Here is a 144179-nt window from a genome sequence, read left to right as displayed (position 1 = left end):
ACAGGACCAGCACAGGAGGCATCTGCCATTCTGTTCTGCAAATCTTACTTTGAAATCTAAGTCAATAATATCTAAGTGGTTAAAAGGAGAGAAAGAGAAAGAGGAGTTTTGGAGAGAAGAGGTAGTAAAGAGCTATGGCATTCATGTGAGAAGGAAGATATAAATACTCCTCATTTTAAGCCTGTGAGACAGTACTTCAAGACTCAGAGAACTTGAACTTGACTTTGTACCTTATGATACATAGAGGATAGTGCCAGATTGATATTTGAAAAGGTTCAAATATATGAGTTTACGGTTATCTAGCTGCCCCAAGAGGATAGAGGGCTGAGTTGGGAAGTAGCTGTACTTTCACTTGTCAAACGTTAGTGTTTCAGGGGAATTAATTATGTATATTTTGACAGAAGCCAGCAAGGGCTTGTTTTGGATCACACCAAATAGGGCTGTATAAGGAGACAATAGGACCCCAATGCAGGAGATCTTCCTCCAAATGCTCATTTATTTATTCATTCCTTCAACAATATTTACTGAACATCTACTACATGCCAGGCATTATTCTAGGCACAGGAGATACAGTAACGAATAAAACAGGTAATCTTTATCTTCTAAAACCTTATATTCTATTGAAGGAAGACAGATAATAAGCAAATAATTATGTCAAACTGTGAAAAGTGCTTTGGAGAAAGATAAAGCCATGAAGAGGGAGAAGAAAGGTCAAGTAGAGGAGGAGAACCAGGGGCTGGGGGAGGGATCTGAGGTGAAAAGCTGCATCGGCTACATCATAGGGAACACAGGTAGAGGTTCTTTGTGAGGGAATCTCTGAGAAGCCAAAAATGCCCAAGGCAAGAGTCAACTTTCAACATCTACCAAGTCCAGAAAAGACAAATGCCATTTCATAAGCAGACATCTTCTCACATCTCTCCTCTCTCTTGACCCATCCCAATACTGGAGGAGCCCAAAGTAAACTAATGAGTGAGGAGATGAAATGTTGGGGACAGGAAGAAGAGGAGGATTAGCAGAAGAAAGAGAAATGGAGAAGCTGACCGCACCTGTCTCTCCTATTGGTTTTCACTCTGTGGAATGTTCAAAGTGTGGAAGGAGAGGTGTTTTAACCTCAAAGGAAGGTTGGAATTCTAATTGTTCAAGTGCATTAACATTTTAATGAAATGAGAGTGAGTATTCTTTTGACTAGAAGTGCTTAGATGACTTTTTTTTTAATCTAATAGAGGCTGGAAAAGTCATGGGACTTCTGTGAGATTTCATGCTAGTAGAGACCAATAACTAATTCACCAAGGTCATTTGAATGGAAGTGGAAGGAAAACAAAGCTGCTTAATGATTGTGCCCTGTTGAGTTCTGCTCCTTCAACTTAACAGTAGCCATCAGCATTGCTATCCACAGAAGAGAAATTGCAGCTTAGAGAGTGAATTAACCTCTTCAAGTTCTTACAAAACTATGAAGTAGCGAGGCCAGCAAGCAAATATAGGAACATCAAAGCTATAATTGACTTGTCTGGAAGAGGCACTCTTTGCTCCCAATGCCTTGAAGAGAAAGACCATTCAAGAAGAAGTATTTCTTTGTGAAAGATTCTTTTTCCTTGAGGTCCTTTAAGAGCCAAACAACTTCAGGTTCAACTCAAGTTCCATATTGAGAAGAGGAACATTTCTTCATGAAATGTATGGTCCTGAATGTGGTAGCATCATTCCCCCATTTCCATAGACATGATTGGCACATCATATCTTTTGCCTACTCCTTTGTCCCATATGCCCAACTGGATGTTTACTTATTAGAATTGCAGGATGTATTTCTAAACTACATGTTAATATTGACACAGTCCTTAGATTTACAGTGTACTTTCATGGAAATAATTATTTGGTCTCACAATAACCCAAAGGAAAGAAGGATGACTGTTATGATGATACTTTATTATAATAATAGAAAATAAAACTGAAACTAAAAGAGTTTGAGTGAATTGCTCAGGCATAATGCAACAAACTGTTAGAGACAGACCTTGAACGCTACTCTTATAGCTCATAGTTTAATGTTCTTAAGAGAGACTTAAGAAGATTAAAGAAAGCACTTTTACCATAATTGATAACAAGAATTTAGATAGCCATTTGTGTCAGAAACAGATATGCCAAATAATTTCCAGTTTTCATCACTTTCAAATTTAATATTTGCTATGATTTAGTCTCCTTTCCTTTCGCTATACAAGTGTCTTCTGGGACTTTCTACTGAGAACAGTTGTTTGCTTGAAGGTCTTGGTTAAATTATCTTTAACCCAGCTCTCTCCTAAATTCTAAGACAGAAAAAACTAAACATTTCTGTAGTTAACAACTAAAGCCTATTCCCAATGTTGCATATGTGGTGGGAAAATTCAGTTGCTTACTTTGTTTCCTAAATGAAAACAACTAAAGTTTTTTTCTACAAAATTCTAACAACTAATAAATATTGAAAACAACTTAGTCAATGGATTTCAAATAACCAAGTCAAAATTTTTCTGTTTTTATTAAATTAACATACACATTTGAGATGTGTTAATAGATGTAATATGCATTGTTCAAATCTTCACCAAGTTATAATTAATGCAATGAACTTTAAGATTGTAATGTTGTTGATATATCACAAGAATCTCTATATATGTTAAATCATTTATTCACTTGAATAATTGTTTTTCATTCAACACATATTTAACGTCTCCAAGTACTGACCCATTATTTCTGTTACAGATTTGCTACTAGAGAATATTCAAAAAAACTAAAAATATGTTTCTTAATAAAATTGAGCATAGAAAAAGACAATTAAAAATGGCAAAGCCATAAAGATTAATTTATACATCTGTGTGTATACTTCCCCATGCATCAAAAATATTATAGTGCATATGTCCTTCAAAAGAAAATAAACCCCATCAATTGACTAGACCTTAGAGCGTTTGATGATGACAGTGTCTTCTGTTTGACAAAAATAAGTTGCATATTACTAAAGTTCAGATTAATATTTTACAAAATATTTCACAATCTGTTCATAGTATCATCAAAGCTAGAAACTTAAAAAAACTCTCTCCAAAGAATTACTCAGATGAAATGATATTACGTATTTTTTCTTTATTACTTTTCTTGACTTTGTATTTTATTTGTGGTTATTTGCAGATATCCTTGAAATTAGAATTACATAGTCAAAGAGTTTTTCTTCCAAATATAATTGCATTTTATGTGAATAAAAATATGACTAATATTTTATCTTAAGTAGAGAGAATAGTGTAATGAACCTTCATATATCCATCAAATAGTTTCAATAATTATGAAGATATGGCCAATCTTGCTTTACCTATTTCTCTCACTTTGTAATTATTTTGAAACAATTCCCAGACATTGTAGAATTTCTTCTGTAAATACATTATTGTGTATCTTTAAGAGATGACTTTTTTAAAAACATAATCACAATATCATAATTAATAATAATACCTATATACCATCAAATATTAATTCAGTATTCAAATTTCTACAATTTGGTTGCATTTCTTTTACTTAATATGTGTGCAACATTTCATTTGCAGATTCCTTCTGTCATTTTCATTCTTCAAACTATATATTGAAGAAACCGATCAGTTTTCTTAAAACATTTCCTATAGATTTTTCTGATTTAATCCCTGTTTCTTTGTCTCCTGTACTTCTTACAAACTGACAGTTAGACTAACAGAATAGGTTATTTTATTCTTTTTTGGCAAAAACACCTAGAGGTGATTTTGATTCCTTTTTCTTTTTTTGCACTATATTTGAAGCCAGCTAATATCTGTTGTTTCTCTCTCTCTTTTTTTTTTTTTTGGTGAGGAAGATCAGCCCTGAGCTAACATGCATGTCAATCCTCCTCTTTTTTTTGCTGAGGAAGACCGGCCCTGAGCTAACATCCATTGCCAATCCTCCTCCTTTTTTTTCCCCTTTTTCTCCCCAAAGCCCCAGTAGATAGTTGTATGTCGTAGTTGCACATCTTTCTAGTTGCTGTGTGTGGGATGTGGCCTCAGCATGGCCGGACAAGCGGTGCATCAGTGCGCGCCCAGGATCTGAACCCGGGCCGCCAGTAGCGGAGTGCGTGCACTTAACCACTAAGCCACAGGGCCGGCCCCTGTTGTTTCTCTTTTTATGATTGATCAATACATTCCTCTGTTGCCACTTTGACCAATTTATTATAAAGTTTCCCATCTGCTTGTCACTCACCGGTGTCAGCAGCCATTGCTGCTTATTACAAAGATCTATTAGAGAGTGCATAATGGTAATATTATCATCCAGTTGTTCCTTGTACCTTTTTTAGCTGGATGTTTTTTCTATAGAGAGGAAAACACTCACTCATCTACAATTAGGTTAGCTTGAGGTGCAGATTTTATGAGAGAGGAAGCATAAGTGATTGCTTTTTTTTAGAATACAATGTTTTTATTATTTATTTTTTTTTTTTATTTTTTATTGATGTTTTAATAGTTTTTAACATTGTGAAATTTTGGGTTGTACATTTTTGTTTGTCCATCACCCTATATATGACTCCCTTCACCCCTTGTGCCCATCCCCCACCCCCATTGTCCCTGGTAACCACAATACAGTTTTCTCTGTGATTGCTTTTTATTTAGTAAGAATCTAGGGCCCTCTTCCAGCAGCAGACTTCTTGTATCCTCACATGGACGAAAAGGCAAGCAAGCTCTCTGGGGCCTCTTTTATAAGGGCACTAATCCCATTTGCAATGGCTCTGCCTTCATGACCTAATCACCTCCCAAAGGCCTCATCTCCTAATATCATCACATTAAGCATTAGGATTTCAGCACATGAACTTTGATGGTACACATTCAGATCATAGCACTTCTACTTACATTTTCTTTTCTTATGGTTTTTTTCATAATTTCTTATATTTAGTCCTCAGAACCTTTATTTTTCTTCTTTTTTCAGAACCTATAAATTTGTATCTAAATATAGCTTTTGAACAACAAAAGACTCCGAATAGCTAAGGCAATCTTGAGGGAAAAGAACAAAGTTGGAGGCATAACGCTCCCTGATTTCAAAGCGTATGGCAAAGCTATAGTAATGAAAACAGCACGGTACTGGCAGAAAAACAGACAGATCAATGGAAGAGAAATGAAAGCCCAGAAATAAACCCACACATTTATGGATAGCTAATTTTTGACAAAGGAGCCAACAACATACAATGGAGAAAGGAAAGTCTCTTGAATAAATGGTTTAGGGAAAACTGGATAGCCACATGCAAAAAAATGAAGGTAGACCACTATCTTACACCATACACAAAATCTAACTCAAATGGATTAAGGACTTGAATGTAAGACCTGAAACCTTTAAACTCCTAGAAGAAAACAGGCAGTATGCTCTTCAACACTGGTGTTAACAGTATGTTTTTAAATATCATGTCTCCTCAAGAGAAGCAAAAGAAAAAATAAACAAGAAGATTGAAATAATACCAAGCATCTTTTCTGACCACAATGATATGAAACTAGAAATCAACTACAGGAAGAAAATCAGAAATACCACAAATATGTGGAGAAACAAAATGCTACTGAACAACAATTAGGTCAATGAAAAAATCAAAAAATACCTGGAAACAAATGAAAATGAAAATACGACATGCCAGAATTTATGGGATACAGCAAAAGCAGTTTTAAGCGGGACTGCATCAAACTAAAAAGCTTCTGCATTGTAAAAGAAACCATCAACAAAACAAAAAGACAACCTACCAGCTGGGAGAGGATATTTGCAAATCATATAGCTGATAAGGGGTTAACATCCAAAATATATAAAGAACTCATACAACTCAAAAACAAAACTAAAAAACAACCTTATTAAAAAATCGGCAGAAGATCGGAACAGACATTTTTCCAAAGAAGACATACAGATGGCGACAGGCACAGGAAAAGATGTTCAACATCACTAATTATTAGGAAAATGCAAATCAAAACCACAATGAGAGTACCTCATGTCTGTCAGAATGGCTATTATTAAAAAGATAAGAAATATGGGGCCAGCCCAGTGGCATAGTGATTAGGTTCACGCACTCTGCTTTGGCGGCCAGGGGTTCAGGGGTTCAGATCCCGGGCATGGACCTACACACAACTCATCAAGCCATGCCGTGGTGGCATCCTATATACAAAATAGAGGAAGATTGGCACAGATGTTAGTTTAGGGACAATCTTCCTCAAGCAAAAAGAGGAAGCTTGACAACAGATATTAGCTCAGGGCCAATCTTCCTCACCAAATAAATAAATAAATAAATAAAAAGATAAGAAATAACAAGTATTGGAGAGGATGTGGAGAAAAAGGGAACCCTCATACACTGCTGGTAGGAATGTACATTGGTGCAGTCACTATGTAAAACAGTATGGAGATTCCTCAAAAAATTAAAAATAGAAATACCCTATGATCCAGATATTCCACTTCTGGGTGTTTATCCAAAGAACACAAAAACACTAATTCAAAACGATATTTGCACCTTTATGTTCATTGTAGCATTATTCACAATAGCCAAGACTTGGAAACAACTTAGGTGCCCATTAGTGGATGAATGGATAAAGAAGATGTATATATACACAATGGAATACTACTCAGCCATAAAAAAAGATGAAATCTTGTCATTTATGGCAACACAGATAGACTTTGAAGGCATTATGCTAAGTGAAATGTCAGACAGAGAAAGCCAAACACCATATGATTTCACTCATATGTGGAAGATAAAAACAGCAATGATAACCAATAAACTCATAGATATAGAAAAGAGATTGGTGGTTCCCAGAGGGAAAGGGAGTGGGGAGAGGGTTAAAGGGGTAAAGGGGTACATTTGTACAGTGATAGATGGCAGCTAGACTGTTGGTGGTAAACAAGATGTAGTCTACACAGAAGTTGAAATCTGACAAACACTTGAAATTTACATAATGTTATAAACTAATGTTACCTCAATAATATATAAATAAATAAATAAATAATAAATACAGTTTTCATCCTGTTGTATAGGTATTATCGTATCCTCTTTACTTCCTATGTGGTTTTTAATTTTCCTTCCATTTACCTTTTGATATTAATATTAATTTCAAGAAGTTAAGATTTTGTCAGCATTTTATCATTTATTTATAAATTTGCAGAAAATGTAAAATCTCAAAGCTCTACTTTTTAAATTTGTTTTTCTCCATTTTTTTTTTGTTTTTTTGTGAGGAAGATCAGCCCTGCGCTAACATCTGCCAATCTTCCTCTTTTTGCTGAGGAAGACTGGCCCTGGGCTAACATCCACGCCCATCCTCCTCTACCTTACATGGGACGCTGCCACAGCATGGCCTGACAAGCAGTGCGTTGCTGCGCGCCCAGGATCCGAACCCCAGGCCTCCAGCAGTGGAGCGCGTGCACTTAACTGCGATGCCACAAGGCCAGCCCCTAAATTTGTTTTTCTTAATGCTCAAGTGCATGACCAATTTTTAAAAATCTTCAATAAATATTCAAGACAAACGTATTCTTTATTTGATGAATATTAATTTCTCCCTGTCTCTTTCTTAATATACGGCTCTAAAAATCTTGTAATAACCATAGACCACACTAATCAAATTTAATATGTATGAACGTATAATTCTATTCATACAAGTCTTTTTCTGTATTAGAATAGGTCTGACAGTAAGATGAAATCTATCATTGTACTTGTGATTTATTTTTAATCACTATCTCTTTGCTGTTCAGAGATTTTCTGCATGTATTTGGTTGCTGTTTTTTGATTTTGGGGTTTTTGTGTGTGTGTGTGCACTGCTCTTTGTTACATCTTTATCATAAATTGTGTCTTTTTTTCATTATACAATTCCCTTCTTTATTATGTTTAGTGCGTTAATTCCTCTTCAATGTGTAACAAGCCATATCTATTTTCCTACTGTTTGCATTTTTCTGGCATTTCTCTGTCCATGACTTATTTTCAACCTTTTTTTCACTTTTATTAAAATGTATTTCTTGCAGAAATGTAACTAGCTTTTTAAAAATTAAACATAATCTCAGTTCATTTGCATGTAACAATGACTGACATATATAACTTCTTTATGCCCATCTATTTACACTTACACATATTTTATATTATTCTTTTTTGATTTTCTTTTTCCAAATTTTTGTGACTTGGCAGAGTTATTACTAATTATTTATTAATATGGAAGTCCTGCCCCATTTTTTGATGCCATGAATAGTTGCCTTCCTTTTTATTGCTGTTATAGCCAAGCATGCAAGTCTTTAAAAATAATGTCCCAAATGCTTCCCCTACCAAGATTCACTGTTTTCTATATCAGGAACACATATTCCTCATCAGAAACTACTTTACTCCACTGCGATGGGATCTTTAAAATATTTTCACTTTCTCCCCCCACCCTTCTTTTTTTTTTTTTCTTTGTGAGGAAGATCAGCCCTGAGCTAACATCCATGCCAATCCTCCTCTTTTTGCTAAGACCGGCCCTGAGCTAACATCTATTGCCAATCCTCCTCCTTTTTTTTTTTCCCTTTTTCTCCCCAAAGCCCCAAAGCAGACAGTTGTATGTTATAGTTGCACATCCTTCTAGTTGCTGTATGTGGGACGCTGCCTCAGCATGGCCAGAGAGGCGGTGCGTCAGTGCGCACCTGGGATCCGAACTCGGGCCGCCAGTAGCGGAGCCCGCGCACTTAACCGCTAAGCCACGGGGCGGCCCACCCCCCACCCTTCTTTATTCTCTCTTTCCTTCACTAGTGAGACTCTTCGAATTGTTTTACTTTTTTACTTCTCCTTCTTCCCTTACCATTCTGAACTTCTGTAATTTTGCTGAAACAGTTAAACTTTTAGTTGTAGACTCTATATATTTTCCTTAAACTATGCCTCTTCTCCAAGGATCCTAGCTAAGCACTATATTTACATTGCCAAATAATCTATCTTTATTCTTCCTTGTTAGTTCACATTTAATTATGTGTAGAAAATTGTGTGTGTGAGGTGTGCATGTGTGTGTGTGGACACAGAGAGAAACATGTTAAATACTCCCTGAGTTCTTGCGTCTCCTATTTCATTCACTGTGATGGCTGAATGATGTCTAGCTTGGGCGTTGTAATCCCAGGTAGTAGTTCTTTCCTCTCAGTAATCTGTAGATGATTTTCCATTGTCTTCTGGCCTCAGATCTCAGATGAGAAGTCCAATACCACTGTGACCTCTTTCTGAGCCATCTGTAGGTAAATTGTTCTTTCTCCCTGGAACTTTACAAAACTATAAGATTTTCTCTATCTCAGGAATTTGACCAGAATGTTTCTAGATTCTTATTTTGCTTATCATTCCAAACTAGAATCCAGGACAAGCAATTAATCTGTAAACTTGCCCTCATCTTAAGACAATTTTTTCTCTTTGTTGTTGTACATCTGTCACTTTCTCTTTTGTGAAGGCCTATTATTTTGTACATTAGCACTCCCAGAGTTATCCTTAAAGACTCTTATCTTTTCCATTAGAATTTCTATTTTCTTGTCTTTCTACTTTGTGGTTTGATATGTATTATGCTTGACCTCCTGGTGCAAAATATTTTAGTCTCAATATCCTCTCCTTTATCTAATGAATTGTTTAGATGAAAGATCATGGGCTTTTCTTGTTTGTTTTGTTCTGTTTGTTTTGTAGGTGTCATTGTATCTCAAGTGATGTTAATTATTGCTGTTGTTTAGTTCCAGTGTTTCTCTTTCAGAAGTTCTGTATCTCTGGGTATGCCTTCTGTTTGTGGCAACTCATCCTCCTCTCTCTGTCTAATGGGTTCCAGTTATTTCTTCTTTGCCTGCTCTTTGAGGTTCAAGTCTTGTTGTTGGAGTATATTCAGAAGTGGCAGTCCCACAAATGGTGGAAGACAAGGTGGTGTCTTCCTTCAAGGACTGTGATAGAAGTAAAGGCTCTCAACTCCCTGCAGATGCATCTAAAAGAAGTTTCCCTGATTTCTGGTCTCTCTGTTCTCTCCCCACCTTAAAAACTTGAAGACTCAGTTCACACATAAATCTCTTTTGTGGCTTCATAGGAATCAAGGATACTGGGCAAAATCATGCAGCATTACTACCAGCCATCCCTCAAATGAGCTGCAAACACAAGCTCTTCCTGATCTACTGCTTTCTGCTCCTCACCCCAGATGCTCCCAAGATGCTCACTTAGCTTTTAAGGGAAGAATTCCAGAAGCAATTCACTTCTCTAGGACACAGAAGAATCCAAGAACTCCCTTGTATTCCTTTGACTCAGAAGATGCTCAGAATCTTTTCCCCAAAATATCTCTGTAAAATAAGATCAAACTTTTGCTGTCTCTCTATCATAGCTTCCATACATGTTGAATAACAATATTCTAGATTTGAATAGGACTTTGAGATTACTTTATTTCACACATGAGAAAACCCAGGAGCTGAAAATATAAGTGGTTATAAAGATAATTAGTTACAGAACAAGACCTTTAGGCAATTATGCCACGTGTCTCTCTAACATTGTGTGATGCCATTTAATATGCCATTGCTCAGGGCTGGTTATAATTGAGCAGCAGTTACAAATCAGCGGACCCTTGATTAGAAGATCAAAGATTCCTTTTGGTGAATGGACTTTAACATAACATTCCAAATCTCTCTTTGGAGTGAAGCAGGGTATATAAAAATTCTCTGGGCGCAGGCCTGGTGGCATAGTGGTTAGGTTCACACACTCTGCTTTGGCGGCCCTGGGTCCGCGGATTCGGATCCTGGAGCAGACCTACACGCTGCTCTTCAGGCCATGCTGTGGTGGTGTCCCACATATAAAAAGTAGAGGAAGATTGGCGCAGATGTTAGCTTATGGACAATCTTCCTCAAGCAAAAAGAGGAGGATTGGCAACAGATGTTAGCTCAGGGCCAATCTTCCTTGCCCCCAAAAAATAAATAAATAAAATAAAATAAATTTTAAAAATTCTCTGATTTCTAAAATATGGTAATTAATTATTAATTAAATTATAATTAATTTTTATAGTTCTGGGTTGGTTTAGGTATAGAAAAGTTATGTAGGTTTCTCCAAGCCCTATGCTAAGATTAACATTTTATAAGAAAACAGAGTCGAGTCAATGACTTGGCCATGGAGAAACCCAAAATATTACCCTTAGAAAGCTAGTATTTTGCAACCTTCTTTGAGCAAATACATGTGTATGTGTGTGAAGTGTGTAAGTGTGTGTGATTTAGACTTCCCTGATAGCCATTTAATTGGCTAATGTGGAATTTATTGTCAGAGAAGCAAACTATTGTTTTTAAAATGTTCTTGAACATACAAATTTCCGGTTAAATTTTGTGCACCTATAATTAAATTAGAGAAGGTAAGCCTGTTGTGCTAGGCCCTACATATGGAATCCAGTCAAAAGTAATGACTACACATGGATCTTTCAACATGAATACCATTTAATTCTCAAACATTATTGCTGCCATGTTAGATAAATTTACAACTAATGTACGATGCAAGAACACTATTCATTCATCATGTCTAAGAGCTATTTATTCCTGATTTAAATAAACCAATATAGGTTGATAAGTCATTATTAACACACACACAAAAGGTCATCATACTTTGCCTAAATCCATTTTATATTTGCCTGGAAATAACATTTTTATGATATAAGCTAAAACTATGTTACTCTCTTTGAATGGCTCAAAACAACAATAATTAAACAACAGCAAAGTTTTCATTTACATGGAAGGCATTTAAATCTCACAAAGATATGAAAAATAATTTAATGAATCATCCATTTTCATCACATATATGCATTCTGTTGTTGTTACATGCCATCAAGTCAGCTCTGACTCCTGGTGACCCTATTAATGAATAAAGTCTACAGTGTCCTGTCCTCAACAGCCCTACTCAGCTCCTGTAGACGCATGCCTATGGCTTCCTTTATGTAGTCAATCCATCTCATATTTGGTCTTCCTATTTTTCTCCTGCCTTCTACTTTTCTCAGCAGGAAAAGAGGAAGACCAAAATTTCTACTCTTCCAAAGAATCCTGCCTTCCCAAGATGTGCCCGAAGTAGGGCAGCCTCAGAGTTATCATTTTTGTCTCAGTGGTAGTTCAGGCTTAATTTGTTCTAGGACCCACTTGTTTGTCTTTCTGGCAGTCCAGGATATTCATAGAGCTGTCCTCCAACACCATATTTCAAATGAATCAATTTTTTTCCTGTCAGCTTTCTTCATAGCTTTTCCTCCAGTTTTCACACCTGTACGTAGTAATAGGGAATGCGAGAGTGCAGATAATACTGGCCTTAGTCTCTAATGACACTTCCTTACACTTGGTGATGTTTCCTCATCCTTTCATTGCTGTCCTTCTGAGTCTCAGTCTTCTCTTGATTTCTTGGCTGCAGTCTCCATTAGCATTAGCATTAATCAGGGAACTAAAATGGACTGGAATGGGACACTTCCAATCAGATGAGTACAAAGTGTTCTATTCTGGAAATGACAAACTCAGAAGAGACAGAGTGGCTCTAATACTGAGGCAAGATGTAGCACAGGTAGTTAGGAGCTATAATAGGTCTGGGAAAACCTATTAACACAACCATCATCCAAGTCTGTGCTCCAACTACAGATGCTGAAGAAGATGAAATTGAAGGTTTTTACACAAGTATTCCAGAAGAAATTGATCATACACCAAAATAAGAACAGCTGATAATTATAGGTGACTGGAACACAAAAGCAGGAAATAAAGCAGAATCAAACATCATTGGAAAATTTGGACTGGGGGTCAGAATCAAAGCAGGAAACCAACTCATTGATTTCTGAGAAGCCAACAATCTATCCACTGCAAATACATACTTCAAACAACCAAACAGACGACTTGATACATGGACATCACCAGATGGCCAATATAGATATCAAATAGACTATGTAATTGGACGCAGGAGACGGAGACGCTGTATTCTCTCTGCTAAAACCAGACCAGGAGCAGACTGTGGTACTGACCATGAATGTTCATATCAAATATCAGAGTAAAGCTGAAGAAGGGCACTGAGAGAATTCTAGTGCCAAAATATAATGTAAACAACATTCCCGACAAATTTAAAGTCCACATAAAAAACAGATTTGCTGGGGCCGGCCCGGTGGCGTAGTGGTTAAGTTCATACACTCTGCTTTGGTGGCCCAGGGTTCACAGGCCCGGATCTCGGGCGTGGACCGATGCACCACTTGTCAAGCCATGCTGTGGCGGCGTCCCATATAAAGTAGAGGAAGATGGGCATGGATGTTAGCTCAGGGCTAATCTTCCTCACAGCAACAAAAAAAAAAGACAGGTTTGTCTTGTTAAACTTAATTGACCCAGAACCAGAAGAACCCTGGACTGAAACCAGAAATATTATTAAGAAAGAATGCAAAAAGGCAATGCCTGAAGTGAAAAGAAAAATTGAGATGGATGACAGAAGAAACACTAAAAATTGTTAAGGACAGGTGAGAAGCAAAAGTCAAAGGTGACAAAAGTAGGGTTAGAATGCGTTCTGATCACCTCCTCTTCACTCCATTGGTGAAAGAGGGATCCCCTGCACTAAGCAGTAGGAGATAGCCAAACACATGGTGCCCAACACTGGTCAGATGAACTTGACAGCAGTTTATTAGTCATATACACTCACAGTCTAGGGGAGAAGGACACTGTGTGTCATGCAAGGCCACTTGGGGTATGCACTTGGGAACAGAGTGAACAGGGATGTGGAAGCAGACTCTGCAGTAACAAGAGGAGGAGGTGTCCCCTGGTTCCTGCAGGGGGACGTGATTGATTTGTTTGAATAATTCCATAGCCTGGAAAAGCTAGGTTGAGGTCCAGGTAGAGTGCAGCTGATCAGGCTGGTAGGAAAACTAGCCATTCCTACTTGGGAGGGGAACACATATTTCACAAGAGCAGGGCAGCTCATAGTTAGGCTCGTGGGGCTCGGTGAGGCTCGAAGATGTCAAGGCAGCATTTGGAATTTTGGACCTTACAATACAGTGTGCTTAATGTCAGTTTAAAGGTGTTGGCTTTTCAATCCTGGGTCACTGTAACCAGGTATTAAAAAGATAAAGAGACTCATAATAGCCATATTTTTATTGACTGTAGTGATCCTTAATGGGGAATTCTTTAGCTTGATACATTAGATAGTTCTAAAACAAAATTCAAGTGTTACCTACTTTGGCATCAAGATATCAAATATAGATTTACATTTGAATTTAGAAACCGGAATGCTAATATGGAGCACTACATTTGTTGATATGGCAGTAAGCCTTTTAATACTATTATATATTATTTTCTTCAATTTTTGTTTATTCTAATGGAACTGTCTTTCTAGCTGCATGCCTCCATGAATCAAGCCAGGAAATAAGATATTACAAAAAAAGTAGGTAATGAGTATAATAGATGTAATTATTTAGCCTTGTTAATTGTAAGCACACAAGGAAAACAAAGTCATTTGGAAAAAAAATTTTTCAAAATTACATAAGAGCAACTTAAATTAAAATTATGCAAAATCTCAGTATCCAAAGAGAATGATGTTAGTACATTTAGTGGAACATTAAAGTTGTTTCAGTTATTTGTTTTTATAAAAATATGGAAACTTTAATATCCTTGTTGATATATCATGTACAGGTCAAAAATATATACTCACATTTTAAATAAATATATGTGTCTACCTGGGTACAAATGTATAAACTAAGAGAGATTATAATTAAATATAATAAAATAATAATATATTCCAACTTATGTGATATGGTTCATATAAAAGTGGGCACAGATAATATAGAGCTAAGGCTAAACTCAAGTGATAGAATTAGTTCCACTAACTTGCTTTATTTTTCTGTTGAGATGATCTCTTAGAAAGATTCATGAAGTCTTGCTCAAGTTCAGACCAGGAGCAATGTGGAAGAGAGAGAGTTAAGTGAAACAGTGAAATGATGAAATCCGATTTATAGAGCTCGCACCTGCCATCCAAGTAGAAAATGCTAAGTGCTCTATATTGGAGAATATTTTAATTCCTAATTCACTGAAGGGATTAATTTTTCATTTTTATTACTCTTTGGATTAACATTCACATTTGAGTTACTCCATGTTTGCTTTGATATACTCAAAATATTGTCTAAATAAATAAATGTATCATATGTGGTGATATATCATCAGTAATATATTATATATATGTTATATTTGTTTTCTGATCATCTTTCACAAGCTTTAAATTTTACTCTATTCTCTATGTAGCAATAAAGCCATTTCCATTGCAAACTTGTAACAATAATGGATGGCAACCTTCAGGGGATACATTTCTGAGAAATTTATTTCCCTTCATGTTGCTCAGCCACCCAAGGAATGAATTTGTTTCTATGACAGATAAGGACTACACTGATCATTTTTAAAATAGTCTTGGGGCACCACAAATCAATAACAGAAAAAGAAAATGCAAGATAATAGTATTTCTTTTCATTAGGTTGATAGATGGCATTCCAGATTTATGCATCGGAATTGTCTCTTTAACAGTTATTAATTAACTTAAGCACACATCTTGGCTGTGTGGCTCCTGTTTTATATTGACTAATCAAGACAAAGATAATTTCTATTTGATTGCAATGTGGTTACTTGACGGAAATATAATAACAAAACAAATACATGACATTTAAAATACGGAATATACTTACCACAGAATATAGTATTCTACACTGAAATCTAAAACAGCCACACAATATAACTTTAATTTTTTAGTATAAGATAGTTCTGCAATAATAAGACATTCCATAGCAACATTTTTGTTATTGTTTTGTTTTTTAAACTCTCACTTGAGCAATATGTACTAATAATGATGTTCTACAAAACTGTCATGGGAGAAGACATACATTTTGTAGGCTATCTTAAATGCAGCAATGTTGAACTTTTGTTTTGCAAAAGTGTGCCTTTAAATGTAATTTGAGACAGACTGAAATTATAGCATTTTAAAGGGATACTTTTCCTGATTGATCTCATTTTTCTCTGAGAGTGTTACATGTGCCCGAATTACATATAATAAATGGAGAAATGTTTCTTTTAGAGAAATTTCCAAAACATTCCTTTAGAAATATGATTTTGATGTCTTCTATATATAAGAGATCTTTATATTCTTTCCTATCACTCAAATATCAAACTGAAATATCTTTTCAAGTGTTACTTTTGTAAAAATTACCAATGACATTGTTGAAAAGTGAAAAATTTAAGTGATTCAGTGAAGGAAAAAAACTCTGTTTGATATAAAACTACATTTGATTGCCTGAATTTTTCACCCTTCATTGGTTTAGGTAGATGCATGCAAACATATGACCACACTCTTTTGAACAGTTTGACATAGTACCCATGAAATATGTCAAATCAACATCATTTGTACAATCTGATGATGAAGAAAGATTGAAGATGTAAAATAGATGTATTTCCCATTTCAATCCTCAAAAAATATTGGCAGAATATCCCAGTTAAGATGGCAGGTTTCTAATAGTGTTTGATAGAACTCTCCCACCATCTTAAGTATGTATCATCCATATGCCAGAGTAATGGAAAATGTCTATTAATTTGAGTTCTAATGATAATTTGTATTTCTGCACATTATAAATTAACAATCCAAGAGGAAATTAAGAAAAAATTCCATTTACAAGACTATCAAAAAGAATAAAATACTTAAAAATAAATTTCACAAAGGAGGTTCAAGATTTGCGCATTGAAAACTATGAAACATGCTGAAAGAAACTAAAGATGACCTAAATAAATGGAAAGACTATCTGTGTTAATGAATTGGAAGAATTAATTTTGTTAAGATGGTAGTAATACCCAAAGTGCTCAAGAAATTCTATACATTCTCTATTGAAACTCCCACTTCCATTTTGCAGAAATAGAAAAGCTAATCCTAAAATCCATATGGAATTGCAAAAGACCCTCAGTACCCAAAACAATCTTGAAAAGAGAGAACAAAATTGAAGGACTCACATTTTTTTATTTCAAACTTACTATAAAGCTGCTACTATAATCAAAACAATAGCATGCTGGCACAAGAATAGACATATAGATTAATGGAATAAAATTGAGAATCCAAAAATAAATTCATAATCTATGGTCAATTAATTTTTGACAAGGTGCCAAGACCATTAAATGGGAGAAAGAATAGCCTCTTCAACAAATTCTGGGAATACTGGATGTTCACATGCTAAAGTATGAAGTTGGACACAACTCAAACCATACACAAAAATTAACTCAAAATGGATAAACTATGTAAATGTAGGAGTTAAAACTGTACAAATCTTAAAAGAAAACATCGGGATAAATCTTCATGACCTTGGATTTGGCTATGGATACTTAGATATGACACCGAAAACACAAGCAACAAAATAAAAAAATAGATAAATTGGAATTCATCAAAATTCAATTCTCTTGTGCCTCAAAGGACCCTACCAAAGGAGTGAAAAGAAAATCTGCAAAATGGGAGAAAATATTTGCAAATCTTATATCTGATAAGGATCTAATATCCAGAATATATAAAGAACTGACAACTCAACAACTAAAAGCCAAACAATCCAATTTTAAAATGGGCAAGGGGTGGCCGGCCTGGTGGCCTAGCAGTTAAGTGCGCGGGCTCCGCTGCCGTGGCCAGGGGTTTGGATCCTGGGTGCACACTGATGTACTGCTTGTCAAGCCATGCTGTGGTGGCTTCCCATATAAAGTAGAGGAAGATGGGCATGGATGTTAGCCCAGAGCCAGTCTTCCCCAGCAAAAAGAGGAGGATTGGCAACAGATGTTATGGCAACAGATGTTAGCTCAGGGCTAATCTTCCTTACAAAAAAAAAAAAAATGGGCAAGGGATTTGAATAGACATTTGTTCACAGAAGATACACAAATGACCACGAGCAATGAGATGCTCAATGTCATTAGTCATTAGGGAAAATGCAAATCAAAACCTAGGAACACATTATTTCACATCCACTAGTATGGCTATAATTATTTTTTTAAAAAACGGAAAACTTTCATTGATGAGGATGTGGAGAAATTGGAATCCTCATACACTGCTGGTAAGAATGTAAAATGGTACAGCTGCTCTGGAAAACAGTCTGGCATTTCTTCAAAAGGTTAAATATAGAATTACCATATGTCCCAGCATTTCACTCTTAAGTACTTACCCAAGGGAACTGAAAACATGTGTTCAAACAAAAAATTAAGCACAGGGGCTAGCCCCATGGTCTAGTGGTTATGCTCAGTGAACTCCGCTTAGGCGGTGTGGGTTCAGTTCCAGGTGCCAACCTACACCATTCAGCGGCAGCCATGCTGTGGCAGCGACCCACATAAAAAATAGAGGAAGATTGGTACAGGTGTTAGTTCAGGGCAGATCTTCCTCAGCAGAAAAAAACAAATTAAGCATAAATGTTCATAGCAGCATTATTCATAGTAGCCAAAAAGTGAAAACAATCCAAATGTCCATCAACTGGTAAGTGGATAAACAAAATGTAGTATATCCATACAATGAAATATTATTCAGTCATAAAAAGGAATGAAGTAGGGCCGGCCCCATGGTTTAGTGGTTAGGTGCACACGCTCCACTGCTGGCGGCGCAGGTTTGGATCCCGGGCGCGCACTGACGCACCGCTTCTCTGGCCATGCTGAGGCAGCGTCCCACATACAGCAACTAGAAGGATGTGCAGCTATGACATACAACTATCTACTGGGGCTTGGGGGAAAAAATAAATAAACAAAATTTTAAAAAATAGTAAAAAAAAAAATGAATGAAGTACTGATACAGCTACAACTTGGATGAATCTAGAAAACATCATGCTAGTGAAAAAAGTCAGACACAAAAGTTCACATATTGTGTGGTTTCTTTTATATGAACTATCCAGAATAAGCAAATCCATAGAGATGGATAGTAGATTAATGGTTTCCAGGGGCTAGGAGAAGAGGGGACGAGAATAGGGAGTAACTGTTAATGGGGAGGAAATTTCTTTTTGAGGAGATAAAAATATTCTGGAATGAGACAGTAGTGATGGTTGCACAATATTGTGAATGTAATAAGATCACTGAATTGTACATGTTTAAATGGTTAAAATGGTGAAATTTATATTATGTAAATTTTACCTCAATTAAAAATAATAGAGTGAAGTAGTGACACATACAACAAACAGCATGGATGAACCTAAAACACGTGATTCTGTATAAAGGAAGCATGACATAAGAGCACATATTGTATAATCCCATCTATGTGAAGTTCTAGAATAGGTAAAACAAACATATCATGATAGCAATCAGATCAACGGTTGGTTGGGAAGAACAACTGGGATGAAGCACACAAAGGGAACATTCTGAGGTTATAAAAATATTCTTTATCTTGAGAAAGGTATGGATTACACAGTTCTATGCATTTGTCAAAGCTGAAAAAACTGTGATTAAGAATTATGCATTTCACTGTACAATCAAATCTTCTATAACACTTGTTTTGATAATATGAATTTGTTCCAACATGACTGATACATTAGGAAATAACAGGAATGCAATTTTGTGTTTGCTTATGCATGATTTAGTCCATGAAAACCACTAGCTGAATACCAAAAACAGCACCCAGTTAAACTGAGGCAAATAATGCACAAAATGCATACACCTCAAACATCTACCAGCTTAGTTTACCACGTTACAAGCCATTTCCATCCACATCTAGTGTTACAACTTTCTAATTTCATATGATCCACTATAATGAGTTGAATAGTGTCCTTCAAAAATTCATATCTGCTTGGAGCCTGTAAATGTGACCTTGTTTGGAAATAGGATCTTTGCAGCTATAATCAAGTTAAGGTGAGGTCATACTAGATTAGAGTGAGCCTTAACTCCAGTATGACTGATGTCCTTAAAAGAGGGAGATTTGGACAGAAAGAAACAGATACATAGGGAAGAAGGCCATGTGAAGACGGTGGCAGAGATTGGAGTGATGTATCTACAAAACCAAGGAAGACCAAGGATGGCCAGTAACCGCCAGAAGCTAGAAGAGGCAAGGAAGAATTCTTCTGTAGAACCGTCAGAGGGAGCATGAAGCTGCTGACACCTTGGTTTCAGACTTCTAGCCTTCAGAACTGTGAGAGAATAAATTTCTGCTGTTTTAAGCCACCCAGTTTGTGGCAATTTGTTACAGCAGCCCTAGGAAACTAATATACTCGCCTTCCACCACTTCACAGTAACTTATAAGCTAAAACCCTTCTGAATCCCATTTCTACAAGCAAACATTAGATCTTTTTCAAATTAAAGCGTCATATTTATTGTATTATTTTTTTCATATCCATTTAACATGTGTAAAACTGCTACCATTTTCACAAAGTTCCTATTGTTCTTCATGTCCCTGATATATGACACTGTGTATTGTGCCCCTAAACCCATTTTTCCCATAAGCACTGCATTTCTTTGCTGAGCAATTTCCTATAGCACAATGCTTTGTAGGAACACATATGTCACATTATAGCAGAACTCACTGTATGTAAATTTTACTTTGATAGAAAAAATAAGGAAGCAATGCTTTGGATATAATTTAGAGCTCTAAATTCATATAATAAAAAATGAAAAGGATTAAAGTCAATAGTTTAAATATCTGTTTCAAAAAGTTAGAGGAAGATGATTTTTAACAGCTTTATTAACTTATAATTTCTATAGCACAAAATTCACCCATTGTAACTGTTCAATTAGATGAATTATATTAAAAGTATAGAGTTTTGCAACTATCTTCACAATGCAGTTTTAAAACATCATTATCACCCTGAAAGTTCCTAATGTAAACTACCGGCACTCCTCACTTCCACCAGTCATCCTAGGCAAGATAATATATACAATAGGATATATATAATTGTATTCTACATATGTTATATATTATAACTCATTTATTATATTTAAACTATTATTATATTATATTTATATTTTATTTGATATATTATAAATTATATATAACTATTTAAATTAGATATAAATATATAATTATATATTCGATTATATATAATTATATGTATATATCATTGTTATTGAAAAAAAGATCGAAAACATTCTGTGAGGTACTTTTTTTTTTTTACATTACAACCACCTACCACCTTTTCATTGGCACATAACTTAGATTATACTATAAAATAAAGCTGGGCAGATTACAGCTTCTTAGTATCATTCCAGTTATGAAGAAATGCACTAGTTGCCTTAACTGATCATACACACTTCCTGAGCTTTCATCTATATCAATCATTGCATAGGTTGGGTTCCTCTACAAATAGTTTATTTCATATTTTTGGCTTCACTGTCAGAAATTACCACTATTTCCAAACTCTAAAAACATATTAATTCAAAATTTCCTCTAGCTATTACTTAGCTCTGTCTATCCTTTTGCTGTCAAACTAATTAAAATCTAGGTTACCTAGACTCTCTGTCCCCTCCTCACTTCTCAAACTATAGCAATCTAAATTCCACCTCTTCTACTCAATTGAAACGCAAACTCAGCAAGATTGACAAATTGCTCCTGTTTTCTAAATTTAGTGAACACTAGTCAGTCTTCATCTTACTTGATGGCTTGGATGCTTTTCATACTATTGACTTCTTTCTTCTTTTCATGACTCTTTCAATACTACGAAAGCCAGTCTCATAACCTACTCTTTCATAGTCTTCCTCACTCTCTTTAGTTCCTCTTCGTGATTATTGCTTGTGCATATTTTTCTTTGCCTGCCATTTAAACGAGGATGTTCTTCAAGCTGCTGATTTTAATGCAAATCAGTACCATCCTGGCTAACAAGATAAATAGAGAAGCTAACTTGAGCAGAGTTCCAAGATAGGCTTTTACCGTGGTTCAGGAGAAGTCATGTGAAAAGCATTTGTGTAAGAAGAGTTATTTAGCACACTAATTCCAATTCATTCAGTGACATTGAACATACTACTTAATCTTTTTTTGGTTATGGTTTCTCTATCTCCCAAATTAGTATATATAGTTGCTTTTTACCTTACTGAAATGCTAGAACATTTCCAAGCCATGTGCAAATTGTTTTTTAAAGCCTCTGAGGATGTGTTATGTAAGCACCAATAACTGAAAATGTTATTGTAGCCACGGCTAGCAAATATTTCTTTAATCTCTAATGTCGTTATATGACATTATAATTTGGTAATGCTCACAGTTGTAAAGTGAATTTCTAGTTTTAAATTTAGAGGCATTTACCCTAAAGTATTTCTTTCATATACAGCTGTTTTGATTCACATCAGATACCAGCAAACATGCAAATACTCTCTTAGCAAAGGTTGTCCTGGCCTGTGATAATGAATCATCTTTATTTTAGGTTATTAAAAACCAACACATCCTAACTAAAGTAATTCACTAAAATAAGTTGTGACATCATCTCTCTTCTACTATTCAAACCCTAATCATTAGCTAGATATGTTTCCAGGCCTACATACATAAAGACACATTCCCAAAGATGTATCCTTTTGTTTTTGAGAGATATCTTCTTATTGAGTTCTTGAAGGAGAAGACAAGTATCATAATTTCATAATCTCAGAGATCGAAGGAGCCTAAGAACTCATCTGAGGTGGCAGAATAGCATCGTTGTTAGCAGTATTGGCTCTGCAGCCAGATGGCCTGGATTTAAATTCAGTCTCTGCTACTTAGTACTTGTGTGAACTTGGAAAAGCTACTTAATCTAACTATACTCAGTTTTCTCATCTGTAAAGTAGAGTTGGTAGTAATACTTACACTGTAAGAATTGTTTACATTAAATATGTCTATATATACACACATATCTTATAACACTAATACGTCTAATACAAATTAAATGTTAGCTACTACTACTATCATCTACTCCAACTCTTAGCTCCTACAGGAGACCGTGACATTCAGCTCACATGTGGCCATTTCATTAGGAAGATCCCACCAGCTCAAGCACAACTGTGGCTGGTCACTTATTTTTAGGAGATCCCGTTCTCTTTAGAGAATCTCTTTGATAGAATTTTTATCACTACACTCAGGATTAGGATGTTGTGGTTCCATATCTGTCTCAGTGTCACCAGTTATTTTATACCAGGTACTTGAACAGAGAATGAAGAGCGTTAGAGAGAGGAGAGCTTATGGGAAGAAGAGAAGAATATTCCTCAATATTCCTTCAGGAAGTATATCATAGCAGGCAAAATAGCTAAAAGGGAAGAGTGTATTGGCAGATGTTAGGCAAATTTTGGTTTTTACTGGAATTTGTATTTTCTTTGTTGAAATAATAGGGACAGTGAACACAGATTAAATGCTAAACATGTTTACTCGAAAATAAGCTTCTTTTTCTGCATGATTCATTTCACTTAGCAATTATTCAAGATTCACTCAGTAGGGACCATATTCAATTAAATGTTCAACACAATACATTCTTGCTTTTCAAGACAGGCTAAATTATTGCATGCCATCACTTAAAAAAAACAGAAATCAGGTTATTTCTAGAAAAAAATAAGGAGACACTAAACTCTATAACATTTACTATTAGAATATGTTTCCAAATACATAACAAAAAAGTATATATTTTCTATTCCTTAGAGTTAGACAATTTCTGTAAATCAATTTCTTTCCTTTTTACGTTTCTTTTAATAAGAATACTTGCTGCTCCTAAAAGAAGAGTTTTATTTCAGTTTGGTTTGGGCAAAACAAAAAAATGCGATATAATAATGAAGATAAACTATCTGTATTATATCCACCTGTTCTTGCTTTCCACTGTTGCTCTATGGGCTTAACTTTCTCCTACAGCAATGTGCACTTTTATAAACTCAGGAATCAGAATGAGTCGTTTTTCGTTAAGTAGTATATTCTTTCCAGTTGATTACCACATAGTAAAACCAGTGAACATTTACTTTTGGCTTAGAATAGAGGAAATTTGTGGAATGGTTTCTAAAATATTAATTAATGCTTCTATTTCAGGAATATTAACATAGCATTATTATATGTTCCTTTTCATCAGAATATAATTCTTTTATTTAAATTGCACCAATATACAGGGCCGGCCCCGTGGCTTAGCGGTTAAGTGCGCGCGCTCCGCTGCTGGCGGCCCGGGTTCGATCCCGGGCGCGCACCGACGCACCGCTTCTCCGGCCATGCTGAGGCCGCATCCCACATACAGCAACTAGAAGGATGTGCAGCTATGACATACAACTATCTACTGGGGCTTTGGGGGGAAAAAAATAAATAAATGGAATTATTAAAAAAAAAAAATAATAAATAAATAAATAAATTGCACCAATATACAGTTTTTCATTTTTTTAGAGAGAGATTAGAATAAGTACCTGATTATATGTGTTCCTTTCAAATAAAAAAAAAAAACAAAAATATAACCTATCAAAGGCTTATAGAATGAAAAGTATTTATCCAGGTATGGAAAAAGCTGACCTACTCATCATCCCATTCCCTATTATAGGTGACAACAAGAAGTCACCCTGAAAAAAAAAATGAAATTTATAACAGTCAAAAAATAACTAAACATATTCATCAGAGCACAATCTGAAACATGTGCTTTTTGTATTTTGTATCTATGCTTAAAGAATTGTGCCACAAGCTAAAACCTTTTTAAATTCTCTTTAATGGTGTAACTACATAGACTATCTCTTTTAAAAGAACTTAAAATCCAAATGATTAACCAGAGGATAACAAAGATAAACCATTACTGTCACTAACTATACCCTTGCTCAATGTTCCTCTCTCCTCTGGCCTTTTCTTGACATTCTTCCAGCTTGCAGCAACCTGCTGATGTTACATATACTTACTTGTCACAAATTAAGGAAGAGAGGGTTAATCAGATGCTTCTCTCATTCCCTATCTAGAAGTCCAGGTATAGGCTTAGTGCATTTTGTAATTCTAAAGAGCTTCTCAAAGGTACTTGGGACTCAAACCGTCCCTCTAGGAATGTGTATAGATGTTCCCGTATTGCTTTCGCTAAGATTTAAGCTGCAGGGGCCAACAGTTTTACTGATTCTGATGGCTCATTGGTCATGCATCTTTGTCATCCTTTTCTGGAAGAACAACATGGATCCTTCAGAATCCAGTTAAAGTACTACAACTTCTAGGAAAGTCTACCTGATTCTCATAATCATCCCCAGACTCTCTTGTATTTCTCTGAACCCTTCCAGCAATGTTTTGTGTCAACTAATTTACAAAGTCATATGTACCATTATCTTTTATAATTTTGCAATTATGTATGTAGTCTCCCCAAGGCTTTACATTCTACAGGGTTACTTAGTGTGTTTGCCCACAACAGATGCTTAAAAATATTATTTGGTGCACTGATTGAATCCCTGCTTTTGACTGGTATTTGTGTCTTTCATTGGTGAGTTTGTTGTTCTTTCAAGCTGTGTCTCATAAAACATATGATGCCTTGCTGCAAATATGGCAGGATGGCAAAATATTATATGCTGAAACCCAAAGGAATTCAATTTAAACCAATCTCCCAAAAATATCATTGTCCTAGGTTACCCTTCAGAAAAAACAATCTAGTGCTTCATCATGTGTGAAGCCGAACATTCAAAAGGCTTCTTGAAAAAGCCACATATGTTTACCACAGGAGAATTAGAGTACTAAACTAAGATGACAGTACCAGAGAGTGCAGTGGTATTCATCAACAAGCCTTTTCTTGGTAGTTAAAATGTAGTACTGTAATGGAGAGGATACAGAAAAATCCAGTATAGTAGTCTCTGTAAATCAAGGGGCCAAGAACATGCAATGCTGTATTCTTATATGTTTTCCTCTGTGTCTGTCTTGCCCTTCTCACCAAGCAGTTTTTTTTTTCTCATGCAAGGAATCTTCCAAGATATGTAAGAAATGCTATGATTATTGAATTACTTTAATGTCTTAATATAGCATCTCTCAAAAATTACTTTCATTTGGGAAGGAAGAATTCAGTCCAAGCAAAAATGACTAATGGATCTCGTTTTATCATTTGGAATCTACAGGGGAAGAGGAAGTGCTCACTGAACATAACTGTGAGCACTGAAACCATATTCTGTAGGTAACTACTTGCTTTACCTTCAAGTGGTGGAGGCCCATTGAAGGGTGCCACACCTGATTCAGCTTTTCTCCCCTCATGCTAACTTCTATTATCATCCTGCCCTTGAATCACTCAGTCACGTCCAACATATCTCCCTTTTTCTATTCTTGACCTTTTCCAATCCATCTTTAAAGAAAAATGTCAGAATACCTCACAACCCTATTAAACTAAGTGCCACCTCCACAGTAGCAACAAAGCATGGCTTCTTACTGCACTTAAAATAAAATTCAAATTCCTTATAGCCTGTGAGCAATTCCACGATCCGACCCCTGCCTTTTTGGCATCATTTCAGTCTTACTAACCCCTTTGTTCAATTCCATCAGCCTTCCTTTTGCCCTTGATCAAATCTAGCTTCTTCTACCTTTGGGTCTTTTCACTTGCTGTTTGGGGTGCCTGGAAAACTCAATACAAATTTCATTTTTCTGGAGAAATCTTTGTCTCTCAATCTAAAGCCTTCCTATCTCCCAGGCCAGTCACTCTTTCACAGCACCTTGCTCTACTGTCTCCACAGCAGAGAACAATATTTGAAATTCAGTTAGTGTTTATTTTTTATTAGAATAGAATCTCCCTGATCTATTCTCTCCCTAGAACCGAGAACAGCTCCTGGCCCAGAGCAGGTGCTCAGTATACACTGGCTAAATAAAGACGGACTAAGAGCAGAAGCAACACCGTTTCTCAGTGCTCAGTCACCTAAGGCCCCAAGAAAAGAACAAGGGGCTGAATTTAAAACAAGAATAAGGAGGGGCTGGCCCGGTGGTGCAAGCGGTTAAGTGCGCACGCTCCTCTGCGACGGCCCGGGGTTCGACGGTTAGGATCCCGGGCGAGCACTGACGCACTGCTTGTCGAGCCATGCTGTGGCGGCGTCCCATATAAAGTAGAGGAAGATGGGCATGGATGTTAGCCCAGGGCCAGTCATCCTCAGAAAAAAGAGGAGGATTGGTATCAGATGTTAGCTCAGGGCTGATCTTCTTCACAAAAAAGTAAATAAATAAATAAAATAAGGATAAGGAGGAAAAAGTTAATTTCTCCTGGGGAGCTAAAGAGGCTGCTGACATTCTTCCAGGATTTAGAAACTACTGTTATTATTTGTCCCCTACACATTGAAACAGAAAATGTCAGTGAAAAATTCAAGATAGTGGAGTAATTAAGTAAACAAGTAAAATAGAACATGGTGAATGTATAAATCCTAAGCGAGTTTCAGTTGTTATTTTTTAATGTAAAAAGAAGAATCCCTTGGAATAACAGGTGATTCCTCTTACTTTAACATTTTTTAAAATGTGACATAAATGAGTGTGTATATGTTATTTTAATTAACTGCAAACTACCTATAATATATGTTAATATAATCATAAAATTTAACCTCCAGCTAGGAATAACCCACCTTCAAATACACACACTTGATGGAGGCTTAACAAGTGTGTCAGTAACCTTTAGTATTAAATTGTCACTTGCCCTGTATTTTCCTGCCTTTAAAGAATTTATTTCTCTTGTTCCCCGATAAGACAACTGAGTCTCTGGCTACATTTCTCCTTCCCTGTCCTAGACAAGCTCCTATTGTTACGCCCTCACAGCCAGGCCATCCCCATCTATTTGCCTGTGACTTAACCCATGTAACCTTGCTGGCCCCCTAAAACCTGGTCATCTGATCTTGAGATTCTTCTCCTTTAAATGAATCCTCAGTTTAATCTTCAGGTTAGTGGAGTAATAATGGTTCAGGCAAAGCCTATTTCCTATTCACTTTTTCCCTACGTATGAGGATTTTTCAGGTTCTGTGTTCAAGTTGGCAAGGAAAGTCCTTTTATTTTGATGCCATGTTTTCATCTTTTGCGTAATTTAGAAATAATTTCACTCCTGCAAGCAAACTTTGCATATTTATGAACATGAGCAGGTTAAACGGTCACCTTTTCTCTCTCTGTAATTCTGTAATGGAGTTAAATTGTATTTACAAGAAAACAGAAATCTTCCACACAGTATACTTACACAACTCTAAACATCCTGAAAAATGTGTAGTGCAAGTGAAGCTATTTCTGTTGCATATGTTATCATTCCTGCAAAAGGAGTTTATGTTTTTAGTAGTTGGAGAGATTCTAAATTTAACTGATGCAAGAGCATCATTCGAGTTTGCCATAAAAATGACAAGTCCAATGACCTCTATATGTTCTGTCACAAGTGGGGGTGATAGATTGACAAGTGGTCAATCTGAATACTGCACTGAATATTGCAGTATTCAATGAATACAGGTCACTGAATACTGCAAAAAACAATACCAGGTCCTTTTGTGTGTATTTATAATATAGAGAATTGAGTTGTTTAAGAAACATTCAAACAATTCTAGAAAGTAAGAGCTTTGAACTTTTCATTTGAAACTAATTATTTTTGAAAAGAGAAAAATTGAGTCATTGAAATGATTTTAACACAGTAATATTCTAGAATCAATTCATATGGATTATATTCTCAACACAAGAAAATGTAAACAGTCACACATAACAAAGAGTGCTTTACCCAAATGCTAATCAAAATGCTAGGAACAATTACTGTATTTTACATAGAGCATTCCCTCAAAGGAGCACTTTATAAAGTTATGGACTATAGTATTCACATCATCCCTTCAAGAAGGTAAATAATGCCAACATTTATTATTACTGTTGTTATTGTTAACCATCATTATTATTTTTATTATTCTTAACAACTATAATAATGGCTGTTTCTTTTCACCCTTCAGAAAACACTATTAAAAATGAGCCACACGAGAGAAAGTAGTATACATCAAAATCTTTACAAGCTCTTCATTAGGATGCCATCTTCGGAGAGGGTGAGAGAGGGATTAGGAAAGAAAGAGGCAAAGACAGCAAAGTATGAAAAGAGAGAGAGGAAAAATATTACTAAATATTATTAAAAATTTAGATACAGGTAGAAAAAGAAAGAAATCACATGCCCGTCATGAAAAAGGAGAGAGACCATTTTCAGTTTATGGGTAAAAGGCACAAGAAAGATATAATCCTAGCACCTTTTCCTTCTACAACCATTGTGTCTTCTAGGACAAAGCCTGGAGCCTGGAGTTTTTCATGTCCAGCAACAAAAAGACCTTGGCTATCTCAAAGATGTACATGCTACTACGATTTCATGCAACTTTTAAGTTCTTACAAATGATCTCAACAATGGGTTCCAAAATACGTCAACTCTCAGCCTAATCAGGTACCATTCTTTCCATGTATCAGGCCTGAAATCCTACCATGATTTTTTATTAAGCAACCTTGATAAAAAGAGCATGAGGTTTCAAACAAGAATGGAAATGACTGCGTATAATGTGATAGACAAGAACCAGGATAAATAAGAGTAACCCCTGGGGAGAGGGACGCAGGAGGCCAGCCACATTTCAGCCTGATGAAAGGGTAGCCTGAGGAACTGGAAACCACTTGAGAGAGCATTTGCCGTGAGAAAGAACAGGACCACTAAGAACCCACTAAGAAGTCAATTTTTATCTATTTTGTGTTTTAACCAACAGAGTAGTTCTGTAGTATAAGAAGAAAGTGTGTGGGAGAATGAGGCAGAGTTCATAAAGTAATCCTCTTACTTTCTATAATAGTCACACATGAGCCTGTCCCTCCAGAAGTTTCTTATACAGTCTCATTTCCTCAAATTTGCAACTACCGATATAAAATGCCAAAACTTTGATCTTTACATACAATAATTTATTCAGCTAATATTTATTAAACTCTTGAAGATCTACTCTATGCCAGGCACTGAAGATAGAAAGATGACTACAGTGTGGTCTCCGTCCTTACAGAATTTAAAATCTAGTGGAGAGACTAAGAAGAAAGGCATTGGTAACAACACAGCCTGTTACATGACAGGGAGGGCAGGGCACCATGGGAGCAAAGAAGAGTGCCATCAACTCACACTAGGGAACCAGTGAAGATTTCCTTGAGAAGACTATGCATGAGCTGATTCTTAAAGTATCAGTAAAAGTTATCCTGGTAAAGAAAGAGGGGTAGGGGCTCTAGACAGCAGGAGCATGATGCTCTTGGAAACTATAAGTGATTGTGGTTTATATGGAGGGTTGCCAGTGGTTTAGATAAGAGCAATTAGCTGTAGGCCTGAATTAAGAAAGAATTTTTAGGATAACTGGCAAATCTGGTCTTTATCCTAAAGATATTGGAATCACTGTAGATCTTTTTAAATCAATTTTGAGGTATAATTTATGTACAATAAAGTACACTCATTTGAAGAATATAACTCAATGAGTTTTGATAGACATATAAAGCTGTATAAATACCACTATAATTAAGATCGGAACATTTCTATCATCCTCTCAAATTTCTTCAAGTCCCTTTGTAATTTATCCCTCTCTCCCAACCCAACCCCAGGCCACCACTACTCTACTCCTTGTCTCTGCAAATTAGTTGGATATGCAGGTGTGGAAGAAGTAAGTGGTGGTTTCCAGTTTGGTGCTAATGTGAATAAATTTGCTATAAAAATACGTAGGAGTGGAATATCTGGCTCATATGGTGGTGTATGTTTAACATTTTAAGAAGTTACAAGTTTTCCAAAGTGGTTATATGATTTTATATTTGCACCAGACATGTATGAGAGTTCCAGTTGCTCTACATCATCACCAGCGGTTAGTATTACCAATTTTCTCGTATGTGTGCAGTGGTGTCTCATTGTAGTTTTAATGAGCATTTCTCTGATGACTGATGATGTTGAACCTCTCTTCATGTACTTTTTGTCTGTTTATATATCTTTGTTGGTGTTCAAATATTTTAACCAATTTTTTGTTGTTGTTGGGAGGAGGAGGTGTTTGTTGTATTATTGGTTACGGGAGTTCTGTATATATTCTGGACTTCAGTCCTCTGTCAGATACATTATTGCAAATATTTTCTCCCATTCTACATTTTAGTTTCATTTTCTTAATCATGTCATTCAAAGAATGGTTTTAATTTTGATAACATCTAGTTCACCCTATTTTTTATTTATGATTTATGTTTTTGTGCTCTATACAAGAAATCTTAGATATGGAAGAGTTAACAAGCCCTGGGACAAAATTCTAGATGTATATTTGTTTATCTGTTCCATGTGCATGTGAACTGTTTATTTTCTTCTTTACTGATTAGAATAGAAAAGAATGCATACCATAAACCTACAGCCATGTTAATTTGCTCTAGTAATAGATACCGTCTCTAACACAGCAGGTGTTATCAGGACTGCCACTTGGTTAGGTTTGTAGTTAAGTCTATGTTCATTCTCCAAGATCCTTCTGGTTTCTGCAGGAGCCAGACTGATAAATTAAATGGAAATACCATAGGTAATACCACCCCTGCATCCTTGAGATTCTTACAGATGGCACCAATTTCTGCCATCCCCTCCTCCACATGCATACTAGCTGGATGAGATATTGTGTTTTCTCTCTCAGCACATGGAGGTCAGCCTTCCCCACTATGATTGGTATTTCCTCATAGGTCAAAGACTCAGAGTAGGAGTTATTCTAACTGCCAACTAAGTTAGTCTCATTTATATATTCAGAGACCAAGGAAATGACCATCGGTTGGGTATGAGGACCAGTAGACTGTAAACCAGATTTGGGCCAGGACTCCATTTATTACCTGATCTCCATAGGTTCCTACTCTAACATGGGTCAGTTATGTCTCTTTCAATCTTCAGATATCAATGTCAACTTAACCTCTGTGTCTAATGATCCTCAAAATGTCTGCGTATTCCTCTTTCCCCCGTGTACATTTACCCAAGTAAATAGCCATAGGTCGTTTTGGGGAAGGACTAGAGGCATCATTATAATATACCTTTGCCATAGTTTTATAGGGTCCCTTCTGTAGACACTGCCACCTTGTTCGTCAATGGTTTCTGGGTCTTAAAACTGTCTCAGGCACCTGGAAAAAGGATCATAACTTTTTATTGGAGAAACCATCCTCAGCTCATCTATTCTTGCTATGTTTTGAAATATTTATCAGTATTTAATAAGAGTATTTAACAGTACCCTTGTTAGCTACCTACCTACTTTGCCTCTAGCAATGCCATGTTCATTCAAGAACTTGGGGAAGTTTTGACCATTATTTCTTTAAATATTTTTTTCTGATCCATTCTCTTTCTCCATTCATTTTACACTCTTATTGGCTATACTTTAAATTTGTTGAAATTTTTCTGCATATCTCTGAAACTCTTCTATGTTTTAACATATTTTCTCTCTCATCTTTAGATTGCCTTTTTTTTTCCCCCAAATATACTGATTCTTTCTCTGTCATATTTATTGTGCTACTAAACCCTTGCAATAATTTTTTTATTTCAGATATTATATTTTTCAGGTCTAGAATTCTCTTTTTACTCTTTCCATTCAACTTCTGAAATTGTCTATCTTTCCTTTCATTACTAATTGAGCATACTTACAATAGCTATTTTAAAGTTCTTGTCTGAAAAATCAGTTATCCAGGGGTTCGCCTCAGCTGATTGTTTTTTCCCCTGAAAATGGTCACATTTTCCTGGTTCTTCATATTTCAAGTAAAAATGGATTTTATCCTGAGCATCACAAAATTTATGTTGTGGAATCTCTAGATTTTGTTATATTGTTCTGAAGAATATTGATGTTTTCATTTTAACAGAAAATGCAGGCAATCAACTTGGTTAGATACAAACTCTAACTGTTTCACCTACAGTGGATGGCAACTCAAATCTCAATTAAGTTCTTGATTTTTAGCATCATTGAGTCTATCCTGACATGTGTAGTCTAGGCCAGCCAGACATTTGGGCAGAGTTTATACATTACAATAGGCACCCATATTTTTCACAAAAAAATGCAATGCTCAGTCTTTCTCTCCTTCCTTTGGCCTTATCTTGACATTCTTCCACTTTGCAGTAACCTGTTGATGTTATATGCACTTACTTCGTCACGAATTAAGGAAGAGAGGGTTAATCAGATGCTTTTATCATTCTCTGACTAGAAGTCTAAGTATAGGCTTCATACATACTTTAGTTCTAAAGAGCTTCCCAAATGCACATGGGGCTCAAACTTTCCCTCCAGGAATGTGTATAGAAGTTTCCATATTGCTTTCACTAAGATTTAAGCTGGAGGGGCCAACAGTTTTACTGATTCGGATGGCTCGTGGGTCATGCATTTTTCTCATCCTTCCTTGTAAAAGCAACATGGATCCTTCAGAATCCAGTTAAACTGCTACAATTTCTAAGAAAGTAAACCTGACTCTCTTATAATCATTCTCAGATTCCCTTGAATTTCTCTGAACCCTTCCAGCAATGTTTTGTAGCAACCAATTTACAAAATCATATGTACCATTATCTTTTATAATTTTGTAAGTATGAGTTTACACGCATACCTGGGGCTTCCATTTTCTGGCTCTGTCCTTTCTGGGATGACCCCGTTACTTTCCTTCAGCTGTAGCTGCCATACGCTTTGTCCTCCAATTCCTCTGGGCATAAAGCCAGCTGGTTTTCTATGGAAATTTTAGCTGACCTACAAGACTTGAATTTCATCCCTGGGCTAAAACCGCAAAAACGGAACTTAATATTTGCCATTCTCTTTCTTCAAATTTTACTCCCCTCCAAAAAATCTATAGGCTGAGGTTAGGGTATCTGTGGAATATCCAGATGGAGATGTCAAGAGAAAAATGGATGAGCCAAAACTGGATTGGGTACCCCAAACTGTGGAGGAGATATTCACAACTACATTCTCCCTTGCCTTTCTCCATTATAGAGGAGGAAAGTTTAATAATCAATTTTACAGTCTACCTTAAAGTTATGGATAGGCAAGTGACACTTTATCAGAGATATATCTGAACATATGCTTGGTGGGATTTCTAGTGAATATTTTGCTTCCTCATAAAAAAATACAGACTCAGATGTTTATTCCTTCCTCCATGTTCCCTTTCTGGAACATGGATATGATGTCAGGAGATGCAGCAGCCATTCTATGACTAGGAAGCAACAAGCATTAGGACAAAAGCCAATACGCTAACAGTGCTAGAGAAGAAAGGCAAATGGAACTTGGATCACTAATGACTAGAAATCCATGGAAAAGCCATGGATTGACTATTTCTGGACTTATTATTCAGTATATGAGAAAAAGTATGCCCTATATTTTTTCAGCTGTTTGTCAGATTTTCTATTAGGTACAACTGACACTTTCCTAATTGATACAGTGACTACATAGAAAACAACTCAATAAAGAGGTCTAGACAGGAGACAGGTCAACAAGGTAGACACAGCAGTTGAAGCCCTAGGTTTGAATGAGATCACCAAGTGAGAATATTAGAGAGGAAAAGGAAAACAGGGCTAAGAATCAAGTGTTGGAGAACATTGGCACTTGAGAGGAATTGGTAGAGGAAAGGAGCAGTTGGAAAAAGACATACAACCATAAAGAGAAAGAATGAAAAAGAGAAATTGATGACCTAGAAACCAAAAGAGGAAAAAGTAGGTGTCAGTGTTCAAATGCTACAGAGTAGAGCTAACCAAGCACAGGAAAGCGTCCACTCAGTTTGGTGATATCAAGGCAGAGCATTTGAGTGGAACAGGAATCAGGTTCTAATAAATGTGGCTTGTAGATAATCTGTTTCTCAGCCACAGACTGGACTGCACCCATCACCCCAGTAAGCATACCTTTCATAGCAGGCTGTTGGTTCCAGAGTGGATCATGAAAGGGAATGTGGATGGATCATTGCTCCAATTGGAAATACAAAGCGCAGGCTCTGTTGATAGAAGGACAATAGGCTCTTTCCTAACGTGAAAGGCAGCATATTTTATATCCCTTAAAAATAAAAATAACAGCTTAAGCTTAGAATGACCTACCAAGTGGGCAACAGGGTAGATTTTCCCGACCCTTTCACTTTTAAAAGAACAGCGAGATTCTAAGTTTCAGTATCTGCCTGGCTCCCTGCAGCTATGACACAGGCCTCAGCATGCTTTGAAGATGACAGGCACTTGAGTCAGTGATACAGGTGCAGCAAGGGAGAAGAGGAGGCGATAAAATGGAATAAGTGAAATACAGTGAAGAAAGGAACTTAAGTGTTCCTTTCTTTTTCCTGTCATAATCCATAATATGAAAATATTAGCACAGGGAAGATTTAAAGACATAAATTTTATAGGAAAAGTTATAAAAAGGAATTACAGATGTAAAGGGTGATTAAAAGGGAGGCAGACCAACTTTCAGTGTCTAACTTAGCACTGAGGGGTCTTCATAGCTGCAGGAAACATTCCTTTTTTCTTTTTATTGCTGTAGAATTGGTAAGAATGACTTGAAAAGGCATGTCAGAATTTAAAAGTGTTGCTTTCTTTCTTTCTTTCTTTTTGAGAATTCTTTTAACCTAAAGAAGATGTATGGAAAACCCACAAAGCAATTAGTAAAAGTGAAAAGATGGTTCTGAAAAATTAAAATCCTTTCTGCTTCATTAGCTTTTCATTGTTAAATGTTGTCACTGATTAATGCCAGACTGGGACATTGAACATGTCTCTCAAAGAGCACATGTATCAAGAAATGAATCAAAGAAAAAGGCAACACAAGAGAACCCACAGAATAAGCTTGTTAACAACACGACATGGGTAAAAGGCTCAAATTAAAAGTGTATGTCTCTATTCTGAGCATTCCACTGGGCACTTTGTGCTCACAAAACTATATATGTGGGGTTACATGCATTCCTTACATTTCCAAAAACATTTCTTACCAATGTAAACATAGTACAGATGAACAGAGCTAGCTACATAATTTGCAGGGCCCAATGCAAAATGAAAATGTGGGGCCTCTTGTTTCAAAGGCAGGAAAAAATAATACCTTTAAAAGTACTAAAATATATTTGTTTTCTTTTCTTCTGCAGTCTCTCTCTTGACTTGTCATAGTGTTTATTATTTGCTATAATTCTAAATTTTTGAAAAAATTAAAACTCTAAATGGATGAATTTTATCATTCACATTCTATTATGCAATGTCATTATAAATGCAAATATGAGAGGATTTAACTCATATGCAGCATCACAAAATTACACAATTCGTATACCTTAGCTTGTATATGTATTTCATTCTCACCAGAACAGAAATATTCCATAAAACTAAATCAACTGGTTTTATTTTACTTCTTCTTTAAATTAATTTTTAATATCTTTAATTGTGGTACAACAAGCATAACATAAAATTTGCTATCTTAACCATTTCTAAGTGTATAGTTCAGTGGTATCAGATACATTCATGTTGTACAATTATCTTTATTTCACTTCTCCATACGCACACATTCTACCAACACTCTACCTTTGGCTGAATGATGTGTAAGGAAGAATCGAAAGGAAAAGGAATCGGAAGCTCTGTTTTTCCTATTCATTTCGTTATTTTCAGTGTCAGTGGTTAGCTCATGCAAGGAAGTAACACAATGTAAGAAAAGATATGATAGAGTTCCTTGGTTGGTTATTTTTTAGAATGCCATCATTACCTTCTTTCTGCGTCAGAAACAATTCTTCCTTCAACGGAGGAGTATGGCGTCTAGGGGTGGTCAGTATCCACTCCCCCATTCCTTACTCTTACATCTTACCTCCTAGTGGCTTTAAGTATTTACTAACTCCTAAGTGTTATGGAATTCTGCACTACACGCAAATAAGGCGGCAAAGGGGTGCGCACATGCATATTACTCATGTTTTGTATTTCTCCTCTTGCGCTCCATTTACCCATTGGCCTTCACCTACAAAACACAAGTTAAAAGACAATTTCGTTAAGAATTTCAAGATGGCAACAGTAGAGCATTAAACTAGTAAGCATGGAGGCTTGCTGACAGCAAGGCCCTGAGCGACTGCACAGGTCGCATGCCCAGGAGGCCCGCGCTGCAGACAAGGGAGGCTGAAAAGGATACAAAGTCCTCTCACTTACAGAGCACTTTACAGGTTACAAAGCACATTCTCACCCTTTACCTCACCTGACTGTCACATTAGTTATATTTGCGGGTGAGCAGGTGTTACTCGTTGTTAAATTAAATACACAAGGAAGCCATTAGACTGTGGCGGCTCTAACGCCAGGGGGTCTATCGTAACAAACCAAATCTAAGCGTGTAATTGCGTCGAGGTTACGAAATCACAACGCTAAGAAACAACCAGTCACAACCAGCGAACAATGCGTTAAGCTATAGCCACCCAAACAGTGTCCTTTCTTGGCTTCGGCACTTTCTCCGTGTCTTTCCACTGGCTCCCGTCCACCCAGCGCAGCTAACAACCACTTCCTGTTTGGTGCCGCCCGGATTCAATTCTATTTTTGCTCAAATACAACTCTTAAAATTTTTTAATGTTGCAATTTATCTTTTAACACCCCTTCGGGACTGGAGAGATGCCTGACTAGCCCAACTTCCGTGTCTAACTAGGGGCAAAATGTGCGCTAGAAGCCAGGCTTGCTGATCCCTAGTTAGGTACTCATCTCACATTCCGTTTCCACTCGGAGAAGAGCCGTCAGAATGCAAAGGGAGAGACTACGTTTGTCTGCCCTTTGGGTGCGTTTTCTGCATAATCCCAGAGACAGCAAAAAGCCAATGAATTATGGTACACGGAGAGCGCTAGCGGCAGAAGGGTTAAAGGAAAGCATGATCAGAGTCTGGAGGAGTGACTCAGTGAAGTCTCCCTGCAGGACGGAGGCTTTGAGGAAGGATTCCAACTGAATACTGAGTAGAGGCAAAGCCTGTGTGGAGAAGAAATGTCCTCTCCAAGAAAAGCAAGTGAGAAGGAGAAGAGAAATGAGAGTCTGGAGAAGTCTCACTTTGCACGCCTGCATGAAGAATGTCAGCTGAAGGTGCCAGGTTTAGCATCAATTTCCTTAATTTAATCTTACAACCAATCTGCTTAAAGCTCTTTCCTCCTGCATCCTTTAGCTAATAAAATCCGCGGTTCCTAGGCTCCTTTGTTCGAATAGCCAAACATCCCATAGATGCAATTAATACAGGCAAAGACATATATGGCATATGTCTAAACTCATGGTTCTGTTTGGTTGGTTTTCAATAAAACAGAAATATACACAAAAAAATCACTGAAAATACTAAAGCAGATGATATATAAATCAGAAAAAATTTAAATACTCTGAGGATATATATCTAATTTCCTTACTAACGCTACCCGTTAAAATCAGTTATCAGTTACTATTTGGCCTAACTTTGCTTCCTGGCACCCAGCTGAAATAGAACACCCCTTTTTAACTCAGTGAATATCTCCTTGATCAATGTTTTTTTTTTTTTTTTTTTTTTTTAAAGATTTTATTTATTTATTTTTTCCCCCCAAATCCCCAGTACATAGTTGTATGTCATAGCTGTACATTCTTCTAGTTGCTGTATGTGGGACACGGCCTCAGCGTGGCCGGAGAAGCAGTGTGTCAGTGCGCGCCTGGGATCCGAACCCGGGCCGCCAGCAGCAGAGCGCACGCACTTAACCACTAAGCCACGGGGCCGGCCCTCATTCAATGTTTTTTAAACCTGGCTTTTCTACAGAAGCTGTAACCAAGTTTGCATCTAAAGCCAATTCAGGGGCTTTTTATTTGAGGGCACTCTTGCAAGCAGCGAAGATTGTCCATTAACTAATGAAAGAAATCTTCTCCTTCAATGTTCTCAGAATTTCCTATCATCTGGATATAACTGCCAGCATCTCACTCACCTTGAAAGAAAGCAGAGAACATCAACATAAGCGGCATGAAACCTCTGTGATTATGTTTTCTCTAGCTGAAAAGAAAAGCATAGCCATTCATTACCTATTCCACGTCTCTCCTTTTTTCCCCAAAAAAGTGACTCATTTGCTACCTCTACTCTCTGATATTAGAAACAGAATAACACTTTTTTGCCAAAACATAATATTTTTAAGCCCCTGATAATAGAAAAGTAACCCGGTGAAGTGATTTCTTCACCCAGTGACCTGTCTCACAATGAGAAATTACCTGGGTGGACGGAGAGTGAGATAAAGCAGTGGAGAGCCCAATGATGAGGTGAGAGTGTTAGATATCAATTCCTTGGAAATATCATCTGTCCTATTCATTCCCTTTTTCTCAGAACCTAACACAGTGCCTGGAAAATAGTAGAAAGAACACATGCCAGCTTTGATACTTTAGTCAAAGCGTTTTTACATTCTTCAGTGTTGACTCTGAAAATGGAATGTTGAAAGTGATTAGGTAAATTAATCCAGAGTTTAAGATAGAGAAAGAGAAGCTCATTCTCTGTCATTGCTCTTATTGTGAATTTAAGCATGACACAGTGTTTTTGGCAGCTCTGTTTTTAAGAAGGCAAATAACCAAACTACAGAAGAGCTGAAATATGAAGATTCTTCACCTGAGCCACTCAAGCAGGTAGCCAGATGATCCATTTTCCAGCAGCACATGGACGAAGATAAGTGGATTGCCAGAAGCGAAACTGCCTCCTCTCCCCTGCTATGCCCCATTTTCTTGGATACTTAGTGACACAGGTTGTGTCACCCAATCTGTTTATAACCACAACTATAAATAACATGGTCTCCCTCAGGCATCCTGTGAACAATAAAAAGAAGTTTCCAAGAATAATAATACTAAAAGTCAATGAACTATATTAATGCAGTATACAAGCAAAGTCGTCGCCTAGCAATTTGGTGGTATAGGGTGGAGGTTTATTGAAAATTCTTAACTAGAGAGATTTTTATGTTATCACAGGAAATCTATAAGACACTTCAAATTTCTGTACTTTTGAATCAGGCCAAAGAATACAACATTTGATTTTCTGTTATACAATTCATATAAAAAGCTCGATTATAGGATTTTTGTGGGGTATTAACTAAACGATGTTCAGTTTTTATCCCTTCGTATATATTCCAAAATTATCCCTGAGTCAAACCAGACTACCAGGCAGTGGCCACACTTGTCCCTGATACAACTGAACTACTTTTACAAAACTACACTTTGCTTGTTGTAGAGTGTGTTGTCAGCAAGCTTTCTCTGAAATGTGCATTGTGAGGATATGGTTGATGACTTTATTCAGGACCTCACAATAAAGATCCTTCATGAAGACTCATGGTTTGCTTACCAAGGAAAACAATAGCTTTTCCTTAACCATGAGTGATCTTGTATCTCTCTTTGCTTTGGCTGCTTAGATTAGTAAGTATGAAGTATCTAATGTCACAAATTTTATGATAAACCTCAATTCTACATGCCATTATTTCCCTTCCTTAATTTTCTTTTGGGCCTGTTTTCTTCACCTACTTTAATTTTTATCTCGCTTGTCATGTTTTAAGTCTGAGGCTTCTTGAGTCACTTTTCGAAAAATGAAGGACATAAGTAAAACTTTATTATACTAATGACCCAGAGTTGCAAAGTCATAACTATTCAAAGTTCTACTGGATAGAATTCCTATTTACAAATTTTATCTTTTGAACTTCTATGTAAAATCTCTACTACACAAATTCAACGTTTGACATGACATATTTCATATCAAAGAAAAATAAATTAAGTCCACAAAAGAATTAAAAGAAGCATGCAACTCTCAGTAAGAAGTATTTAGAAGAAGTCACAGCCAGGGAAAAAATTACACTTCTAGGAATAGACTGAATAAAAACTTGCCACACTGTATCCTTTTTGTCAACATTAGCAGGCATGCATGGCTTGCCTGGGTCCCCAATTTCTACCTCGATTGTATGAATGAACAAGCTACAATAAAGCCTGAGAGTGATTTAGGGCCTTAACTTCAGCTTTTGCTTCATATTTCTTCTGATAAAACTGTTTTTAAAAGTATAATCTTTAGTGCCAGGAAATCAATTAACTTAAAAAATTGCCAAGTCTGCCCCTTTTGCATCGAGGGCATGAAGAAATTAAATGATCAAACACATTCTGTTAAATCCAGCCCTGAGAGAAAGTTGTTTGACCGTGAGGCTCTTTGAACTGAGAGATGGAAACAGCCATGAAGGAAAAGGCATCTAAGTAATTGTACAAAGTCTTCCAAGTGGCACTCAGCCAGGAAGACACTTTTGTTGTGTCCAAAGGCACAAAAGTCTGTAGAGACCCATTCGATCCTAGCATTTCAGGGCACAATGGAGCTCTCTCCACAAGAGAGCCCTTCTTCTGATGAGCCAAGGTTTATGCAGATCTATAATAACAGTTAGAAATAAAAATGATGATTGAGATATGAATACTGTTGTTGAATTCTAGAGCAGGTATATGCGTGTCATATAAAATCTAAACACAGAGGTGTGGCAAATATAGAGATTGAGAACTCTATGCCATTTCTATACTAATTCTGATACCAAACAGAACAAGACCAGATGGGGCACAGAGAGACGTAACTACATTTAAAATTTTTTTGAGTCTCTCTTTGTGATCTGGAGTACTGGTCACAAACTACAGCCTGTGAGTCATAGCTGGTCTGCCACCTGTTTCTGTAAAAAAAAAAATTTTATCAGAACACAACCACACCATCATTTATGTCTCATCCATTACCAATTTCACACTACAGCAGTTGAATTGAGTAGTAGCCGCAGAAATAATATGGCTCGCAAAGCCAAAAATACTTTCTATCAGGCCCTTAGGGGAGAAAGTTTGATGGCACCTGATCCCAGCTGTGATCAAGTTTTTATGAATGTCCACGTGTGCTTCCTTTTGAACTACATTGTTAATACGTCTTTCCGAAAGTATTTGTAGGAGGAAAGACAGCTCGTTTTTGTATCCCTGGCAATACCTTAATTTACCCCTCATTTTTAAATGATAGTTTTTAGTATCAGATTTATACAGCAATTTTCAATAGCACTTCCTTGTCTTCTAGTACTTAGCATTGCTGATGAGAAGTCTACTGTGATTCTAGTTGCTCTGTGAATAATTTGTCTTTCTTCCCTACTTGCACTTAAAATTTTATTTTTATCCTTGATATTTTCTAGTTTGAGGATAATATTTTGGCGTGGTTTTCTTATTATCTATCCTGATGCACAGTTTTCAACATTTAGTTTACAAGTCTTCTTTGTTCTGAAAAATTTGCAGCCATTATTTTTTGGAATATTGGTCTTTTATTCCCTTGTTTTCTCTTCCTTAATCTAATATGTGTTTGTTGCAGTCTGTTACTATTATTCTATCTTCCCTGTTCCATAACTTCTCCTTTACATTTTTTTAATCTCAATGTCTCTCTATGTTAAATTCAAGGTACCTCACAACCATATTTTGATTCTTTGAATTCTCTCTTCAGCTGTGTACAGATTAAAGTCTATATTTTTCATCTCTAGGAATTTGAGTAAGTTAATTGTCAGAAACATCTTTTCTTGTTTTTTGCTTGCAGTTGTTCCTTTTTATAAATATTATTTCTTCTATTATACCTCTGAATTTACTAATCAAATATTTTAAAACCATTTTTAGATAGTTGTTTTATTTTCATTTTATATGCATAAATTATTTTCCCATTGGTTCCTTTGGGAGCAATCTTCCTTGACTTGACTTATGTATTTTGGAGTATTGGTTTGTAGGCTCGTCTTGAGAAGGAATTTTGTCATTGTTATTGTTGCTGTTGTAGTTTTCATTGCCTCTCTGCATCCTCTTCTTTTCTAGGAGTTTTGGGGTTTCCCTTACCTGGCATTCCTGCCCCCCTTTCCCAGGCAGAAGTAGGTCTCATACTGGCAACATGGAGCTCCTAACCCACAGTGAGCACAGGATATCCAGCCCCTGCTACAAAAGTAAGAACAGCTGACCACAAGGCTTATCATGCTTTTCTCTTTCCACAGGTATTCAACGTCACATGAGCCACAGTCTAGGCAATTATCAATCCCAACTTTCTTTCAGACTTTTTTAAGAACCTGGTTGCATGCCATGAGCTAGCTCCAGCCTTTACCTTGCTTGAGAAGCACGCATACATTGTCATCCCGTAGGAAATAAACTCTTCCCAATTTCAGACCCAGAGTTTCACCTTGCTTGATGCTTCAGGGTTTTTTTTTGTTTCTATTTCTAGTCTATGGAAATATCTATCTTTCTTTCAAGCACTGATATATCTTTTTAATTTCAATTTTCAGTTTAATCTATTGCTGCTATGTTTTTGTTGCAAAAAAAAATAAAGGAGAGCTTCAAACAACAAACTTTACTACGCCATTTTGAAAAGATAAAAGTGTAAACATTGAAATTAGAGATAATCAGACTGATGAAAGTAGAGGGTCTAGAGTTATGATCTGGAAATTCCACTTCTAGGTTTAACTCAACAGAAATGCCTACATATATTTACCAAAAGACATGTACTAAAATATTCATAGAAATACATAGCTTCAAACTGGAAGCTGTCTAAATGCCCATCAACAGCAGAATAGACAAATAAATCATGGTGTAGTCATACAGTGAAACATCACATCTTAATGTGAATGAACAATCTGAAGCTAGTCATAATAACATGAGTAAACCTCACAAGTAAAATGGCAAGAGAAAGAAGACAGACCAAAAAGTACTTGCTATAGAATTCTACTTATATCAGTACCAGAATCAACCTGTGGTGTTAAAAGACAGGATAGCAGTTACCCTTCTTAGTTACTGGAAGGGATTTAAAGGAGGCTTTCCAGGATGCTCGCAATGGTTCTTGTTCAAGGCACTGATTACATAGATGTGTTTAATTTTAGAAAATGCATCAAGTTGTATACTTATGTCGTATGTTATAAAATATGTTATACAACAATGAAAATTTTTAAAAAATGTATGATGGAGCTTTACCAGTTTAGTGGTTTTTCAAACTTTACTCCTAAAGCCCTAACGATTCTGAACCTCAGGGCTAGTTCTTGCTTCTAATTAATTGTAGGTTTGGTTTGGTTTGGTTTGGTTTTATTCTCTGAGAGGACACTGTTTTCCACATTCATAGATATGGAGTAAGAAAAATTTTGTCTTCAGGAAGGCAATCAATTATATAATTGTAAAAATTATTTTAAACTTTCTTAATCAATAGAATACACTTGCAAAGAGACTATAAAAGTCACATCCACAGAGAACTTTAAAAATTGAATAGAACTTGTAATTCCTGATGGATTCTTGTCTTGATATCCTTCTAGCCCTGGATTCTGAGTTTGGTCATAGCTTCCTTCCATAGTTTTGAACCAGCCTTGTAGGCCCAGATAGAGAAATAGAGGAAACTCATGACATCACTTATCAGTCTAATGCCACTAATCCACTGATTAGAGTACATCGCTAATTGGGTCCTTACCTTACTCACAACTACCCTGCTTGGTTTTCTAGTCTTCCTTCTGTTTTAAAAACTTGCCACTCGTCTATAGAAAATTAATATCTGCATATTAGAACTTCTATCAATCACCTTTTCCAGCAGACAGCTAGGATCTCGGATTCTGACTGAAATTGCTAAAGAAGTGTTGCATCAGTCATTTCTTCTCACTGATGCATCTTTTAGTCTTACAAATCAATAATAGCCCCCAAATCAGAATTCCTACTGAATCATTGAATTTTGCCTATAAACTCTCAAATTGCATCCAATTTTGTCTGAAATTCTGAAGCATTCTACTACTGTGCCTGTTTTTCCTACAAGACTACCTTTTAAAAAGCAAGCAAACCATCAAAGAAATTATCTCCCCAAGAATTGCCAATCAATTCTCTTAAGGCTGAGATATACCATGTTATCTGGCCCCAAGTGAGCACACTCAGTGATTTACTGTAAGCCTATGGAGTCCTTACAGATTATATTCCAAAGTCTAAGAGGAAGATATAAAAATACCATCCATAAAAAGGAACCCAAAAAGAAACACTCATGCACAGCCAATCTCAGCCTTCTTCAGCCAGGAACATTCTGAAGTCTGTTGGATGAATCTACTTTCTCCTCAAATTTTTTATTCCAAGCCAAGAATCATCTGATTTAATGTGACTCCAGATTCTTCTTCAAGTCTAGGGTTAGGCTGTATTTTATATTCAGGTTCTAGTTAGTCCTTAGAATATACAGACACTGGCTGTCTATTATCTTCTAGCCTGATATTTGCTTGACATTAGAAGTCTGACAAATTTTCAGTCCCGGTCTAATTTGAGCCCTGGTTTATATAAGAGCCACCTGTTTTGAAAGGTCCTGTTCAAAGTGGGAAGTCATGCTCCCATGTCCCATTCTCATGATCACTGCAGACGTAAGTCCTTGATTCTGACACTTACAGGGCTTGGATGTGGCTTCACAATACATCTCCACAGAGCAATTCAAGTAGCCACTACTAATTGATTGGAGTTTTCATGAGAGATAAAATGTGTTAAAACTCAAACTTAAACCCTACAGAAGTTTCAGTTTAATTAGCTAGAGCCTACTTTAACTCAAAAACATAGTGAAAGTTTGGCTTATACAGAAATCAATATGTTAATTAGATAGATTAATAGATAGATAGATACATAGATAAGTTAGGAAGATAGACAGAGTCTGTTTTTTTTCTCTCTAACCTTCAACATTTCTAAGTCCACACATGGCCCTAGTTCTTTTCATATATACATCACATATACATCCATATAAGATCTTTTTTTACTAATGTATTTAGCTCCTCTTTAGTTTATGATTTGCTTTCTGTACTCTTTGGCATCCTGTCACATTTGGTGGGGCCATGCAGGGTATTAGTATTCTAGGAGATAGGAGATCAATTCTACCTGGTCAGTTCTCTTCTGCCTACACCAGCATCTGGCTGTATATCATTAGATCCATTCTACCTGGTACTTTCTTTTATCATTTTCCATCCTACATTTGTTTGTAACTTTCTGGCTCACTGCTATCCACTCTCTTTATCCACTGATTCCTGCTTTTACTCTATTTAAAAAAATAAAACAGCTATGCTTTATAGATAGAAATAAACTTAATAGAAGAAACAGAATATCCACGTAAGTTCACACCTCCCCATCTGTTTTTCAAATTAATGAACAATTACTCATGTCCCTTTGTGTTCACTCTTCTTTCACAAGACCACTTAATTAAATTTATTCTAATATTATTTTTCATTTTTTTATAGTCCATGTACTTAATTCTTAATACCCTTTACTAGCCATGCATATTTTACTTGCACTAATTTCCTTCTCAACAAAATTCCTGTGCCATCACTGGTTTAGGTATTCATCAGATAGTTCTTGAATTGCTTGACAGTAATTCTAAATCTCCTTCCAGAAAAAATAATAATTCTTTTTGATGAAGAAAACACTTGTGATGGATGTTAGAGAGGAACTCTGCCCTAAAAACCAAAACTTAAAACAAAACAGGACACCAGCAGGAAACTCATTCTGGGAATTTATTAGTCTCGACCTGTGGCAAGAAACCAAACTTCTTTGAGATTTTGCACTTTCCCCTCTAGAACCCAGTACAGGTCACAGTGAGGGAGCAGTACGTGACAGTATGAGAAGAGCTTCGTTCATTTTCCTCTCATTACCTAAGAGGCTGGGATGGGTCATAGCGAAATGAAGATCCATGACAGTTGAGTGTGAGCACAAGCACAATTCAAGTACTGCAGTGTCTAGGAACTATCTTCAACGAGGTAGAACGGGTTCTGGAATGATCGTTGGCTTCTCCTACCTACAAACTAATGATTTGAAGTGCAAATTAAAACCAAGAAGCCTTAACTTCCAATACAGAGCCTGTCAATCAAAGACACTTGCCTTTAGGTGGCTGAACTAATCTCATGCCAAGATAGAAGAATGAATTTCGACGTAATTTGCAAAGTAAAATGTGAAATATAACTTGAAGGGACCCAGAATGGGGTCTTTTATTAATTTGCCATATGGACTCAGAATGGGTAGTAAAATTCTGCAATACCATTTTCTATAATGAGCTTTGCCTTTGCAGGCCCAGAATAATTTTCAGTGCTAAGTCACTGATAAAGCTGAAGTATATATTTCTTACAGTTTGGGGCATCATAGATAGGCTTTCCAATTATTTTTTAGTTTCAATTAGATTGGTGAATTTCCCTGTAGCTCATCTGAGTCTAATCATATAATTATGTTCCATTTAATTGAAAATAAGTAGTTAAAAATATTTGGATTAAAAAAACAGTAAGTCTCGGATGCTGAAAATTTTCTCAAATATTCCAAACAAGACTTCCAAGGTCATTATTCTCTGGATCATAGACCTTGGACCAAAGATTACACAAAATGTTGAGGTGAAGTAAGAAGGATATAAGAAAAATTGAGCGTAACTTATATAACTTAGTGATTAGAAATCTAAAATTTAGTGTTCAATTTCCAGCCTCCATAACAAACTAAATAGCATTTCTATGGCTCAGTGTCTGCAAAATGTAAATAATAATGGTACTTACTCTGTTGGGCACTAGGTCTCTATTCCAACCTCCTTCTGGTGGGCCTTCCTCCTCGGGAGACACTGAAATATGAAAACAACGTTTCCCATACTCTCTTAGAGTTAGAGTTTTGCATTCAATGTACGTTCCACCAATTATATGTATTTAAGCAAGTTTGAAAGTAAAGATGAGGCAAAGACCACCTTCTTGCTGCTTTTGGCTATGGATAATAAGGGCTTGGAGATATAGATTTTGTTCTCCTCAGTCATACTCCAGTATGTAACCCCAGCTTATGAAGGTCAGGAGGAGACTGTGGGAGGGCTGTGCCCAGACTACTCATTCTAGTGCCCAATCGCTAGATTCCTGCATCTTGATGAGGAAATTGCTTCATTGGTGGCTTGGTGATGTGGTTTCCTGACATGCAGATTACAGCTATGGCCATGTCACCTCAGAGTCCTTTAACTTGTAAATACCGTAGCCTCTGATTTTGGCAGAAGGAGGAGCTCCCCTAGCAGGGCAGATAGGTTGTATTTGGGGGATCATTTCTGTAAGCCCACCCTGGAGCTTATTTCTCAAGCCTATCCAATGATTTTCTAAACTCCTAATTCCCTATGTTAAATCCCTCTCTTTTTTATTATTGAGGTAAAATTTATATACAGTGAAACACACATCTCCACATTCCATAGGCAACTCTTTTGATTTCTACCACCATAGGCTAGTTTTGCCTCTTTTGAACATCATATAAATGGAATCCTACAGCATGTGTTCTTTTGCTTGTGGCTTCTGTTGATCAAAATAATAGTTTTGAGATGTATCTATGTTCTGTGCATAGGAAGGGAATTTTCTTTTACTGCTTGTGTAGTATTCCATTGTATAAGCATACTAAAATTGGTTTATCCATCCCCATGTCAATGAATTTTTTAATTTCTTCCCAGTTTGGTGCTGTTATTAATAAAGCAGTTATAAACATTCTTGGTAAGACTTTTTGTGTACATAATGTTTTCCATCCTTAAGTAAATACCTAGGAGTGGAATTTCTATGTCAAAGGTAATGTTTATGTTAACTTTATATGAAACCATCAAACAGTTTTCTAAACTGGTTTTAACACTTTATACTCCCACCAGCAATGTATGAGAGTTCCAATTGCTCCACATTCTCATCAGTCTTTTTAAAATTTGCTATTCTTGTGGACATAAAATGGTATCTACTTCAAATTTTAACTTTTATTTACTTGATGACTAATAATATTGAGCATCTTTCCTGTGCTTTTTGGCCATTTATGTATCTTTTTTTTTACAAACTGCCAAGTCTTTTGCCCTTTAGTTTTACGGAATTGTTTGCCTTGTTTCTCTTTTATATTGATGCATAATTAACATGCACCTATCTTATGTTTCAACTTGATAACTTTTGAACCATGTATCTGCCTGTGTAACCACCAACCCACTTAAGATATAGAACACTCCTATCATCACGGAAAATTCCCATCTTCTCCTATTCACTAAATCCACACTCTCTCAAAAGTAAATACTTTCTAATTTCTAACATATTAGATTTCAAGTTTTGCTTGTTCTTGCACTTTATAAAAATGATATTATGTAAATAATACTGTTTTGTATCTGGCTTCTTTCACGTGATTAACCCATAGTGAAATTCACCCATGCTGCTGCCTGAATCATTAAATTGTTCTTTTTTTTCTTAATTTATTCCTGAGGATTATTCCTCTGTATAAGTATACCACAATAAGTTTATTCATTCTCCTATAAATGGACTTTGGGTTGTTTCAACTCTTGGGCTATTATGAACAAAGCCGCTATAAGCTTCCTTGCACAATTCTTTTGTAGACGTATGTTTTCATTTCTCTTGGGTCAATACCTAGAGGAAAAGCTTCAAAGTCATTGGATAGATTATACTGATATTATAAGAAATGGTTAATTTTCCAAAGCAGTTGAACCATTTTGTATTCTCACCACCAATGTGAGAACACTACTTCTTCAAAAAGACGTCAACATTTAATGTTGTCAGTTTTTTCAATTTTACACATTCTTGTGTTGTGAGATAGTTTATCAGTGTGGTTTTAATTCGCATTTTTATTTGCTTATTGGCTACTCATAGGCATTTTTGTGAATTGGCTGTTCAAGTATTTTTTCAATTTTTAAATTGGGTTGTTAGTCTTTTTATTGTTGATTTTAGCAGACATTTATATAGTCTGTCCAAAAGTCTTTCTCAGATATATGGGCTGAGAATATATTTTTTCTAGACTATAGCTTCTATTGATCTTACAATGTTATTTTAAGCAGAAATTATAATGTTTGCAGAAATCTATTTTATCAGCGTTTTACTTTTATAGTACGTCTGTATTCTGACCAAGTAAACATTTCCCAAAATCTTGAAAATATTATCTATTTTTTGAAATACTTTACTATTCTGGATTTTATTTTGTATCTATGATTTATCTCAAGTTAATTTTTTGTGTAAAGAATAAGATTGGAGTCAGAATCCAATATTTTCACACATTCAACCAGTTATTTAGCACCATTTATTTTAAAAAAGTATCTTCCAATGGATTGCCTTGATGACTTGTTGAAAATCAATTGTTCATTTGTGTGGAGGTCAATTTCTATACCCTGTTTTCTGTTTGTCTGATCTATTTGTCTCTCCATTATACCAACACCACACCATCTTCATTATTGTAGCTTCATAATAAGTATTGAAATAAGGTAGTGAAGGCCCTCCAAGTTTATTCTTTTTCAACATTGCTGTGGCTATTCTAGATTGTTTCAATTTTCATATAAATTTTGAATAAAATAGCTTTTCTATTCTTTCAAAGAGCCTGCTGGAATTTGGTGGGATTATATTGAACCTCTAGATTTATTTAGATTGGTCTTTATTCTTCCTTACAAATTCATCTTACATTTCCATCTGGCACTATTTACTTTCATCCTGAATAACTTATTTTAGCATTCTTTGTAGTGCAGGTATGTTCCAGACAAATTGTCATAAATTTTGACACTCTTAAATGTCTTTATTCACCTTCGTTTTGAAAGCTATTTCTCTGGGGACAGAATTCTAGGTTGGCAGATTTTTTTTCTTTTAGCAATTTAAAGATGTTGTTCCACTGCTTTTTGTTCTATTTTGTTTTTGTTGAGTAGTCAGCAGTATTGAATTTATGTTTCCTTGCATATAATATGTCTTTTTCATCTGTGTTTATATCTACAGATGTTTATATACTCTTCATATCTGCTCTTCATCATTGACTGTGATATGTGTAGTTTCTTTCTATGTGTTCTGCTTTTTTTTTTTATTCACTTAACTTCTTAGAAATATAGGTTAAAATCTTTCATCAATTTTGGAAAGTTCTCATCTTGTTGCTCTTCAAATATTTCCTTTGACTCATTCTTTCCTCATCTCCATCTGGGAATTTATTTTATAACTGTGGTTGTCAACCAGGAGCTATTTTGTCCCCTAGAAAACATTTGACAATGTCTAGACACATTTTTGGTTGCCTAAACTAGAAGGGAGTTCGCTACTGGTATCTAGTGAGTAGAGCCGATGATGCTGCTAAACATCCTACAATGCACAGAATATGCTCCCACAACAATTACCTGGTCCATAATTTCAATTGTGCCATTTGGAAATCCTGTTTTACACTACAGATATTCCTCAACTTACAATGGGATTAGATCTTCATGAACTCATTTTAAGTTGAAAATATTATAAGTTGAAAATGCATTTAAGACACCTAATGTATCGAACATCATAGCTTAGCTTACTTTAAAAGTGCTCAGAACACTTACATTAGCCTACAGTTGGACAAAATCATCTAACACAAAGCTTATTTTATAATAAAGTCTTGAATATCTCATGTAATTTATTGAATACTATACTTAAAGTAAAAGCCAGAATGGTTGTATGGGCACAGGATGGTGTATGTGTATTGATTGTTTACCTTTGTGATTGTGTAGCTGACTGAGAGCTGTGGCTTGCTGCCACTGCCCAACATCTCGAGACAGCATCATACTGCATATCGCTACCCAGGAAAAGATCAAAGTTCAAAATTTGAGGTACGGATTCTACTGAAGGTATATTGCTTTTACACCATCATGTAGTCGAAAAATCATTAAGTCGAACCATCGTAAGTCAAGGACAGTCTGTATATGACGTTGTTCCATAGGTCTCAGACGTTTTGTCTTGATTTTTTTTCATTCTTTTTCTCTTGCATTTCAGTTTCAATATTTTCTATTGATTTGTCTTCAATTTTACTAATCTTTTCCACTTCAATATTCAGTCTCTTGTTAAGTCCATCAAATACATTGTTTATTTTTGATATTATATTTTTTATTGCCAGTATTTTATTTGTTTTTTTATAGCACCCATATCTATGCTAAAATTCGTCATCTCTTTCCTCATGTTGGCTACATTTTCCACTAGAAACTTTGACATTTTTATCATAGTTATTTTAAGGTATCTTTCTCATATTTCCAACTTCTGGGCCATCTCTAGGTCTGTTCTAATGACTGTTTTATGTGTTGACCTTAGATCCCATTTTCTTGTTTCTTTGTACATCTTGAAGTTTTTGGATTATATGACAGATAATTTGGGTAACATAATAATAATGACATAATTAATACTTGTCCCCAGAAATTAGCATGCCATTTCTCTTAGGCTGAGAGAAGAAGAGCTCTACGCTGCTAGAGTGTAGGCTGAGTCAATCTGATCTAAAGTCAAGCTGAGTTTTGGCTTGTGATAAATTTAGTTTGATTTAGTTCACTAATGATTTTAAATACTTTGAGAGTAAAATGACTCTATTCTTTTTATTAAGACCTGTGATGGAAAGTCTATCAGGATTCTGGATTTGCTTATGCTTCTTAAATAAGTCATTCGCTTTTTTTTTTATTTTTTGTGAGGAGGATCAGCCCTGAGCTAACATCCATGCTAATCCTCCTCTTTTTTGTTTTTTTTTTTTTGCTGAGGAAGACCATCTCTGAGCTAACATCTATTGACGATTCTCCTCCTTTTTTTCTTTTTCCCCAAAGCTCCAGTAGATAGTTGTATGTCATAGTTGCACATCCTTCTAGTTGTGGTATGTGGGACGCAGCCTAAGCATGGCCAGAGAATCAGTGCGTTGGTGCACGCCCGGGATCTGAACCCGGGCCGCCAGCAGCAGAGTACGCGCATTTAACCGCTAAGCCATGGAGCAGGCCCAAGTCATTCGCTTTTACAACAGAACTTTCAGAACTCCCCCTGCTTTACAGCCTGGCTTCTAGGTATTTAGATTGCTGAGAGTACACTTTGCTATCCAGTACCCCACATCCTGCTTTCTGGATTTGGGAGTTTTCTTTTAGCCTTACTGCCTAGTACAGTATTAAATAGACATAGTGAGAGTGGTTGTACTTATCTTATTCCCAATCTTAGGGAGAAAGTGTTCATTATTTCATCAGTACATATGATGTTAACTGTAGGTTTGTTACAAATACTCTATTGTAGTAAGAAAGTTTGCTTCTACTCCTAATTTTCTGGGATATTTTATCATAAAGGGATATTGACTTTTGTCAGATGCATTGTCTGAATTTTATTAAGATGATGGTTTATCTGCTTTATTATATTAATATAAAAATTGGGTTAATTTTTTGGCTTTGTTTTAATTTACACAAGAGTTGAAGTCACATTTTTTTGGGATAAAGTTCTATAAGTTTTCACATATTCCTAGATTCTCATAACAACAACCAGGGATAGGATACAGAAACATTCATATACCCCAAAGAGTTATATCATGCATTCCCTTTGCATTCAGAACTTACCTCCAGTTCAACTCCTGGCAACCACAGATCTGTTCTGTCTTTCTATATTATTACCTTTTACAAAATGTCAAAAAAATGAAATTATATGGTATGTAACATTTTAATGTTGGGTTCCTTAATTTAGCATAGTGCGTTTGTGATTTATCCATGCTGTTGAGCATATCAATAGTTTGTTCTTTTTTATTGTTTAGTAGTACTCCATTAGATTGATTTATTTTTGAATGATAAATGAACTTTGAATTGAGATAAAACCTAGTTGGTCATAGTATAATTTTGTTATCTTTTGTTATCTATTGCTAGATTGATTTGATGTGTTTAGGTAAGCAATTGTGTCTTTGTTTATAAGGTATATTGTTCTCTAAATTTCATATAATGGCATTGTTAGGTTTTAATATCACTGTCCTTGGTACATAAAGCAATTGGAGAAGTCATTTTTCCTTCTTTATTTTTTAAAAGAACTTATGCAATACTGTTATTGTTTCTTCATTAAATGTTTGTTAGAGTATACCAGTGAAGCCACAATTATTTGCGTAAAGGCTTTAAATTACAAAATCAATTATTATAATTGATATATGTCTATTCAGGATTTTTTACCTCTTCTTGATTACTTTTAGCATGTGATTTTCAAAGATTTGTTAATTTCATACAAGGTTTCAAATTTCGAGTCATTTATAATTCTCCTTTATTATCTTTTTTAATATCTGTACAATCTATAACGATAACCCTCTTTCATTCCTAATATTGGTGATTTATTTTTCTTTATTTCTTGATCAGTCTTCTTAAAGATTATCAATTTTCTTAATTTTTTCAAAAAACCAATTTTGACTACTTTAATTTTTCCTATTGTTTGTTCATTTCTTATCATATTGATTCTCTCATTAATTTATCCTTTCTTTTTCTTACTTTTTCTGTTCTATTAAGGTCATAGCTTGCTTAGAACATTGATTTTAACTTTTTCCTTTTCTATTAAAAATATTTAAAGCTATAAATTTCCTATATAGTATCCAGTAGCTATATAATAATGTTGATATGTTGCATTTTTGTCATCATTCAGTTCTCAATATTTTCTATTTTCTCTTCCGATATTGACATTAACCCGTGTATTGTTTAGAATAGTGTCTTTTTCTCCTCGAATATCAGGGGATTTGTACATATCTTATTTACCAATTTCTAATTTAATTATATTGTGGCAAGCCAATATATCCTGTATGATTTCAATCTTTTTTAAATTAATGAGACATTTAATAGTCTATTAAATGGCCCATAAGTGCACTGGCCTGCGTTGGTGAGCATTCTTGCTCAGTTATTGGGTGCAGTTCTCTCTAAATATCAATTACGTCAAGTTGGCTGATACTGTTGTCCATATCATCTATGCTTACTGATTCTTTGTCTATTTGTTCTATCAATTACTGAAAGAGGTGTACTAAAATTTCTAAACATTATTGTAATCTGTCTATTTCTTGCTTTGGTTCTGCCTGTTTTTGCTTCATGTATTTTGAAGCCCTTTTATTAAGTATTTTCACATTTTGCCTTGATGATAAAATAATGATCCTTTTATCATCATGAAATATTTGTTTATCCTTAACGGTACTCTTTGCATTGAAGTCTACTCTGTCTGATGTTAATATAGATACATCAGCTTTCTTATGTTACTCCTTAGCATGTTATATAATTTGTCATTCTATTACTTTCAACCTACCTTGTCTTTATATTTAATGTTCGTCTACTTTAGACAGCGTATACCTTGATTATGCTTTTATTATCCATTCTGGTAATCTTGGCCTTCTAATTACAGTTTTTCTCTATTTAAATTGAAACTAAGCACAGATATGGTGGCTTGTGTTTAACAATTTGCTGTTTGTGTTCTATTTATGCCGTGCTTTTAGCTCTCTTTCCTTCCCTCTATAGGATTATTCAAATTATAGTCAGTATCTCATTTATTTCTTCTATTTAATTTTTAGGTGCATAGACATTAATATGTAATGAGATAGGGAAATACAAATATGAAATGGAAAAATGTGAAGATGAACCCTGTGCTGTTGGATTTGAATTAGAGGTATCAGTATGATCTAATGATTATTTAAAAAATATGAACTATTCCATTGAAAGCTTAGAAGAAATGTCACCCAAATCAATGAGTACATATAATATAATGCTCAGATGTTGGTCTTTAAATGTTATTTCAAACTAAAAGATATGAGGTTTGAGACTGGGAAAGTAAAAAATGAAACTGAAACATTTCGCTGCATCAGAAATCAAAGATGTGTTCATATACTAAACAGGACACATTAAAAGGATACAGGAAATTACCTGAAAGGACTTCCACTGGTGAAACTTAGGGCAAATTAAACATAAAAAAATAAGGATCATAATGGCTTATAACACATTGACTAAAATAAATAAATCAATACATTCAGAGAGATACTTTTTAAGAAAGACTAGAGGCTACGAGTGAGAGAGATATCTTCCTTAGAGAATAAAAGAAATGGAAAAAATTTACCATTTTTCAACTAACAACATAGTAAATAATTTTATAAATTTCATGAACAAATGCTAAAATCAGAACGAAAGGAGAAATATATATTCATATTTGGAGATTTCAATACTCCTATCTCATTAATTTATAGAACAAGTAAGAAAAAAGCCAATAAAGATATAAAAGATCTGAACAACACTATCAATCAACTGGATGAGTTGCAAATTGTAGAACACAACAACAACTAAACAATACACATCTATTTCAAGTGCACAAGGATTGTTCACAAAGATGCCATATGCTCAGCCAGAAGGTAAACCTTCATAATTATCAAATAATGATATTAAATTATATTCATTTGCAATAAAATATCCCCCCAAATCACCAAATATTTGCATATCAAATAAACACTTCTAAATAACATGCAGATCAAAGAACAAACTACAGCAGAAATTAGACAATATTCTGAACTCAATAATAATGAAAATACAACATATCTAAATTTGTGGATTGCAGGAAAAGTAGTGATTAGAGGGAAGTATATAACTTTAAATGCTTGTATTATAAAAGAAAGGTGTAGGGCAGGCCCAGTGGTATAGCGGTTAGGTTCCCACACTCCGCTTCAGCGGCCCAGGGTTTGCAGGTTCGGACCCCCACTGTGGACATGCACACCGCTTATCAAGCAATGCTGTGGCAAGTGTCCCACATATAAAGTAGAGGAAGATGGGCATGGATGTTAGCCCAGGGTCAATCTTCCTCAGCAAAAAGAAGAGGATTGCCAACAGATGTTGGTTCAAGGCTAATCTTCCTCACCAAAAAAAAAAAAAGATATAAATAAAACTAAGCTCCTACTTTCAGAAGCTGGAAAAAAATGAAACTGAAAAAATTAAGCCCAAAGAATGTAGACAGAATAAACAATAAATATAAGAACAGAAATGAAATAGAAATAGATATGAAATATTTCCAAATGACAACTTCCTTCTCTTTAGCTGCAATTTCTATTTTCTCATTCATTCATTTATTCACACAGCCTACATTTATTTTGCAACTACTCGGAGCATGGCACTGAGTGAGATGCTGTGCAAAAGCTGTGATGACAGTCCCTTCCCTCATTGTACATAGGAAAATAATTATACAAATAATTAAATTTTTTATTTTGATCAATTCTATATGAGAACTTCAGAATGCAATGAGATTGTAACAGGAGAACTGAAATGTTTCAGATGGATTACAGGTTACACAAAAAAAAAAAGAGCACATACATTACGCAAAATGCTCAGCTGATTTCATTTAGTACTGCTCAAAGGTTATAGAATTTTAGCTGAAGTGAGGTGACCACACAGAACGGGAGCAGATACTACAGAGGTTCTTGAGACCCACCCCATTTCTTGCTCCCTCCATTGAAATCCTTAGCGGAGATGGGTGATAGTCATTGTCGTTAGGCACAAATATTCTGGTCCTGTTCCTTTGTGGCACATGGTAGGAGTATACATCTGGGAAAAATGTAAGTGTGTAATTCACTGTGTGCTTGTCCCCCTACTATGATGATCATGGAAGTTAAGATGGAGATTCTGTCGGCATTAGCCCCTAACAGAAAAGAGGTGTAGCAGAGACTGCAGCTAACTGCAGCTAACAGGGGACAAGTGGCATAAGCAAGAAATAAATCTTTGTTGTTTCAAGTAAATGAAATCTTGGGAATGTATGTTAGTGCCACATAACCTAGCCTATCCTGACTAATACAGATCGGGAAGCTGCTGGCATCCTTGGGACCTTCCCAGAACCAAGATTAATATTATGTTGTAATACAGCATTTTACATAAAAGGAGAGGACATCACTATTTAGATTTACATCGGCAAACTACCTTATCCTGCAGAAAAAAATGGGCATTAAGCAGTTAGATGACCCCACATCATTTCCCTGCCTCAAATTATCCAGAATTCCTTAAAGCACATTGCTACACAGAAGCTTAATCTTGTCAGAGACAGTGGCAGAGGAGGTCATTAAGGCTCACCTGAGGAAGGGAATATTATTCTAATGTATTAGGAAATTCACTTATTTTACCATGAGAAGAACAGTTTCCCTTTACACCCTTATATAGTAGGTGTTTAATAAATATTTGGTGGTGTTTTATTAGATCATCTGTGTTTTTACTAAGTTGGCTCATAGGAAATAATAATTAAGCTAAAGCGTAAGTATATGCTAAGAATGTTATAAAAGAGTTTTTTCAACAAGCTAAAATTATAAGTATTGGAATATTAAACAGTGGTCAATGGGCTTAAGTAATTAGCATATCAATAATTAGATATTCCTAGTGAGGTGAAACTAATGACTGAATTTCAGGATCTATTATATCACAATGGAGTATAATTCTTGCTTATGTGGTGCTAGTCTGATATCAGTGAAATAATTTAACTTTCTAATGACCTTTTCATTCAGATTTGATTAATTCCTTATCACACATTAGCTCACGCAGTGAGCCTTACTACCATGGACGGTATTATAATTACCCAGCAGAATCAAGGCCTATAAGCACTCAGAATTGCAATAGAAAATGTCATCATCTGGAATTGCTTTGGGATTGGGCAACAGATATAGGGCAAAATTATCTATTATCCATATATCAATCTAATACCTAGATATCAGAGGGTATTAAAATGTGCTTATATTCTCTAATAACTTTAAATTATCCAAGGTTATTAGTAACAATACTCTAATACAAACAACTTGATTGCTTTTCAAAAAAAAATAAATTTGTTTTTATTACTTTTCACTTATGCACTGGTTTTTAGCTTTTGGCTGCTTCCCCAGAATCCACTGGTCATATGCTACCTCCAGGGATGCTCTAGGCTGATAAAAACTTGGGCATGCAGAGTTGCCAAGCACTTTAAGAAGCCATCACTATGTTATTGGAAAAAATTAACAATGCTTAAACAAAAAGGTGTTGGAGATTTGCAAAGAATCCCAGAGCAGGAAAATATCTAGCAATTTATAATAGAAAGTATTTCCAAGAGAAAATGAAATGCACATTCTGTTTCTCAGGTATATAGAAAAGTTCATGTTCAAGAAAGCTGAGTCAGACTCAAAATAGTAAAGCTCTTCAGGAAAAATGCTCTCTCAAGTGTCTAACTCTTCAGTAAATAATTATACATTCTTTTATCATTTTAAGTTTACGAATTATTTTCACATTTGATCCTCACAACGGATCTGAGGAGGAATGAATAGATAGTGTCATTCTCCTTTCATGGAGGAGGATATTGAGGCCAGAGTGTAGCACAAGTGACTTAACTGAGGTCATTAATTAGTAAACATAGGTGTCAGAGTGGTGTTATTAAGAAATCCCATGCCTTGGCCAGAATATACCTGAGACCTCATCCCAACTACATTCTGTGCCAGCTGTGTGTCATTAGTAGTGTTTCCAAATTCTTGTGGGCCTAATTTCCAAACCTACAAAGAGAAGATAATACCTCCTTCAAGGAGTTGTTATAGAATTAAATTAGAATAAAAGAAAGTTTTAGTACTTGCCAGTAGTATGCTGCCAAATATTAAACAACAGGCTCTGTGAAGAAAAAAGATGTATGCATGTATATCTGTACATAAGTTTATTATAAATTTCATTAATATAAATGATGTGTAGCACACAATTAACAAATAATAATAAGGTACACAATACTTATTGCAAATTCTACATAGTTAGTTGATTCTAACAGAATACTTCCATTAATATTTTCCAAACTCTTGTGTTGGTAGCCAAATTATGGCTGTAATTCAACCAGGATTTGACAAATGGAATTGCATCCCAATTTGTTATCTCTTTCTCCAATAAATGTATCATCAATAAATCTGATGTGTGACATGAAGGCTGGTTGATATTTTTGTTTACTTTAATGAGTTAGGAGGAAAATGAAACAACCAAGATGTGTGTCAGAACCTCACTTGCTCATTAATGACATGAATGACATCTTTGCTGAATCAGATAATAGTTTTCAAATGATAGATGAATATTTTCTCGATTTTATACTATTCATAATGTAACTGCATGACACACTTTCTACTTTAATCTGCATTATTAACATTTCTTAAAATTAGGCAATCAACAAAACAACAGGTAAAGACCTGATTTGTGACATTTGCCAGCCGTGGCTAACTTCAAGCTACCAACATGATACCACTGAATACAGAGTTGAGAAAACATGTGCAATAGCACACTGTTATATAGGTTTTCCACCATACAGATACAATTGATGTAAATAACCTCCTCAACAGCAGAGATAATAATAAAATGTAGAAGAATAACTTGGAAATGATGAGCTTTGAGTGTTTATTATCTCTGTTTTTAATATTTTATTTAAATGTAGGTTTATTTATTTATTTATTTATTTATGATTCTGGTGAGAAAGATTGGCCCTGAGCTAACATCTGTTGCCAATCTTCCTCTTTTTGCTTGAGGGAAGATTGTCTCTGAGCTAACATCCATGCCTACTTCCTCTATTTTTTGTATGTGGGATGCTGCCGTAGCATGGCTGGAGGAGCGGAGTGTAGGTCCACACCCAGGACCCACACGTTCGAACCCTTGGCCACTGAAGCAGAGTGTGCGAACTTAACCACTACACCACTGGACCAGCCACACAATTTAATTTTTAATACTGGATGTTTTTACTTAATGACTCTAAAAATTCTTGAAAATTTAACAATAGACTCTCTTTGGTGAGCCAATACTAGCTGGTTACAGTACAACACTGGAACCCACCACATGTTAAATGCTCAATGAATATTTATATTCTTCCTTTTTTTTTCTTTTGTCTTGTTAACCTTCTACCCACTCACCTTATATTGACTAAAGGCTCTACCCAGCCCAATTCAGCATTTCTCCCCATGGTATCTAGGTGATTTGGGGAGATGCCATGAGAGCATCTTAATTAAGTCAGCTTCGAAAACTTCCAAACATGCCTAGTTTCCTTTAAACAGTCATTATGCATCTAACATACAAATTTAGCTCAAAAATTTTTAAATCTATTTTTATAATCTGCCTGTTTTGAGGGGAATAACAAAAACTATAAAAAAACAACTATTTCTGATTCTAAAAAGCTACTTTTCGTTCTCTTCAAAGCTACACTATGGGAAGCAGCAATATTTATCAGTATCCTTGCTCCTTCTCGAGCACTCACTCTTTAATCCAGGGCCCTTTATCCTAAGAATCCAGAACTGACTAAGCCAGCAGGAATCATGGCCAGACACAGTCTGAGTATTGTCAGAGGCTCAAAGCTCCCTCGGGACACTGCATCCCACCATGTAGCAAGGTTTCCTCTAGATACGAGACTACCAAGTAATATTCTGGCCCTCATGGTTATTCCTCCCTCTTTGCACATATTCTTCCCCAGAGGTTGATGGGGTCTCACCTAGTTCGTGCTACTAGATGTCACAGAGGCTTGCTCGGGTGCACAGAAGGTGATGCTTTTTAGTCTTGACCATCCTGATTTCCCCCATGCTATGTACAAATAAGCCCTGAGTAAGGATAGGATCATTTTTACCCACTAATTATGTTATGTTTCTGACAGGACAAACGTCTACCTATTATTGCTTTACTTTTTTCTTTCTTTCTCCTCCAAGTTTTTTTGCTTATAAAATGTTATACCAGCAGCTGCCTCCCTCATCATATAACAAAGTCCTCTTCATGTTCCCTTTGTCTCCAAATCAATAGCATTCATGTATTTGTTCAGAAGTTATATGCTTTACAACCCCACAATAAAAAGAAGCTTGTCCCAGACCCAGGGAAAAGAGACAATGTGTACTTTCTTTACTTCATCTACATTCATTTTCAACCTCCACTGATGCAGATTTTAGGATAGACTAAAAAATAATTTGATATGAACTGCCCCCTACTCCTTATGGGGCTATTTTTTAGATTTTTTGTATCATAAGGTAACCTTTTGACTAGGTGCCAGTGTCAGCCGTTCTGCTTAGTAGTTTTAAGTCCCTCAACTTGTCACAACCTCTAAAGTCATCTGGAAAATGGACGTAAATAATACAGCCCTATTTAGCTAATCAAATGATTGGGAGGATAAACTTAAAAATATCTGTAAAAATGTTTTGTAAATGGAAGACACATGCAAACAAGACATATTATTATGGTTTTATTTATAACTCCTCAGCTCTGGCATTATTATAGTTTTTCAGAGATAGACACACTGAGTTTTTGATGGGAAACCTTGTTATTCTGAGGAGTCTGGATAAGACACTAGGAGGCGTCTATGAATACTCACATCTTACTGTGATCCAGCCACTCATTTTGAGAGACTCTCAAAAGAGAGAGATGTATGGATAAAGGAGGCAATGCAAGGAAGGTGACATTCTTATGTGGGACTGTAGCTACAAACCTCAAAGCAGGACTCTGGTGACCTGGATTTCAGGAAACAAATCCTTTTTTTCAAGAGTAGAAAATTTGCTTCTGAAAATGGACGTGGTATAACCATACAGAAGTGCCCTGATCAGAAGATTCAGTGGACACAATTTGCTGCCACTCATTCGACTATTGCTTTAGTAACACTGTCTGGTAGTTAGAATCCTACAGTGCACTCACCACAAATACCATCTACCAATGTGTTCACCTAAACAGTTATGTTAGAGTGTGTTTTGAGACCTGAAGAACCCGTGTTTAAAAGGCAATTGAAGAGAAATTATTCTGGAATAAAAGTGGGAAAGAAACTTTTTTTCAAAGTAACATTTTGAGGAAGAAAAGTTAAAAAACCTCTCATAAATTTTTTCTTGTTATTATTCTCTAGGTCTCTAAGACTGACCCAGCCTGAGTCTTTTAATAGAAAAATGCCAAAATGGGGAGAAAAGATTTTTAATATCCAGATCAGCACCAATTTCCTAAGCCATGTGTTGCCTTTCTGTCTGTCTGAGCAGGTGTTCCAGTAGGCTCATCTTTGGAAGTCATAAAACCCAGTAAGGAGACAAACTGATCAAAAATTTAGGCCTCTTTTATCAACACATAACTGTTAGCAAGTAAAGATCAATTAGGAAACATTAACAATAGATGATCCTAACTATAAATTTCTTAATGGGTGTGAGTTTGAACTTTTTATTCTTACGTGTATTCCGGGGTTTAAAATGTGCCTTTAGAGTTACGATAAAACCCAAGCTTTCTTTTTTTTCTTTGCAGTTTCAATATTGATTCAGTTCTCTTCTGCAGTCTCATTCTCAGGTCTTTAAAATAAGAACACTTAGAAAGAAAGTAAACCACAGAGAAGGGCAATCTCGATATGCAATAAGCAACAAAGATGAAAAGGCGTGGGTAATGCTTAAGTGGAAAAGCATTGTTGTAAGAAATGCTCAAAGAGGATTTCATTCATAGGTCGTGTTCATGGGGATTTGCACTAACACAAGTACTTCAAAACGATTCTGTATAATCTCTTCTTGGACATTTAGAATCAGGTCCTTTACTCCTAACCCATAGGCTTTCAAAGATATAAAAAGTGTCCACATTTTCTACCAACACCTGGAAACTCATTTCTGATCTGAGTATTTGTCTATTGAAGTAGTAGGTATTTGTGACTAATATAAGCAGACTAAAGTAGCTCCCTAATCTTAGTCTTTGAACTTTGATTTCAATTCAATCCAATCAGTTATAGTAGAAACCGATTAGTGAAATGCAGCACCAAAATTTTTATTCGATGCAACCATTTATAATGTATTACAGTGATGTATATATTTAATTTTCTTTAAAATACCCCAGAGATATGAAATTTGTATAGCCCTATATGCTATGCAAATAAAAACATAATCATCGACCTTTTGTAGAGCACACAGAATACCGTCATCACAGCGGGCAGCACTACAGTAGTGGTCTAGTGACATTTGTGAGTTCATATCACACATTGTTAGCTCCTTGGAAGAAAAGATTTTATTTGATTTGAATTTGTAATATTGAGGCTTATCAGAATTTTTGGCAATTACTAGATGCCTAATAGATATATATGATGACTGAGTGAAAAAGTTTTCATTGTAAAGATATGGGGAAAAAATGGATCTTCAAAATGAGGTGTTACCCAGAAGAAGTTATATTTCTTCAAAAGAAAAATCCAGTAATGCTGGCTGGGAGTGAGGGAGCATTCACCAGATGGAAAACAACTATTGTGTCAAAAAATCTCTGAATGTGTTCCAGTTGTGGGCATGTGTGATTGTGTACAGTCTGCTTATAACAGATAATCCATCAGTGGCTCCAATAAACTCAAGATATAGAATCAAATTATTGAGGTAAAATGAATTGATAAAAATCTATGACATTAAGTAAGTTTTCTTTGGTGTTGAGAAGAAGTTGAAAAGTCAGGAGTGAGGGTTAGTGAACCTTATGTGTAGTTAAAATAAAATGCTTTGGACACTATGATCATTCAAAATATCTGTATTAATTATACAACAGATTAAAGCACTTCAAATTCTCCTCGGTGACCAAGTCTGATCTAGCAACCTTGGGAGTTACCTTGTCTTTGACAATGCAAGCTTTGGTTGTTTTTTGGGAAAAAATAAATAAAGCAAATATTAAAAAGAAAAGAAAAAAAAAAAAAAAAGAAACTCTAGTGATCCATGTGCTAGTACATGAGAAAGGGATTTTTGAGGAATGGAAGGCCCAGCAGGGGAAACAAGCAGTTCAACTTCCCACAAGGAAAGAGGTGAGACAGCCGCCTTCCCCACTGCCTCAAACCCTACAAAGAACTGTTCTCTACCCACATTAGAGCACTTATGTGTACATTTCAGCAGCAATCTCAGTACTTGGGAACAAATGGCAGAACATTATTTCACTCCTCTGAACAGAACCTAACAATTTAAACAGCAGGAGTTCAAGTGTTTTATCAATAGCGTGCTACTATCTACTCTCAAAAATAAAAAAGAAAAGAAAAGAAAAAAGTAAACCCTCAAAAACAAAACCTATTAAGGAACGTATAATGAATGTTTAGTGAACTATGCGTTTGGAACAGAAAAGGCGTCACAGCATGCAACAAGATGGAATCATTCAGAATGGCAGTGAAATTATCTTTCTGCCTTTCTAAGCTTCCAAATATGCTCTATACTTTATTCTACCTCCTGGTTAAGATATAAGAATACATTATTTAGAAAATAACTGCATCACTTGTGTTGCCTAGTCTGAACCTTGTGATTTCACCGTTAGTCATCATGCATGAGGATCATAATGACTCATCTCTCTATGTCACCAAGCCATGAATCCTAGTAAATTGTCACAGAGCAGCAGATTGACCCTTTGCTCGGGGTAAGCCCTACTGTCACTGCTGAATTCAGATAAGTTTTCTGCCTAAGTTTCTACATTCCGGGGAGAACGCAAGAGTTCACATAGCCATCCCACAGTGTACAAAGAGATGGAATGGAATAATAAAGTATACTAAGCAAATCTCGGAATTCTGTTTAAGGCCCAGAGTAGTGCTCAGTACATAGAAGTCTGAAGTACTGCAACAATTGTGAATACCTCTAGAGATTCCAGTGAACTTCACGATGTTGTGTTAAAATCTGATTTAGCCACTCGTTTTAAGTTAATATTTTTATTTCATCCTATAAATTGATTTATTATTTTGTAAATGTCTGTACCTTCAATAAAGGCACAAGAATGCAAGATATTGTGGGTTCTAGACAAGACCTAGCTCCTCACTTTTAGGAACCTATTGCCTACCTGAAAGCCAAGATATTGGCATTTACTCTATTAAGAAGGTACATGACTTATCAAGCAGTGCAAGAATTGTCAGTAGACAGAACAAAGTCAAGATCTAAATGAATACTTAAGTTTATGGTTGGGAAACAAGTTAGGATGATGTGAAATAGGAAACGGATCTTGAAAGATAGTTAATATTTGGATGAATAAAAGTGAAAGAAGAGGCATTTTCAATGTGGGTCAAATAAAAATGAACCTGGTTTGTGGGGACATGGGGGTGACAAAACTGATTTCAACTGGTAATATATAAAGATGTTCTTAGAATTAAGGTTTAAAAAGTAAACTGGATTTAAATTATAAAGTGATTTGAATTCCATCTTAAGGGATAAATTTTAATGTTACTAAGTTGCATCCTATCTTGGTCTGAAATGATTTAAGATAGTTTACAAAGATGCGGCTAACCAAGAAAAACAACCTAATTTACACTTCAGGAAAAAATGAGTCAAAATAAAAATTAAGATTTAAAATAGTGAGGTGTACCTAGGAAAGAAGTTAGTTTTTTAAGAAGCATGCTATAGTAAGTTATACATTTGTTAAAAGTGATAAACAAGACCAAGTTTTCTCACACAAAAAAAGAGAATCAGGTAACGGATTGAGAATTATAAGGCACAAACAAACCGAATGCTCAGGAAAAACACAACTGATACTCAGACCAAAGTTCTCAAAGAGAAGTCATGAATAATGTGGTGAACAACATCCTCAACAACACAGCCAAAAAAGTTGATAGAACAATTTTTCAGAAAATCCCTTAACATAGGTCAATGGTAGATGCTAAAGCACAGTGGAGTAAGGTCTGAGGGACAATATGTCCAGATATGTTTTGCATTGATTGCCTAGCTTAACACAAGAATATGAGGTTAAAAGTCATGAGAGACTTTTAAACAGGACACCGACATATTTAAGGACAGACTTCTGCTACAAGACTTCCTCCAGATCCCCTCTTTGTAGCAAAAATATAGGACCTTTGGAATGGTTTCATCTGTCAGCACGTGGACACTGCCCTTACAATTTCCCTTTTAACCCTAACTCTTAAAAGACATAATTCATTCTCAAGAAAAGTGTGTTTTTCCTACATGATTTGCCAACCAAGTCTTGAAGCAAGATGTGTTTTAAGGTAAATGTAGCATTGCAGAAACCACCCACTCAAACTTGGAAAGCTTTAACCTGGAAAGATAGGCATACGATTGTCAACAGCACTATTTGCTTTAAAATTTGTGATGAAGATTTGCATTTATTTCATACCCCAAGCATAATTTGAAAGTCTTCTTGTTGAAAATGGCAGTCTTTTCTGAAGAAGGTGCTACTGCAATGGCGATGAGGGAAACAGGTCATGAATTGATAATCTTGTTTGGTAGAAGCTTCGTGACACCTGCCAACACTATACACAAAGAAAGCTTTTCTCAGTCCTTCGCTTTCATGACTGGTAAATTAACTCATATATTTTACAAAAGAAGTGCTCCATACTGTAATTATTTCCATCTTCTGACATCTGCTTCATGCATATCTTTGTCGATCTAAGATATACTACTTGTCAGTTGTAAGGGAATCAGGGTATATAAAAATGCAAAAATAGTATTTTACATTAGGAAGATGTAAAGGGCCTTAGCAGAAAATTGACAAAGTCACAAAATACAAATAGTAACCTTTACCCTAAAACTGACAACTGAAAGTTTTCACCACAGGGCCTGTTGGACAGTCTTAAAATGAATAAGAAATCTCATTTACCTGAATTGTAATACATATTTTATTAATCTTGTGTGGTTTTTTTGAATAGTATAAAATGCTATTTTAACTATTATCTATTTTAAAGTGATATATTTACACTTTATTTCTTTATATTATTTATTTTATATTTAAAGGTCTTTATATTTTTATCTAAAATTCATGAAAAGATATAACTGCTTTGAATATGATGAATAATATTCCCTGATAAATGTTAAATGTGGTTACCTTTTCGAACAGCCATAAAAAAATTGAAATAAAATTATTTAGTAAAATGAATAACAATTCTTTAAAATATAATGAGCCATGTTATTTAGGGCAAAGTTATGTAAGGTCCAAAATGGAATATAGCATATAGTTCAAATTAAATCATTTCATAAGTAACAGTAACATCTTTGTTATATTATAGTGTTGCTATAATAGAATGTCTTTGATATAGCTTCTCTGAAAAATCAAATAAAACCATGATTATGAAAATGGGCTATGAATAGTGTTAGTGTGGAATCTATCAAATTAATAAGTAATTTGTTATTTTTTAGCTACAATTTTCCTGGACAAACTTAGGTTCATTTCCACACTTGCTATGTACCGTTGTAGTTCTGATAATCTTCTAATAGAAACTACAGGCACATGCAAATATATTCTATTCCAGAGATTTTTCTTTTGTTTAGTGTCCTTTCTCACGGAAACACAGTCACAGTGTGTACTCTCTCTCACTTGCCTACTAAAGGAATCTTTTATTTTCTTTGTGTGTGTGTGTGTGTGTGTGTGTGTGTTTGTAAGTCAAGCTGTGATGTGGCAGGTAGGTGATTTTAAAAATGGACAAAATAATAAATTTATTTTTCTCAGTACCATCATAACGTGTACAGAAAATGCTTACCTTGTCCTTAGCCCATTGCTTCCTAAATACTTGGGGAAAAAAACAGAGAAAGAAGCATGAACTCAAAGGGCTTTGGACTAATGAGAAGAAAGTTCCAAAGTAATTAAGAAAAGTTAATGATAACATACTAGTGACCAACAGAAAACTGTTTGACATCTCTTATTAGAGTCCTCTTATAATCTGTATCTATTCATTTTTAACAACTGGTCATATATTTTTGTGTAAAAAGTGTTCTATGGGGAACTGTAGTTTCTAGGAAGAATAAACTTTGTAGAAGAATATTTAGAAAATGTGAGTTTATTGTCAAGTCAATGTACTTCCATAGGGTGGAGTATTACGCAGCTATTAAACTTTTATAATACAAAAATTGCTTATAACGTATTATAAAATGAAAAGAACCTATGAATACAGTACTATCTCATTTTTTTAATACACAGACACACACACATGCATTATAAAGGTAAAAGGAAAATCTATGCAAGCTATTATTATCACGGAGTGGTTAGAGTAAGAGGGGGTTTCGTTTTTATCATACTTACACCTCTCTATATTCTCCAAATTTTCTATAATCAACATGTGCTGATTATTAGTGAAAAAACTTAATGTAGACTGTTAATATACAATATAAAAAGGAAGAATTATTCCAGATAATTAACACCCAGGGGGAATAAGTATCTCTTCAACCCTTATATCCCCCATATTTGATAAATTTAAACAAATCCATAGTAATAATTATGCTAAAAATAAATGAACAAGAGTTCTTGTTTTGCGTAAAGTGGCTAAGCATACTCCACCCTATCCCTCACACTGACTGCAGCTATAAAAAATGGACAGAATGCATGAAACAGCTATTTGAGGGTACTAAAAAGTAAAGAGTAGCAGGCACAGCAGGTAAGAAGATGATCATTTGAATAATCATCAGACCTGCACTGAGTTTACTGTTTTTTTCCTTTGGACTTCTGCCATTTGGCCCTGAATGCTGCACAGCTGTAGAAGTGGGTGGCAGTGAGGGGTAATTAAGGTTTTAGCTTTCCAGACAGAGGGCTGAAAAAGGAAGTCCCAGGGAACCCAAAAGTCCCAGGGAGACACAGACAGAGGGCTGGCCTCGGAAAAGAATCCCTGTAAATTTGGTTATGAACTCCCAGGCTCATCACCAAGTTGTACACTTGTAGATTGGATCCTAATCAGCAAATCAAAGCTATTGAGAACAGAACTAACGCATAGACTAGGTCCAAAACTAGCTACTGGGTGATACACACAAGAGACAGATCCAAATAGGCTTCAAACACATTGAAAACTGAACTGAAATTGGAACCACAGCCCACAAAATGTATGTTGGAACTTTCAGCATAAACCTAACCAGGCTGACTACCAGCTAAAACAAAAATGTCAACATTTTCCTCCGTATTTAAAGTAAACTAGGAGGTTTATAGCATAACATTCAAAATGTGCAAGATACAGGCCAAAATTGCTCTCCATGTAAAAAACCAGGAAAATTTCAACTTGCAGGAGAGAAGAAAATCAACAGATTCTAAAACCAAAATGACACAGCTGTTGAAAATATCTGAAAAGACTCTAAAGTAGTGATTATACAAATGCTCCAACAATCAGGAACACTCTAGAAATGAATGGAAACATAGAAATTTTCAGCAAAGAAATAGAAAACCTAAGGAAGAAATGAATGGAAATTTTATAACTGAAATATACAACAACCAAAACAAAAACTTCACTTGAGGGAAAGGCTCAATAGTAGAATGAAGATGACAGAGAAAAGAGTCAGTGAACTTGAAAAAAGATAAATAGAAATTGTCCAATCTGAACAACAATCTGTTATAAGAAAATACAAATGTACCAAGATCAGTAACTATTTTCTATTCTGTAAAAAAAAAAAAATAGAAATGAATGTTGAAATAAAAATTCTTTCATAATATCAACAAAAATATAGAATATGTAAGAATAAAGTAAGCAAAACAAAGGATCTATATAAGGAAAGTACAGATCTAATGGAGAGAGAGAAACAAGACCTGAACTGATGGAAATGCAAGACATGATTTAGGATATGATGATTAATATCTTAAAACTGCCAGTTCTTCACAAAATTAAAAATAATTATAATACAATTCTAATTACTACTCTTCAATGATTTTTTGATAGATCAATTAGGCAAAAATATCTTAAAGTTTATGTGGAAGTTAAATACCAGCCAAAAAAAAAACAAAAAAAGGACTCAAAAGGAGCAGCAGTAAATAGGGACTTGCTTTACCAGATACCAACACATACTCTAAAGTCACTTGAATCAAAATAACGTGGTATTGGTATAGGAAAAGTTTATAAAGCAATGGGAAAAAACAGAAAATCCAGCTAGACCTAGGTGTATATGTTTAATATATGACAACTTGGTATTTAATTCAAAGGGAAAATGATTATTTTCTTAATAAATAATGCTGGCAAAACTTATTATGCATCTGTAGAAAATTAAGGAATAAAAATTTATATACTAAAAACATTAGGGGCCAGACCAGTAGCGTAATGGTTAAAGTTCGCATGTTCCACTTTGGCAGTCTGGGGTTCGAATGTTCGGATCCCAGATGCGGACCTACACGTTGCTTATTAAGTCATGCTGTGGACGCGTCCCACATACAAAGTAGAGGAAGATTGGCACAGATGTTAGCTCAGGGCTAATCTACCTCAAGCAAAAGGAGGAGGGTTGGCAACAGATGTTAGTTCAGGGCTAATATTCCTCACCAAAAAAATTTTAAAATAAAAAAAAAACATTAAAATCCCTAAAAGGGGGCCGGCCCCGTGGCTTAGCGGTTAAGTGCGCACACTCCGCTACTGGCGGCCTGGGTTCGGATCCCGGGTGCGCACCCACGCACCACTTCTCCGGCCATGCTGAGGCCGCATCCCACATACAGCAACTAGAAGGATGTGCAACTACGACATACAACTATCTACTGGGGCTTTGGGGGACAAAAAGGAGGAGGATTGGCAATAGATGTTAGCTCACAGCCGGTCTTCCTCAGCAAAAAGAGGAGGAATAGCACAGGTGTTAGCTCAGGGCTGATCTTCCTCACAAAAAAAAATAAATAAAAAATAAAAACCCTAAAAGGAAATCTAATACATGAAATGAGTATTCCCATTGGAAGAGGTCTTTGAACCCATTATTAGACCCAGAAGTTATTAAAAAAACAATTTAACATAATTCAATACATGAAACTTCAAAACTTTTGTATAGCCATCTATACTTACTATTAAACAATGAATTAGAGCTATAGAAATTGAGTGATATCCATGAACTATTTTTGTAACAATAGTAAGAGATATAGAAAATTGCATAAAATATAATCCTATTTTGTACACCATGAAAAAAATCAGGTGTATACATTTGTATATTTATATTTATGTGTATAAAATGTCTACATAAAATTATACGAGAAAGAGAAAAACATGAAGTATTCATGGTAGGTGTTCAACATGGGTTGCTGAGGTGTGAAAAGGGAGTTCTTGTGACTAAAAAGACAAAAAGGAATTATAGAATAAAAATTTTAAAAATATATTCTACTTTTAAAAAGCATGTAATACTTGATCATATTCATGTAAGATAAGAATATTTGGTGGCACCATAGTCTCCAAATGACTTCTGTTTCAACAGAGAACTTTCAGCTAAGATCTTTTTCAGCTACAAAGACTTCAGATCTATTCATTAGGTTTGGTCTAGAGTAGAAATTCAAGCAATATCTGTTTTTAAGCCTCACCTAGATCCCCACTGCAGAGTACTTTTTATTGGGACAAATTAACAAAGAAAAGATAACTTTTAATATGTCTTTCTTACAAATTTATTGAGAGTTGGAATATTTAAATATATTTTTGAATGCTTCATAAAAATAGCAGAGTTGTATGCAAATACAGAGGCACATAAACATATTTTAAATTGAATATATTTTCTTCTATTTTTTTCTCTTTCTTTAATACCAGATCTCTGATTAAGTGCTTTAGACAATAACAGCAATCAAGACCAAACATAGTAATAGCAATGTCAACACTGTTATGTAATGACTCTGGCTGAGAAGTTGACATTTTGGAGTGGAAAATAGCTAATTACTCTAACCCATTAGGCACAATTACTATATTTCTTCACCCACAGTGTGATATCACGTTGTCTATAATAGGTGTAATTTCTAGAGAAGGTAAATGTCCTACTGTCAAGAAGAGGAATAAAGATGTCAGGAGAGAATTGACAGTTACTGGGCTTCTCCTCTGGACAGTCACCCTAATAGGTTTCCATCTTTTATCTCAGCTAATCTGCCTAAGAACCCTCCAGGGAAGAGATAATACTATTTTTCTTTTTCATCAGATGAGGACTCTAGGTTCACAAAATTTAAGACAAATATCTAAGTTTATAGTGAGTGGCAGAGTTGGAATCTGAATTCAGTATATTCTTTATTTCTATTATGCACTGCTGTCTCTACAACCAGAAAAATAAATTATTTAAGAATACTAGCACACATGTCTTAAAGTGAGTTCTTCATTTTTTATTTGTTTCTTTGTTTGATTTGAGGCTGTGTTTTGTTTTACCAGTCATGTCTCAGACTGAACTTCAGAAGAACTAGATATAGAAGTAGAATGATCATCATTCAAAGGTGGATGAAGGATTTTTTTAATCTTCTTTTAGGAAGAAAATCAGAGTGTTCTGGCTGCACATGAGATAGTTGTATCATGGTAGGCGGAAGCAAGACTTTGCTCTTGTCTTCATTTAGGTATGGACTAAAGAAGTATGAATGGCTACCAAGTTTGAGTCCTAGAAATATAACTAGAGTCATCCGTCCCAAGACCTTCCATTTCAGGGGCATATCCCGGTAGTGCCCTCCCCACCAATAAAGTCATTCTTGGCTTTCCACCTTTCCCCAATAGCCTTGGGAAGCACAAAAACATCAATATCACATTCTACTTGCACAGAGCCAGCAGTTTAGCCAATGAAATCTCCATATTCCCTTTTCCTTTGAGTATTCAGATGCCAAGTCAGAGTAAATTGATGAGATCTCAGATATGACAAATTTTTGCATAGAATTTTATAGTGGAGAGAATACAAAACTATGGTGTCTATCACAGTCTTATGGTTGAAGTAAATGGCACAGAAAAAGCTGGAGTACGAATAATCAGAAATACTACAGGACGACAACAGGCAATAAGACTTGGGATGATCTTGAAGGCAGGAGACTGTTATAGACTTGATCAAAGAACAGCCATTCCTATTTGCTAAATATACGTATCAGTCATGGTTCAACAAGAGAATCAGAGCCACTAGGAATGATTCAGAATAAGGTATTTATCATAGAGATTTAACCTCATGCAATTGTAGGAGCTGATGAAACATTCTTCGTTCAGCTATTTCTTCTGCTACTAGTGCTGACTCTGAAGTCATAGTGCTGAGGTTGAGAAGGAAAGACAGATATGAAGCTAGGGAGAGAAGGAAAAACTTAAATCTTTGAGGAACAACCTGAGAGCTGTATCTATCACATGTTTATCTCTCCTCATCAATGCCATTCACGAGACACAGGAAATGTTGGCACTTGTCATAGAGTCACATTAGCAACTGACTCAGGATTTAAGAAAACTGGAGGAAGTTATACCATGAAAGCAGTGGGACCCAGGGGTCCAGCTGCTACCCTGCTAGCAAAGTGAACAACCAGATACTTCAGAACATGTATGAACTGCAACAGGCTTGGCCAACATCAAACTTCAGTGAACAAACATGACAACTGTTTCACTTTTACTTTCCAAATATTACACAAATCTTTCTTGTGGCCAACTCCAGTCAGGAACATAGGGAAGGAAATTCTTGGAAACACTGTTCAGCTTAACCAAGTTGACACATTACAAGCCACAGCAGTCTATCCCTTGTCACTGTGTTATCCATACACGTCTTTTAAAATCATACTCTAATTTCAAATAAAGACAAAAGTCTTGCTTCTGTCTACCGTGCTGCTACTCTTTCATATATAACTAAAAATATGCTAACCCTTAAAAAATCCCTTATCCATCTTTGGGTAATACTTAGTCATTTTTCTAACTGAGTCACAGTCTACCTTTGAAATCACGTAAATTAAACAATGAGGGGAAAGGTTACCTGCTATTAATTACCTGCTATTATGTTAGATGGTAAAGGAATGGGAGAGAAGGGAAAAATTTTTATTAATATTTATACAAATACGCTTATTTCAAAATATGGAAAAACTATAATACTCATAACTGTTACAGATCTTGTTTCTGCAATTAACCCCATGGTCATAGTATTTATAATGACCTTCTTCCACTACCCATTCCATACACCTTTTGCCCTCAGCAAGCACCTCAGCTGGTTAAGGTTCCTTGTCCGGTGTGGTGACTCAAACCTCCATTCCTGAATGAATTGTGTCATGAGTGGCATTATGTATGTTGTGTTGCTAGACTTTTCTGTGTATATGTTAATCAAAGCAGCTGGAACTATTGAGAAATGCCTTAGGGGAGCTCTTGCGTTTCAATTTCAGACATTACCCCCATCATAGTTATTTATTGCTATTTGCTAAATTACCTTAAAACTTAGCTGCTTAAAACAACGAGCTTTTATTATCTCACAGTTCCAGAGTGTTGGGAATCTGGGAGAGGCTTAGCTGGGTGATTCTCTGTCTCAGGGTCTCTCATTAGGTTTCTGTCAAGACGGCTGAGGCTGCAGTCATCTGAATGCTTCCTGGAGTGAGCCGGCGAGAGAGCAAGGGAGAGCATGTGAGATGGAAGTCATGGTCTTTTGTAACCTAATCGTGGAAGTAACATCCAATTCTATCTATCTGAATTCTGTCCCTTAAAAGTGAGTCATGAGATCCAGCCCACATTCAGAGAGGAAATTACACAAGGGTGTGAATACGAGGAGGTGGAGATCATTGGGTGGAATCTTACAGGCTTACCACAGCATTGCACAGAATTAGGTTGAAGAACATTATAGAAAACATATTTTCTATGCCAGGAAGGCACCTCTTTGCATTGTTATAATTGATAGTATAATTGATAGAATTAAAAGCGTTTCATCTAATTAGAATTATTTCACTCATCTAATGCCAGTTCTTTTACATGATATTCTCAAATCTGTGACTCCATTTAAAGATAAGGGGTATTAAAACAGCATTTAATGGAAAAAAAAAAATTAGCTTATGTACCATTACTTCCATCTGTAGTTGTATGTAGAATTTACAAATGAGGATATTCTATATACATTTTATTTAAGAAGACAAAATCATCTTACCATTTTCCTTTTAAAAGAATGATAAATCTAGAAAGGGTGTTAAACAACAACTAGTCTAACCTCTTGATTTTAGAAGTGAGGAAACTCAGGATTTATTCAAAATTTCATGGCTATTTGATGATAAGTCTAGGAAGTGACACGCTAGATCTGACTTGCATGGGCTTGCAAGTGTTAATTGTGCACATCTCTTCCTAACTCCACTTTCAGGGACATCATGTTGGTAGATTGAAATCGGCCCCAGTGGGAGTATTTACACCATGGAAATCTGCAAATATTACAAACCTGTGTTTTTTTCCAGTAAGCCAATTATTAAACATTCTCCAGCACAACACTGGGTTTTCTAATCTCTCATGGTTCTCTGTTGACTACACTGGTTGCGTGTCTTTATCATAAAGACCAAAACTGCTGAACTAATTATCTTATATAATGTTGTATCCTCCTCAACCTGACCTGGACTTTGTACATAATGTTTCTTCAGAAGTTATATTCAGTCAAATACACTGTTAATGAAATGTAGGATTATATGCCCATAGTAATTAGTGGGTCCCGGTGATCTTTGAAAAAGATGGATGCCCATTCTCTCTGTTTCAAATTGTTTGCCACAAGAAAGCAATTACCCTTATTAAATGCCTAGATACTGTGGCTGTATTTTTAATACTGCTACACAGTATTAGCCATACTCATGGCTTTTTGTGTGATCTATATAACAATTAAATTTAAAAACCTCATTTCTTCATGTTATGCATATTATAGAAAACTCTCTTAATTTAACAAACTTTATCTCATGTGGGGTCAACAAATACAAACAATTCAGAACATAAAGAAACCCAAAAGTTAATTTAAAAATAATTTATTTAAAGAAGTACTGAAATTATTTGCTTTATACTGCCCTAATTTTAATACTCTTATTTCTTGACCTTTATTATTATTGTCAATTACTACATAATATCATATGGTCTTTTCTAATTAGTAACAGTAACAAATAAAAAAAAAAATCTGTCACTGGAACCAGTAAAAATTGTGAGCTACAGAGTTTCAACTCTTTGAATTGGTTTGTTTAAGCAAGAGTTTCAATAAAATTGATTATACATGAAGCATTATTTTGGTGGATGCTTGGTAACATAATTATCCTCTAAAAACTTACATTAGTGTAATTAAGTATCACATGCTAATTATCACCGGGATCCCTTCCTATAGCCATAGTGATTTCCTTATTAAATGTAGAAGTAAATTTGTTATTTTTTTCTTCAAAATTTATCCAGAAACTGACTATCTGTTGCCATCTCCACAGCTACAAATCTGGTCCAGTCATCATTTATTACTTACATTATGGCAGTTATCTTTGACTTAGCCCATTTGTGCTGCTATAACGAAATACCACGTATAGGGTAGCTTGTAAACAACAGAAATTTATTTCTCATAGTTCTAGACGTTGGAAAGTCCAAGAACAAGGTGCCAGCATGGTTACGTTCTGGTGAGGGCCCTCTTCCTGGTTCATAGCTGGCACCTTCTCACTGTGCCCTCACATGGTGGAGAGGCTAGCAGTCTCTGTGGGGTCTCAATTAGAAGGCATTAATCCCATCCATGAGGGCTCCACCCTCACCCTCATGACTTAAGTATGACCCAAAGTCCCCACCTCCTAATACTATCATTTTGGGGGTTTAGGATTTCAACATATGTATTGTGGAGAAACAGACATGCAGAACATAGCAGTCCCCTAGGTAGATTTCCTGTTGCTCTTCTTGCCTTCCTACGATCAATTCTCCACACAACAGCTAGAGTCATTGTTTAAAAGGTGTATGAGATCTGCTGAGTCCCACAATGACTTCCCATCTCACTCAGAGCAAAAGCCCAAGTCCGTATAATGGCTTACAAGCCTGACGTGATCTGACCTGTTCCTTCTCTGACCTCATCTCCTTCTCTCACCCTCCCTTTGTCTGCTCCAGCCACGCTGCCCTCCATGTTTTGTTTTGTTTTTGATTTTGTTTTCAAATGCTGCGATCGTGCTTGCGTCTCAGGATCTTTCCATTAGCCATCTCTCTCTGCGTGGAATGCTTTTCTTTCTGATATTTGCATAGCTCACTCTCTCATCTCTTTCAAGTTTTTGCTTAAATGTCATGTTGTCAGTGAATCATTGCTGATTACCCTGTATAAAAATGCAAGCTGCCCTAATCTCTGGCCTTCTGCTCTCATTTTTCCAGAATATTTATAGCTTACTAATTTACCACAGTTTAACTCTTTAGTATGTTAGTGTTCATTGTCTATCACCACAAGCCATACTAGAATATATGTGTTGTCTTAAATTAATATAATTGAAGGAAAAAAAGAAAAGAATGAAGGAAAGTAAACATAGAAGGGAATAGTAAAATGCAAGAAAAAGTTGTGAACATAGAAATTGGTAAACATATTGGTAAATCTACTTAATTACAGATGATAAAAACAAATTAAAAATGATGATTTCATATTTTTAGCCCCTTGCATTATTATGCAATATGAGAGCGATATTAATTAGCCTTAGGTACTGTTAAGACTAGAATGTGATTTAAAATATAAGGATATCCATAAAGAAAATGACATATTATTAGGCAAAAAATAACATAAGCAAAAAAGAAATTGACAAATCTACAAACATAGGGATTTTATAGATATCTTCCTCAGAAACTGAACAGACAAAACAGTAGTAAGACTGTTGAAAATATAAAAAGTGAAATTATCAAGCTCTGTGTTGTGAACATGTAGACAGCCTTCATGCAACAAAGAAAGAAAGCAAATCCTTTCAATCACAAAGGATATCCATATACCAAAGAATATCTTATATAGACTATGTTCTACCACAACATGGTAAGGAGTCAAAATGGGACCCATACACGCACACACACACGCACACAAATACTAAAAGAACACTTCTGAATAATCCACTGCATAAAGGATAAATTATAATGAAAGTTAAGGATTGGAACAGCACAATGAAAGCAATAGAGATTAAAGCGTCTAAGTGCCTGTAAAGCAGTACTTAGAAAGAAACGTTTATCTTTGATATACATATCATAAGTCCAGACTAAAAATAAATGAGGTAAGTGTTCAAATCAAGAAATTAGAGACAGAAAAACAGAGAAAGCCCAGAGAATAAGAAGATTATAATGATAAGAGCAGAAACTTCTTTTTTTACACAGGAAGAATAGAGAAGATCAACAAAATCAAAAAGCTTTAAAAATAATAAAAGAGGGCTGGCCCCACGGCGTAGTGGTTAAGTCTCGCACGCTATGCTTCGGCGGCTCAGGTTCGCGGGTTCAGATCCAGGGTGTGGACATACACCACTCATCAAGCCATGCTGTGGCGGTGTCCCACATACAAAATAGAGGAAGATTGGCACAGATGTTAGCTCAGAGCGAATCTTCTTCACCAAAATAATAATAATAAAAAAATAATAATAATAAAAATAAAAGAAACAAGAGGCAAGATTAAGTAACAGTATCAGAGAGAGAGAAAATTTTTTAAGTTTTGGAAAGTTGAACAGGACAGAACTATAAACAGAGATGTGAAAGCATCAAAAGAAAATATTATGGAAAAATTATGAAAATAAAATTGAAAACTATATTAAAGGGACAATTTTCAAGAAAATTATTAGCAAAATTGACACAGGAATAAATAGAAGTCCAGAATAGAACTATAACCATTAGAAAATTGTCAACAGCAAAATTCTGTCGATTACAAAAGGATGAGACTCTGACAGATTTGAAGAATTTTATCAACCTTATACGGACTCATGTGGTTTTTAGTATATTCACTGTGTCATGCACCATCAACACTATCTTAATTCTAGAACATTTTCATCACCCCAAAAGAAATCGTGTACCTATTAGCAGTGAGTCCCAATTTCCCCCTTTCCTCATCTCCTGAAAACAACTACATAACACTTGTTTTTAAATTATAATTGTTAATATAAGTGAGAGTGTTCACAAAGATAATCTTGAACAAATCTAATTTGCATTGGAAGGCAAAAGAAGTGGTTCCTTCACTGGTCTCTGCTTTAGGTTAACTTTAAATAATAATCAACACGAAAAATTTCCCATTAAAAAGAATAGTTTACTTCTCAAGTGAATTTCTCTCCTAGTAGTAGTATAATTAATACTTAATAGGCACATTTTGAGGTTCAGTTCATGAAGAGTCAGTTAAATATAAATTCATAATGTCAACTTGTACCACACTGCATTTTTGAGATTGTAGAAATTTATATGCAGTTGTATATCATATGTTATTGAATTGAGTCGACATAATTTAGGTGTATTGAGTAATTATGACAGTATGCAAACCTCTTTAAATTGGCTGATATATAAGCAGAATTCATACTGCTTCAGGATAACCTAGTCTATTGCTTCTGTTAGGTAAGAAAGAAATTTGAACTTCCTTCTATGGAGTATCCCAGTTTCCATCTAAACTCCAACTTGTCTGGACTGAGACAAGCCTCACCTCCCCCCCTTCCCACCTCCCCCAAGCCTCACCTGATCACTCTTGCACACAGACCTTCCCTTTTTGGAATCTCTCTTTAGCACTTATTCATTTTAGACACCTAATGGAACATTGTGTCACAGTTTAATTGTGTTAACAAAAGCAGTGAGAATGATGGGATATTTTTTAACCTAATAGATCTTTTACATTCAAATGTTTTAGCACTAAAGTCCCTGCAGGAGCAATGAACTCATTTCAGTGGTGCTGCCATTACTCCAATCATTTTGTTAACTCCTGTTTGAAACTGCCATGAACGACACATCACAAACCAAAAAGGGCATTTGCCCATGGTGCACTAATGTCTTCTCTGGTGGGCATTCATGTCTCCTACAAAATTTCTTTCCTTTCTGACCTTGTTTTTAACCTCATCTATCTACCTTGACATTAGTGCTTACTTCAGTGTCTAAACCATTGTTTACTCTATAATTTGGGGGGAAAGGAGATTTTTCCCCCAAGAAGAAGTTGGATGTATACATTTTTTCACAAACTGGGCATTAATATCTTTATGAAAATGCCTCAAATATTACACACTGAGAGATTCCTAAGGCATGAGTCTCTTCTTCTGGGAGTTCCTAAAACTAACTGGAAAAGCAAACCTTGTAAGACCCATTTATAAATAAGTGCCTTATTTTTTAGTAAATATGTATAAATTTATATATATTTATTAATACAACTGAAAGCTGTCAAACATTAGTACTGGAAAATCAGAAATAAAAGATATAGTCAATATCTTATTATCTGGTATGGAATGTAGAAAGGTGCTTTATTGAAGCAAAATTTCAGAAACTAGAGATACAGGCTAAAAATGGAAGTCAAGAAAAATGAAAGATTTAGGAAAAGACTTGGTTGGTATGTCTCCTGCATTGTCCAAGGAAACTGGGAAGTAACTGTTACATCTTAGAGGAGTAGTGGGAAATGAACACAGTTTCTTGCAGAGCTCTCACTTCTGATAACTGGAAAAAATATATTCTGTATTTTAAAAAAACAAATCTTGAATCGTGATACTACTTACACATATATGCTACATTACTCTTCAAGTAATTGAATGATCTTTTTTATCTCCTAAATTTTAAATCCCGCTAAGTCAAGGGGTATATTTTGCTCATTCACAAATAGCAGATGCTCAACAACATTTGATAAAGGAATGTTATGAGTGAGTGATTAGACTCATTGATGTTAGTTCTTAGCTCAATACTCGGTCATGCAAGTAATACTGTGAACTGTGAAAGCCTACATGTGAAAGACAGAGGGCAATTAGGACAGTAGAAAAGCAAGACATTGAAAATGGATCTTCTAAAAGTTGACACTAATGTAGAGCTTTTAACTAGGGTTTCAGAAAAAATGACAGATATTCCCCTTGTCCAAGGGCCAGGGATAGGGACTGAACAGCTAGTTGGGACTTGTATTTCTTCAGAGACTCAAGAGATTTAGGCCTAGAAACCACTCTATCTGAATTGCATGGGACCATAGAGAAAATAAGTAACAGAGAAGCAGTGTTTCTCTGTGTATTAGTTCTCAGTGTATTAGTTTAGAGCGCCTAATACGGATCAAAGTGAGTGTGCGCTACTCGGGTATCTGGAGATATAGCCTGAAGCGTGCTCTATAAACTTAACATTTCTTTGAAAACATGCTTTTTAAAAAAACTAGTGCAAATTTAACAGTGTAGTTCATTTTATATTTCTGTTTGCTTTAATGACCATGAGGGCAAAGACCACCTGTTTCCTGTTAGTTCTTGAGTGGTTATCACAATGCCTTGCATCTTGCTAAGCAACCAATAAATATCTGTTAAATGAATGCAAAATCATTTTAATTATTTTCCAATTGGCAAAGCAATAGACCTTAAAATAATTTTCTTTATATCTCATTGACAATGAACAATTCAATTGCATTGAATCTGTCAACTTTGGAAAATTAGCTTGAATTGAAACAGAATTGACATCTTCCATATAATTTTCCCAGTTTGTCTCAGGGTCACATTTTATAAGACTTCATTCTTAGTAAAGGAAAGCAACTGGTAACTTTTTTCTCTTTTTTTAATGAACATTGTTGGTTATCATGAGGGAATACTCCCAGAAAGCCACTTAGGAAGTGGGACAGTGTGAAGTTTTGGAGTTTCTGTCAATGAAAATTTCAATAAATGCATCTTCTTATTGAAACATGAAGGCAATGATTGTCAGGTGCTGGGTTGAAAACGTCTCCAATCCACCCATTAGGTTCTGTTACTATCTCAGGGAGAAATTTAAACAAAGGTCCTTTTCAGTAAAAAAAGATTACTGTTGATGTTCTTTGCTGTTAATGTTCTCATTTTCATTCCATGCAAATGGACTAAGAATCTTAAATGACTCATTTTCTCAACAATTAACTTCTCATCCAAGTCTCAAACATCATTTTTATGGCAACCATTTTGTTGTACGCAGTTAAATCACTCGATTTTTGCCTCACAGTTAATTGATTGTAAGTATTCAGCCTTGAAAAAAATTCTATATAAGCAAACATTGTGATACACTTTTTTCAATAAATTTAACAATGAATTTATTCATGGAGACAAAGTCTTACCCTTTATTATAGTGCCTTTTCTCTCAATGAGGGAAAATAGATATGACATGAACTTAAAAACTGATAAACAGCTTCTGACAAAAGATAAAAAAGAAATGATAAAAACTGATAAATGTATCTATAGAAGGATCCAAGAGAGTTATTTTCTGTTTGATTACTTGTCTGACTAAGAAAAAAATTGTTTAAAAGGTAATATTTTTAAAAGAAGCCATTTCAATACCATTTACCATTTTCCCTCCTTAATAAACAAAGAGTTTATTCCCCCTCACTGCTGCAAAAAGGTTCACTTGTGATTTCCTTACTGATTTGTCATGGATAATGAAGTGGCTTCAGGTACATATGCAGGGCACAATGTTTTGTCTATCATGATTTGGCTCCATCTGTGCACATATCTCTCTAGATACATTTTTTCCTAGATGGTATGATGCTGTATAAAAATCACACATTAGTTGATGAAATGTGTTCACAAGTTTTTTGTTTTTTTAATCATTAGGCATGCTGAAAATTAACATGTCTTCACAGACATATTTAAAAAGCAAGATATTTAACTCATTTGAAGAAGCTAATTTCTTCAACAAACAAATTGTATGGATTTCCATATCCTGCATTCTTTCCATGAGCTTCCTTCCTGTACTTCATATACTTCATTCTTTCCTGTATTTCTTTCCTGTTCATCAATCTAGACTGGTGACCTCAGTATAATTTGCTTTTGGTGCATTATCTGGTCCCATTTACTTTGCTCTGGTTGTAATAGCACTAGGTCTTTCCATAACACAGAACTATCATATTTTTCCAATCACTGCCTACATATTAAAAGTTTCTACACTCCAGATTTTAGAAACAAAATTGAAGTTCACCAAAACGGAAAAGTGATATTCTTATAATTTTGCTCGTGAAAGGATCAAGTGAACAAATATTAGAAGAGAATAAAAATGTGATGTTTTCTAAACCTTTGAGAAAACTCACAGCACAGAAAGATGATTTTCTGGCAGCTGTGCTCATCTTCCCTCACCAGTATGTCCATGTACTCCAATCTCAAGAGCACTGTAGAAAAGAGATGTTCCAGACATGGAAGCGGTGGCCCTGAGGCATTCAAGTCATATTTAACCAAAATCCAAGTCTCTCATCTCCTAACCCAGAGAAAGTGTATTTCTGTGTCCATTTTATGTTTCTATCTCTGGCTGACTACTTGGATACAGTTATGCTATGAGAACTCTTTAAAACTACAGCAAAATAGGTTTTTCTCTCTTTAGGGTAGCTTGCTCTAGAATTTCCCACTGTTGTAGATGACAGTATATAGGAGGAAAGAGGAAAAGTATATATCCCCAGGACTTAACTTCTGGAAAAAAAATTGAGACTTTGTGCAATGATGGGGAAACTTTTTGTTTCATAAAAGGACTCCAGCTCTCTCTGTAACCCCTAATTTTATGTCTCCATTTCCCCTGCTTTTCCGCTCCTCCACTCTGCCATTCACTTTCACTACTTAAGTGGCATAAATCTATTATCTTGAAAATTTACTGCTATGCAGTGAAAGCATTATCAATGAAACAACCATCTGAGAAACCAAACAGAGAAACACGTGCTCACCTATGTAAAACATGGTATCTGACAAGAATTGTTTAAAACTAGCTTGTGTGCTCCAACTTTGCCAACTAGTGTCTATTAGGGGTAATCTTACTTAAAAATCTGGCTCAGAAAGCCATAGAAAACTAGAGTAAGACTGTGTTGCAAGTTAGGATCCATAGGATTCATACTCTGAGATAGAAATTGGCTTTCAGAAAATTTATTGAGAAGTGCTCTTAGAATCAACATGTGTTGAAGGGGAGGGAAAGAAGCAAGATTGGGCAGAGGAAAATTTGGGATGAAATTCAGTCTCAAGAATGGTCAGAGCCAAATGCCACAAAGATCTCTGAAGGTGGGATGTTCCTTCAGATTTGTCCCACGTTGTTGTGAGAAAGCCTAGTCTTCATATTCTCAAATCAACCAGTTATTTGATGGAGATAACCCCTGAGAAAAGTAACCCCTGAGAAACCAGTCATTGGATGTAGGAAACCCCTGTGACTCTGCGAGAAGCAGCTCCTCCAACCATGGGCTATTTCCAAAGAAGGATGACACTTGAGAGTTTCCAACAATTAGGGTAACAAGCTCTTCAGTACTGAACAGGACTCTAGACAGCATATCACAGCATCCATTACTGGTGATCATTTTTCTCTCCAAGCCATGAAGCATCCATTGACCCTTTCAAACAGACATATCACAAAGTAGATTTTCCCCAGTGCAGAAAGAAATTAAAATTTGCCCAAGTAGGAAAAGGAGATATCTCAAATTCAAGTATGGAGTATTTTTTAATATTGCTTATTAGAGTGTAGAGGCTTACTTGATTTTTATCTCCATTTTACGTTTAAAAGCTTAGTTATGAAAATAATTGATAAAACTTACTGAAACTCTTCTATGTGCTAGGCACCACACTAGAGTCTTTTATGTAATCCTGCAACAAATCTAAGGGTTAGATACCGCCACACATTGTACAGATGAAGAAAGTAGCCTGGGGGAAGTTAAGCACATTGCCCATGGTCACATAGCTAATAGGCAGCTGATTTGTGTCTAACTCCAAAGCTGTGTGCTTTCTATTACTCTGTACTGTTACTTGGGTTAAACAGAAATATATTTAAAATATATTTTATTAATCCTAGAGCCTTTGTCTATCTCATTTGTAAATCACAGTGGACATTGCTCTTCATCTTACTAACTCAGAAACTAATCTAGGTTCTTTGATCAATTTGCTCACATATAAAATGGGAATGAAGAATACTTTCCTTACCTATGCAAATAGCTTGTGATGAACAAATGAAATAATGAATACTTAAGTGACTTGAAAACTGTAAAGTGCTAAAAAATACATATCATAATTATGATGATGATTTATTTTATATTGATTCATAATAACAGCATCTGGCAAATAGAGTCAATGTGGTGCAGTTTTGAAAAAGCATATGCCCTTGTATGAAGGTTCATTTGATAATAATTAAGCATGACTTTCACCTCAGGCTCAAAAAACTCAGGTAATATTAATATTCGGTAGAAAGAAAGGAAGGCCATATTTCTACTTTAATGAAACAAATGATTTTATAAGAAATAATAATATTGTTAGTTATAGTAATCATATGAAGGCACAACTTGCTTTGTGAAAAATCTGGCATTGGATGTTTGAGAACAGTTTAGTTCTTGAATTCTACCACACCTTTACCCTTCTGGACTTCTATATTCATATGACTGATACTCAAACGGAGAGGAAAGTATAGCATGAAACACTGGCTGGGCAAGTTTCCTATAACCCTACAAATCAGGATTGCTCAGCAAAAGCTGATTCGGAGAATGTGTTTTAAGCCCAGACTCAACTGAGTCTTCTTGTTCCTGTGGGCCGGCAGAGCAGTAGATCCAGAATCTGTTTACCCCATAAACTGCGCGGAAATTGGGCTGAACTCAGAAATATAGTGGCAACCCAATTCATCAGAAACTAGATGGATGTGGTAAGGAGACCATGCATGACTCACCTGGGCACTGACTTTAAGACAGAGTCATCCCTAGTAAAACACAAGCTGACAAAATTAGCAAAGTTCTACCAAAATGAACAACTATTAAGTGAGTGAAGACAGAGGTCAAAAGCAATAGAGCAGATGTTTTTCTGTTCTCAGAGGCTAAATGGAAATATGTACTAGAAAGATTGCCTATCACAGACACACACACACACACATACACTTCCTAACATGTAGATTCTCTGATTCTTTAGTAAATGGAGATATTATGCCTTATATTAAAAAAAATGTTTAAAGGAAACATAAAACAAATACATTGCAAAATTCAATGTGGTAAAGATGCCAAATGTAGCCAAATTTATCTATAGATTCAATGCAGTCTTAATAAAAATCCTCAGGATATTTGTCGACTTGAATAAAATATTCTGAGATTTGTATGGAAAAGCAAAGGTCAAAGAACCAAAATACACTTAAAAAATAAGAACAAAAAGGAATACTTGTTTTATTAGCTGTAGTAATTAAGACCGTATGGCTATTGGCACAGCAATAGAAAAATAGACCAAACTAACAGAATAGAGAGTCCAGAAATAAACTCATGCATATGCAAATATTTGTTAAATGTAGCACTGCAGATTAGAGAAGAAAGAACAGATTTTTTTCAGGAAATCTTACTGGATTGTCTTTGTATAATATGGAAAAAAATTAATTAGATCTCTACCTTACACTACCCACAAAAATTAGTTTCGTATAAATTATAGAACTAAGTGCAAATGACAAAACTATAAAGCTTTTAGAAAGTAATACGAGTGAATATTTTCACTACTTTGTGGCAGGGAAGGAACTCTTAACACAAAAAAGCTAAATTTACCACTTTAAAAGTAAGAATTTTTGTTCATCAAAATACACTATCTAGAAAAATAAGAGAAACTACATAACTAGAGAATATATTTGCATGATATTTAACTGACAAAGGACTGGTATCCGAGATAAATATAATGTCTAGGATCAAAAGATATACTGTGTTGGGACTAACAGAAAATGGACGAAAGATCTTAACAGATATTTCAAAAAGAGGAAATTTATAAAAAGATGCTTTACCATAAAAGTTATTAGAAAAAAATGAGAATTAAATCAATTTTACACACGTTTGATTGAATAAATTTAGAAGTCTCACAATTCTAACTCTTATGAGCTGCAGGAATGAGTGTCATTCAGTACAATCCCTTTGGAAAATCATTTGATGTTGTCCAGTAAAGTTGAAAATGTGCATAGTCTATGATCCTGCAGTTCTTATCCGAGGTATAATCATAGAGAAACACGTGCACCAAAAGACATGTAAAAGAGTGTTCACCGCTGCTTTCCTTGTAATAGTTCCTTACTGGAAACAACCCAAATATCCATGAAAAGTACAAAATAAATAATGGCATAAAGTGCAATGCTATACAATATTGAAAATGAAGACTCTACTGCTAAACACTGCAAGCATAATATGTTGAATGAATAACACAAGCCACAGAAGTATGTATGGTAAGATTTCATTTAGACGATGTTCAAAAACAGGCAAAACCTAATTATCTTATTTAAGCATGCAAACACAGGTGGTTAAACTATAAGCAAAAGCAAGGAAATGATTATTAAAAAATAAACATGATTTTTCCCCTAGAGAGAAGGAGAAGTGTTCAGGAAGGGATCTGTGTGGGATGGCTATGTTCTGTGTCTTAAGGTGTTTCTGTGCTGATTCATTCACTTTGTAATTGCAAATCTTTGTTTAATTTCATTTATTCTCCCAACAAATAATAGTTGAGAATTTACTATGTATAAGGCACTATTTTGACATTAGCTTATATATTTAAAATAACTAATCTCTTTATTTTTAACCATGCATAATACTATATACATTACTCTAAGTTAATTTCTTTCTGTCTTGGAAGTTTGATCTCCTGAGTTGTGTTTTCTAATAAAAGATTCAAACTTTCAAAATTGAGGAGATAAAAAAAGAGGTCAGTTTCAGCTGGGATAATTGCTTCCCGGAAAAGGTGGCATTGGAACTACACTTGGAAAGGTACATGGTAATTTGATATTAGGGAAAGAGAGCTATGTAGCAAGCACAAGCAGAGATATTCAATGATTGACAAATAGACTAGTTTGACTGAATTATGCAGTTCACATGTGGTAATAACTAGAGTAAAGTCAAGAAGGTCAAAAGGACAATTCTGGAAAGTTCCTCTCTCTCTTCACCCCCCATCCAAAAAGACAACTGTTACTCATTTTTTCAAATTTCTGCTTAGTCTCCTCTTTAGGGAGTCCTTTTTTGATCTCTGAACTAGGGTAAGCTCACTGCTGCAACATACAGACTTAATAACTCAAACACAATAAAAGTTTATTTCCTGCTCATGTAACACCACAGGGTGAGTGAAGAGTTTGTCAGGCACCCTTCCTCCACAGTTATTCAGGAAGTCAGGACTATCCAGGCCCTGTGATCTTCATGATGTGGCTGCATGATAATTCTTCCGTTCAACTGTACCCAACGGCCAGAAGGAAAAAAGATCATGGGGGAATGTTTTGTGGTGGAAGAATTTTATGGGCCTTGAAACAGATCATTTCTACTTACATTCTAATGGCCAGAATAGATGCACATGCTTATAGGCATCTGTAACAGAAGTGAAAAATTTAGTCTATCTGTATATAGTATATAGTTTATATGTATGAACAGATGAAAAAGAGGAAAACAGGTTTGAGTGAACAGCTAGCAATTTCTTCCATATACCTTTAAAACATAGTGACAGAAAACTTGAAAGAGAAGGGGAAAATTTGTCAGGCTAATCCTAAAGAAAAGATATCTGGTGTCAGAATATTATTATGAGAGAAAACAGATTTGGAAGCCAAATTCATTATTAGAAATATACTGGATCACCAAAGAATAATGATATTCAATTAATAAAGAAAATTTAATTAAATCTAAACTTGTCTATCTATTAAAATCAAAAACATATATAGCCAATATTAAGAGAAATGAAAGAATTTCAAAGAGAAATTAACAAATCATTATGGGAGCTTTAAACATATCTCTTTCTATAATCAAAATTTTAAAAGCCAGAATAAAAAAGATGAGATCATAGAAGATTGGGACAAAAACGTTATCAATCATCATCTAATAATAGTATATAGAGAACTCTGCACTTAGTAATTAGATAATTTATTTTATAAAAATGGACCATGTTGGTTACATAGAAATATAAATATGTGAAAAATCATTAATCTGCATCACCAAGGCTTATGTACTTAACTGTATGTAAGTTTTGGCTTACTAAAGAAAAAATGTGCACCATATAAAAGGTCGTAAAGTGAGTCTTATTAAACTCAAAGAAATCAGAATCATGCATTTGATTTTATACAGTATCCTCTGATCACAATGTATTTAAAGAGAAATGAGCAACAATTTGATTTTTTAAATGAAACAAGACAAAAAACAAACATACAATTAAACATTGCATTCTAAATGAATCATGTTCTAGTTCCATCTTGGTACTTGTAGTATTTCAACCTGCAAGAAACATGTCAGAATTTATTAGCATTACTCCAATCTTCTTACGTTCTCTACACTCACTTCCCTATTATTCACAGACCCTTATAGTGAATATGAGTCATATCAGGTGTTGGCATTTAATGTACAGTAGACTCAAGCATGCTGGCAGCTAGCTGTCTTCACATCCAGTATTATTCAGGCTTTCCTCCTCCCTTCTTTTTGATTCTCTTCTCCCAGAATATATTTTCATAAATGGAGCCATTTATTTTGGAGAGAAGGTGATAGGCAAAGCAGTGAATGTCATTCTCATGCTCATTGACAGATTCTGGCAGCATGGCCTTCTGCCTAATATTGACTTACCCATCACTTTATTTCTTGAGCATCTTTGGCCTTGAACATGCATTTGCTGAAAGCTCCATGGCAGTTAGATGCAGTCAGGTGATATTTTGCACTACAGTGTGTTACACATTATTAGAAGTCCACATGACTCCTAGTATCCTCCTATTCTGGCCCTACTTACTAGATCTCTGAGATAACTGAGGGTCCCACATAAATGCAGTATCTTAGGCTCTTTCAGAAATTTGAAAACTAGAAAAATGTTAAAGAGTTTTTTTTTTTAATTCTACTTAAAGGCGTTAAAATTTCCCTGATTCAGAAATCAACACAAATGCTTTACATTACATAGCATCATGTCAAATATTTACTTGCTAATGTTTTCCTCTATGACTCAGCAAGATGGTTCTTGTCTAAAAAAAACCTGTAACTATTCACCTAATAATTGATTTCAAACAATTTTTGTTTGAAATTTATAATCAAACAAATGAAGCAAATTTATAATCAAACAAATGAAGTAAAAGATACTGGCAATTAAATGTTAAAAGGAGATTTTTAAAATTAAAATGAATTCACTCAAACAACATACTCCTTAGGGATCCTGGTATCAAATCTACTATATATGGATCTAGTAATTCCCATCTTCCTCGCTAGCTCGAGTATCAGGTACCCATGGGCAAAGGAGTCCTACAAAAGTACTAGGCAGTCCTAGTCCAAACTAGGTGTGACTAGTTTGGTTCTCTAAATTCAAAACCACAAAACTATTTATTTTAGGCCATTTGGTTATCTGTTCTGTTATAGATTAAAAGACAAAATATCAAATGTGATAGAAAATCAGTAGGATGCATTCATATTTGAAGTGAAGAGTCCCCCCAAAAAAGTGAAATATTCTAAACCCAAATACTACCAAACACTTTTGATTCTATCAATAAGAATACATTTATAATATTGTAATACGTATTTCTTTAGTGTTAGCTATAAGATTGGGGGAATAATTAAATTGAATGCAGAATACAACTGTGGAGGAATGCTTTTTCTATCACATTTTCTCCCTGGGGCATGATGTAGAAACAGCTTTGCTTTGAAGCAACTCAGAGCAGAAAAAAAGAGACATGAATACTTTTAGCGTAATAATACACTGGAGATTGACTTGTAAGTGATAATACTCGTCCAACTAAATGTGCTGGATTTCTGCAAATGTTTGATCTTGATGCTTGTCCAGTGATGTGCATTCCACTCCCTACCCACAACAAAGCCAAAGTCTCTCTAGATCAATTAGAAGAAAGTTATTATGTTACAGTAAGACACAAACTCCAAGCCCAGAAAAGAGGTTAAACCCTCGAGGTGGGTGGTGAGATCAGGAGTCCCAGGGGAGAGGTGCCCTGAGGGACCTAGAGAGAGACAATCCTAGCAGCCCCAAGCACTGTGTCCACCATGCCTGATAAAGGAATTAGGAGGAATTAGGAGAAATACTGAAGATGAGTAACCCCAGATTGGGATTGGTGTTTTGTGCATGAATAAAGAACAGTGCTGCATAGTCTCTTAATTCCACATGTGCTTTTCCTTTAACAGACGGTATCATTCTGTCTTTGCAATACTGAGGGATTATACCACTCCAACCTCTTCCTCTATTCCTAAATTGGGCAAATACTTTTTCTATATAAATTTCACAATTCCATTTGTTTAGTCTCAGCTAGTATTAAAATGTTCTCAAATTTTTGAATGCTATGATGTTTTCTTTTCCAGAAACTGAGGAAGTTACTTTAATTCCTTCTAACCTGTTTTGAGTTTTAAGCAGACTGATCTGTGTACAATACTATGCCTGTGCACCACAGTGACAAAATTGTTGAAGGAGGAGTTGTAGGACTCAGTCTCATTCTAGGCTCTGACACTTAGTCGGTCAAGTGACATTTAGCCTCACTTTCTTCTCCTGAAAACTGAGAAAATAGCAAAATAGCACCTGCACTGTCTAGAACTTTATGTTAATGTGAGATCAAATGAGGTGATATATTCTGAATGGATTTTAAAGTATAAAATTATACACTAATGGAAAATATTAAAGGGTAATGTAGAGACTCCTCTACACGGAATTTTTTAAACATAATTTTTCATTTAATGACTATTTAAAGTGTCTCCTGCATGCACAGATTTTGAGAGCCCTGAAAAGCCGTGAGGGTGTATGGGGGAAGGGGGTGGATAAATTATACGAAAAACATCATCTTCCTTGCCTCAAAGAGCTTGTAATAATATGGAAATCAAGACACACAGAAAAATTAAAAGTAAAATAACAATTGAGAAAAGCATAGGATTGGATGGTAAGAAACAGAGAAAGATAATAAGTGCTAAAAATAGGTCTTTGGAGAGAGGTCATTAAGTAAGTGCTCAAAACCCCAGGGTCCTCCAAGCCTTTGATCCCTTAATTAGCATTCCTTAGTACATTAATATATTTTCAACTTTTGAAGTCTGTATTTTTTTACACAAGAAGTACTTGAGTATATTTTCATGATTCAACAATCTACAGAGTACAAAGTGAAAATCCCACTCTGTCTCCCCTCCTCTCCTGGCAAACTGCAATCCCAATTCCATTTCTCTTCCCCTCAAATACCATTGTAGACAGTTTGGTGGTGTGTATCCTAGAATTTTTTGTTCATTGATACACACACACACACACACACAAATTTGTAACACCAAGGGTATTATAATGTGCATACTATTCTGAAACTGGCTGTTTTTCACTTAACAGTATGTCTCAGCAACACTTCCATGGCAATACATGTAACTTTTATCCTGTTCTTTGAAAGTGATCTTTGTATCAGTAAAACATACACTATTTATTCTCCTGTTAATCGTCATTAAGATGAGTCTAGTTTTCCAGTCTTACAAACCACGTAGTACCACTATCCAGGGGCTCATAGGATGTTTGATTTATCAGCATGGGATGCCAAATAATGTCACATCAGACTAGGGGACCCACTCTACATAAAGGAAGTACAAGGGTGAGCCCATGACCAGGAGCTATGTTAGTTGTATTACATACTGCCCACCTAGAAGCTGCTGGCCTGAGAGAGCGTTGGAGCAGCCTCTTCAACACACAGTTGAAAGACTATCTTGGAGTAATACTCTGTGAGGATAGAGCATGGTTTTTCTGGATGCAGTATACACGTGGAGTCAAAGACGTTTATATAGCGCTGTATCTTCAGTAGGAAGAATACCTGGGTCTGGAAACCAGGTCGTTACCATCAGAGGAATTTTGCTTCTTCTCCCTGCAATAACTTTAGGTTTTGCAGAGTTAGAAGTCCTGGTCCCTACAGGGGGCGTACTTCTGCTAAAGGACATACTTAGAGTCCCATTGAACTACAAGCTAGGGCTGCCTCCTGGGTTCCTTGAGCTCCTTACGTCTGGGACCAAGAAGCAAGGAAAGGAGTCACCATCATGGCAGGAGTTATTGACCTTGACCATCAGGAAGAGATAGAGCTGCTATTATGCAATGGGCTGAGGGAGCAATATGTGTGAAATACAGGTGATCCACTGGGGTGCCTCTTAGGGCTCTCTTGCTCAATTGTGGTAGTAAATGAAAAAGTGCAGGTACCCCTGGCAACAACCAATCTACTCTCTGTTTCAATGAGTTCAGGTTTTCTTAGGGTCCACATATAAGTGAGATCATACCGTATTTGTCTTTCTCCGTCTGACTTATTTCACGTGGCATAATGCCTTCACGGTTCATCCATGTTGTTGGAAATGGCAGGATTTCATTCTTTCTCATGACTGAATAATATTTCATTGTATATATATATATATATCTATATATACACACACAACATTTTATTTATCCATTCATCCATTGATGGACACTTAGGCTGTTTCCATGTCTTGGATATTGTAAACAATGTTGCAATGAACATGGGATGAAGATATCTTTTCAAGTCAGTGTTTTCATTTGCTTCGAAAATATACCCAGAAGTGAGATTGCTGGAACATAAGGTATTTCTATTTCTAATTTTTCTGAGGAAAGTCCATGCTGTTTTCCAAAGTGGCTGTACCAACTTACATTCCCACCAACAGTACACAAGAGGCCCCTTTTCTCCACATCCTCCAGCACTTGTTATTCTTGTCATTTTGATGATACCTATTCTAACAGGTCTGAGGTGATATCTCACTGTAGTTTTGATTTGCATTTCCCTGGTGATTAGTGATGTTGAGCACCTTTTAATGTACCTGTTGGTTATTTGTATATCTTCTTTGGAAAAATGTCTGTTTAGGTCTTTTGCCCTTTTTTAAATTGGATTTTTTGACTTTTTTGCTATTGAGTTATATGAGTCCCTTAGATATATAATTTCTTATCAGATATGTGGTTTGCAAATATTTATTGCAATTCCGTAGTTGTCTTTTCATTTTGTGGATTGTTTCTTTTGCTAAGCAGAATCTTTTTACTTTGATGTAGTCTTGTTTCTTTATTTTTGCTTCTGTTGCTTGCACTTTTGGTGTCATATACAAAAACTCATTGCAAAAACCATTATCAAGGAACTGCTTTCCCATGTTTTCTTCTGGGAGTTTTATGTTTTCAGGTCTTACATTTAAATCTTTATGCCATTTCAAGTTAATTTTTGCCAGTTGTTTGAGATGGGGTCCAGTTTCATTCTTTTGTGTGTGAATATCCAGTTTCCCAACACTATTTATTGAAAAGACTCTCCTTTCCAAATTGTATATTCTTGGTTCCTTTGTGGAAAATTAATTGATCGTATATGCATAGATTTATTTCTGGGTCTCTATTACATTCCCTTGGTCTAGGTCTGTTTTTATGCCAGTACTATACTTTTTTGATTACTATAGCTTTGTAATACAGTTTGAAATCAGAAAATATGTAGCCTCCAGCATTTTTCCTTTTTCTCAGGATTACTTTGGCTATTTGAGGTCTTTTGTGGTTCCATACCAATTTTAGGATTGTTTATTCAGTTTCTGCAAAAAATACCATTGGGATTTTGATAGAGATTGCATTGAATCTATGGATGTCTTTGGGTAGTATAGACATTTTAACAATTTTAATTCCTCCAATCCATGAACATGGGACATCTTTCCTTTTATTTGTGTCTTCTTCAATTGCTTTCATCAATGTCTTAAGTTTTCACTGTATAGATCTTTCACCTCTGTGGTTACATTTAGTTCTAAGTATTTGTTTTTAATGCTATTGTAAATGGGATTGTTTTCTTTATTTTTTTCTCAGACAGCTGTTATTAGTGTAGAGAAATGTAAGTGATTTTTGTATGTTGATTTTGTATTCTGCAACATTATTGAATCATTGATTAGTTCTAATAGTTTTCTTGGTGCAATCTTCAGCGTTTTCTATGTATAAGATCAGGTCATCTGCAAACAGAAACAATTTTACTACTTCCTTTCCAATTTGGATGACTTTTATTTCTTTTTCTTGCCTGATTGCTCTGGCTAGGACTTCCAGGACAACGTTGAACAAGAGTAGTGAGAGTGGGCACCCTTGTCTTGCTCCTGATCTTAGAGAAAAAGCTTTCAGCCTTTCCTGTTGAGTATGATGTTAGCTGCAGGCTTGTCATATATGGCCATGACTATGTTGAGGTATGGTCCTTCAAAGTCAAATTTTTCAAGAGTTTTTATCATGAAAGTATGTTCAATTTTCTCAAATGCTTTTTCTGCATCTGTTGAGATGATCATATGATTTTTATCTTTCTTTCTATTAGTGCGATGTATCACATTTATTGATTTGCATGTGTTGAACCATCCTTACATTCCAGTGATGAATCCCACTTGATCATGATGTATAACACTTTTACTGTGCTGTTGAATCTGGTTTGCTAGTATTTTGTTAAAAATTTATGTATCTGTATTAATCAGGGATATTGGCCTGTAGTTTTATTTTCTTGTAGTGTCCTTTTCTGGCTTTGTTATCAGAGTAACTTTGACCTTATAAAATGAGTTTGAGAGTGTCCCTCCTTTTCAGCTTTTTGGAAGAGTTTGAGAAGGATTGGCATTAATTCTTCTTTAAATGTTTGGTGGAATTTGCCAGTCAAACCATGTGGTCCTGGGCTTTTCTTTGTTGATTACTGATTCAATCTCGTTACAAGTTATTGGTCTGTTCAGATTTTCTATTTCTTCATGATTCAGTCTTGGTAGGTTGTATGTTTCTAGGAATTTATTCTTTTCTTCTAGGTTGTCAACTTTGTTGGCATATAATCGTTCATAGTTGTCTCATGATCTTTTGGCTATTCATTTTCTTAATGGTGTCTTTCAATGAGCAGAAGTTTTAATTTTGATGAAATAGAATTTATTATACTTTGTGGTTATTCCTTTCTGTGTCCTAAGAAACCTTTGCCTACCCCCAGGGAACAAAAAGAGTTTCCTATGTTTTCTTCTAGATATTTCTAGTTTGGGATTTTACACTTAGGTCTATTATCTACCTTGAATTAATTTTTTTTATATTCATATAGATATCTACTTGTTCTCGTACCATTTATTGTAAATACTTTCCACCTTTATCAAAATTACTTTGCCACTTTTATCTCTTTCTGAACACTCTATCATGTTCTCTTACTCTATTTTTCTGTCTTTATGCCAATACCATACCATTTTTAATATTGTAGCTATAGAAATTCTTAAAATCAGTGTAAATCTTCCAGTTTTGTTCTTCTTTTTCAAGATTTTTTTTAGCCTTTGTAGTCCTTTTGTTTTTCAATGTAAATTTTAGAATTACATTGTTGATTTATAAATACTAAGAAAAGTCTGTTGAAGATTGTTTCACATTGAATCCAGGTTAATGACGGTATTTGGGAGGGAGGTTGCTCTGGGAATTATAATATGCATCCTTAACTTCTCACAGTCCATTTGAAGTTATTATTTTATATTATATTATATTATATAATTTCATATTGTAACAACATATGTCCATTTAGCAGCCCACCATCCTTTTTGCTATTATAATGATATATCTTATGTCCACATACATTATAAACTCCGTAATATAATGTTAGAATTTTTGGTTTAAATGGCCATGTCTTTTAGAAAAATTAGGACAAGAGAAAATATATATACATATATATACATGGATTTTTGCATTTTTTTAGTATTTTATCATTTCTAGTACTTTTTATTTCTTTGTATAGAATCCAAGTTTCCATCTGAAGTCATTTAACTTCAGCCTGAACAACTTTCTCTAACGTTCCTTATAGTGCTGTCTGCTGGCAACAAAATGCCTGGTTTATTTTTCTGCTAATGTTTGCATTTCATCTTCAGGTTCAGAGGACATTTTTGCTGGATATGGAATTCTAGGTTGACAGGTTTTTAATTTGCTTTCATCCTTTTACATTTATCATTCTGTTGTTTTATGGCCTATTCTTTCTGATGAGAAACCACTTGCCACTGCTATTACTGTTCCTCTGTATATACTATACTCTTTCCTCTGGCTGCTTTTGAGAATTTTTTCTTTCCCTTTGGTGTTCAGCAGTTTGCTTATGATGTGCTTGGGTGTAGTTTTCTTTGTATTTTTTTCTCATTAGCATATACTTAGTTGCTTGGCTCTATGGGCTTATCATTTCATCAAATTTGGTGAATTTGTGGACATTACTTCTTTAAATATTCACCTTCTCTATTTTATACCTCCTTTCCTTCCTCACTTTCCAGCTTCGCTGACTTTCTTGATTTTGTTCCTGTGACTCTAGTAAGATTGGAATCCTTTGCTTCAATGGTAACTTCCCCAATACCATCTGTCCTGGGGAGGGCTGTCAAGTGAAAATTTTACCCAGAGCATTTCCCTTCTTTCAAGGGTCCACTCCTCTCCACTGTCTGTCTCTTTTTGGTTGCTTTCTAATGCCTTCAAGTTATTGTGTGGGGTTTCTTTCTCCACAGTTTAAAATAGTTGTCTGTGGGAGAGATAATGTGGTATAAGCTCTTCTGTGAGGGTTTATAATAGTTATCTATGGGAAAGATTGGTATACAAGCTCTTCCACCATCATCTGAAGAGTATCTGTCCACTTAAACTTGTATGAATCTCTTCACTTTTCCCTGCACTCAACCAAAAGAGCTTTATTTTAGTTTTTCAAACAGGCTATCTATCCCTTCCTGCCTCAGATCCTTTGAAATTATTCCATCTTCTTGGAATGCTCACACACACACACTCACACACACATACATCTGGTTTAGACCTGTGTATTCTTTAGACCTCAATTTAATGATTTTATGTATTGAAATGAAGCTTTCTCTTACCTCTTGGATTAGACATGTTTTTCTTGGTATCTGTTCCTAATGCTTCTTATCATTTTCCCTCATAGTCTTTATCACAGTTTGTGGCTTAGGCTTTTATCGGTGATTACTTGATTAATATTTGTTTTCACCATTAGAACTTAAATTCCAATGATTTGTGCTCACAAATTTCTACACAGATGAACTTTGTTTGTTTTACTCACCATTATATGAGTGGTGCTGAGCAAGTGTCTGATGCATAGTATGTGTTCTTAAAATACCAATTTAACTCATTCATTAATTCATTCATTAATGCTCCTGACCTGTATTGCATCCTGACTGCTTCTAATTGAATACCACATGGGTACCTTAAACATCACACACCTCAAACAGAATACATTTTCTTTCTACCAATCTCCACCTGTCCTCTTTTATTTCCAATAAAAATTAATTATAATCCCATATATCCAGGTGCCCAAGGTAGAAACCTCAAACCTTGGGCTCTTCTCTTCTCTCAGGAACACTTCCCATAAATGTACTCCCTTGGGATGTCTCATTAGTTAAAATTCTATCAACTTCTTTCCATAGTTTAACGGCCCTGGTTAAGGGCCTTATTTTGTTGGGGGACATTTCTACAGGTTTCTACCTTGTTTCACTGGTTTTAATCTTTCCCCTAGCCACTTTGCCTTTACTATTTGTCTCTACTCTCCCAACAGATGAATATTCCTAAAACAAAAACTTGCCAAGTCCTCAATTAAAATCTTTCTAAAGGTTTCATTTTTAATTGGAGAAAGTTCAAGAACCTTAACATAGCCTGCCTTTTTCTTCCACCTTGCCCAATAGTTATGTGGTAAGCTAACAAATTTAGACACTGCAACTCAAGGAAGACCTCAGATACTTTATCTTATATAAATGATCAAATCTTTCCCACACACCCCCGACCTGTTGAGTAGCGAGAGCTCTGCTCTGTGTTCTAACCCTAAGTCTCTGGCCATCCGCAGGTATCCTCAAACCCTCCATTTCCTGTTACCGGGACACTAGGAACTTATGGACCCCTCTATACTCTGCAAGAATATGAGAAGCCTAGATGTCTCCCTCAGGGCTATCTGTCTTGCCACCTCCTACTGCCAAAGGTTCTCTACTGCTCTGACGTGATGTAGGAAGTGGCCCCACACCAATACCAGGCTTCTCCCGGGGCCAGAAGGCTGAAGGCTATGCCTTCAAAGTAGGTCCCGAACCTGATATTCTCAGAGATTCCATACCAATCTGCATGTTTTATAGCTCCAACACTGTGGATCAATTCTGGTTTTGGAGAGGATTAAATCTGCTGTCAGATCTTCTTGGCTTCCTGTTTCCCTTCTTCGCTGACTCTCCTAGAAGGAGTAAGAGCAGGCTTTCTACTTCCTTTCACTTCTTCCCAAGCCAATGTTCATTTTGCCCACTTAGCTGTCAGACAGAGTGAAGGTAGATAAAATGTCTTAGCTATAATAGAAGATCTAAAAATATTACCCCATTACACTAAATTTATAGAGTTTTCAATTTCATTTCTAGTCATGTTCTCTTCTCACCACCTCTAGGCAGAGTTAATTACTATCACATCTCCCACAGCACCTTATTTATATTTTTATTGTATCGTTTAGCACATTGTAATTATAATTAGCTATATGTTTGCCTTTCCCACTAGACTGTGACATCTTCAAGGACAGGGACTGAATCTTACTCATCTTTTTATTTTCCCAAAACCTACCACAGGGTCTGACACAGAATGGGTGTTCAGCGAGTGTCTGTTCAACATGTGAGCAAACCTGCTTGAAGCTGAGGCTTCACATGAAGGAATAATGAATGGTAGATAGCACAGGAAAGGAATGGAGTGCTCCGATTCTCAATCCTCTAGCAGGTATCACTTTTATATCAGAGAATGAAAGTTTTTGAAGATTTTCAGCAAGCGATGAATGTATTTTTAATAATAAAAACATCACTAGAGATCTACTGTACAACATATCTGTAGTAATCAACACTGTATTGTCATTTAAAAATTTAAGAGGATGGATCTCACGTTAAGAGTTCTTACCATCATTAAAAAAAGAAAGAAAGAGTTCAGAAAGAGAACATTTATTTTGTAACAAGCCCAGATCTGTTACCTAAAATAAATAAATCAATAATGAACTTTCAGCTTTATTTAAAAAAAAAAAAGGCATAACATGTGCATATTAAAGCACTTCAATAGTTTAACAGCGTATGTTTGGATAATTATTTAAAACTTACTGATAAATGTTTCTTGACAAAGACTGTGCCTTTAAAATTTACTTAGTCACATGTCAGGGAACGTCAATCCCAGAACTTGAGGAAAAAAATGAAAACTCATCTGCCTCCTCCCCTATTTGTTAGACACGCACACCTGGATGTCCATTATCCTGAGTAGATGTCTGAAATAATTTTCTTAACTCAATTAATTTTTGAACATATTTATTACAAATTACTTTGGTCTTCCCTAGAATATTGTTTTAGATCAGTAGGTATACAAATTTAGCATGATAAAAACCAAGTAGGACACAGGTCAACAATCCTACTGCATATAAATAACAGCATCAGTGTCTTTGTCATTCAACCATAACATGCTTTTGATATTAGAGGTAATTCCAAGAAAATTGATAAGGAATATTCCAGTCCACACTGGTATTACTGACGTTAGAGCTTACAGGAAAAATGACTGCACAGAGGAGTATTATTTAGATGTGAACTTTTATTAATTAGAACTTTTTGTAAAAGTATTGACTTGTTTTATAAAATAGATATACCAAAGAGATCAAAGCAGAAAGTAAAACAAAAGTACCAATCACCAAGCAGAAGCCATTGTTGTTAACATAAATCTTTATACCTCTTCAGTCTATGCATACATATAGACTAAATGATAGAAAGGTTTAAAATGTAGCAAAAATGCTTTATGTCACACCTGCTATTTTAAAGAAAAAAGTATTAAATATAATTTTCTTGAATTTTAAGGATAAAAATAGAATTTAATTGCTGACATTCAGACACATGTTTCTTTACCATACAAGATAATAAATTCTCAAAACTCGTTCTAAAGAAGAAACACGATTATGAAAACAATTAAGAGTTTGGAGTCATTAGATTTTGTTCTGAGCTATAGTATGATTGATTCCCTGACTTTAAAAATTATAAAATGTATACATTTAAATCTCCTCCATATCCCATTTCTCATGATTTTTGAACATGATCTTATTATTGTCAACATTGACACTTCATCATCAGTCCCTACAACATTGCTTTTCCATTCCTGGGTATTGTATTTTGATTTGTCATTTGTAGATCTGTACTGTATTGCCAGTTCATTTAGTTTGTTTTTATTTTGTTTTATTTCAAGAAAAGTTCTTCCATGTTTAGAATGTGGTCTTTGGGGGCTGGCCTGGTGGTGTAGTGGTTAAGTTCACGCACTCTGCTGGGGCGGGCCAGGGTTCACAGGTTCGGATCCCAGATGCAGACCAATGCACCGCTCATCAAGCCATGCTGTGGTGGCGTCCCATAAAAAGTAGAGGAAGACGGGCACGGATGTTAGCCCAGGGCCAATCTTCCTCAGCGAAAAAGAGGAGGACTGGCAACAGATGTTAGCTCAGGGCTAATCTTCTTCACAAAAAAAAAAAAAAAAGAAAATGAATGCGGTCTTTCATTTAAAGGAATATGTTCTTATGTTGTAGATTTGAATTACATTTTCTGTTTCATTTGTTCTGCTCTTTCCTTAGGGAAGTAAAATTAAGTCTATATTAAATATAATTTGACTTTCTCCTTTATCTTTCTCTCTAAATCTGTTGTATATATTTCTTATTTTCCCTTTGTGATTTTGTGTGCTTTCTCAAGCCTGTCGACCATGACCCTAAGAGTCATCTTCATCATATTTATTCTTTTGTTGTGGTTGTTGTTGCTTCTAATTTGACTTTAATTTTAATAATGTATTTAACTGTCCTTTTCCATTTCTTTGATTTTATTCTCTTTCTGGTATCTTCTAATCTCCTTTTTAACCTTTGAATCTCTTCTTGAAATTCTCATGTTGACTATAATTTTGTTGAGAATATGGGATGCCATTTAACTGAATTATTTCCTGATTTCTTTGAATACTTTCTCTTATGATGTACTTTCCATATGTTGTTAGTGCTCTTTGCCTTCCTTTTCCTTTGCCTGCATGTTTATTTATTTACTGCATGTTTATTTATTTATTTATTACATATTAGACAAGTGCTGGTTCCTTATTTTATTGTTATTCATTTTTGAATGAACTAAACTATTTCATGAAGAATATGGAGGAGAGAAACAGTGGAAAGAACTGGAAAATTTCGTGTCTTTTTTTCAGTTTTTTGCCACAATAAATTTCTCCCCAATTCTTTCCTCCTTGAAACAATCTTCCTCCGGTTTTTACATGGCAGACGTGAATGTGATAAAGCCCTTTAACCCCAGGTTGTCTGTGTTGCAATTTGGTGATCACCGCTTCTCACCCTCCCTCCCCAGCCTTTAGACCTCACTTCTCCAATTTTCCTGAATCAGGAAACTGGACTGTAGAAAATTTAAATGGCATATCAGTGTGGTTTCTTTACCCTCTATTTCCCTAACATACTATGGTACCAAAATCAATTACCATATGAATATCTTCATTTATCCTACTACTTACTGATTTATGTGTTTTTAGTCATTAATTCGTTTATACAAAATCATTTAATTGGTTGTCTATGTGTCAGGCAATCATCTCAGTTTGGGGGATACTAAAGTTCCCAATTGCTTCAGACTTAATTTCTGATAGAAAATAAGGACCAAAACCACATTAACAAATTAATAAATAAGATACTTTTAGAAGTGATAAATGCTAAAAAGAAAACAAAATAGGATTTGAGGCTAGAGAATGATGGAGGTGGGATGGTCTGCTGCTGAAGCAAGGATGGCAAGTGAAGACCTCTTAAACAGATGATGTGTAAGTGGAAAAATAAAGTGAAGGTGCCAACCTTACGAGGGTCTGGAAAAGCAGCCTTCCAGACAAGATGGACAAATCATGCAAAAACCTGCATGGGTAGATGTCCAGTGTTTTACATCTATCTTCCAGTCTGGGCCATCAACTATCAGGGACAGCTGCTTTGGGCTTGAAGTTGGAAGAGGTTTGTGTCAGCTTTAGGATTTCTGCTTATTTTAGCTCAAAATACTCATAATTTGGAGGTCAGCTTAACAGATTGTGGTCCAGAGTTGTGTCTGCTTGCTTATTTCCTTGAATACATAATCTCCCCTTTCTTGTGTTTTGCTCTGTCTTTGTTTGTTTATTGGTTGGTTTTGTACTACCTTTGGTGGAATTTTGAGGATTGGAGTTATCTAAAATTGCCTTTATTATAGAACCTTTATGTTCAGGTTCTAATTAGTTTTAAATTAAGTGTATCTAACTAAAGGTATGGCCACACAGAGCCATATTGATAATGAGCCATTTGATGTAATTTTGATGAAAATTGGTAATGGAAACACTATTTTTCCAAAAAGCATCATCAAATGTGAATCCTTCAAAAACTCTCTGAAATAGCAGGACATGTCAATATTCCTTCTGGGAGGTGTTTGACCAAGGACATATTTCATACAGAAGATACACTGAACTTCTCATTTATTTTATGTTTGTTAAACACACATTTCTAAGAAATACAGAAAAAAATCTAATATTCTGGCATAACATACTATAAATAAATTACCCTTCAACTCATCAAGCACATATGTAAATCTTTAAGTGCTGAAAGTTGATTTTATAAAAACAAACTTTATGGTACCAATAAATTCTAGAGATGCAGTTTGTTTATGATTTCAACAAAAACAAAATTACATTTGCTTTTAGGTGGTTTCTCTATTTTTCCCTGAAGAGAAAATAGAACAAAATGTACCACTTGTTTGAAACAATCATGGATCTTGAAATATTTCAGTTTCCCAAGATGCATATCATTTTGTATCTTTTTATCTGCAAGTATAAATTTGGAAATCTTGCCACACACTGAGATATCACTGTATAATATTAAATCTTATCAAAGCCCCTGTGATCACAGGAGTTTAACTCTCTAAGGCATCAACTTTATCAAGAATATTCTGCCTTTTCCCACTGTGCTGCTACTGCTTCAGAGGACTGATTCTGGAAGCAAGTTATCCAAGGTAGAAAAGCTGCCTATATTTGTTTTTCTTCCAAACAAACAAAAGCACAAGGACAACAACAGAAGAGTATCAGTAAGTACTCCAATCCTTGGAATTCAATCAGAAAGTAAACAATGACTATATTTTTGCCAAAGACAAAAGTCAGGCTAAATTAATCCTTTGGTTTAATTTTAGCCCTTTCTCATACTCAGGTAATTTTCTATATATGCAAAAGAGATGATGTATTGTAGATAAACATGAAGTCAACTCTGATACCTGTCTGTTCCCCTCCCTCCTCTCCGAAGAGGAGAACCCTGAATTTAGTGAGTGTATATCTCTTGTGACTTTGTGTATAAAAATGTACAATATATCCATTTAAAATAAGTAATATATGTAACATAGTGTAGCTTGGTGTTGTTTTAAAAGTTTAAATAAGGCTATCATACATCGTCTACCTGCAACTTGTTGTTTTCATTCATCATTAGGTTTTGAGATTAAACTACATTGGTATTCCTCTATTTCATTCATTTTAATGGCTGTATAGTATTAATTATATAAATATACAATGTTTTTCAACCTGTTCCTTAATGAAGGATCATTTCAATTTTTTCTAGAGATTCAACAAATTTATTCTTTAATCTATCCATCTTGAAAGCAATTACAGGAATTTAAGATGCTTTCACTTCGATCTCTCCTGGGTCATTTCTTAAGCTATTGCAGTTTGATATTCTGATTCCTCTTTAATTTTCCCCAAATTAGCCTTCTTTAAAATACTAATATGTATTTAATCTTGACAATACAATACAGTTACCAATTTATTTGTTAGCATTGTTTTTTGCATCCTACTTATCTTTCTGAGTTCAGTTTTCTTTTGTTTTAATGCATCTTTAAGTAGCTTTTTCTTAGAAAATATGCAGGTCATAAACTCTTAATCTTTGTCTAGCTATAAAAATCTTTATTCCCTCCTTACTCTTTAGAATCATTTGTCTGAATATAAAAATGGGTGGGCAGGCGTGGTTTTTTTTGTTCTGTTTTCAGATTTTTGGAAATATCATTGCATCGTCTCCTAATAGGAATAGACACAGATAAGAGTCTATGAAAAGTCTGGTTGCTGTTCCTTTGTAGGAATCTTCATATATACATCTCCCCTCCCAATAGAAAGCTTTTTAAAATCTGAATTGGTCTTTTGTGTATTGCAATTTCATTATGATGTTTCTAGGAGTAACTTTGTTTTTACTTATCCTGTTAGGAATTAACTTTTTTTTTTAAATTTTGATCATTCTTTCCCTATTTTAACTTCCTATCAAGTTCCCCTCCCACTTTCTCTATCCTCTCCTCCTGAAATTCCTGTAACAATTGTGTTGGTCTTTCTCTTTCCATTGTCCAGACCTAGAAGTCCATTTCATATTTTCTATCTTTAGCTTTTTGTACTGCATTCAGAGTGATTTCTTTGGCTCTGTATACTAATTCATTAACTTTCTTCAGCTGAATCTAGTCTTATATTTCACCTCTCCACTGAGGTTTCCATGTCAAGGACTGCATTTTTTATTTCTTTAACTCCTATCTGGTTCTTTTGCAGCCCTTTTTTTCCTTAAAATAATTTGGTCTATCCTTCTCATTTCTACTTTGTCTTTTGTCTCCTTGATTTACTTTAAAGTCTCTTCAGTGTGCCCTGCAATCTCCAGCCCATGGGGTATAAATTCTCCCATGTGTTGTATCTGTTGACCCTTCTTTATGGCAGTTTGTTTTCTCACAAGGTCTGTTATATTACTGTAAACTTATCTTCAGCAAGGGTTACTCTTGTGGGACTCCTACATGCCCTGGAGTGTGGGAGTATTCCTGTAGCATGGTTTCAGGATTACCTCTGCTTGGGAACTCACAAGTATCAAGGCTTCCAGCTAGGGTATCCTCGTACCCTGCAATCACCGTGAATCCAGACCCAACCCTGCTCAGGGCTCCTGGCTGCTTCTCTCTCACAGGTAGCTCTTCTTTCCACCCTTGACTTCTACCACTGACAAGCTTCCTTAGTGCTTTCCTGGTCTGAGCAAAGGTCAAGCTTTCCTTGTCCTTATTTCACACATAACCTGATCACTTACAACTCCAAGTTCTAAAAAGGAAGTTCAGGTCCCGCATTTTCACAGTGACTGATGTTGACGCTTTCCTTCACGTTTCAACAAAATAGCTCCCAAACATACGCACAAACACACCAGAAAGGAATTCGCTGATGAACTCCAGGAAAGGAATCCATGAACATATCACTTTTGAACTCCACTGATATTGAGTTCTCTCTTCAATTCAGGCTCTGAGGATTTTCCTTTTTTTTTTTTTTTAAATTTCAAGCCCCGTTTTGCATGTAAATTTCTGTATGTGTTTATATATTATCCAAAATGTATTTTCCCACATCTCTTTAGTCTAATATGCTAACTGGAAGAACCATCTCAGTTTCTCTTTGGATTCATGAGTATATAAAGCTAGTAATTTCCATAGTTGACTGCCTTGGTTAGAGAAAAATAATTTTTCACTTAAAAGTACATTCTAATCATTTAGCAATTTTAGCATTTAGGGCTCTGATTACTAATGAACAATCTTTAGATGTTGGAAAGAATTGTAACTCTTTTAAGAAATCTGATATAGTTTTATTTCATAATATCATCTTCAAACATCAAAAGGTTTTATTGAATGAACAAATTAATATATGAAGGAACATTTCATTTGCTTTGCAAACATCAAGGCCTGAGATTGATTTCTTAGAAATTCAGTTCCTCATTTAAGGAAGGATAAGTTTTGGACTGTTTTACTTGCCAGTTCTCTGTTTTTCTCTTTTCCATCCACTAAAATACGTGGCTATTTTTTCCTTAGCATTGACATTCTCCAATTCTTATAAATTTGTTACAGAACTCAACCTGCACTCTCTAATGCCTAGTGTTTAAATTCTGTTGTCAAATGGCTCTCGACCTTATACTTTTGGCTGGATCTGCTATTATAACCTTTGTTCCCCATTCCACAGTATTTAGAGAGAGAAGGAAAAAAGGAAGTGAAAATGAGGCCACAGAATCTCCAGATTTTGATTGAATTGATCCATCAGTGCAGGCAAGAATTGAGTGCAATCAAAAAAGTAAGACATTTCAGATTTTTTTTTTAAACGAATAGTACATAAAGAACAAGTTGCTCAGAGCTATATATTTTATTTCTAGGAATATTTTTATTCTGTCTTCTGCATAACCAATTTCGTTTATTTATTCACCAATAAAAATAAGAATGGTAATCCCCAGCATTTCCTCTTTTATAAAACTATTCAAATTGGAATCCATTCCTTCCCTTTGCCAAAAAATTTGCAATTTACAACTAAGGCTTATAAATGGCAGATTTCAGAGCCAGATGCTCTGGGGCCTAAAGAGTATAGAATGCATTAGAATATTTACTGATTATTAGTTGATGAGCAGTGTCATACTTTAAACAATGGCCAATTAGCAAATCCTAATAAAGTTTTCAGAGGACTCATGAAAGTTAATCATGCTTGGATTCCTGCCACAGAGTCACCTCACTTTAAGCAACAGACGTTCCTAAAAATCACGTTAATCCAACATTTATAAGTTAAAGCATAAGTTTTCATAGACCCGAATTATCAATTCAGATACACTTTATTTCTGATTGATTTGCTATTGGCAGTAGCTCAACTGAAGTTTAGCCTTTTCTGCTTCCTGCTTTTTTGTTAAATAACAAACATTTCAGTGCCCCAAGGGAGATTATAATTTAAGAGAACATTTTAAATTGTTTTGTGAAGTGAATCAATACTCATCTATCGATTAGGAAAGAGAGCTACCCTTACAATATGGAAACAGCTATTGTAAAATATAAGAAATTCCCCTGGAAAACGTGAGCTGAAGATGGTGGAAAGAAGCTACTAAGGGCAAGTTTTTTCATAATTATCTCATCTAACCTCATAGCACTCCTAGAGGTAGGAATACTTGTTCCCATTTAACGAGTAAGGATTAGGAGTCTCAGAGAAGTAGCAGAGGCAGGATTTGAACCCTTCTCTCTGACTCCCAAGTTCATCCATTTCCTACTCTACAAGAGGTCTTAGCTTGACCCATATCTGGAAGCTTATTTTTGGAATTCCGGGAAGAGCTTTCTGAAAATACACAGATGTGTTGCCTCATGAGATCTATAAACGTGGCTAGTCCAGAAACATATGGATTAAGTCCCCAAATAGATAAAAACTAAGTTATGTACATTTTCTACTTACTATAATCATTTTTACTCAGAATTCTACTATATTTTGCTTTAAAATATGAGTCATTGCCATCATTTTATTTAGTGAAAGAAGAAATGATTCTCTGCTCTTGCTGAATCAAGGAAACTCCACTGCACGGCTGGTTTTCTGCTCAGTGTGGCAACCTCAGGAGTCCGCCATCTCCCAGCCCAGCAGCTTCCATTGCTAATTAACCATGGTAAATGAAATACCAAGCAGTGTGGTCTCCAATTTCTCTGTAGCTTGTCCTTGCCCCAACCCTAAGCCCAAAACTTAGAAGGAATTCCTGGACTGTGCAACTGTCTTCTGCACAGGCATCCCAGCATTTTTCTATTTCCTCAGTATGAAAGTCATAACTGGTCCTTATGGTTTTCTGGCAGTTTTGATCAGTTGAACTAAATAGCAGCAATTTCTTGAATTTTTCTGGTATCTAACGGTACCCTTGACAAATTTTTGGATAGAATTCAGGCTTTCCCCTATTTTTATATTCTAAATGGGACTCTAGTGATAACGTAGAAGGTGGGGGTGTAAGGGAGGGGAGGGAGTAAAGGGGCGACTAGGAGTTAAATCTCTAAATAACCTTCAAGTATCAATTAAGATTTTTGTGAGTGACATGCACAAAGTTGGGTTGGTTTGATTTGGTTTGGTCTTGCAACGCGTAACATGAAGAAGAAAGAAGGTGGAATGGAATTTTACAGATAACTTACGCAATACTAAAATTCTGGACTAAGGTGGAGATGGAGAAAATAAAAGGAATAACTTGAGGGAGGCATGACATAGGAATGCTCAGCTAAACTTGGTGACTGAATGTGTGGGCTGAGGATGAAGGAAGAGCAAGGATAATTTGGAATTTCAACCCTGGGAGCTAAAAGTGTAAAAATATCGTTGACAGGAAAGGAAACTAGAGGGAAAACTTGACTGGGGTGCCAGGAAGGAATGAACAGCTACTCGTGTTGGATTTCAGCATCTGTTAAGGAGGTAGGATCTGAGTTCAGGAGGTGATTACAGCTGAGAGTGAAGTGATGGTCACTGAATCCCTGAGTTGAAGAGAACTCTGACCTAGTGAGTGAAAATCGGAGGACTGAGACATGAGTCTTGGAGCTTGCAGAAGGAAGTAGAACCATTGAAGGACTTGATGAAAAGGGAATAGCTAGAGGAGTAGAAGCAGCAGTGAGGGACAGCCTCTTGAAAGTCAGAAGCGGGGAGAATTTCACAGAGGAATACATCATGTAAGGAAACGAATATTACAGAAGTTTTAAAAATGTTTTCTAGGAGATTGTCTTTGAATTGAAAATTTTAAGATTTTATTCAGAGTTGCAAGTGTTATGACGATCCAATAATCATACAAAAAAGTGGATGGTAGAAAGGTTTCTCTAAATCCATTAATTCAACATTTTTGAAGATGAGAGAACGGACTGACTATACGTTTTATTAAGACAGACTTGGAGAAATACAAGAATTTTAGCTAATGAAAAATATGCAAATTCACCTCATTACATTTTGGTGTTAAGTGAATACACTGAGTAACGTTGCATAAATGCACTCTGCAAATTTGGAAAGGGTTTACAATTTGCTCCTAATGGTTATATAGAATAATTAATGCTTAATTGTAATACCTAAGGCTCTAAGGAAAAGCATTGGCTGCCCCATATAGTTTTTTATTGAGGCATAAATAGTCTGAATTTTTTGCACTTATAACTTGTGAAATGGAATTCATTTATGTAAATAACCTATGTAATTTTTTACAATATTCCCAGTAATATTGGCAGAATACATGAATATTAATTTAGGTAGAATGATCTGTTATCCCATCTTGACCCAATATTATGCTGTGCTGCTCAACATAAACTACTCAGTGCACATAAAATGAAATTAAAATTACCAATAACAACTAATTGAAGACAAAGCTCAGGGACCCCTATCACAGATAGTGTTCCCTAAGCCACAAACTCACTCTAACAAGCAAGTCTGCTTTTCTTTTCTTTCTCTCTCTCCCTCCGCACCCTTAGCCTCCATCCCAAAGAATAGAGAAACATACTGCCTACACAGCAAAAGAAATTATAATTTTATATTACTGTGAAAATTATGCAGTATTGGGCTTGCTATCACAGAGGTCATTCATATTTAAAAACCAGAATACAGTTGAGTTTTTATATAAACTCTCTAATAAAATACAAGAGAAGCAGAGGGACTGAGAGAGTCAATCAGGTTGACTCACCAAGATTATTCACCTAGTTTGGGAGCAGTGGTAATATCTGTCCATAATACTTATAAGGTCGTCTTAATGAAGTATAATCAATCTAATACTAAACTCTTATGATTACATCACGTTTGGCTACTGTTGTATCTAAACATGATTTCCATCAAAATATTTAAGACATTACGGCTATTTTCATATTTGAAAGATGTCTATCTAGTAAAACCTATTTTAGCAAGATTTATAACAACCGCAAACTCAGTTTCTAACATTCCATTGTAACTAAGCAGTTGCTATATTTTTTCCTTGGATTGGATGCACTTAAAAGTTCTTTGCTGAATTTTACACTTCAACAGGGAATTTTAAGGTTCCATTTATATGCTACACACAAAAGGTGGTTGTAATGTCTGACTTGTCATAAAGAACGGAGCTAAACCATTTTTAAAGTGAAAAATCAAGATGTCCCCAAAAGGCAACTAGAAATAATTAATGTAGTTTCTAAAACATGATTCTCTTTTATTTCATTTACATCAAATCTGTGGAAGGGAATATTTGAGGAAAGAATCTGTTATTTAAATGCATTTTCCTCAAATCTATGAGGTACACCTTGCCATTACTCTAAAATTTTTAGGAAGCTGGAGTCAGTAACATAAAGATTACGTATTATTTAATCACACAAAAAACACAATTCATAAAATATTCTGCCTCTTAGAAAATACTCTAGGTATTTTACAAGGAGCAATATAGTTAGAGTACCAAAAATATACACAAGTGCAGAAGCAATTAAAACCTGTAATAAAAATCAAACGTAAAATCAGTGTACCATGCCAAAGGCCTTTTGAAATAAAAGAGCTTTAAATCTACAGAACATAAAAGAAGGCTAATTCAGTGGTTGTCCTCAATTGAAAAGAGAGGACGTTCCAGAGCCCTAGGCTAGCAGACAGAAATTCTTGCGCCTGTGCTTGTAAGTTGCAGAATGAAAATTATCTTGCTCTGAAAGTTCATCAGTTATTTAATATTTCTCTTCTTTTCAAGATGTTCTTCTTAGAGAAATGTCACCAAAAGGATCTTAACTATGAGGGTTAATTATAAACACACAAGCATATTGTTTTTCTATCACCATTTTGGCCTTTTAACTTTATGGAGAAAAAAATACAATTAAAAAAAAAAAACTATTCACTATTTGCACTTCTAACATCAGTCAAGGTCCTTGAGAATGTAAAAATCTGGGCACTTGCAGATGAAATGAAAATTAGAAGATAGTTTTGAGCAAACCAAAACTGCCTGTTTCTAGGAAAAACAAAAGCAAATGAAAAACTTTTCAATATGTATGACTTTCTGACAGGGTAGGAAATGCATTCATTTGTCAAAAATGAACCAAAAGAAGATCTAAATACATTTGTTGCCAAAGTTTTAAAATACAGCTTAAAAACAGAGTAGACAGAGCTCCTACTTCTTAATCTTTATAAAAATCGACCTGCCAGCTTCTTTATACAAATGGCCAAATGTTACTCTAGGACTCTGATCTCAGCACAAATTCATTGGATGAAATATAAAATGCTTATTCTTTTACAGTAATGAACTGCAAGCCATCGTGATTTGATATGGTTTGGCATATGGTTAGGATATGCAAAATGGAAGACAGACAATTTTGCCACCAAGAGCATACATTCAAGTGAATTTCAAACAGATATATTTTGCTGAGTATATTTTTAGTTTTTCTAGCATCAATGTGTTTGAAGAAAAAATTTCACATCTCTTTTCTACCTAATCAGAGGAAGCTTTGTGAAATTCACAAGGATGGGAGAGAGAAAAAAGAACATTCATGGATATGAAAAAAGATTTAGTTTTCTTTTCCTTCTGCACTAGGAGAGAAGTTGAAAAAGATAAAAAGTGAGAAGTTAGAAAGGATAGAGGAAGCAAACCAGTTTACCTGAAAAAGAAATTTAAGGTCATAAAACAGCTCTTGCCTGCTAACTTCTCCTGATCTGGCTCTATGTCCACACCAGACTTTATGACAACAGGCTAATACTGACAGCTTCTGTCCACCACTGTCAATATCATGTACTGGGCCTGAACAAAGAGCAAAACAAAAAGAAACAACAAAATACGTATATAATATTTTTAATTGTCATCTCAGCATTAATTTTATTTACACTCAAATTTCATCCCGCAAATGATAAATTGGTTTTATATACCAATAAGCCTTTCAGTTCATTCTGATCTTTTGGTACATCAATATTTTGAGAGAGCTTATATTCTTTAATTCTTTGTACATTTAAAATGTCACAAAGGGTCTTCATAATTATTAAAATTAAGCTCTGAAAGCCCGAAAGATTATAAACCTACATTCAAGTACGTGTATATGTATCTCATTGTATATCAGTGTCATGATGTAATGAAAAGAGCATTGGGCTAAAGGTAGGGACACTTGGCTTCTGCCATTGGCTCTTGATTACTGAGAAGATCCGTACAGCACTGAACAAGGCCATGGGTGCTATTTTTGTAGCCTACAGATGTGAGAGACACCTCTTGGAATTTGCTGTGCATGCCTGCAAAACTACATTCAGTAGTCCTACCTAATTAGTCCTGTAACTTTGGCTAAGACATTTCAAACATCTCTATGATTCAATTTCTTCAGTAAAGGGGCTAGAGACTATTGAGCACTCCTTCTAGCCCCCAAACCCTATGATTTTAATAATACTAAATGGTCTCCTCTAAAGGCCTAGAAGCCGTTAAAACTGTTTCATGTTTCCTTCCACTTCTATGACAAGTTAGGAGGAATCAGTGCTAGGTTTCAGCAATTGTATTTCTAAGACAGGACTTGGCCAACTGAATGACTGAAGCTGAGAAAGAGTCAGAGTCAAGAAACACAGTCCCAACCAGGGAAGTTCTCAAACAGTGAAATAAAATTGCAAGAAAACACTATTGTAAAAGAACAGAGAAAAGGCCATTTCAAGGGCAAAATAAGACATTAATTGACTTTTTTGGTACTTGCCTACTAGTTCAAGCATATACACTCTTTGATTAGGGTAATTTTATTCTTATGGAGTGTTTCTTGACCCTGTAGTTGTTGTCATTATCAGAATCAGCTTCAGAATTAGCTAACAACAGCAAAGTCAAAGTGATCCCCCAGAAACATCTCATGAATTATTTGTTAGGTTTGGGTGTATAGCTACATTTCTTAAAGACATTGGGAATTTTCCATATTATGTGACACACAAATGTGAGATCTCAGGAAAGGCTTTTGGAAATTGTTTGATTATAACTTAAGCTATTTTCTGAAAAAAAAGAAAAGGTTAATTATTGACTGGCCTTCCCCTTATAAGAGGATACAAATCTGATTCTTAAAGTTTTACAGATGTATTCCTTCTCCTCAGCATCTAAAATATATGGTACAATTCAAGGAAAATCTAAAGCAGAAGTTAGCACTGGGGAATTCAATCATTAATTGGCAGATCTTACTGAATACTAGATGACAGATGAGACAATTAACTAATGCTTTCAACATTTTAAGCCAAAATTATTTAAACTTAGATTTCCATACATAGCTCAAACAAATTTGAAGGCAAATTAAGACTTTGAAGATAAGCAAGAGGCAAAACGTTATTGCCCAGGCACATTTCCAAAAAAGAAAGGGAAGGAGAATGCCAACAAAATAGAAAAGGGATTCAAGGGCCGGCCCCGTGGCTTAGCGGTTGGGAGCGTGCGCTCCGCTGCTGGCGGCTCGGGTTCGGATCCCGGGCGCACACCGACACACGCTTCTCCCGCCATGCTGGGGCCTTGTCCCACATACAGCAACTGGAGGGATGTGCAGCTATGACATACAACTATCTACTGGGGCTTTGGAGGGAATAAATAAATAAATAAAATCTTTAAAAAAAAAAAAAAAGAAAAGAAAAGGGATTCAAGAAAAAGGAAGTACTCAGAATCAAAATAATGACCCAGAACACAGTAAAAAGAAATGCCAGTGTGACAGTTGAGCAAGTGTTCTAGAAAGCAATTTTTCTTTGTTAGAACAGAAAGTCAGAGGGATCAAAGTAGATTGTCTTCAAGGTGAAAGTGGACATGATTGGGATTACATAAACCGAATGGTTAAGAAAGTAAAGGATTTTAATGGTAACACGAAGGAATATATTATATTTGACAAAGGAAAGAGAAAAACAACTAGAAATTCAAAGGAAAACAAAAAGTTGTAAGTTAAACTCACAGTTCAACTATGAACCAAAGTAAAATATGGCATAATTTTGGCAATTGGTGGAGTGTAAGGAAAAAGAGTGAATTTTATCATGACACTTGGAATAGTCTCTTCCAAGGAGAGAGGGGTAATGGCATAGGGAAATATTTTGTTGGCAATGTACAAGTAATGCCATAACAATAGAAACAGAGTTTAGGGCAGAGTTTGACAGATAAGTAGAAATCTCAAATTTCTCACTTCGTAATATTGATATTCAAGAAGCACTCCAGTATGTATTGAGTCAAGGGTTAATTATTCTAGGTATGTAGCAAAAATAAAAATTAGTAATTAACAAACATTGGGAGAAGAGGAAAGAAAAAGAGAGGTTAGCATATCTCTTCTGTCATAGTGAGAAAATGTTAGACTTTATCCCAATTGTTGAATGAGGAAATAGCTGTATGAGAACAGTGTTTAGTGTTTTGAAGGTAATTGCCAGAAGTGTGAACAGAAAGGGTTAAAGATATGACTTATATGATGCACAACTGGGGGTTGAGAAAAGAAGAGAAGGGAGAATTTCACCTTAATTTCATGTTATTTATTGCAAATACACGTAACATTTTATGACATAATTTTTAAAACTTAAAAATATGCCTCTGTATGATATTATCTCAACTCCTCCTATAAATCTTTCCTTTTGTTCAAGCAATGCCCTTCGTCTCACAGATGGTCATAACTGAGAATCATTTCTGTTGACTTACTTTTCCTGTTCTTTGCAAAACTGTAGTTGATTTTATTAGCCAATATGATATTCACTATACTGAGACCTTTGAGATTTATTCCTGTATGAGTGCAGTGTCATAAAAATAGCTTTGTCTCTGCAGATAAATTGTGTCTTTTCTTTTGTTAGAAAATAAAAATTGTGAGGCTTTTAGCTGTCAGGAAACAAAAGTTAAACGATTGCTCATCAGTTAACCTGGGTGAATTATGTAGTTATCAGTTTACCTAGATGTCTAAACTTTTAAGTCATCTTTATTCTGCTTTTATTCCTTTTTTCCCATTGACAAATTAGGCATTTTGACAGAATCCTCAAATACTTGAATTTGTAGAAATTTTACTGATGCTAAATATATGAAAAAATATCAGCTCTACCACTGTGACAGAGGTTTGCTCCAATCATAATTGCACCCACATTTTCCCCAACACATTGTAAATTTCTTGATCATACCAAGTATATATAACGTATTATGTTCTCACATCTCTAGCAGAGTGCTGTGTGTGTAGCAGGTGCCCAAGAAGTGTTCCCATGTTGGACTGACTTAATCACGGTTACCACAATTTTTCAATTTATGGTCAGTAGTAAAAATGTTTCCCAAGTTACATATAAACAAAAGGAAAATGTTTTACCTCTTAGCTACTTTTATATGTGCTAATAAAATTCTCCTAAAAGAAACAAAGCAAATGCAAAAGACTAACTTGTGATTCATAAACAGAGCAATATTGCAGTTACCTTTCACTGGATCACTTTAAATGCAATTTTGACTTCTAGAAATGAATGTGTAATACGGACAATAAAAAAAATTCCTTCTGATATAATTCTTCATGTATGATATACAGTAGTGAGATGCCTTTTTCTCGACAAACTCCTGCTTTTAACAAATATCTGAACCTAAATAGGAATGAGGGAGAAAAAAACCAAAACTTTGATATCCCTTTGAGAAAAATCAATTCCTTCATCTTTAATTTAGAGCCCAATCTGCTAAAACACTCAGTAGCCTCACAAATGGCAGTTTGCATTCAAGGGTCATTGAGTAGTGATGTTTTCCTGTTGCACCATAGTCATCGAAGTACTCTGAAAAATAACGTTGTATCATTAATTCACAGTGAAGCATCAATATTTCACTATTACTCAGATGCTTTATTTTTCTTAGAAGTAAGCAAACCGATGTCCCTTAACAAGCTGAAAAGGCAATGCTACCAACAGAGCTGTTCTTTTGCAGAGGTACAAGGGAACACTGGTCCATGTGTGATATTGAGGCCATAGACTGGCATATCTGTCTTCAAGTTTTCCTCCCACCAGTCTGAAACAGAAGCAGAAATTTTCCACTATAAAGTTAGTCCTTTAGGTCATGGCATCATCAGCAAAAGGCTGAAGTTAACATGATAGGAGCTTACCCGAGATACCACATTCAAACACTGGCACGATTGACATTAATACAAGTATTTTAAAAGGATATCTAGGAACCAGTAGACATTAAAAATAAGAAAGAGGACAGTGGTATTTCCCTGGAGTGCAGAGGTCAGGATAAGTTGGAGAGTAGAGAGGGAAGACCCAGGAATGGTGCAGAATGGAGGACTCACGAGGCACTTTAAGAAACAGACTCTGGAGAGATGGAGTAGAGCCAAGAGGGACTGGGAAAGCATCTCAATAGGTAAACATCACAGATCTTTCTGTGGCTTCTCATGCATACTGAAATAGCAAATGGTAAATGAAAGGTAAAATTGATTACAAAACACAGTATATTTTGACTAGAATACGTTGATTATTATAAAGCAGGAAGGTAAATCACAGACATTTCCTTTTCCTTGAAGAAATACTTCTTGACCAGAGAGCAATACAACCTCCTGAGAGGAAACAGTAATACAGAATGATCAATTCTGGTTGAACTCCTTAAGAAAACTAGACTTGAAACTGGTTCTCTAAAAGGAACTCTTAAACATGAGTAAAATACCAGCAATGATCCTCAACTCTCACCGCATATTAGAATCATCTGGGAGGTTTTAAATGCTAATGGGTCCCGAGACTCAGCCCCCACCAGAGATTCTGATTTAACTAATCTGAGGTGGGACTCAGGCATCAACATTTTTAAAGCTCCCTGAGTGATTCTAATGTGCAGCTAGAGTTGCAAACGACAGGAGAAGCCGGGATGTAAGCTTTAGTGTTTTAGAAGATTTGGAAGTTGTTGCTTCAGGTCTTTGCTTGCATAAAATTCTTGTTTCTTCTCATTTCTTTTCACCACTAAACTGTCGAAGTCACCAAGGTAATGCAGATCAGACCATTTATAGTGCTGCTCTATCATAACTCTCCTGTTGTGTGGCAGACCCAGATCTACTCAACTTGTCAAGGGACAAATAATTGAACTCTAAATGCTACACTTGTGGTTGGGATTCTCATGAGTTTATTAAGTGTGTTGACCACAAAGGAGAGTCTGGTGTTAAGAAATCTTAGGTTTTCAAATCAGTGACTGGTTGTGGGTGGGAGATGGGAGGGGTGATAGGAAAGCATAAGAAAGAGAGTTTAATTACAAAGGGGCATGAGAAAACATTTGAGGGTAGTGCATATGTTCACTATCTTGATGGTGGTAATGATTTCACAGATGTACAGATATGTCAGAACTTATCAAATTGTACACTTTAAATGTGTGCCCTTTATTGAATGTCAGTTACAACTCGATAAAGTTTAAAACATAAAAACTCTTAGCTTTTTAGACATCTTTCAAGTCTGTTATGTCTTGTCTCAAAGGTTTTCAAAAAACACTAAATTATTTTATATCTTCAAATGAGTTAGTCTAAGTGTCTTTAAAGATCTAGAAATGTGAAATTAAAATGATAAGAAAGATTCCAATCCAAAAACATCTTTCCTACTAATTCGTGACAGTACCTGAAATTCCCTTCAGTAGTTGATGGGAGTTGTGATGTCCTCCTAGCATCATCACATAAGCACCAAAAATTTATTTCCATTTCCCAAGGTGAGAAGGACTCATACACAAGAACAGCAAATCTGGCATAGAAAGGAAGTGAGAAAATCTGGAGCAAGGAGGCCACCCAGTTTATACTAGGAAGCTCTGGTACCAGAGTAGTTGGCAGGGTGAAGATGCTGTGCTGTAAGGGGTATGCAAATGAGAGTTGTAGTCCTCAGAGAACTGTATATCCCTTACATAGCATCATATGCAAGCTAATCCTTACTGGTTATGCTGGCATTGCTGAAACATTTGTTCTTTAGGAATACTTATATAAACAGTCCTTGAATAATCGATTCCCTTACAATTATTCAGAAAGACTTTTTACTTATTGTTGTTTTCCAAATGCATTATTCTCCTTAAATATAAAAAGCAGAAGATTGTTGTCACTTTGATAGGGATTGACTAAGTTCTAAATTTCCTATGCACATAGACAAGGAGGGGGATACTAGGATATGCAGTCTCAAAATCTCCACATAAATATTAGAGTAAGAACCCCACATAACAAAGAATTTCTAACTTAGTAAAACCCCACTGGTGAGATCTATGATGAAAATAGTATGAGCAGAAGGTAAATTTAAAATCAAGAGAACACTATGAAACTGGTAGTTTTCAGTTAATACCATAAAATACAGATTTCTGTTATCAATGCTCTGTAATTTTTTTAAGATTCACAAATGTTTTTTAAAACATCTTCCAAGGCTACTAAATTCCAGGTCATATCGTTAAAATAGTAACATTTTAATAGAAATGCCAGGGGGGCTGATTTTATATCATTTCTCTTTGATAGGCAAAAATCACCTTCCATACTGGCCTAGTGAATCATCGATCATTACAAAATAGTTCATGGTCCACTCCAGACATGTCTAGTGGGACTACTGGGTATCAAAGAATAGTCGTTTATTATCATTGCATTAGAATAAAAGGAAACACTTGAACTTGGAAGAAAAACTGCTGTCACTCTAGTACTTTCCTAATGGCTTTCCCAGAGTAAAGACTTTAATGGAGATTTTTATTATTGTTCTTAATTAGACTAAACACATCTAGGGAGATGATCCCTAGTGATTCAGATTCATTTACTGAGAACCATGAGAGTATTCAGAGAAAACAGCAGTGGGAATATATACTTTGCAAAGAACTCTTGTTTTCAAAATGCTGTTCTTTTTCAGTCATGGGAATTTATTTACAATATTTATTTTGTGCCTTTTTAATTTAGGCGTTTCCAAGGCCAGCCCTTGGAAACACTTGGCCTAGGGAACCTACGGGGACAAATCGCTGGTTTAACCTTTCCTGGGAGTGCCACATATTACTCAATATTCTCTCATTCCTCTCCTTTACCTCACTAAAATGTATCTTCTCCTGTATTTCATGCCTCTTCGTCTGTGTTCTGTTAGATAATTTGACTATCTATTTTTTCTATTTTGACTTAAGGTGTCGCTGACAATGTATGAAGCCTACTAGAAAATATTTTTTTCATTTCAACCAGGATCGTAAATTCCTCAGCCAAAAGCAGTAAAGAATGATGCAAATTTTACACATAATGAAAGGTTCTAGAGGTCTCTGAAGATCTCTTTGAACAAAATGGCTTTTCCATTACCCTCAAACAGGACCACAGAGGCACCCTAAGGCATCCTTAGTACTCAAATGAGTTACAGGTAATAAGTGCTCAATAAGCCTTCATTTAAACATTTTTTAACTAAATGAAAGAGAAAAAAAGAGCCAAAGAACTGATCCCATCGAAAATATATTGGAGACTAGAGAACAAAGTCAGAGTCATGATCAGAGAAGTAGGAAGGGAGCCAAGAAAGAACTGAATTGCAGAATCCAGTGGGGAGAGAATTAGATTATTAATAGTGTCAAATCCTACAGCTCTAGAAAGCAAGGAAATGAGGACTAAAAAACAGTATTGATTGGTTATTAGGAACTCGTTATAATCTCCAAGAGAGCTTTTTTTTTTGTAATGTGATGGGAGCAGAAAACAGATTGTTAAAAATTGAGGAATTAGAGAAAAGTAGGAAAATGGTAACAATGAAGACAGACTACTTTTACAAGGGATTTGGCTTAAAGAAAGAGAAAGAGAAATGGATTAATAGGCAAAGTGGTGTCAGGATCAAAAGAAAGGCTATTTCTGCTGATGGGAGAGAACTGAGAGTGTTTATACCTGAGATAAAGAAGTCAGTTGAGTGGGAGAGATAAGGTGAAACTAAAGTGGAAGCCGATCTGAAGAAGATTAGAAATAGAGGATTAGGTTTAGAAATAAGAGAGTGAACTATATAATTTAAAGAAACAATCATGAATTTAAACTCTAAGATGTGAGAGAAGGAAGAGGTGAACCTCTGATTCATAAAACACAAGTTGCGATCATTCTCGTGGTTTCAGATGGAGCTAGGAGATTGATCAGAATCTAAAATCTTTAGAAAGAGATCTCCATATACACAAAGGAAACATATTTCCTTTGAAGAAGAGCTATAAAGTCTAATATAAATGCAAACAAAAATTTTAAAACCTGAAGAAATGAAATGTGAAAGCAAAGAAATGAACTGTGAAGGTGAAAAAGCAATGAATCTACATACTAGATTTGTGCATGTTGAAATTTTATTTATTCTTCTCAATACTTTTAATTTTTTAAACTTAAATTCACTGGCCTAAGGGCATGGGTTTCAGAGGTAAGATCAATAGAGTAATGTGTTCTAAGCCCTTCCTTGGATGAATGGACAGAGGATATGGAATCACTATTTTTCTCTATAACACTTGTAAATCTAGCCATTTCAGCTGGAACTGTGTGTGTGTGTGTGTGTGTGTGTGTGTGTGTGTGTGTGTGTTTGTGTCTTATGCCATACATTGTAGCAAAAGACTGAAAGGGAAATGTAAATTTTACGCCAAACATACTAACCAAACGTTGGGAAGTTGGCTGGCTGGAAGCAAGAGAGAAGAAAACTTCCAGTAGGCTTTGGGATTGGAGCATTTAGGAAGAGCTCTGTACTGATCTTCTCTAATTGCTGAAAAGGGGAAAGGAAAAGAAGAAAGATGTAACCTCTTTGCTCTGAAATCTACTCAGGACAAGGAGAAAGAAAAAAATTGCTAAAGGACTCGCTTCCAAGAAATAAGGGAATTAAATCATTGTTGCTGCTCAAAAACAATAAAAGCCACCTGCCACTAAAACATCAGTGGGGACAGAGTGCATTATGAAGTCTTCAGACAGTAGGAAGCTGAAACAGAGGCATTCCATCTTGATCCATGAACTATTCAGTACAGGCTTGGCGTGCCTGATGCCCAACGCTGCTTACCAAGAATGTCGGTGAGTCAGGAGGAATTTAGAAGCCCATGGTGATCTGTAAACTAGGAATCAGATGAGAATGGCACAGAAATGGTTGTTCCTAAGGCAGGCACTGGGAAAATAAACTTATTTATTACACACACTCAGGATTGTGGACTGGTAAAGTATATTGGTTTCACTTAAAATGTTGTGACTATAGATATTCTTGATGGCTTCGTCAGAAGCAATTAGATCTCCTTCACTCACGCTCCCTGACTTGGATCCCAGCCAAGAAGTGTCATCATTCGGTTGATGACTCCCATTTTCCCTCCTTATTTCTAGTCTTTTCACCAGAGCTTCAGCCTTTTATTTCCAGCTGCATTACAGAACGTATTTTCTTGGTTACCATCTCACACATAACATGATTAGGTTTATGCTCACCTTCTCTCATCCTAAATTTCCCAGTTTCTTTTTCCTAGTCCAAATTTCCCAGGCTTCAGAAGCCTTTGGGCACAAACTCACATAATTGTTAACATTCAAATTTCACTTCATACCTGCAAAGATAGGACTTCATGTTGGTTAAGAGTTTCTCAAATTCCCCCAAGCATTTCTGGGAATCTCCAGAAAGTGTCTTATGTTTCTGAAACTCTCACCACGCCACAGTGATATGCATACATAGAAAGAATGCTCCTTTTCCCTGCTCTACACCATACCCATCCTCCAGGAGAAATAAACAATAACACATTTCATGGGGCCCTTCAGTGAAAATGAGTCCTCTCAAATCAATCTCTAACCTCTCTATTTTAATGGCTCAGACTCAATCCTTGAACGGGACCAAGGATCCTATGCCACACAGTCCTCCCATCGCCCCAATATCATGTGCTTCCCCCAGTCACTTGGGCAGAAAACTTTCTCCTCCAAGTTAGTAAAATCATTCAAATACTTGCCCAAGGGAACTGCTAGAGCCAAGTCTCTATGTGACTGATGTTCAGTTTAGACAAAGCTGGACTTGCTCTCCTATATGTCAGTGACACCCAAGCTCTCATTCCCCCAAGCTATAAAACTCGATGCCACTTTTGAGGTATTCTCTTCTTCTATTCTACATAGTCAAACCATCAAAATCTCCTTCACTCTTTAGTTTCTCTGTGTCTGAGATTAATCTAGTGGTGTGTTGGAGCCAGCTCATACTGGCTTGCAAAAGCAAGTTGTTGTTTTCAGGAATTTGGTGAGCTAGTTTACCTCACATTGGTAGCTTGAATTCAGCCACTGTGAAAGTATTTACACTGTAGAAAGTGGCAAATTATCAAATCAGGGCTTTTGCCCCTAGAGTCAACGGTTAAACGCTTACCAGCGCACCACTGGATAAATCCAGTATTTTCATGCAGAATGGTACAATTCATTAACACCCAAATTTTCAAGGTAATCTCTCAGCTGCTCTTCTTGCCTTCGTTTCATCTGGCATCAACTCATCCAAATCAAATCACTGAATATTTTAAGATTTATATTAGTTCCTATTGCCACAGGGCTCAAGTGTAAATGTGAAGTCTTCAAATATGTCGCTGGCAATCTCAAAAAATGGGTTACATGAGATAGTCCATGTACACACTTAGCACAATGCTTTGGGCCATGGAAACCATTCAGTAAATACTGGTTGTTTGTCAGTATTATTTTTATTAGCACTAATCTCTTACTAAATTGCATTAAGTTCATCTTCACTTGCATTAAGAAAATCTCCATATTTTTCTTTGATACATCAATTCTTTCCTATCTCTACAAGTTTATCCCCCACCTGAAATGTCCTCGTATTCTTTTCCTTAACAAATATTTTCAGATGCAGAGCAAATCTTACCTTTCTCAAGAGCATATTCTGAACAACCCCAGACCACAACTATCCCTCCAGTTTCTGAATCCCTGTAGTACTTTATTCTTACCAAGACTTTGGCACTTTTAAATACAGTGTCACTAATATTGCTCTGGGTTTTTAATTTTTGCATGTGTATTTGCTTTCCATGATAACGTACGAGTTCCTCGAGAGCAAGAGGCATAATATCAACTTTTGGGGATCAAGTCACACACATACTTTCATGCCTTATGGCCTTCATCTATTCTCACCCACTCTCAACAGATTATTGTTCATGAGTGTGAATTTTGTGTACAGGAAGCCCTCTCAATAAGCCGATATTAATCAAACATTGTCCCATGACTGTTGAGCCTCCTATAATCCACTCTGCTTTTCACTTGGGGGAAAATAGCACTCTAAAGCAGAAACGTTTACCTCCTTCCAAACTGTGACCCCTGTGGTACATCCTTATTCTCTTTCATCTCTAAGAACAAATTAAAAATAATTAAAATATGAAGTTTTCATTTATTTTTATTACTTCATAATTCTAGCCATTTATAACTCATTTAAACATTGCCCATAAATTTCAAAATTATGTGGCAATAAAAGTAATTAAAAAACAGAAGTTAAAACAATGCCAATGGCCAATCCTGTCCACATTTAATATGAACACTGTCAGCAGAAAGGATGCCCACACTCAGGAGGGGTGAGATCCATCTTACACTGGGATTTCAATGTCATGAATATGCAGACAGAGTTCATCCCCAGTAAGACAGTGAGGGAGTTTGCTTTCCATAACTGAAAACCCCCATGTGATAAAAAAAAAAAAGGTCTTGATCCATCAGAATAGGTAAGCTAAGCACACTGATTAACTGCATGTCTATTCTGAGTGCATTTGTTCCCTTGGGGGTCTCTTCAGGATTGAATACTGAATCCATCAATATGTTCTCTGTTCCAACCCAGATGAGAAGAGGTTTATGGAAATTGCAAGGTCCATGATGAAGATGATGGTGTAACTTATTCAACCTTCCTGAAAATAAAAGATATAATTTAGCCTTTTGTTAGCTTGGAAGAGAAAAAATAAATATTTTTTTTCCCAAAAGATATGTCATTTCCACTGTGTTTATATGTAAGAAAGAGCATGTGTGTATGTGTGTGCACACATTTATTTTATTGATGGACTATTTGCTGTGCCACTAATGAAATCTTTGAGCTCAAGCAACCAGACATAAAGATCAAATAAATTAACATCAGCATTGTTTGAAAAATACACTGATTTCATCAGCTTCAAATTATTCTCCTTAGATGATTACTCTTTGGGGTTAAAGTATTATTTCCAAAAAGCATTTGCTAAAATTCATATCTAAACCAAGACGAAGCTGAGCATCGGAAGAGCCACAACCTCCTCTCAGAGCTGTAATCTATCAATCACAAACGATAACAGCAACAATGTTTTTACCACACCAGGGAGAGCAATGTATTTTTTCAGAGTCTTGATATTCTGATGATTCTAATAATACCCACAATCTTAGCTAATAACAACATGTGTTTCTGGAAATAATATTTTCATAGAAGATTTTTCATAATCATTATTAAGGGAGAGGAGCCTTCTTTTGAGTGATAAAGTAGTCATTAATCACCAGTCTGTGCCATTGGTTTCAATGATGTTGATATTACCAGGACCATCTGAAGAAAGGCCCACAGTAAGGCGAAATCAGTAGTTTAATTGCAGCAACTGAACTTAACAAAAATGGCTGATTTTAAAAAGATTACTGGCAAGTGAAAGATGTCAGGTGACTTGCATTTATGTCTGGTGGCATAGCAGGAGAACATCAATAAACACAACTCTTTAGTTAATTAAATTGAATTCTATTTTCTGAATCCCTTGGACAAAGGTTCTTCTAAGTAAGAAGTCAAAAGTGTTCTTTCACGCAATCTCCATTGCAAGTTTGCAGTTCCCTGCTTGCAGTCATAAAATTTGCAGACTAAGAGTGACAGGGCAATTGAATTTTCATGGGTTGGATTAGTGCTGATTCCAAAGAAGAGAGAGTTTACTACCAATGTTGCAATCTATGGTAATGAAATGAAATATTTAAATTAAATTCCAGGTTGAGCACAGCTTCCCTGCAAGATGGCCCTGGCATCTGTCTCCGAATTTCTCAATACAGTACATCACCTTCTACATAAATTGCACATTTATGCAAATGAAACTGCAAAAAAGTAAGAAGACTGAGTACAAATTTCTTCTTTTCCAATCTGAAGCATTGATTCAAACCACCATGAGTAGAAAAGTGCTATGTAATATTTACTTCAAATATCACCTGTTGGAAAAAAATGTCTGTATTAATTAAAAAAACAAACAAAGGAAGGAAGAAATGAAGAAGAAGAAGAAAGAAAGAAAGAAACAATCACAATGAAGGTTTTTCTTAAAGGCAGTTCAGTTTTCCATGCACCTCATTCAAATATAGAAAGAAACCGAAGGCAGGAGCCTGTTATCAGAGAAAAAGGTACAATTGCATTTTAACATCCTTAGATTCAATCTATATGTTTTTCTTCTTTTCTGCTCTTTTTATTCATGGACTCTTTACAACTTCACTCAAAATATGTTACCCAATCACCAACTCTACAAACAGAACTTTTCAAAGCCTTACAACTGCACTGAGGAAGCAATTCTGAAAATTCAATACAGCGATGAGGAGATATATCCGTTGCATAAAACTCTATTAGCTGGTGATGGTGCTGGAGGGTGAAACAGAATTAGGGTTTTACTTCATCTACTGATAGCTAGAGTTTGCAGGAAAAAAAGCCTTTACTGCGTAAAAGAATGGAAGGCAAAACAATTTAAATCTGTGTATGAATAAAAGTTATACAAGTATGAGAGCAAATTTTCAAAAGCTGGCAAAAGATGAGGAACTTTTGAGTGTGTCTACATCACCATGCAAAGTTTGGTTCCATGGTAGTGCTACTAGCATTCCGGTGGCCACTATTTTGAGTATCTGTACCACTGTTTCCCACTTAACCCAGACAATCAGAGTTCATTCAATGACGATTATTAAGTGCCTACCCTGTGCTGGTCTCATGTTCCATGATCTAGACGGGAGATAGATATGCTTAACACGAATATATATAAACCCAAATAGTATGCAATATTTGTTTTATGCCAAGGGCACCTTGGAAAAAGAGTAGAGAACAAATAAATGAATTTATATGTTTATATTACAGCTAATTTCAGTTCTAGCTAATTTTTACACTAATTGAATCTTCTGAGCACTAAATAAAATTACAGTTAAAATTTTTAAATAAAAGATTCTGTTCTAATTATTATTTAAATCATTTTGACAAAGGAACAATGTCAACATTTCCCCACTGTTATCCATCTTAGGCATTAGCCAAGTAGTTTGACTGATGTTAACACTATCTGTAAGACCATTTCATACCTTTACCAAACAGGCAGTAATTTCTTGGCTTGGGGAAAAAAATCTGATAATTTTTTCAATGTCATTTGTGTATTTTTTGTTTGCTTTTGTTTTTATGCCATAATTTTGAATAACTTCTACCACTGGTGTGGCTTCGTCTTAATAATTTTAATTAATATTAATACAATTAATTTTGTGTCTTGAGACTCAACTATTACCTTTTTTTCAAAAAGCACTTCTATTGATTCCATTTGAACTCCACTAGTTATATTTCACTAATCTGAATACTATCAGGTGATAGTATTCATATTATGAATATTTTATTTACATCCAAGCCTATGACTTTGCATGTATATATGTACGTATCTAATTGTCAAATAATACATATGTTTTACAAAATAATTACAAATATATAATTTATAAAAATAAAAAGTTTGCTTATTTTTACTACATCATAATCATTTTTCTATGACAATACATAACAATATATATTGTACTAATGGCTGTAAAACAGTTTATTGTAAGAATTGCTGTAATGTATTAGATAATGTATTTGACTAATTTAACCAATTTGTTGCTGAATATACAAGTTTATTAACAACACACATTTATTTAGTTCTTACTATGGACCATGCACTGTTCTAGGAATTTGAAATATAGCAAAGAACAAACACAAATTTTTGCCCGCTGGGAGCTTACATTTTAGTTTTGTTTCTACCACAAAAGAATTATAGACCTATTTGCACAAAGCCTTTGAGATGCAGAGAAATTTAATAATTACTTCTATGTGTAAAGTATGAATGCAGAGATTGTGCTGTGATTTGGGATTACCAAGGAGTTCCTTGAGAGGTGGGGTGTTTTTGCTGCCGTATAATCTAATCCTTCAGTATCTATCCCCAAAGCACCTCCAAATAAACATAGAATCAAATAAGAAGAAGGAGGAGAGGGGAGAGGAGGAGGAGGAAAAGGAGAGGAAGTATGCTCTGCAAATGCAGCTTCAAGATAACTCTAGTTCCTCTGCTCCCTCCATTCCAATAAGATTGTTTTCCTCAGCTCTTCCTATATAGAAAACCTGAAACTCTGACTCAACAGTGATGACTTAAAGAACTTGTCTCTGTTTCAAGATTTGTTCCTTCCCCCTAATTGGCTGCAGGTCATTTTTGTTTGACATGAGCTCTCACACACTGACTTGTGGTCAACACAAACCTGCTCACAGTTGAGCATCCTGCGCTTTTTACAGTATCCCTCCAGCCCTCTCTATACTTGTATATATGTTTTTTTATTTCCTTATAGATGTTTCAATATAGACATGTTTTAAGACCTGAAACTGACATATTCCAAATTCCTCCCTTTCAGAAAAGAAACAGAAACAGAAACAGAAAGAGGTTAAAATTTGTCACTAAAAAGATGACCATGTCTGACAAGCCTAGATACTTTCCCACTGAATAGACCGTATTTTTGTAATACACAGGCCCCATCCTTGACTCTGAAACTCCTTTTAACCTGTTCGGCCTTGTCATGCCACTCTTCTGGGTATAAGAACAGCAAAGGTAAGGGTACCAGAAACTCAGCTGAATGCTGGTGTGGGGTGAATGTAGTCAACATGGCATGGTGGGAAAAGACTTTCTTCTCCCCACCTCAGCTACCCCTCCACACACACAGACCTCAAGAAGCAATGGTAGTATCAGCGGACAGTAGACAGGAATGTCAGTAGAAATTAGGAAACCACCTGACACAAAGGTGGCCCTATGTGGCAATGCGTCAAGTCTTCTGATTCTCCTTCTACAAGGTCCTGGGCACCAGAAATGGCACTTTGGATGCCTCAAGAGCAGAGAAGTTGATCCTTTTGCTGTGAATGCTGCACCTTTCAGGGGTGGTGGTAACAGAACATGGAGAGAGTCTCCAGCTTGCCAGAGAGGTGCAGGGATCCATTCCAAAGGAATTGGCCAAAGATTATAGCAGGGCATGCTTCAGACTAAAGGGGGCACACCTGGGGTCCAGATGCCAGTTAAAATGAGGACAGACAGGGGCTGAACTCTAAGTGAGCCCCCTTGGGACTGGGAATGCTCTGTGAGAGCTGCCCCAGGGGCAGAGAGAGGGCATACTTTAAGGGGTGAGATGGGAGTGCAGTCATATTAATTTTATTCTAAAAAGAACTGTGGCCTTCTTTTGTACTCCAAGCTGACGAAATAGGACATTTATGTTATATGAAATATCTCTTATTGAAGAATGTGTATTTTTTCATGTGCTCTCAATAAAGCATTCCACAATGCTGTAGAGAATTATACACACACACATATACAGATTTTATATATATATATACACATATACAGATTATATACATATATAATTATAATCAGATTTATAAACAAGTCTTCAGAAACTTAGGAACATAGAATATATACAGGTGTTCATGAAAAATTTGACTATACTACTCTAAAATTTATTTTAAATTATTTAAAGGATAAAATGGCCAAGCAGATTTATGTTACACAATTAATAGAATTTTTTTTAATTAAGCTTCAGAGGCCATAGAGCAATTATGCTAATTTCATTTCTTGCAAAAGTTCTTCTAAATTGTAAATCCAAAAGCCCCTCATAAAGGAGTTTATTTTAGATTAAACTGCTCAAGACAGGTCATTACAAAAATGACAACCCACATGCAGAAAAAATTTTTTTTCTTCCAAAAATATTAAAAAAAGCTCTAAATCATCTAGACTTTAACTCACAATTTTAAATATATGTATTTAAAATGAGCAAAGAATACTGTAATAATTTGAGGAAATATATAATTTTCCTCTTAAAGTTCCCAAATGTCAGAAACTTTTCTGTTCTTTCATTATTATTCAACTCAAAGGAATAAATTCTGTTTAAAATATGACCCTGATCATGAAAGATGAGGAAAGACTGAGGAATTTTCACAGATTGTAGATTTGACAACTGAATGCAATGTGGGATTCTTGATTGGATTCTGCAACAGAAAAAAGGACATTAATGGAAAAACTGGTGGGATTCAAATACCATGTGTGGTTTAGTTAATAGCATTATGCCAATGTTAATTTCCTGGCTTTGATCACCGTACTATGTTTATGTAATACGTTAATATTAGGGGAAGCTGGGTGAAAGGTATACAGGAACTCTCCATAGTATTTTTCAAAATTTTCTGTAAGTATAAAATTATTTCAAAATTAAAAGTGTAAAACAAATCCCTGAGTAGAAACGTCCTTTGTTTCCTTATGCGATTGGGTAGATTTTAGCTATAAATGAAATATCTTTCTGCAGCATGCCTAAGGGAAGATCTCGTGATAATGAGAAAAATAATTCCTCACCACCTTCAGGACATTTATTTGATGGCATCATTTGCATAAATAAAAATATATTTTTTATCTTGGTAAAAACACATTTAAAAATTCAGCAATTAATGATTTCCAAAAACTATGATAATGATGATGATTGAAACTACTTTACTGCAGGCTGTATCCTCTGCATTATGATGTTAAGCTATAATAACCATGTTTTTTCCCCAGAGTCATTTTTGAGTCTAAGGTAAAAAGTGCTTTTACAGATTGCATTCCACAGTGTTCTTTGGGATCTTGTCATAACACTGTAAACTACAGCAGAATCTGGAAATGTGGGCTAAAGAGGCCCTACCCAAGAGGATTTGCTAAAGAAATGACTAATGGATTTCAGTGTGAAACAGTTTCATTTTAAGTTTATCCCAAGAGCATTAAGCTCTGAGGGCCATGTTATTGGGAAGTTTAAGTTCAATCCACTTTCACTGTGAATTGAGTGCAAAGGCCTGTCTTCAGATCCCTAAATTTTAACTTTGAATTATTCTCGGTCAGCCAACACACTTATCCTCAAGGGAATGAGATATAATAACCTAAGAAATAGGACTGCCTTTACTTTAGAAAGTAAGCAACTTTGTTATTTTAAGGTCACAATATATCACTCCTTACCCAAGACAACTCTCTTTCTGGCCTTCCCCATGACATAAATTCCACCTTTCAGACACTCATTTGGTTTAAATTTTCTGATAGCAGCAGGTTTGAAGGAAAAGCAAACCTGTTCCTTGGAAGGGCACTCATGTGTATAGTCATCCACTAATACACAAACTAGTAAGACTAGGTTTGGCAGATTGGCTAGTTTTTAACTCAAGAGACAAAGAGGACTAGCATAGGACAGGGAAAACCTGAGAGTGCAAAAGTATAAACTTCTGTCCGGAGAGGAGCATAAGGAGTAGGAGACTCCGGAGCCGAGGAAGATGGCAGAGGCACTAACATAAACCTCACTTGCTTACAACCAGCTGGAGCAAAGCCTTTTATGACCCTATCTCAAAGGCGATGATGGTGCCTTTCTGAAGCAGTCAGGATGCCGGCAAGTTGTGCTGCGTAGAGAGGAGAAATCAAATTCACAGCTGTGAATTGTCTTGTTCCAGATCTCAGCCGATGCACATCACAAGACGCTACCAAAAATATTAACACAATTTACTTGGAGCTCTGAGCTCAGATAAACATGAGTGCCAAGAAATACTGTCATAAAAGCAATCAATGCAGAATAATGGCTATTCTTGAAGGGAAAAAATAGCTTCGAAGTTGTTTTGAAACCACAAAATATCCCATCGGAGGTTACCATACAGTGTGTTTATTGCCAAGGTAATTTTACCTCCACTGGAATAATAGGATCAGACAAAAATAAAGTGTTAGGAAAAAACACAAAGTAAGAACTACTGTATACTTCTTTTCAGTTATTTTAAGGCTGTGAGTAGTAGAGATAAACCACATGCCTCCAGCCTTTTGAAAGCATCTCTCTCCACACTTTGCCAGCCCCCCCAGGAAATTTCTTGTCAGTCTTTGTGCCACTGTTTTTAATTCCAGCTGGCTTTCCAACTCTTTTCCAAGAGTTTTCTTGAAACTCTTTGGAAGAAACCATTACATCTTCTCAGATTGAAAAATTTAATTGGTATAAACAAAATTATCATATGATTTCAACACTTCCCCTTTCCACAGTGCTCCATCCAAAACTATTGAACTAATTATCCTTCTAAGGATTTGGCCCAAACACAATCACAGCTTCTTTGTTGAAACAATTTCTCACCTTTTAAAAAATAAGCTGGCAAGGGAGGCTTGGTTTTTATTTTATTATATTTTATTTGTATTAGTTTTTTTTTTCTATGGATAACTCTTTTGGAGTCAAATTCAGTCCTATGTGTCTATTGGATTGAATACAGGGTCCCTATGGCTCCAGGTAGGACTGGCTTCATGGGTATGTGACCTGCAGAGTCGCACAGGGCCCCATGCTCAGAAGCATCCTGTGCTTGGTTTAATGCTCTGCTGTCACCATCGGAAAATTCTTATTAATTTTTGAGCAAGGGCCCTAAATTTTCATTTTGTATTGGGCCCCACAAATTATGTACCTGGCTCAAGGTGACACCTTGGTTCAACAAATCCCAGCCAGAAGACCCTGCTCCATATCCTGCCTAACTAGCCAGAATCTCTACCAGGCTTGGCCTGATCCTGAAGAAATTCAGCCTCCTTGAGAGTCATTTTTCAGAAGGCTGCGACAGATTTGTTTCTTAGCTGGAGCCTTCTTTTAAAGGACCAGGTAACTAATGGGGGGAGGAGAAAGTGTATATGGGGAGAAGGGTGTAGGAAACTCTTGGAAAATGTTTTGTGAGTGTTTTAAGTTAGACACAGCATTTTGGGTGTTTCTAAATGGCAGACCTGAACTCTACATATCACTCTCTATGAATATACACCATAGTCAGTTAGTACTGAAAAAACAAATAATTTTAACTTTATGATCATACCTTACAAACTAGAAGGGACTTTAGAAATTATGCAGTTCAACCCTTTCTTATTTCTATTTCACTGAGAATATGAAGACCAGAAAGCCCATAGGCTCACAAATAGTTAAGAGTTCAGTGGTGATGAAAATCTAGGTATTCTGGTTCCCAGTTCAGGGTGCTGTCAAGCACATCACTCAGCTTCTGAAAAACAAAATACCGTTTACAAAGCTGGTCCAACAAGGCACAGTTGTGATGTTGCTCCAACAAGGCACGGTTGTGATGTTGCTAAGGGTGGTCCCAAGGCATCATTCACACCTTTTTACAAAGTGTCCACCCCCCCCATAGAGCACCCAAGAGCTTGTCACACCAATTCTGTGAACACCAGGGCCAGATCATTGTTAAAGTCAGCCTGGGTGGCCTTGAGAGTAGTGATGGTTGTGGGTCTACATTGTTATCATGGGGGAGGTGGGGGGGAACAGTTACAAAGCATAGTTTTCAAAGTATTTTTTTATACAAAGTGTATACTGCAGCTCTCACTGTATATAATCCTGTATTTTTGACTTGTTTGAATATTGCTGGTTCTGAATAGTAGTCCCGTCTTTATTCGTAAGCAAACATGGCATACGATTCCCCCCAAAACACATTTTTCTTTTCTAGACACTTTTCATATTTATTATTGATTTTTATGGGCAGGGATCCTTTGGCTGTGCATGAAATTTGAGAACAAAGAAAGATTTCAGTTCTGATTTTGTTGTGAAGTTAGAGCTCCCTCCAGTGATCTATCTGACTGACTGAACTTAAAAACATCCTTTCCAGCTGTTTCTTGATGCGTGCAAATAAATCTAAGATGTAGCCTTTTCAATGCAGATTTCTTTCCCTTCTAAAAATTAAAGTCAGCCAGTAAATACATACATATTGATTTCTCCTGAAATCTTGTTAAATATCCGTATTCATCTATCCTCTAATAGAATATTTAGAGAGTAGAATCAATAAAATAGGACACGATCAAGGAATTTTCATTTTGGCAGAGAGATTGTGCATGTATTGTTATTATTTATGAACTTCTATGACTGCAGGTGAGAGTTAACTTGCATAGTTATTAGCAAACAAAGAAAACGGACAGGATAAGTGCCCTACCATTCACACTGGAGTTGTTATTTATATTTCAGAGGCTTTTTAAATGAACTGGAATAACTTTTTAGATTTATCACAGCCACCTTTAGCATTCCTCCCATAAACCGCCTTCAATTTACTGGTTTCTACAAGCCAAGCATGACACTGCCCATATCAGCGATGCCGTATAACTGGATCAACTACATGTCGTACCCAAAGGGATACATGAATAATTCATGACACTAACCAAGGGCCAAGTGGATATTAAATCACTTTTGACTGTGAGAAAACTAGTTATGATTTTTGTGATTTATTTAGTTAGTTACTTACTCGTTTATTTAATTCCTCTGAATACCAGATAAGATACTACCTTGCTCAGTATCACGGAATCACAGCCAAGGTAGTTGGTAGGATGCTTTCTCAACCACAGATTTGTCTATTCCGTCTCTCTCCTTCTCCCTCCTTTTGTTCCTTTCTCTTCTTATCTCTTCTATTTTTTTAATCTCTTCCTCTGCTTTCCCCCTTCTATTAGGTTTCATTGAGACTCACACCTTTAGAGCTGATGACTACATTAAAGATAATCTAAAACAATCCTGTGATTTTATAGAAGAGAAATTCAAGAAGGTTGAGAAGTTTGACCTAAATTACATCAAGGTTTCCTTTTCCTCGGTCCTTTCTTTGCGGCAAGGTCATAAGCACACATTAGGTTCAGCGCACCCCCGGGTATTTATTATAAAACTGACCTTTGTTTCACCCCAGTCCATTGTCTAAGGTTTGGGTTAATACTCAAGAATATGTATGCAGCAATGGAAATAGAGCTGATAGAAATGGTTTTCTGCATAAAGTGATCTTAGAAAATTTTTAAAAACAGGAAATTGTGGGGCCGGCCCCGTGGCTTAGCAGGTAAGTGTGTGTGCTCTGCTACTGGCAGCCCGGGTTCAGATCCTGGGCGCGCACCAACCTACCGCTTGTCCTGCCATGTTGAGGCTGTGTCCCACATACAGCAACTAGAAGGATGTGCAACTATGACATACAACTATCTACTGGGGCTTTGGGGAGAAAAAGGGGAAAAAAAGGAGGAGGATTGGCAATAAATGTTAGCTCAGGGGCGGTCTTCCTCAGCAAAAAGAGGAGGATTGACATGGATGTTAGCTCAGGGCTGATCTTCCTCACAAAAACAAAACAAAACAAAACAAAAAAACGAGAAATTGCATGAGCTTACAATATTGCAAAACTATGGACTCTGGTACTTTAAGAGTATTTTTTCTTGAAAAATGCCTTGCTTTTGCTTCTTTCAACAAATCTAAACAATAGAACTTCATTTGACATCACTTCTCTTGACAATGATGTTAATAATATTACGTTATATTTCTCTAGCATGTTATACTTTACCAAGTTTGTTGTCACCTAGTGTACTATTTCAGCTAACTAGAACAAAGTCTTCCTGAATGTCATGGACTAGTACTACCTGTGGAAGAATGTAAGGACGCAATGGAGACTTCAGATGACCCTTTACCTTTCACGCCACCATTAGCTCTAGGTTATTGTCTCACTGTGCTCCATATTCACCCAAATGTTTATGCAGTTTAAAGGAGATGTCAAATTTAGCACTTGAAATAAGAAGGTTATCAAGACGTGGATAGTTAAGGCAAATTGCCTAGTCAAGAAAAATTGCTGCAGCCTCCTCAGCAAGCACAGGTGATTTGTCGCCATTAGCCACGCCGAAACGTCCAATAGGAGGAGTAAATCTAGGGACAGTCCCAGGTGTTTAACTCGAGCAGTAAAGTTTCCTTTGAAGGAACCCACCCACCTGGATCAAAATGTTAGATGAGAAGGTTCGAGAATGTCCAGCCATCTTGCTAACCTGGATTGCTTACACTGTTCAAATAGTTTTGCTAGATGTAAGCTATTTTAGTAAGAAAGTAATTGAAACTTATACTGAGAGCAATGTTCACTCTGTAGAGAAACATAGCAATCCCAGGTTACTCACAAGTCTCAGTTTCCATGAGCAATAGAATAGCTTCTGTGACAGGAGAAAATCAAGCCTCTTACCCTTATGCAGTGGATCTCAGATTTTAGGAAGCATAAAAATCACTCGAAGAGGTTGTTAAAGTGCAGATTCCAAGACTGCCCCCGAAATTCTTTTCCAGTAGATGCCAGGTACACTAAAGGTATCTTTCTTTGAATCAGGAATTTGAGGTGATTCTGATATGGACCGCCTGGGTACCACACTTTGAGAAACAATTATGTAAACTAGGTCAGTAAAACACGTCTTGAGTCTGGGAGGGGGGTTGACTATCACTGTGTTACTTTTAACTACTTCCTCTGCCATAGGAAGAGAAGCAGAAGCCGTAATAAACGGGCTCTATCCCTGCCTGGCATGCGAGAGTCTCTTCAGCTTCTGCATGAGCAGCAATGGATCATTTTCTAAGATCCACTTTACAGAATACACAAGGTTATAGGAAAGATTTTTAAAATATCTGTATGTAAAAAATATTTCCCAAAGCATAAAACACCAAAGTAAAGTGTTTATTTGACTAAAGAACAAAACGTTAAGGGAATTTGCCAGCATAGTTTACAACGTACAGATACATACTTCAGTTAGAATCACAATGTCTTCTCTCCTTGACTCAATTGTTGAAAAAGACCGAAGTAAACTCCTCTAAAATAGTAATCCTAATGTATGAATTATTTGAAGAAGATGTACAAAAGTTAAAAATAATATCAATAAAAAAATAAAATAAAATAGTAGCCCTGTACAACTGAACTTAGTCCATCAATCTGAGAAAGCAATGCTAAATTTACCCCAATTTTTCCAAGCGGTTTAAGTTAACTTTTGAAAATTGAGTCCATGTTCTTCATCAAGATAAGCCAAAATAATAAGAGCAGGCACCCTGGCATAAGTAAAGACAAGGGCTTTGGACTGAGACTGAAAAATGCAAGTGTGGGCTAAATCAAAGCTTTAAGTCATCTTAATACCTCAATCCCATCATCCATAAAATGGGGATTAATAATGTTTTTCTCCCCTCGAGGGTTGCTTCAAAGACATAACTAACAAAGCAAATGATTGTAAATTATTTTGTAGGCCTGCTGTGTTGCTGCCAAATAAGAAAATTTCGATTTAAAAGCTGGGATTTTCAGAAGCTTCAAAATATTACAAAGCAAGTCACATTTCATGGCTAATTTGAAACATCAGGGGTTCCCACAAGTTGCTTATAATGGTATTTTCCAACTCCCGTGTTATTTGATGATTTATACAGCTTCAACTTTTACGGTTGAACCCAGCCATTCCTCTCTGGCTGTGATTTTCTTTTATCAATACGACCAGCTCACATAACTGTCTATATCTTCAGGGGATTAAGTACTACTTTTTATCTGGACCTGGGAAGAGTAAATTCAGAGATGAGAAGAAATTTCTGGTTGCAAGTCCAATGTGTTATTTATTTAGATCAGAAAAAGAGCTGTTACATACAGGTTTAGGAAGACTTTTTAAAGCACTGATAAAAACTCTGTGTGTCAAATGGAATGGCACTGAAATTATTTTTGCACCTTAAAGCTCTTATGAGTTGAACTAAACTTTCAGCAAAAGAGTCTGGTTCTCCTTCTGGATTTTTGGACTTGAAAAGACAAAAGCCAAGCCAAGCAAAGTAAAACAACAGCAAAAGCAAAACAAAAGCAAACAAACAAAAGAACTGATTGCACCAAATCTTTGAATCACAATATTAAGGTAACCAATATTTGTACATTTAAAAGGAACGAGGAGACATCAGGAACTCTGGATGGAGGCGGTATAAGAGACATACAGTGTTTACCAAGAGCAATTTATCCTAAGAATTGGCCAGGATATTAGATAAAAATACAAATTTCTAGACTCCAGTCTAGCCCCCCTGAACCAGAATCTTGAGAAGAAAGCCTGGAAATCTGAATTTTTAGCAAGTGTCTGAGATTCTTGTTACATAAGGTGGTGTTGGCAGATCAGCAGCATCAGTATCACCTAGAAACTTGTTAGAAATACAGAATCTCATGCGGCACTCCAGACCTGCTGAATCAAGATCTGTAACTTAACAGGATCCCCAGGTATTTGTATATACACAGAAGCATGAGATGATTCTTATATTCTAACAAGCTTGGGAAACAAGTATAATGGAAAGAGTCAGATGATTTGGGTTGGGGTCAAGCCCTGCCTCTGCCACTAAACACCCTGAGCTTCCTCCTATGAATGCCTGGGAGTAGAGTAAGAGGTTAAGTGTGAGTTCTGCATCAATGAACCGATCAATAAGCCATCAAAGGCTAAGAGTTCCTGGAGGTTCTTATTTGGAGAAAAGGGAGAGGAAGGACTAGCTAGGCAAAGATTGTTATTAAACAGTTGTTGAGGACCTACCACATGATAGGTAGGTGCCAGGCAATGAAAAAACTGTCAGCCTACATAGAATGAAACACACACACACACACACGCATGCATGTAAACCTGGTGAAAACTGAATGAGGTCAGTGGATTGAACCAATGTATCATGCAAGGTGTTGCCATCGGGAGAAATTGGGTGAAGGCTACACAGGATCATTCTGCATTATTTCTGACAACTGCATGCGAACCAACAATTATATTAAAAAGTTAAAGAAAAACAAAACAAAACTCCAAGCCCAACAAGGATCCTAATTTTGCGTTGGCGAAATCTAAGGCTCAGGAAGATTAACTAACTTTCCTAAATGTCGTTACTAATAAAAGAGATAAATTTGGAAAACAGTAGCCTGTGGTGGATGGTGCATCAAAGAAGAAATTCACAGGCTGGGCTGCATCTCTGTGTTTTCTGTGTTATACTATAGAGCGTAACTGTTACAGCTTTTATCCTGTTCATTAATGCAGGCACTATTGAATCCAGTACTATATTAATTCAACATAAAGCTAAGCAAGCAGAAAAGAAAGGGAAAAAAATAAATCTCTCCATCATAAGTATTATTAGATCTACTATCACGGAACAGGAAACCAGATGCTTTAAAAGAAAAAAATTTAACTCACTCAAGTTTCAATCTCTTTCTTTCTTTTACACCTTGAAGAGGAAATATTTTGTTTCTTGAGAGGGACAAGCAGTATAAATCTACTCCATATTGTAAATCAAAGTCAACAGAAAATCTTTTCATCTTTAAGTATTATTTTTTAAATGTTATTTTTAGAAGTATTTCCAATGAAATCTGTTTACCTTAGCGAGAGGGAAAGAGAGAAAGAAAGAGGGGAGAGGGCAGGGAGGAAAGGAGGAAGAAAGGACAAGAGGAAAGAAGGAAGAAAGGACAAAAGGAAAGAAGGAAGAAAAAAGGCTAATAAAAGAGGTAAAGGATACACTAAGGGCTAAAAAATACACTGGATTTATTTTTTTTTTCGTGAGGAAGACTGGCTCTGAGCTAACATCCGTTGCTAATCCTCCTCTTTTTGCTGAGGAAGATTAGCTCTGAGCTAACATCTGTGCCCATCTTCCTCTACTTTGTACACAGGATGCCACCACAGCATGGCCTGATGAGTGGTGTGCTTGTCCGCGACCGGGATCCGAACCTGTGAACCCCAGGCTGCCAAAGCGGAGTGCACGAACTTAACCACTACACCACTGGGCTGGCCCCTGGATCTATTTTTTTTTTTAAATGAGCACAGAACAAAAACAGAACATTCAAAAAGTAAGCAAACAGTCAACAGAGTTTTGTTTTTTTCTTTTTAACATTCTCCCTCAACGTGAGGATATACATTCTTTACCTATCAAATTGGAAAATACATATTTAAAAATAGTAAGTTCTGCTAAAGATGCAACAGGATGGACCTATCATATACTTGCTAGTAGAAATGGAATTGGTATAACCTTTCTGGAATACACTTAGGTAGTATGCCTCCAAAAGTGCAGACTTCTATGCAAGGGCATTCATCGTGTCATCATTTCTAATAGTGAAAAATTAGAGATAATATTAATGTTCAACAATTATAAATTCAATTATAAAACATCAACATAATAGAATGAAAAGTCATTTAAATAATGTATTTGAATAATGTTTATTGATCTGGATAGTGATCATTATGTTACAAATAAGTTTTTTAAATATTAACAATGATTATTTCTGAAAGGTGAATTGTTATTTTCTTTATACAATCGATTTTCTCAATTTCCTTCAATAAACATGCATTAATTTTAAAATTAAAAATGGATGGCTCTAGGATCTTCACCGGAAGAGAAAGAATGAACTTTCCTGGAAGGTGGCTGTGTCTGTGATTTTCATTTTCATCACTAAGTTATGTGACTTGGGAGGAGAAGGAAAGTAAAGAGGTACAAAGATTGAAGGAAGGGCTGGAGGCACGTCCCCAGCCAGGATTTCCCAAAGACAATGAGTTATGACCAGTAAGGAGATGAGAACTGTCAGTCATGTGAGCTCTGCCTGCCCAGACCCTGCGTGGTCACCTTTGGTTAACAATGAAGTTTTTTAGATTAATCCATTTCGGTGCTTTTCTGTGTTTTTTTTTCCCCCCTAAATTCTCTATTAAAAGCTTGTTTGAAAAAGTTACACCTTGTTTTGCATTGTTTTCCTCCATCCCAGACATACCTAGAAGAAGAGCAGTACTATACCTTCGAAGGCAGGCGGATGACATGGTGGCTTTGATTGACATCCCTGCTTGGGCCCAGGAGGGGGCATTTAGAGAGGAGGAAATACTGGAAGAGCTGTAACTACAGATTCTGCTCCCTTCTTTTTTTGAGCTTGGTTTCTATTTTATATACAAAATAAGCTAGACTCTGTGGCAGTAATTTGCACTGTCATAATACTGAAACAAGCCTTGTCTTTAAATATGAAATCAAAGAAATCCTGAACATAAATGGATGTTTGAGCACCAAAAGTCTCTTTGCATACTACATTTTTACAAGACAAGTGTTTAGAGTCTGAGTGTGTGTATGAATGCATGTGTGTAAGGGTCCCTATGCACGCACAATAGTGAGATTTCTTCCTTCCATGTGAGCATAAGACAGAGAAGACTCAAACTCTAATAAAACCTTGCACTCCTCTTAAACATAAAAATCTTTTTTCTTTTTTTTTTTTAGCAAATAGACCAGTCAGCTCAGAGAGAAGAAAAGGAGAGATACAGGTAGTTGTTTACAATTAAGCCAAACCAAGGATAACCATCAGGGCTGCTGCCTTCCTCCTCTACACCAAAAGGCAATGTCAGACTCTGTCCTTGCTCTGAGTCCCGCAGCTAAGGGGCACACACGTGTAAGTCCACACACTGTGTGTGAGCACAGTGGATAGTCAATAGCTGTTGAATGAAACCCAAAAGCAGAATTCTATGTTTGGTTAGTGAAGAATTTGAGGGGTGGATAAAAGTTAGGGAGGGGAGGCATCTCATAGTCACAATCACCATTGTTTCTGTACAAATAGCAGTTATACAGACAGTGTTCTATTTTTATTTTTGATGAAAAATCAAGAAGTAAATAAAGCAAAGTCATGCAACAGTAGTCAAATCTCATTTGAGAACATTCAATATTTGCGAAAGGTTCAGCCTGCAGAGGTGTAACTCAAATTTTTCACCGGATCAAACAAGTTAGCAGATATGCAATAGTTAGCGGAGTTTCATAAATTAACAAAACAATGTTTGGACTTCTGGGAGTCTCCTCTTTCAGCTTGCCATTTGATTTTCATAGATTTTCTATCTTTACACTTTAAAATATCCACCATCACATAAAGCTTACATAGATTTGATGTACAAGTGGCCTCCCTTTGCTACAAGTGCCAACAGCTATATATCTCTATACTTATAAAGTCTTAGAGTTTATGTGACAGAAGACACTTAGATGCATCTATTACTCGGCTAAAAAGTCTCTATATTTTCCTGTTAAAACAAGTTGCCTGTTGCTTCTTAGGAAAGGACTTTTTCAGCATTAACAAGTGGTCTATTGTTAGAGCCGGCCCGGTGGTGTAGTGGTTAATTTCACACACTCCGCTTAGGCTGCCCAGGGTTCACAGGTTCAGATCCCAGACATGGACCTACACAGTGCTTGCCAAGCCATGCTGTGGCAGCGTCCCATATACAAAATAGAGGACGATGTGCACAGATGTTAGCTCAGTAACAATATTCCTCAAAAAAAAGAAGATTGGCAACAGATGTTAGCTCAGGGACAGTCTTCCTCACACACAAACACACATACATAAATGGAGTATTTCCTCTTTGATTTAGCAGCACAATCACCCACTGAGTCCTAAGTCCGTGTTCAAAGTCAATAAGGTTGATCTAGGGTGACCATATAATGTATTGGACAAACTGGGACACCTTTGATAGTGAATGGAACCGCTAAATAGACAGGCAAACTTGGATGCCTGGTCAGCCTAGTCATGTTGCAAACTGAATAGCTGTTTCTTGGTGCATAGCTGTTTCTTGGTACATAGCTGTTTCTTTTACCCTACTGCAATCATTGTTGAGATTGCATAAGATATAAATTTATATTTCCCAGAATGTAAAAAAAAAAAGCCCAAAAATACAATAAAGGCAGAATCTCAGTAATGTAAATGATTATAAGGTGATAGAAGACAAATTATTCATTCCCTACTCACTCTCTCTGGCTTTGCTCCTTTCTGGCTCAGAGATCCCTCCTGCCTGTGCTTTCTGCCCGTGATGCTCCTGCCAGGCTGCAGGCTACATACAAGAGAACATAAAACAAGTTACAATACCAGCAAATGCCTCACTTGGTGATTATTTCAAATAGAAATTGGATGCAAGATCTGTCACAGAGCCACTGTGGAGAACATGATTCACCTAGAAAAAATGAGAAGTTGTCTTTACATCTGTTTGCAGTTTCAGTGCTGGAGAAACCAAATCTCAGAATACTTTGTCATTTTTCACTTCTTTTCCCTTGGTATCTTCTCATTCTACTTATACATACACTTAAAGTCTGGAAGCATTGGCATTCCTGCTCTTATTATTCTTCCCTTTTGCCACTGCTAGAAAATTCCACCTCTAAAACTTGCTGATTCACATTTACATTCTTAAAAGTTACAAAGTGAAAAGATACTAGTTCCTTTTAGGCCTTTTTTGTCTTGATATCTGATTTTTCCCTGGACATTCTATATTCATCCAGAGGCACCAATCTGGGTGATTTTCAGAAAGATAAATTAATCCAGAGAAAATAAGCTACCATCTATTCTGAACTTGCCACATTTCTAGTAATGGAGGGGGAAAATAAATATGCTTCTACTTTCTGAGCAAAAGAAAGGAATACAATGAGAATGGTTATCAGAATCACATTCTACGTATGGCCCTCTGTTTGTCATCAAGTAGCTCGTAAAAAGATGTTGCTCCAAGCCAAAACATTGATTTTGTTAAAGGCAAAATTTCTTCTAGGCATGACATACACAAGTAGACTGCTCAATGAACTTTCACAAAATGAACACACCTGTGCAACCAATATACAGATCAAGAAATAGGACAATCATAGCACCCCAACCTATCTCCACGACCTCACCTAATCAGTATACTTCCTTCCACAAAGGTAACAACTACTCTAACTTCCATCATCATTGATTACTTCTTCCTGCTTCAGGACTTTATCATGTGATATGAATTCTTTCGCATCTGGATTTTTTTAGTTAATAGGTTTGTGAGATTATCCATGTTGTGGATAACGTTGCATTAAGCAGTAGGCATTCACTCTCATTCATGCATGGTATTTCCTTGTATGATTATATCACAATTTATTATCCATTCTGCTGTTGATGGACATTTAGGTTGTTTTCATTTGGGGCTTTGACAAATGATCTTGCCATAAATCTTCTTGAATAACTCTCTTGGTGCCTATAGGTACACATTACACCCATTTCTGTTGGGCATAAGAATAAAACCATTGGTCAAATGGTGTATACATTCTACTAACCAAGTTTTCAAATAATTTGTGTTACTTTATACTCCAAACTAGCAGTGTATAAGAGTTCCCATTGCTCTACATTCTCATCAAAATTGGTCCTGTCCATCTTTTATTTTATTTATTTTTTATGAGGTACAATTGACCTATAACATCATACAGTCATGTGCCACATTTTTCTTATTTTTCCCTATTTTTGTCTGGTATCCTTTTTACTTAGTTCAGAAATCTAAATTGTCAGAAATTTATTCTCTGCTCTTTAAAGATGTACTTAGTTTTCTTTTTACTACTATTGTCTCTGTTAAAACCTCAGTTCTGTGTAGTTTTATAGCACTCATCTTCTTGGCTTCTGAGCCTCTTGCTGTGGGTAGTTTATGGCAGCAAATGGCCCAGAGGAAAACCGGTTGCAGATGGTAGGCTCTCTTCTTTGCATCTCCCTTATATCCATAACGTGGGGAATCTCAAATCTTAGACATTTTGGCACTCTCGAGGTCAAATTTTTGTCTCCTTAGTCCCATGAGATTATTTTAAACTCTGCTGGCTTCTCAGGCTCCTCAGCTGACCCATCCTTGTCTTCTCAGCCTCTCAGTGTGCTTCCTAAGAGTCAGCTTATGCCCTCCAGCAGAAAGCAATGCGTAGAATGTTGACCCAACTTGA

Source organism: Ceratotherium simum, chromosome 1, assembly GCF_057802395.1.
Source record: "Ceratotherium simum simum isolate JZ-2026a chromosome 1, ASM5780239v1, whole genome shotgun sequence".
Classification (NCBI taxonomy): Eukaryota; Metazoa; Chordata; class Mammalia; order Perissodactyla; family Rhinocerotidae; genus Ceratotherium; species Ceratotherium simum.
This window is presented reverse-complemented; position numbering follows the sequence as displayed.